The sequence below is a fragment of the Elgaria multicarinata genome, chromosome 6, assembly GCF_023053635.1.
Source record: "Elgaria multicarinata webbii isolate HBS135686 ecotype San Diego chromosome 6, rElgMul1.1.pri, whole genome shotgun sequence".
In the NCBI taxonomy this organism is placed as follows: domain Eukaryota; kingdom Metazoa; phylum Chordata; class Lepidosauria; order Squamata; family Anguidae; genus Elgaria; species Elgaria multicarinata.
Window position 1 is genome coordinate 42103703 of NC_086176.1, and position 101301 is coordinate 42205003.

At 41.5% G+C, this 101301-nt stretch overlaps 2 protein-coding genes across 3 annotated transcripts; one reads left to right on the top strand and one right to left on the bottom strand.

Moving 5' to 3' along the window:
- Positions 1-19207: 19207 nt before the first annotated feature.
- On the top strand, positions 19208-69965 carry BRD10 (bromodomain containing 10). 2 transcript variants are annotated; one of them, XM_063129273.1, is made up of 7 exons: positions 19208-19473; positions 52309-53708; positions 57972-58048; positions 59532-59621; positions 64634-64749; positions 64913-65091; positions 65941-69965. In XM_063129273.1, the coding sequence occupies exons 1-7, from the start codon at positions 19289-19291 to the stop codon at positions 69609-69611; spliced, it is 5718 nt and encodes a 1905-aa protein (XP_062985343.1). In that variant the 5' UTR covers positions 19208-19288; the 3' UTR covers positions 69612-69965. The 2 variants fall into 2 exon arrangements, with proteins under 2 accessions (XP_062985343.1, XP_062985344.1); XM_063129274.1 differs by lacking the exon at positions 19208-19473 and adding an exon at positions 48127-48209.
- A 6976-nt stretch (positions 69966-76941) lies between these two features.
- Positions 76942-84243, bottom strand: MLANA (melan-A). The gene is made up of 5 exons (XM_063128548.1): positions 84205-84243; positions 81381-81475; positions 78674-78770; positions 77764-77868; positions 76942-77221 (listed from the first exon to the last, which is right to left on the bottom strand). The coding sequence occupies exons 2-5, from the start codon at positions 81452-81454 to the stop codon at positions 77153-77155; spliced, it is 345 nt and encodes a 114-aa protein (XP_062984618.1). The 5' UTR covers positions 81455-81475; positions 84205-84243; the 3' UTR covers positions 76942-77152.
- Between the last annotated feature and the right edge of the window lie 17058 nt (positions 84244-101301).

The window sequence follows — 101301 nt, forward strand, 5'->3', positions numbered from 1 at the left end:
AACAGTTAAAGCTGCAGGAGCCCTGCCCTCTTTTAAATCTGGTCACTCTAGTATAGTTCCTGCACTTTAACTGTTGTGATGAAAACGGAATTTCACCAGGTTCTCCATATATACAAATGACACCTGCTGAAATTCCCTTTTCTATGCAACTGTTAAAGATACAGGAACCTTGTCCTCCTTTTCATATGGTCACCCTACCCACCATGCCTATTGGCACAAGAGCTAATAGTTAAATAAATAAATAAAAAATCAGTGAATTTGTTGGAAAACTTTAGGAAAATTTAAAGCAGTTCTGTGATTTGTATCACTGCTTCAGTGTGCTGAACTATCCTTGTCATTTTATGAAAGGGGTATGAATTTATTTATTTATTTATAGTTTCTTCTATTTTATTTCTATGGGGAAAATAAATGTAATGACGCCCAGAACTCAGATGAATGGAAGGGGGGAAAATCAAGTCAGGGATTTGGATTTTTAAATTGTTGAGGGGGGAATTTACAGACTTTTTGGCACCAGGGACAGGTTTCGTGGAAGACAATTTTTCCACGGATGGGGGGTGGGGTGTTGAGGGGATGGTTTTGGGATGATTCATGCACATTACATTTATTGTGCACTTTATTTCTATTATTATTACATTGTAATATATAATGAAATAATTATACAACTCACCATAATGCAGAATCAGTGGGAGCCCTGAGCTTGTTTTCCTGCAACTAGGTGGGTTAGGCTGAGAGACTGTGACTGGCCCAAAGTCACCCAGTGGGTTTCAATGGCCAACTGGGGACTAGAACCTGGATCTGGCAAGTCCCAGTCTAACACTCAAACCACTATGCCACACTGGATCAGACAATGGCAGGGCCTGTCCCCATAGAAAATGAATGGAGAACCTCCAGCCCACAGGCTGGATGCAGCCCCTGGGGGTTTCCATCCCTGTGCAAGCAAGCTTCTTTTGCTGTTAACTCTGATCACTGACTGGGGATAAGAGGATATTTAAAAGCATTTAACCTTTAAATATCCTGCAAAGAATGGGATAGTTGCAAAGATTTTGAGCAGTGCCTTTTGCAGGCAAGAGAGCTGCTGCACAGAATTAAGATGTGCATTTTACAGACCAGAGACCTGCTTACTTGTGAGTAGACATGCAGAGACTTTGAATTTGGGATGCTCTTAATAAGTGTTGTGGAGTAATTTATTCAGAATTCTTGTCATGCTTACTTCTGAGTAGGGCTAGACACACAGAGAGACGCGTGGGCAGGCAGCGCTGCTTGCACCTGCCTGGCGGCCAGGTAGAGCGTGCTCGCCCAGAGCCCCCTTCCTCCTCCCTCAGCAGCAGGAAAGGAAGCGCCGCCCCCTACACTTGCACACACGAGGAGGAGCGAGCAGGAGGAGGAGCAGGAGAAAGAAGGCAGGGGCAGCCACAGCTCAGTTTCCCCGCAGTCGAGCTCTGTGCAGCCACCTTTGGCCTGCATTTTACACACATACACACACACTGCAATGGGAAGTTTCCCTGGGCTTGAGATTCAGAGGTTACCTCGTTCCTCCTCAGTTGATGGCCCTGGAAGAGAGGCTTGCCTAAACTCATTTGAAGAGTGGGTGGGGCTTAGCAGCAGATTAGGGGGTTCAGTTGAACCTGTTGACCCTGTTGTCTGCACGCCAATGGGACTCAGATGATGCCAACCATGTCCTGCTGTGATTGCGGTTGTTCCCTCCTTCTCTTAGCGATGTTTTTTGGCATGCAGAAAGTCTGGTTCTTCCGGTAATGTGAAAGCACAATGCTCAAACTTCAATGTGTATTTTCATCCATCGTTTTCAATACGATGTTCTGTGGGCATGTTTTCAAGGGGCGGTATTGCTGACAAAAGTGTGTTCAAGGGGTGGTATTGATGATGAAAGAGACCATGTTTAAATCATTATTTACTGGTGTTTGTTTTGTTAAAAAAAATTGTGAACCACCCAGAGAGCTTCGGCTACTGGGTGGTATAAAAATGTAATAAATAAATAAACCTCCTGTGGCAGCTGATAGGAGTTTTAGTTGATTAATCAATTAATGTATGGATTAAATTTGCATGTGGATTATAAGCAGTCCCTCTGGAGCAAGAAGAGGGCCCATTGAACTCTATGTTCTTACTCCTGAGTAGGCATTTTCACAAAAGAAATGTGGAAAATGCACCCTCCTTGCCAGCAGCGCCCTCATTTTTAAAGTTAAAGAGATCCAAATTGGCACAGTGATAGCTCTTAAGGAGGGCTTTCAGCATGCTCAATTTGAATCAGATTGGATCATCCCTTGATTTTAAGGGATTTTAAAGATCCCCCCTCAAATTCTTTTCCTCGTAGTCCACCAGTGCGAAGGATCGTAGGATTGATCTTCCATTACTTTGATCATGCGAAGTTGTGCATCTTCAAGTTCATAAACTACAGATCTGCTGGTTCCCTTACTCAAAAGTAAATCCCATTGATTTCAACTGCTAAAATCACATGCAGGCTTACCTTTGAGTAAACCCCATTGACCAGAGAGTCTTACTTCTGAGTAAGTACATATTCCAGTTCTAGAGAGCCACAGAGGGCTTGTGTGTGTGTGTGCATTTGACAGATGGAGCGTGTATGAGAGGTGCACCGTGCGAGGCAGGGAGAGGAAGGGGGCAGCATCGCTGTGAGAGCCACAAGTCTCTCTCATAGGTCATGGGAGATCTCGGTTCCTCTTCCCTCCCCATCCAAAGGAAACTCCCTGGAGAGCTGGTCAGAGGGGCAAAGGCCATAGCTTTCTACACACAATTCCGTCAAAATGTACAGCACCCATCCACAAATAAATGCACGAGCAGTCTTTTTGGGGTTTGGAAGTGCATAGCAAGGGGATCCCTGCAACACCTCCTCAGTTCATGCTCCAAAGCATCAAAGGCAGGGGTGAGAGGAACCGGGTTTGCCTGGTGCCCTTTCCATAAGGCTTGGACACCAGCTGTCTCCACAGTTGGCTGTGGATACCAATCCTGGGAGGGCTGCAGCAGCAGCTTCTTTTCTTATTCGGTGCCCCCCCTCTGTTTTGCATCAAGGGGAGGCCTTGAGTTGAGTCAAGCAGCGGGGAAGTAAGAGCCTCATGTCTCTTTCCATTCAGGTGGGCACTAAGTGGGATTCTCTCTCTCCAAACCCCCTTTCCTTTCTTTCTTTCTTCCTACCAGCCCAATCCCAGTGCTCCTAATTCTGCCTGGGATCAGTGCTCTTTCTCTTTCGCCTAAGATCTGGCCCTGATCCTATTAGGGACAGTTTCATGTATTACTTTGGGGGGGCAAGCTTAGGCAAGTCTACTCAGAAGTAAGCCTTGTTAAATTCAGCAGGGCTTACTCTCAGGTAAGTGGGTTATTTATTTATTTATTTAAAGGGCAGAATGGAACAAACCGGGACTTACTTCTGAGTAAAGATGCATAGGAGGGTGCTTAATAACTTACAGGGGATATCCACGAAACTACTTAGGGGAGAGAAGTCCTTGTTTTTCCCAAATCTGTTCAACAACAAGAGAAGCTACTGCTGAGGAAAAAGCAGAGCAACAGCTAGTAGTGCCCCATGTCCATCACAGTCAGTGCAGGGGGGCGGGGAGTTGTCCAACCACCAACAACCAATAAAGTGTAGGGGAAGGTACGAAGGAGATCCGTGGGTGGATGCAATAGCGATTCACGTGTGTTGGGGGGAGGAGAGGTGTAAAGCTGCATGAACCCTAATAGTGCACAGGTGTAAGTGATCAGGGTTTCACACACTATGGAAACGAAGGGGGATAATATGAGGGCAAACCAAGGCAAAAGTGTAGGTGTGATGGAGCCCTGGGTGGCAAGCATCTGGGTTGCCTTCAGTCTCTCTCTGCCTTATGCCAGCCAGCCAACATCTCCAGCCTCAAACAATCCCCCACCCCTCTCTCTGCCAAAGTCTCCTAGCAGTCCAGCCAGGCTGTGCACTTGAACCCTGTGGCAGGGGGTAGGGTGACAGCTTATAGCTTGGTTGCATCCAGTGACTCTTGTTTTTGTTTTTTGTTTTAAAAAAACTCCACTGCCAGCTGCCTCTGCCTGCACCAACACTGGACTCTGAAACACTCTTTAAAAGGCTCTGTGTGGCACACCAGCCTCTCAGGGCTCAGCTACAGCCATCCCTGAGCTGTGTCTTCAGTCTAACTCTGTCTCTAAGAGATATGCCACCCAGCCAAAGCTGCAAATCTATCTATTTTTCTCTGACACACACTTCAAATGTTCGGCATTGCATGCTAGCAGTGCAGACAGAGCCTAGCTCACAAGTGAACAAAGTGAAGTGGAAGGGAAGGGGTAGCAAAGCAAAGCAATGACATGCCAGGTTCCAACATCCACAGCAACAGGGCATCTGCAAAGATGAGACCCTCTCTCTTGACTGGCACCTTACTATTGGTTGTGAGAGTTTTTCTTTAAGGATGACCCTTCATCACCCATGATGTGGAACTTTGATAAAAAGACCTCTGGCCCGTTCTGTTTTGCCCTGTGGGCTGCTTTGACTGACCTCTCCTTTCCCACATTTTGATTTGTGGACGCCTTGCCTTTGCTGAGCTCCAGGTACCCAACTGCCCACCAAATCTGCAACAGGAAAGGTGCCCTGTTCACCCAGCACTTCTTAGCTAAAAATTGGAGATCCCCTTGATGCCAAGGGCCAAAACTGCTCAAGGTGCAAGACTCCAAAGAGGAGGTTTGACAACCTGAGTTTGAAGGATATGGCTCCAGCGGTTTTTTAAAACAATAATTTTAAAACCTTGAACTTAAAAAAAATATCCTAAAACTCAATGGATGAATAGATCTACTTCAAACTTGGCATGGCTAAAACCCTCCTTAAGAGCTATCATGGTGCCAACTTTCAGTTCTTTACCTTTAAAAACGACAGAGATATCACCATTTTCATTAATTTCCATTAAAGTAGAGCTGCCCTTCGGCTAGGAAGGATTGGAAAAATCCAGATTTTTCTTCAAATTTCATAATTCCCCCCCTTCTCGGATTTGTTACCAAAAATCCTGACAAATCCAAGTTTTTCCTCTCATATGGTCCCCCTAAGGAATAGGAAGGAATGCTTTCAGTTTGGCCTGCCTAGTTTCCTCAGAAACCAGGCCAATCCTGAGATTATATGACTGTACCAGTTACTAAGGTTAATTGTTCAGTTAAGTTGTTTACGCTGCTCTTACAAGTCAAAGAAGGTTGCTCTGTATCTCTGTAAGTCATAATAAATCAATTTGAAGACATCCAGGGTGTGTTGCTGTTTCCCATATTCAAATGAAGTGGTAGTGACAGAGCCCTGGCAGTCATGAAGCATAGCAGCGTCAAACTGGCTGATATGCCATAGAAGTATGCACATTTTAAAAAGATCATGAAGTGCTCCATGCCACAGAGTGTATTTTTTAAAAAATAAATAAATAAATGTCTGTTACCACTGGAGCAACTCTAGGAAAACTAGTTTGGGGAAAGCAAAGACCAATATTAGAAGAACAAGGGTTTTTCAATATATATGAAATACAAATATACTGTGACTGAAACCTGAGTGTGTGTGTGATTCAGATAGTGGGAAAACATTTGGTAGGAGCACCCACTGCTGCTTGCTACCCCTGCGGAAGGGTGCTTCCAGTCATCCAAAGGACTGTGGGAAATGTAAATAGGGAATGGATGAAAAGGAAAGGATGGAAACCATTCCACTGTAGAATAAGGCAGAGCGTATTCTGTTAAACAATTCAATGGAGGAGAAATGTGGAAGTTCAGTAGGTGGAGAGGAGAGTAGGGCCCCCACTACAGAGTGCTAGCCCCAGGGCCCATCATGGCCACAATCTGACCTTGATGCTTGGGTCACATCTGAGTTCCATATCTGACCTGGGTAAACTTTCTGTTTCTTTAAATCAGACTTGACACAGATGCATCAGTCTAATCAAGTCTGGTTTATTTATACAACGTTTCCCGATTTTTTTTTACTTAGTTTATAAACAAGAACGTCATTCAAGTTCACTACAGAAATGATTAATCAAAACTATCAGAGCAAACTGTTTCAGTTACTGGTACAGTGACACAGTTTTAAGAATTCATTATAGTAGAACAATTATTTTATGCAGATTAGTAGAAGTCACCAATTACAACTCAGTAACAATGACAACAACAACAAAAAGAATACAAATAAAATGCTTGCTGAAAACTTCAGAACTACTAGATTGAGCCAGTGTGGTATAGTGGGAGTGGGGAGATCTGGGTTGTAGTCTCCACTCTACCATGGAAACTCGCTCGGTGACTTTGAGCAAGTTACAGACTCCATTTCCATTTCATTTCTTTATTGTTTGTAGCCAATGGCCATCACAACATCATAAAACATTACAACATTAATCTGATTAAAACCATTGAAACGGTAGAACAAGTTAACACATTAAGCAAAATAGAGCAGCAATAAAACACATTATCTTGAATCAATGCCATACTCTTTGTGTTATTGTCTACTTTACCCAAGGTCAGAATCCAGACCTGCCACAAAAGCTCTCCTTAACTTTAATGCTGCTAGGGCAAATAGGGCCACCCTGTAGCTTACAAAGTTGTCTGTGTCTGCCAGGAACCACCTGATTTTGAACTCTTCCGTGTGGCCTTCAAGGAAGTTTAGAAAGGGGAGGATGAATTTGGTCCGTGGTGATTTATAAAAGTGGCAGTGAAGAACATAATGAGCCAAGTCCTCAACTTGGCCTGCTCCACATATGCATAAATGCTCACTTACGGGACAGTTCCCATATCTCCCCTTCAGGAGTTCCGTAGGCATCTGTTGAAATCTTAATTGCGTAAACGCTCGCCTGACAGGGAAAAAGGTTAATTCCTTGAGATATGAAGCCATTTTGTGGTCCTGCTTGAACTTAGGATACCAGATGGCCAACTTACATTTCCTAACCTGTTCAAGGTCGATCCCAATATCATTACTGAATATTATATCACGGATTTGGTGAACAGGTAGGTCGTGAAAGGTTGTGACTGAGAGAGGTGAATAGGATGACATCAGACTTCTACCAGTACGCACCCATCCCTCCCTATCCTGTAGGTCCAAAAAGCACATTTTTGCCAGGTGTTGCTCAGGCATCAGGCAGAGCTTTTTCATATAAAGAATGACAGATTTATGCACACGAGCTCTCAGGGAGGGGATGCCTATTTCTGTTCTTAATAGTGCTCCAGGCATATTATGTGCCACTGCCAAGAGAGTGCAAAAGCAAGGAAAACCCCGTGGGGAGTAAAAAAAGCCAAAGGCAAGGGTAGAACCAAGCAATCTTCAAAAACAAATATTTGCAAAAGTTTATTTACAGTGCCAAGGTGCCTACGCGTAGGAGCATAGAGTTTTTGAGTTATATCATTAATATAAAGATTAAATAATAGCGGGGCCAGAATGCAGCCTTGCTTGACTCCTTTTGATGTCAAGATGGGATCAGAGAGGGAGCCTGCTATACCATACCGGATTTTAATGTCTGTATTGGAGTATAGGCGCTGTATAAGGGAGAGGAGGCGCTTCTCGATTGATAAAGCCTGCAGCTTATTCCACAGCCTCTGTCGGTCTATGGAATCAAAAGCAGAGGAGAGGTCTACAAAAGCAACATACAACTTCCTTGGCGGATTATTTGCATACTTTTGTATTAGGTAATTCAGAACAAAGCACTGGTCGATTGTACTATGACCCTTACGGAAGCCAGCCTGTAATGGGGAGAGGATATGAAACTCCTCAACCCATTGTTCTAATTTCTCCAATAGGTGCCTCGCGTACAATTTGGCGGGAACATCGAGCAAACTTATCGGGCGGTAATTGTTAGGGTCCTGAGCATTACCTTTCTTATGTATTGGGACCACCATACTAGATGTCCAACCTCTTGGGAGAGCACCTGTTAAGTCGATTGATGTGAAAAGTGCTGCCAAAATTGGGCACCACCAGGATGGATTTAGGCGGAAAATTTCGGGTGGCAACATGTCCCCTCCCGGGGCCCTTCCGCTAGTTAGTTGGCCGATGAGACTCATAATTTCCCTTTCTGTAACTGTGGGCCAGGTATTCTGTGCATCTAAGGGCAGACCATCCTCCAGTTCGCTTTGAGCCGACTGGGTTGTATCTGAGGATGAGAACAGATTGCCAAAGTGTTCCACCCACCTTTCCATTGGGATTTGTCCTGCTACCGCAGGTTTAAATTTTTTTAGACCCCTGGCCACCATGTGCCAGAATCATTTTCCATTGTGTTCTGTAGCAGCTTGTCCTAAAACCTTCCAGAAGGTGGTTGCAAAGCTCACTTTTTTCCGCCTCAATAACGTCTTATATTCACCCCTCTGCATCAAATGCCTTCTGGTGTTATCCTCTGATTTGTCTCTCCTCAAGGACCTAGCCGATTTTACCAGAGCTTGTTTGGCTTTCCTGGCTTCTGCATCAAACCATGAATATACATGTTGGTTCGTTCTTAAATGTCCGGACCTTACCAAGAAGGGCCGCATATTATTCACTAGGGACTGGTATAGGCCCAGGGAGTTATCAGGATTATTAATTATCAAGTCCCTAGCCTCCATCATATTTGTGCTGTCTAATAATTGCTTTATTTCTTCTATCAGCATTGGGGTCCATCTGAGACATCTCTCACCTATACATGTAGCCTGTAGGGGATGTTGAGCAGTAGGCTGTTTCTCACCCCCTGGGCATTCCACCCGCTGACATAAAAATATAATCCACCACACTGCCCCCCCTCCCAGTTAATTAAGTAAAATGCCCCCGTCTTATCTAGAGGCCCTCCGTTCAAACAGTATAAATGGTGCTTGTATATAAGGGAGAACAAGATTTTCCCAGCTTTATTAACGACTTTGTCAGAGGAAGTTCTAGCTGGCATAGCATCAGTATCTTCGTCTAACAGCAGATCCCTGCATATCTGTTCATTGCTGCTTCCTAGTCGTGCATTAAAATCTCCACATAACAATATCTCCACATTAGGTAAAATTTCTTCAACCAAATGAAGTACTCGATCCAATTCATGCCAAAGTCGGTTATCATTATGCCTAGTAGAGTTAGGGGGAACATAAACATTCAAACAAACCACTGAGTTATGCATAAAGGATTTAACTAGGGCTGACTGGATATAACCACTATCCGACAGTTTCAGATCTGTTATATCCATCCGGGTATCTGTTGAGAGTAAAATTGCAATGCCGCCACTTCCGTGACCGTGCCTGCCCATCTTAATAGCAGGCAGGGCAAGGAGTTTAAAACCTTGTAGATGCATATCTTTGGGGTCCCTGAGCCAGGTTTCCTGGAGACATAAGAAATCAAATGTTTGTAGATAGGGGATGAAATCAGAATCTACAAACTTGTTTCCCCAACCTGCCATATTCCATGACAGAATGCGTAAGCATTGTTCCGTTTGTCTAAGTGTTACCCTAAGGGGACTAGGGGGCTTAATGGCCCTAAAAAAACACACAACTATTGCCTGGTGGTGCAGAAGTTCTCAGCCCACGCTCCTTGCACTCGGGCAATTGTCGATTATTTTTAGGTGGGCTACCCAACTCGTGGTTCTCCAGAAATCTGCTGGCTAGCCATTCCTCCTTCATTGCCAGCGGGTTGATGTTTTTAATAATTTGAGAAGGATAATCATCCGCTGAGTTGGTGCTTTCAGACAGTTCCTCCACATCTAGCATTGGCACTTTTCTTTCAGGCCCACAGAACAGTGATGTTGGCAATAGGTTTATTTCCATTGGCACTTGCAGGTAATGTTCACTTGAGGTCCCTTCCAGAGCTGCCTGATCATCAGATGCCTCTTGGGCGCTGCTGCTTAGCTGGTTCATGCTCAAACTTCCAGCAAGGTCCTGGATCGCATGGAGGCCATAAATTGGATTATCCAGGGTGATCAGATCCTTGTTGCAGTGTGGGACATCAGTACCAGATTTTTGTAGCCAGCTTTTGAAATTGGGGAGTAATGGCTGAGGTTGGGCCAGATTTTCAAATAGCCTAGTAACTTCCACTCCTCTCTACAAAAAAAATAGTCTCTCTGCAGTCATAAACTCGTCTGGCGAGAGTCCAGTTGGAAAAGGTGACAATTGCTCGAGCTCGTGGCCCATTATAGTAAAGATATTCTATGCTATTCACATTAGGAGTTGTAAGAGTCCCCCAGGAAGCAGCTTCTAAGAACATTGAAAAATCTAATTTCCGTGCATTTTGAGTTAAATTTCCCTTTGGTTTGGGATAATTTACAAAAGCTAATTTATATTGATTCAGCACCAAGTTCCAAGGGGGGGGGGGGTCGGCCTTACAGTTCTTGGAGCTAGCTTCTGCGATAGCTTCGTTTTGTGTAGGGCATCTATCCAAGGGTCTTGTCCCTCTAGGTCCCGGGCCAATGGAGGTGTCAAACTTATAATTTCTTCTCCTGTAGTAGGATGAGGTGTTTGGACTGCGTCATTGGACAGAAGAGGGTTTCCCCCGTTAAAAATAGACTTAGATGTAGAGTTATTTCGACTAGATTTAGAATTAGTTATGGTCATATTCCCTAACAGGTTATATAGTTTCTTATAATCCATTTTCTTATATTTGACTGTCTTTGCTCTTTTTATGTTTTTACTTTTCTTTGCAGTGTTAACATTGTTCCTCTTATTTTTACTACTTCGCTTCTTACTTAGATCATTTCGCCCCTTCTCAGGCTCAGTTATGAGTGGAAGATTGTTTATGATATCATGTCCTTCTTTATTTCCAAGATTGTCAGTGTTGGTTCGAGAAGGATTATGAGTATCTGCCAACATTCTTAAAAGCTTGTTGCTTTCCACCAGAGAGTGCTTAATGTGTCCAATATCTTTAGACATGGCAACAAGCCATCCTTCCAGGAATACACCTTCACAGGCAGATGGCAATGTTAGACGAGATGAATCTGCCTGATTTGCTTTTCCGTTGCTCTTTGCCAGCTCTGTTAGTTGTCTTCAGTTACAGACTCTCAGCCCAACCTACCTCACAGGGTTGTTGTAGTGAGGATAAAATGGAGAGGAGGAGAATTATGTATACTGCCTTGGGCTCCTTGGAGGAAAAAATGCAGGATAAAATAAATAAATAAATAAAGTATATTTCAGAAAACATCCCCGTATATTCACTCAACACATGAGCTGGTCGTGGGACTATGCCTACTAGTCATACCCCTGACATCCACACTCCCTCTGGACATGCCTCTGATGTCCACATGAAGGAGGCCTTATGTACAAATAGCTGTACACTCATAGAGTCTTCCACACAACCAAGTTCGGCGTTGGGCACTGTTGGGCTTCGCAATTGCATGGAAGCCCCTACCCACATACACCTGTACACATACAGGGCGCCCTTCCACATGTTCAATTGAACTTGTAAACATCTGAGGTGCACAGCTAGAGGAGCATGCTGATGTCACCAACATGCCTTTTTAGCTAAAGCAACTCCCATGCACTTGCTCTGCAATGTGCCCGTTCCTCTGCATTAAATACTGGGCATGCCTGCGACCTGGCTGTGACGTGGTCAAGTTGTGGAGCTGCCCCTTCCCTCCCAATCCCTCCTTTTCCTAGCCTGTTGCATTAAGATCCGTAATTAGGTGCTTCCTTATTTCTCTTCCTTCGCTTCTCTGATGCTGCATTACTTCACTTCTCTGATGGTGTGTTATTTAGCTTCTCTAATGGCGTGTTAATTTGCTTGGAGTAAATAAGGGAGGGAAGCTATAACTCAGTGACAGTTTGCTGGAATGGGTAAAATTGGGGTGGTGGGATGCTCTCATTCCTTTTCCTAGCCCATTATTTAGTTTCTCTGATGTTGCTTTACTTTGCTGCTCTGATGCTGCATTAGTTCATCCTAATCCATACCCAAAACTGCACATTTCTAAAGAGAGCATTTATTCTTTACTTTGCTGTTGCACAGCTGCACATCTCCGGTTTTTAAAAATAGAGATCTTCCCATTCGTAGCAGGGGGAGCCTGGAGAGGGCCAGGTAACAAGCCCTTCTCAATGATAACGTTGGTCCTAACTCCCCGCCCCTGCCCCCCCTGCCCCCCCCCCCGGAAGTACGGTTTTCCCAGCACTGAAAAAACCGGCTTTTAGGAACAGCTCACAGCACCATGTAAAATCAATGGAGCAGAACTGATTTCAACATACTGTGAAGAATAAGAGGAATGCACTTCCTTCCCATGCTTGTCAAGATGAGGCCTTGGACTCTGAATTTATTGCCAGCTTGATCCAGGGCTGCTTGCAGTTTTCTTTTGGTGCTCCTGAACTGAACCTGGTCTAAGTTGTATGTTATGACCACTTACCTGTAGTTCTTGATTGGGACTGCAAAGGAAATAAACCTATTAGTAGAATTACAGCAATAAAAGGTTGTACTGTGAATTGGAATGTGTCTCTGGGAAGTTGGGTCCTGCTACAAGCGTCAATTGATTCTAATCAGTCATGAATTCTGTTTGTGCTGTTATTTTGCTTTTAGGATAACAGGAAAATTCTTTTCCTCTGACTTTACATAGCCTTTGAAGCAATTCAATCATTTTGTCCCCAAGTTCTCAGATAGCACCTAATGGTAAAAAATAAATTTAATAATAGTTGCTTCAGGTTTTTGTGAAAAGTTATTTATTGCCTTCCCAATAAAAAGGGGGTCAATAACTTCCTGGAGAAGACTATCAATGGCTACTAGTCATGATCCATTTCGGTGTGGCTTCAGACCTGGTTATGGGACAGAGACAGCTTTGGTCGCCTGGTTGGATGACCTACACCGGGAACTGAACAGGGGGAATGTGTCCCTGTTGGTTCTGCTGGACCTCTCAATGGAGTTCGATACTATCGACCATGGTATCCTTCTTGGTCGCCTTGCTGGGATGGGACTTGGAGGCACTGTTTTACAGTGGCTCCATTCCTTCCTGGATGGGCAGATGGGTGGTGCTGGGGGACTCCTGTTCGACCCTTTGGCTGTTGTCCCTCAGGGTTCAGTTTTGTCCCCCATGCTATTTAACATACATGAAACCATTGGGAGAGGTTATCCGGAGTTTTGGGATGTGGTGCGAACTCTACTACTCCTCTCCACCCAATTCCAAGGAAACTGTTTCAGTGCTAAACTGGTTTCTGTTGACAGTAATGGACAGGATGAGGGTGAACAAAGTGAAACTTAATCCAGACAAGACAGAGGTGCTCCTGGTCAGTTGAAAAGCAGATCAGGGAATAGGGAATCAGCATGTGCTGGATGGGGTTACACTCCCCCTGAAGACATAAGTTCGCAGCTTGGGTGTAATTCTGGATTCAGCTCTGAGCCTGGATGCCCAGGTTTCAGCAGTGGCCAGGAGTGCATTTGCAGTTAAAGCTAGTGCACCAGCTGTGCCCATTCCTAGAGATGTCGGACCTGGCCACAGTGACACATGCCTTAGTTACATCCCAATTGGATTACTGTAACGCACTCTACATGGGGCTGCCTTTAAAGAGTGTTTGGAAACTACAGCTGGTTCAAAGAGCTGCAGCCAGATTGCTGACCGGGGCTGGTAACAGGGAGCATACAACTTCCCTGTTAAAACAGCTCCACTGGCTTCCAGTTTGTTTCCAGGCACAATTCAAAGTGCTGGTTATGACCTATAAAGCCCTACACGGTTTGGGTCCGGGTTATCTGAAAGATCGTATGAACTTGTACAAGCCTGCCCATGTTTTAAGATCTTCAAGCGAAGCCCTTCTCTCAGTCCCATCAACATCACAGGCACACCTGGTAGGAACACAGGAGAGGGCCTTCTCAGTGGCTGCTCCAGTACTCTGGAACTCTCTTCCCAGGGAAGCTAGACTGGCTCTCTTCCTGATGTGCTTTAGGAGACAGGCAAAGACTTTTCTGTTCCGGCAGGCTTTGGTGAATGAACTGGACCTCCATCTGTGTCAAGGACTTTTTAAAATAGACATTTTAAAAGTGTAAATGTTTTAATATTGGAATATGTTTAATATACTTTTAACTTTTGTGAACATGGGTGGATAGGTACTGTTGCACTGTGTCCTGATTGTGGGTACATGGTTGACAGCTGGTTGGTGACTGTGAACAGAGTGCTGGACTAGATGGACTCTTGATCTGATCAAGCATAGCTCTTATGTTTCCATCTTGTTTCTATAGAGTGTGTTAACTGAGATGAACACAGTTTGGCTGCATAGCAAAGCAGATACAGAAAAATAAACAATATTTTTATCTTCCTGAAGTACATAAATAATACCATATTCCAGAGTTGTCGTTAAATTTGGCAGCAAACCTATTTTTTCACCACCCCTGCTTTAGGGACAATCAAATGAAGTACAGAAATACCATAATCTGGTAAAAATCCATGGGGAGACAAGATCTACTAGCCAGAAAATATAAAGTTTGCATTTCAATTTATATAGTTTTTTGCTCACAGCTTAAATGCTTATTGTTACCTCAGCATTAAAAGGGATTCCACTCATTAGATTGCTTTTATGTATCAGACCATTTACTGGAATATGAGTTTGTTAACATAAGGTGTAGAAATATAGATGTTGTTGTTGAAGAAAAGTGAAGATGTAGCCAAAATGTTAAGCTTTTGCCTCAAGGTCGAGTTTCTACAAAAGCTACACTAGTTTCTAAACACATGGCCACTTATCCTACATAATTAGGTACCCCCAAACTTCAGTGTTAGAGAAATCTGGAGTGCTTTAGAACAGTAAGTCCATATGGGAATACTATGTAGTGATTGAGACAATGGCTTAGTTTTAAATACTATAGTATTTGGAAGAATGCTACAACCACTTTGGGTATTATAAGAGTACTCAACTGCTGACATGCTGGAATTTACAGATTCAAGTGCATATTTCCTTTGTAAGCTGCATTTAGAATTATAAAGAAAATGGAACCCCTTGCAGTGTAACAAAACACCTGTAAACCTTTGTGCAACTCCAAATGCACTTTTTCTTTAAAAGTACCATTATAGGGGTATATGTGTGCTGAGCTTTAATATGTGCTATACTCCTGTAATGAATTTTAAATTTTCAGGCATCCCCATTAATCAGCTTGCTAAAATGGTGGTGATTGGAAAAGGGATTCATCACCTACCTGGCATCATTTTAAAAATCTATAGATTGCACTATAGGAGTCTACTGCCATAATACTCTTTCATTTACATAATTGGCATTGCTCATCTTTTAATTTTTAAAAATAAAGTCTGGAAAGTGGTTCAGTACAACTTAAACAATCCATTAAAACACACAGCAAAACAATAGGTGATAAAAAATGGCAGCCACCACAAAATGTATACTGAATGTGTGCTGAGCTTTAATATGTAATGACCCATTTGATAGATCACTGCCCATATCAAAACCACATCTCTTTAAAAGTATGGATAAGTTGTGCAAAGAAAATCTACCCCTGTGGAGAAAGTGTTACTCTTCTGTGCTTATCAGAAAAGAAAGTGGACTTTGTCTGGTAAGAAACAAGATGGAAAATACAAATAGAAGACCACATTGTTTGGAGTACTTGTAGAATGTGAGCTATCACAATTCCACAATAAATCCTTGTCTGGAAGCAGCCATACCATCAGCTATAGTACAACAGTCTAGAAAAAACTCATATACAGTACTCTTTGATAGAGTACTCTTTGGTAGTTTCCTTTCTTTGCCAAAGAAAGGAAAAACACACCTATGTTGGTAAAAATAATAATGGACGAAAAAAAATCTGAAAAGAACAGGGCTGAAACCTTATGGCTGCATTTTATTAAATGAAGTACTCACTGAAGCAGTCCAGAAAAAAATGTTGCACTGTCTTGGATAGCCAAGGGCTCATGGTATTTTGCTGTCTGAGATAAAGCAGCAAATCTCCCCCACTCCCCAATAACAGAAACTGTATACTACCCAAGGCCAACAGTCATCTGAGGCAGAACATCTCACAATCCCCTCTTTCACTACCTGGCAGTGCAAATACAATTCATACCATTAAATACACCACAGAGCATATTTTTGTGTCATTTCCAATTTGTTTACCTAAAGGAAGTTTTGTTAATGCAGATCTGTGGAACTCAACTCTTGTTTAAATGCAACACTGCTCTCATGTGGCAAGACATAGCTACATCCAATAGGCATTATATTTGCTTTGTTCCCCGTCCCCCCAAAAAGAAAGAGGTTGTTGATAGGATAACAAGCATAGGCTTTTAAAATAAAGGAAAGACTCTGAACATATTTAAATTAGGACATTACTGTACAGCTCCAATTCTAACTTCTCCAATCATTTCAAAAATTCATATCTGCTTTCAGCATGTAATCCGATCACCATATTATCTGTGCTTGCAGTAGAGATTCCCTCACCCCACAATTAAAGCTGGAGCATACTTCACATTGGGAAGGACGAGCTAGAAAAACCAACTGAAAATTAACTGTTTGATATGGTTTTGTTAGTAAAATTTTGGGAAATATTTAACTTCATGTATGCAATTATTTTTCCTTTTCAGAGGGACTATCTCACTCTTAACCCATGAATTTAGTAAGCTACTTTGTCTTTACCAACCAGCAGACAATTGAAAGAATTCAGTCACTAAGGAAAGTAAAACTACTTCTTAACATTATCAGTCTCTGTAAACTGTTATTACAATATGTTATGTCTACAGAAGTACTTGAGGAAGACTTTCATACTCAAAACAGAATCACACTAGGGGTCAATAGACTGCCAGATCTGAACTTTTCTGTAAAACGGACTACCAGATACAACTTATATTGTTGTGCTTGAGAATCTGACTGACTGGTTATGATTGATATGTCTGTTTTGAAAAACTATTTAGCACAATTGTACAAGCAAATATTATAATCCTTGCAAAAAATTTTTTAAAATGATTCAGTGTGTTGTCAGATTTGCCACATATATGCTGACAGAGAAATCAACACGGCATGGTACATGACCATTGCAAGACCATTTTTCACAGCACACTTGAACACCTCTTACAATACATTCATGTGATCTGACCAATCTTCAGGGAATCACTGGACTATATATATATATTTACTGATGTCAAATGAGTTTGGCAGACTGGGATTAATTATATTAATTGTACTGAATTATTGTATTATTATTATTGATTGCAAACTCATTTGCTAGTTTGCCAGTGATAAAAGCACACCTCTGTCTTGCAATTGAAAGTGTCCCTCTGCCTTGCAGAGGGGGGTTGCTCTTTTGGAGAAGGAAAGGAACTGCATGAGATCTTTTCACTGCTTACCCTTCTTCAACACCTCCACAGATATTGGGGAAAAGGTAGAAGCTGCAAAAGGCATTTATGTTGGTCTCTTTTCTTATCTAATACTGGTTGAAAAGGTAAAGATCCTGCCCCTGCCTTTATTACACTATCCTTAATAATATTTATCCCAGAGCAGTTTCCAATATAAATTAAAATAAAACATACAATAAAACAATTAAAATCAAGTATCCTGCATGTGTAGGAGGACATTGTGCAGGGAATTTTCAAGAGGAAGATGAAACAACTCTTTCGCCTCTGAATTTATTCAACTAAACACTAAATAGCAACTGCAATGTTTGGCCTCAATAACTCTTCCATTGACATTGTAATCCCACTCAAATCTTAAATTCCATTGATTTTAATGGGGCTTATTCCCAGGGAAACAGACATAGGATTCCATCCATTGAATAATTTGCTGTTGCTACTATAATCTTGTGGCAGCAGCCCTAACCACCATCTAGCGGACAAACCGGTATTTATACTTCTAGTCAAAAATCCCACAAGCATAATGTACCTCTGCTTCACTTTTCCCTATCCCACAAGAAAAATTCAAGGAAAAACTTAAAACTATCAAGCTAACGGAGTTTTATATTACAAAGATTCCCCTTCCTTGCTATATTTAAAGCCAATCCCGCAATACGCTGTGTGAAGAATCATGACTTCCAAACTTGCAGGTGGGCAAGTCGGTCCACAAGAAATAGAACCCCAAAGTAATTCCTTTAGAAAGACCTTTACGGCGTTTAAATTGAGCATAGCGCTGTTATTTTTAATCATGCCCCCGCCGCTCTACTATGCACCTCCTCTAGGGCAACACAGCGGCTGCCCATATCCGACATGCGCGATGGTGTTCTACCACAGCTTCTTTCCCCTCCCCCGTCGCTTTTTGATGACGAACTCTCCAGCTGGTGTCCAAAACAAAATGCGCAGCCAACGCAACTGGCCTAGGCCGCCAGAACTACGCATGCGCAATTAGCGGAGAAGACGCTCTTTCCTTCCCCCCACCCCTTCTCCCTGTCTCTTGTCTGGGGGGGAGGGGACAGCTAAGGTCTCGCAGAGGCAGCCCCCCCCCCCCCGCTCCCTTTAACTGACAGCGCGACCGGCTTCGACCGCGTCCCTCAGCAAATATAGCGGGCTAATCTAGAGAAGCTTCGCCGGGCCCCGGCGCTGTGAGGCGAGGCAGGAGCGCAGGCCTCGGTGCCGGCCGGCCACTTCAGGTCGAAGTGGTGAGGGAGAAAAGGAGACAGGGACCCGGTACAGGCAAACCCCTCAGGCAGGTGGGCAGAGGGGGCGGCGTCGGTCGTGCCTCAGCTTCTCCCCACAGCGTAAAGACCGAGAGACGCCGGGCAGCCCTTTCTGAGGCGCCCCTTCTCCCCTTGATCTGGCTGCCGGGGACTGAAAGCCGCTTCCCCCGGCTAGTTAAAGGCGCTCCCACCTGCCGCCACAGGTTACAGCCCTTCCCCGCGACGGGAGGCCGCATCCCAGGTGCAAAGCAGGCAACGAAGAGGCGGCGGCGGCGGCGGCAGCAGCATCAGCTGTGGCTATTTTGGCTGCAGCCGGCCTAGCGAGAAGGGGCAGGCAGCGCGCTGTAGGCCGGCTGAAGGGAGCGTAGGTTCAAGTTCTTGGATGCCTCTCGCACGCTCCGTCCCCTATAGCCGCAGCGGGGCATGAACTTGGCGCAGCCGGAAGGGGAGGAAGAGGAGGACGACGGTGGCGAAGAAGACGAGATGGAGCTGCCGCCGCCGGAGGAGGAGGCAGCCGCCACTTCGACGACCGTGGCTGGGGAGCGCGGAGTGGAGGCTCCAGCGGACCCCGCGCTCGTTGGGAGCCTCTTGAAAGAAGAGGACGGCGATGCAGCGAGCAGCGGTGGACGCCACACTTGGGAGCAAAACCTGAGCACGGAACTGCAACAGGGTTATCGGATCCTAAAGGAGTTTCTGTTGGAAAAGCACCGGCCCCTGACTGTGCCTTTTCTAAGACCCTTAGGAGGACAAAAAACTGAGGATGGGCAAAGTGGCGCAGCAGCAGCCACCGCCGCCTCATCACAGGAAAGTAGCGGGCATCAGCCTTCCCAAGAACCTCAGCAGCCGTCTGGGATGTGGCTACTGAAAATGGAAGATAAATTTACTACCGGGCAGTATAGGGGAATCGCGGATTTTGTGGCCGATTTCCGGTTGATGCTAGAGACTTGCTATCGGCTGCACGGTGTGGATCACTGGTTGTCCAAGCAAGCTCAGAAGCTGGAGATGATGCTCGAGCAAAAGCTGGCGCTTCTCTCTCGGTAGGTGTAATGAAAGGTGTAATGCAGCAGTATTCTGCTGTGTTGAAACACCAAAGAGGAAAGTTTACATGAAGTGTAGCTGATTGTAATTTTTGTCAAATGATATATGGTGTGAGCCTTGTAGTGACCCATGCTTATAGACACGTGTTTCTAACATTATAATCCTAAGAATGCTTACTAGGGAGTAAGCCCTATTGATCTAAGTGGGACTTATTTCTGAGGAATCATGTTTAAGATTGTGCTGCAAATCTGATGATCAGAGGTGTTGTCTCACTTATAGTGCAATCTTGTGTATATATACTCAAAAGTCAATCTTACTAACTGTAGTAGGACTTCCATCCCAGGGTACAGTTCTATGCATACATACGTGGGCGTAAGGCCCATAGAATTTATTTCTGAATAAATGTGCATATGGTTGCGATATTAATGGAATTGGAAACATTCATTCCAATTCCTAGCTGAATGTTAAGGGTTTTTTCTATCACACTTTTCATGGTGATAGAAAACAGCCATATTTCTCAAGAGACAACCATTGCTTACCTTCTAAAAAAGAGAGGTGCTGAGGTGTTTTTCTATTCTGAAAGCCCCATTCTGTAATTCCTGATGTGGGGAAGCTGGTTGTCCTTATGGTCCCCATGATCAGAAAGTGATTAACAAGTCATGCAGGTTAACCACTCGGTGCATGCTGGGTAATTTGCATAATTACCCACACTGGTTGTGGCTTCTTGTGTTGTCTGAACTTGGTGAAGGTGGCTTGTTGAGGTGATTAACAAACTACTCTGAAACCTTGGCCTGTTGTAGGTTTCTCAGGTGGTTTGTTAACCACCCCAGCAAGCCACCATTGCTGGGCTAAGTCATATGAAGCTGTGGCGGCAGGGGCTTGGATTGGCAACCCAGGCTCCACAGGTGCTGCAACCTAATATGGCTTTTAAGCCATGATGGGCTATGGCGATTGTGTGATCCAGGTTGAAAACTGGGTTTGGGAGGGGCTCATCTGTTGCTCAAATTAAGCCCTGTAGTTTCTTGAGGTAGTGATACCTTGTGGTATTTGAAATACTGAATAATTGTAATTTTAAATAATTATCTCTGTAAAAAAAGAAGAAGGTTGAAGTGTAAAACCATATCAAACTTGAAATTAGGGCTGTAGACCTAGGCACAACATGCTTTGGATTTCACTTTAAAGGGAATTTGCTTGTATTGGATTTTTTAAAAATAACATAATATAGAAGGGTTAGGAACTCTAATCTGCATTAGAAAGTAATGCTATGGTCCCTAGATGGAGTTGGGGAGGGCATAGAATACTTCTCATTTCTGGATCCAAGATCGGAGACTCGCTCTGACCTCAGATCCAGCGACCTGAGCTTCCCTTGCAGCCGGAGTGGGGAGAACCACGCTGGCTTCCTTTCCAAGGTTGCAAAGGCAACCTCAGAGAGGACAGAAAGGGGGCATTCTTGTGGATGGGGAGGGGCCTGGGGAAGCAGGGATATGAAATATCTCCAGCTTCATTCCCTCCCTGTCCCTGATGCCTCAGCTAGATAGGCGAAAATGACCATCTAGCTAAAATGCAGAGCTTGGGGAGTGCAGAGGTGAAGATTGCCTCCAGTGCTTCTCCTGTTCTGCATTGGATGGCCATAAGCCTCCTGGTTCAGAGGTTTATGGCTATCCTCATAAGATTGCGCCCTTAATTGTGAATATAAGACAATGGTGTGATTATATGTTATTGTCAATAGGATACCATAAAACAGTTTTGAAGTTCATTACAATACTGAACCATACAATTTGATTTACCACCTCCTGTTCTGATGTTAAGAAAGCAAGTGTTCAAAAAATAATAAATATTTCCTTAATTAGCCCTCCCTTTTGTAATTAGGTTTTTGCTGAAGGTAGGGGACAAGTACCATCTCTTACTTACAATGGAATCACCCAGCAATGGTAATAACTAAAAAACTATGTAGGAGCAGAAGTAACTACAGTTGAAGAATTGGGCTTGTTTAGATGCTAATAAATGGGTTATGTCAGTTTATAATCTTAGACAACGGGTTTATGTAAGAGAATCCATTGTATGATCTTCCTTAGAACATACAGATGTATAGTGTGGTCTCTGGTATAGATAAAATGGAGAGGAGGCGGACCATGCAAGCCACCTTGGGTTCCTTGCAAGAGAAAAAAAATGGGATATAAATATAATAAAATGGTGAAGTAAGGGATACTGGTAGTCAAACTAATAATATATATTTAAGATACTTAGTGCTGGTCCACTTGTGCCATATGGAATTTTGATGGCTGCAAACTGCCTTGTTGGATGCAGATACAATACACAAGATCAGTCTACTAGCATGCTGCCACTAACCCATATTTAGAATAGATTGCAGTTGTGTGTGAAATTGGTCCTCTACATCAGGTATGGGGAACATGTGGCCCTCTAGATGTTGTTGGACTGCAACTCCCATCATCCCTTTCCATTGGGTATGTTGGCTACTGCTGATGGAAGTTCCAGTCCAAAAACATTGGTGGGGGCGCTGCATGTTTCCCACCTCTACGCTACATGATTGGAATTGTATGTTACCAGCTCAGTGCTGATAAATAGCCAATACATGCAGCACTTTCCAACAGATAACATGCAGCCATATGGTGGTCCTGCCCTTAGAATTAAATATCACATGCTTTCTCTGTTACTAGAATCTTTATGATGCAGCATGAGAAGAAATGTCTGTATTCTACATTTGGGAGTGGCCGATATGTCTGACAGTAAAATTGTCCTTGTCAAAAAGCAGCTTTTGGGAAGGCTAAAAGATCACAGTTCTGGTGGCTGCAGGTGGATTAAAGTCTATGAGCTCCATCACACCACTGTTTTAACACACTCGACATGCCTGGTGTCTGGTTTTGCAGCATGGCACTCACGTGACTGTTGGGAGAAACAAGTATTGTTGTACAAATTCCTCCGCAGCTCGCAAATAAACGCAAGTGAGTTTTGAATCTTCAACGCAGTTTATTTAGAGAAGTTCTTCAAAAACAAAACAACCAGGCTTGTAGCAGCAAATTATAACAAAGCAATTGTCTCACCATAAATCAAAGTAAGCATAACAGCTTTACGGTTCTCCTTGACAAAAGTTGGCTTTGCATCAAAACAGCATACTCCTTTCTCTGGCAGCGGCAGCAGCTTACGCCATACCCTCAAACTTCCACTGGCTGACTGCATATTGCTGTGAAAAAGCAAGCCTTTTACTCCCTTCACTCAAACACCAACAGGTGTGCTGAGCTTGCAAGTCTTTGCCAATAATCTGCCTTAATTACTGTTAAGGTTAACACGAAAACCTGACAGTGACATCATACCCATCTTGCTGTGATTGTGCCATTTCCCCCTCCTCTTCCCGTATTTTTGTATGGGGAAAGTCTGGTTCCTTTCATCATGTGGGATAACATCGCTGTTCCATTCCTGTGTAATGTCCTTTTTGATGCTATTTTGGTTCGTCCTGATTTTTCTGCTGGGTTTGTGTCTGTGGAAGGGCATGTGTGTAGGGCGGTGTTGCTGACGAAAGCAGAGGAAGGAGTGGTTCTCCTCCAGCACCCCATTTCAATTTCCTTTCCTCATCTTTCTCCTTGGGAACACCTGCTGGATCATTAATATGGAGTTTGCTGAGTTGGTCCATCGTACTTTCGGTCCTCCAGTTTGGTTTATAAGGTTCCTAGGGAAAGCATTGTGTATTCTTTTTCTCCACTCCCCCTTTCTCCTAAGTTTTATAGTGCAGCAATACTTTGTAGAAACAAGAATAGGTAGACCATTCCATGGACATGCAAGGGGTTGACTCTCCCTAATCCCTTAAGTACACCATTGCAGCCTACCTGAATTGAATTCAATCACATTTGCACAGAAATAAAAAAATAAAACATGGGAAAATAAGAATTAGGGTGGGGGAAGGAACTCACGTCCAATGTCCATCTTAAATGCCCTCCCAGCCATAACAACCAATGAACTGCAAAGGGAAGGAAAAGGTATGTTAGCGATGTGAGCCCACACAGGTGAAAGGATGCACGCACTGAAATAGTGCTGAAATTGCACAACAACATACTCACGTGAAAGTGATCAGCACCTGATGTGCTGTTGAAACAGAGGTGAATAGTGCGGTGACAACCCCGGGGGATGGGACCGTGGTGTGATGGAGCTCTTTGAGTTTCCCATACCTTCATCCTGTTGTATTAAGTATCTAAGCTTTGATATTTTAATTTGCCATGGGAAGTATATAGTTGTCCTCTGGTGAGTGTGACAAGTGTCGCTCCCAACTTCGCAGCTGCAGAGGTGGGTGGAGATTATCCCCAAGGGTATATGCTCTCCTTCCTTTCCTGCTCCAGCAGGGGCATCTTTGGTCACTGCTGAATAACACTCTAATTGTTGCCATCCAGCATCAGCCAAGCTGGCCTTTCCTGCAGAAGTTGACAGTGGTTCTGTCATGCTACCACTTAGCAGAGGTGTTCCAGTCCCAGGGCTGTGGAGTCGAAGTCGTGGAGTCGGAAGCAATTCTTGAGTCACTGGAGTCGGAGTCAGTAAAAATTTCCCGACTCCTAATAAATTTAAATTGTATATAGAGTTGCGATATGTCCCTGAAAACGAAGATTGTCCTGAATTCCAGCCAATTCCAAAATATTCTGGCTGGTTGGACAAAAATCCCGGATTCGCAGTCCAGCTGGCCAGAGAAATTCAGACCCCGTCAGGGCTTCTTTAATAAATAAAATAAAAAATCAGAATGTCTTAGCTATAGCCTTTAGACCCGAGCTTTAACAGGTTAGGGTTCTAAAAAGTTGCATGCTTGCAGTCGATGTAGGAAATATATAGGAAATTTATTTCCTGTATCGATATATAATTAAAGGAGTCGGAGTTGGAGGTGCCATGAATAAAGGAGTCGGAATTGACTCCACAGCCCTGCCCTCCACTGAACATTGACCAAAGCCAGTATACTCCTTTCCTGCAGGGCATCCGGACATTGTAGACTCCAGATGACAACTTAATTGGTGCTAAGATCAAAGTTCCCTGTATAAAGTGTTGCATTGCAATTTCAGTAGAAATGCCCATTATTAGCAGTAATTATACTGATTTCTGAAATGGGAGTAACTATAATATATATAGTTGTAAAGGTTTTATGAATTAAGTTGATAAGGCACATAGTACATTAAGAGGTTTCAGTTTGCTTAATACTGTAGAAAAGGAACAGAAGATGATAAAGTTAAGCCTTGTCTCTTTGATTCAGGCCAGTTTATTTTGTTTTCAAAGTCTGTTCATACAGAAAACTGGAATTGAAAGTTTGGCAACTAATTTTTGAGGGTTTCATCTATAAATATTTGCATGGCTCCAGACTCTGCCTTCTGGAAATTGACATTTCCATTGGCGGAATGGAGGAGGCAGTAATTTACTTCCCTTCTTGCTTCGTATGCCCTGCAGAAATTTCCACAGAGGGTTGAGGAACCCTCTGGAACAGCAAGGTGCTGGGGGTTTCAGGAGGAGGGAGTGAGAGAAAATAGCCTCCCTTCTCCCCTTTCTGCCTGAGTGCTTTTCTGCTCAGGAAGTGGTCCTGCTGGTGGGAGTAAACGCTGGATCCCACCCAATAACTATAACATTACTTAGTGATCATGTGTCTGTGTTAGTTGTTTTTACTTGTTCACTGATAACTATTCTGGAGACAGTCTATCTGACAGAAGTATAAATGTGGACCTTGCAAGGTTAGTGTTGGATCACATAATTTTAATTTGCATTATTGAATATGCTAGTATTGTGTGGGTGGTAAATGCTCCTCCCCTTCTATCTCTTTGTTCAGCATTGGAGGCTGCATGTGTTGTGAACCTTGCTGGATTTGGTTTATTTGTTCACCAGTACTAACCACAGAGATTCTTACGTTGTAGTCTGTTTGGAATTATATATTTTTACTTGGTTGTTCTATGCAGATTATTAAATTTTCCTAAATTATGGCTGTTCCATGGAAGGATTTTTGTAGGGCTTCTGAATTAAATCTGAAATCCTTCTATAGTCTAATCCAGCAATAATAATAATAATAATAATAATAATAATAATAATAATAATAATAATTTTATAGTATATTGCGTATGCCAAGCAAAAAATGAACAGGGTGACAGGAAAGGGAATATTATTAGGCTTGCATATGGAAGCAACCACATGGAAAGCAGCTTGAAAGTCTTCCTCATGGTGGCTCTAATGTGGGAGTTGCTAACCATGTGGATTGCCAATACCCCTTGGCATCGACACCCAAAAACCCCCTCAAATTTATCAGCATTTTAATTTATTTTGTATTTTTGTTGTGATCTTTCAGACCACTTTTAACACACTGCAGACATTGGTGATCCCTAACCTTTATTGTAAGAATCATTTCTGTAACACACGGTTGATGTGGTCAGAACTGATGACCATCGATGATGGGTGGAAAACTTTACATGACTAGATTTTTTTTTGGAATTCTTCCACTTTTAGAAATGCATTGTTTAATTAAAAAAAAAATAGAAACCTACAGTGTAAGCATATACATGCCTACTCAGAAGTAAGTCTCATTGAGTTTTATGAAGCTTACTCTCAGGCAAGTGTCCACAGGATTATAGACCTAATTAATGAACATATTGCAAAGCAAATTGAGCAACTATGTCTTCATTTCCCCCCTTAAAATCTAAATATCCTAAAGGAAATATATGCTGTCATGTCCTAAAATACCTACAATATTCCAATAAAAATAATTCTCAAAGGTTTGGATTTGTTTGAATATAATATTTAAACTACACTGTGCAATTTTTTGATCTCTCCCAAGTTTTAATAACACCTTTATGAACAAACTAAGTTATACATAAAATAACTTTAGGAACAGAAACCCCAATCTGGTCCCCTCCAGATTTTTTGGACTACAATTGTCCGGCATTCCTGACCACTGGCCATGGTATCTGAAGCTGATGGGAGCTGAAGTCCAAAAATATCTGGAGAGTACCAGGTTGGGGAAGGCTGTTTTAAAGCAACAAAGTAAAAAGTGTTTTAAAAAAGTATTGCTTTATTTTCCCAAAATTTCTGTCCACCCCTCACAAACAACCTCAGGAAAAAACGAATCCCCCCACACCAATAGCCTCAAAATTTCTAAAAAATGTACATCTTTAGTAAACTCAGTTGGTAAATGTGTAATTATTGTCTGAACTACATTAAATGACTGATAAGAGTATCAGCAACACATGACTCCATAGAGCAAAACCAAAACTGTCTAAAACCGAAACTGTCAAGAATGCACATCTACTATCAAGAATGCACAGTGGTGACTCTACTCACATGTTGGAAAGCTGAGCATAAATGTCTATCAGTAAAATATACTTTAGCTCAATAATTTTAATAAGGAATGAAAGAAATAATTATGCTGGAAGTCTTACAGAGAGGATTAAAAAACATTCCCCCCCCATGGCTTCATTATTTTCAGACATTTTACATCTGTGCCATTTCTGTAGAAATGTTCTTATTTCATAGTTCTTTGAATTTATTTTGCGGGGAGTAAATGCTTGGTAACAATATATAAATACTTTGTCTTAAATTTTAAAAGAACAATTCATAATCCAAAGCTGTTCAAAGGCCTTCACATCTCTAAGGTCACTTAGTTTTGGCTGTTGGAAAAGCTGTTCAGAAATTTATGCAGCATTTAATATTAACATGCATTTTCAATGCAATCTTACGTGTCTGCTCATAAGTATATCTCATTGAGTTCAATGGGATTTACTCACAGGTATATGTGTATAGGATTGCAGCCTTAATAAACAAAACCAAAAAATGAAGTCAAATGCTTAACCAGGTCTTCATTGATTTAGGGCAGCAGATTTTTTCCCCCTAGAAAATGTTGCTTTTAATTTTTTCCAGAAAATCTACATGACAGCTGATGACTTCTTTGGGGAATCTGGAAGACTGAATCCATGCCCTGAACCCAATTGATAATTTGTATTATTAAAGCTGGTGGCAGAAATCATCCATTTACATATAAACTTAGTTCTCACATAACAACTATCCATGTGGTTTAAACCATGGATAGTGGGGACCCCTCACTCCTCCTCAGTCCTGACTACGTGTGTTTTAAACAACCATAAATAGTTGTTACATGTAAATTCCTGTTACATGTAAACACCTACAACTCCCAGCATGTATACAACTCCAAGCACCTGAAGGCATGCTGGGAGGTATAGGTGTAACAAAGATCTTGTAGGGTTGTGCACAGCCACATGGGCCATCTCTCCAGATCTCTGTAATGGCTACACAGCCCAGCATGCCTTCACCAGAGCTGCCCACATCAACGAGAGCAGGGAAGCACCTCTCAGAGTATGCGGGCAGCGGCCCTCCAAAGGCATGGTAGCTGATGGTTGCCTGGCTGTGACTGCTGCCCACTGCTGCCTCAGGAGCCAGGCCAAGGAGAGAAAATGGACCTTAGGAAGCAGGCACCGCCCACCAGTGCCCAATCTCAATCCAGCAAATATGGACAGTAGAGCGGTCGGGCAAGCCACTGTGGGGAGCAGCGCCCCTTGTCCCCTGCAGAGACCTACCCACTTGGCATTGAGCGTAGAGATGGTGAGCGTAGAGATGGACAGATGAGGGAGAAGGACATGAGGCCTGAGGGGACCGGGGCACCCTTCTGGGACCTGGGCAACACTGGGCATATCAGCTAGTAACAAATGAAAATCAGCTGATGATGCTTTCATCATAACAGTTGTTTACATGTTCAGATACCTCTCGTATAACAAAGAAACATTAGCGAAAGAAGCAACTTTTCCTTCTCCATTTTTTCTATTAGTAAAAAGTCAGTATTTTTTTAAGATTAGCAGTGGTATGGTCCTTACTATAATTGGTCCAGGTATTTTGACCTTAAGACTTTTTCTATAGAACATAGCAACAAATAATACTATGATTCTTTTAATGAGCCTTTCTCATATATACAGTGTGCCATTTTTCTTTACTATCCTCTTCAAGAGAGCTGTAGTCATTTACTGAAAATAAAATAATTTTAAAACTCACCTGAAGGTTTCAAGAAAGTTCTGATAGATCCATAGAAAAATTTAAATAGACCTGACTACACATCAGAAAGCTCAGCTAAATCAAATTATACATAAACTTTACTTGAGCTGTACTCCGTTGCACACTTTCATAGAAGTCAATCCGATTGAATACAATAGACTAAACACGCAGAATTGACCTGCTGATGTAGTTTTAAAATGGGCTTTAAACATTTCAGTAACAAACCAATGGGGGAAAAAAACATAGGATTGAATTAAACGTCCTTTTAAAAAATATATGCTATGTACCTGTAGTGATGAGCCTAAGTCAACTGTTTCTGCAATCACAATTTAGGCAGTCTATTTTCCATGCACAGAAATCTAATCTAATAGTTGAAAATATATATGATATATAAACAGATGTGATACACATTTCAGACTCTAAAGAACAATACGGTACAACTAGACTTGGAAGGCAAAAGGAAGAGGGGCCGACCAAGGGCAAGATGGATGGATGATATTCTGGAGGTGACAGACTTGACCTTGGGGGAGCTAGGGGTGGCAACGGCCGACAGAAAGCTCTGGCGTGGGCTGGTCCATGAAGTCACGAAGAGTCGGAAGCGACTGAACGAATAAACAACAACAAAAAGACTTGGAAAATAACGAAGTTCTATCTAAATATTTTGTTCTAAGATTTTCAGATTCTACAGAGTTGCAATGTCCCCAAATTTCAACACCAAACCAAATGTTGAGGAAATACCTCAAATGCTGAGAAAATAACTCTCCCCCTCCCTCCAGGAATAATTCCAGAATATATGATTCCATTTGCTGCTTGCTCTGCTTTCAGTCTAATAGATTGCAAACAATTTCTCTACCCACCAGTTACAGAAAATATAATTCCCTGATAAGGTAAGTTTTAAAAAAAGATTCCAGTCAGCTATTTTTAAATATGATTTTTATCTACCCTGCTTAATTTTACTTTGTGCTACTAGTGGCCAGGCTCCAAAAATTCTCACTACTATCTTGACTAGCAATTATACTAATTAAATCCTTAAAGACTAGGAAAAATATTATTTTACCAAATGCAGTTTTGTAACGTTACGCATTAAACAAGTGCTTATTATGGCATAGACTTCTGTTAATTGGTTTTCAGAAAAGCACGCTGCCCTTAATTCATGTGGTTGAATCAAATTCTGTCCGGCAAAGTTTCTCAAACACATACTACTTAAGCTATTATTATTTATATAGTGCCTTCATGGGCACTATATAAATAATATGATAAAAGTTTACAGAGTAATAGAGGACAGGTCCCTTCCTCAAGGAGCTTAGAACATAAAACTATGACACTGGTGATAGCCAGAACAGAGCCATATTTGCTTTATTGTAAACAGCAAAGGAAGGAGAGGGGAAGAAAGGCAGGAGTAAATAGCAAAAAATGTGCTCTTCTTTTAGTTGCATGTATTTGGTTACAGGCTTAACATGGACTAATATCTTGTATTATCTCTTCCTTTCTATGGGTGTCTGTATAGACTTGTTTGAAGTGGTGTATTTAATGTTAAGTATATGAAAGAAATACTTGCTTAGTCATTAAAATTGTGTGTGTATGGCTATCTCAGGGTTAAACAGAGAAAGTCTATCTGTGGGCAATTACCTTGAGATAGAGGCTGTTCTGGGAACCTTGCCAAGATTCTAAGTTAGCCTCATCACAGCTGTATGTAATGTAGATAAGAATTGTGTAGATCTGTATATAGTTTCTCACTTGTGTAAAATGGAACTGATCACTGCTTACTGATCACTGCTCTATGATCACTGCTCTCTGTGTATGCCTCAGTGTGCTGATCTGAACTGATCTGAATTGAACTGCACAGAAGCCTGAAGGAAATAAACCAGCTCTGCTGTGTAAGACCTGCGTGATGTGTGTTTGTTTCTGAGCACAAACAGAGTTCCAGAGAGAGAAAAGTTCTGGCACAATAACCCAACAAAGGTTATGGGCCCAGTCCAGTCCAGGAAGCCTACGCCAGCCTAACCCAGGCAGAAGAACCAGAACTTGGTGGGAACGGTGCAGTATCAGAACCAGAACCAGGAGTCTGCTAAAACAGAAAACTGTTGATGAAGGAAGACATCAAGCTAAAGCCAGTGCTGCAAAGTGAGGAAAAATCTCAGTCGGCTGACTCTGAGGAGGACTCTGAGCAGGAGGACGGTGAGATACCAATTCCTAAAGCAGAGGGAATGGCAGGAGCTAATATGTCTGGTTTGCATCAATTGTTAGAAAAGCTGAATGACTCTAACTATGCATTATGGTCTTACAAAATGCAAATGTATCTGATTCAGGCTGAACTGTGGTATGTAGTCACAGAGGATCCACCAGATAGAGCAGATCCACAGAATGCTAAATGGTTTAAGGACGATGCAAAAGCAATGGCAGTTATTGCATTAGCTGTGGAAGACTCTCAAATTTCCTTCATTCAGTTTTTGAATACATCAAAAGAGTGCTGGAATGCGCTACAAGCTGTATATCAAAGAGAAACAGCGGGCAGTAAAATAATTCTAACCCGGAAGCTGTATGGAATGAAGCTGAAACCAGGGGAGTCTATGTCAAACCATTTGAAAAGCATGAGAGAAATCTTCAATCAACTCAGGGCACGAGGGATGGAGTTTACAACTATACACCAAGTCTATGTGATTTTGTCAAGTCTTGATTCATCGTACGACGCGGTTGTCACCATGATGGAAAGTCAAGAGGAGAAAAATTTAACCCTCGAGTATGTAGCTGGAAAACTACTGGAAACCTATGAAAGAAGACAAGCTTCAAAACAACAGAGCCTTAAACATCCTGTGGCTGAATTTCAACAAAGCCATAAATCTTCTGATGTGGTGGCTGCATTAAAGGCAAGGAAATGCTTTAACTGTGGTTCCACAGGACACTTAAGGCGGGATTGCAACAACAAGAAGAAAAAGCAGTCAACAGCAAAGTGGAGAGAAGAAAACAACATGAATGAAGCTGAATCAAAAAAGAAGTGTCTTCTAGCAAGAGTCAAAGAGACAATGAATCCTTGGTTTTTGGACTCTGGGGCTTCAATAAGTATGGCAAAAGACAAACTTTCATTTATAACCTTGGAAACTTCTACTTCAGAGCAAAAGTGTGTTACCCTTGCAAATGGAACAAAAATCCAGATTTGTGGTGTGGGTAATGTATATTTTGATTGTCTGGGAGTTGAACTACAAAGTGTTTTATATGTACCAGAATTAGAAACAAACCTTCTAAGTGTGTTTCAGTTAACAGAAATGGGGTATGAGGTTTGTTTTACTGAAGAAAATTGTACTATAAAACAGGGAAACAAGGTGTGTGTGCAGGGAATAATGAAAGAATCTTTGTATGTGATTAATACTTGTACAGAAAATGAAGTTGTAGCCAGCAAAGTCACAACAAAAACAATAGCCAATTGCAAACTACACCAAGAGTGTATCCATTTAACTCATAAAAGGTTTGGTCACGCTAACTATAAAACAATTTCTAAGATTCCAGAATTGTGTGAAGGGGTGAAAATCAAACCATGTTCTAACTATGTAGAATGTAATGTATGCAGTGAAACCAAGTGTCATAAGTCAAACATTCCAAAACATAGTGAGAGAACAACAAAAAGAATTTTTGAATTAATTCATGCAGATCTTGCAGGTCCTTTTGAGACAAGTCAAGGAGGAAACAGATTTTTCTTGTCTATTGTTGATGATTACAGTAGATTTGGATTTGTGTATGTGTTAAAACAGAAGAGTGAAACTTTTGGAAAGTTTAAAGCCTTTGTTAAGTGGAGTAAAAATAGATTTAAAGAACCTATAGCTAATCTAAGAACGGACCGGGGAGGTGAATTTCTTAGCAACCAATTTAAAAAATTCCTCAGTGATGAGGGTATACAACATGACCTTACTGCTCCATATTCACCATTTCAAAATGGAGTTGCAGAAAGGAAAAACAGAACCTTGCAGAACATGTTAAGAGCTCTATTGAAAGAGTCAGGATTGTCTAATCTGTTCTGGGCAGAAGCTTTGTCCACCTCAAATTATTTGTTAAACAGGCTTTACCACTCTGTACATGAAAAAACCCCATATGAAATGTTTTACAAAAGAAAACCTAGAGTGTCACATATAAGGGTTTTTGGAAGTAAATGTTTTGCTCATATTCAGAAAGAAAACAGACCAGGAAAGCTAGCTCAAAGAGGTTTGGAATGTAAACTGTTGGGATATGATACACAAACAAAAGGCTATCGTTTGTGGTCTCCATATCACAAAAGTGTAATTGTGAGCAGAGATGTAGTTTTTCATGAACAAATGCAGGAAACAAAACAGTATGTAAGTTTGCCTGTAGAACAGAAAGCTGTAGAAACAGAAGAAATTCCTGAACAATCTCAGCAAGAGAGGGAGGGGGAAGAAACTGTAAAGGAGGAAACTATGCCTGTAACTATGCCAAAGCGACCAGAAAGGGAACGCAAAGCTCCAATTCGTTATTCAGATGAATACCAAAGCAAACAGGTTTCTCATAGAGCTTTACTGATAGCCTATGAACCTACTTCATTTGAGGAAATTCAGGAAATGGAACCTACAGAAGCTCAGGGCTGGCATGAAGCAATGTCAGAGGAAATCAGAGCAATGGAAAAAAATGAAACGTGGGAGCTAGTACCTTTACCTGAAGGTTGTAAAGCCATTACCTGTAAATGGGTATTCAAAATAAAACAAAATGAGAAAGGACAGGTGGAACGTTCAATGGTAAAACACAAAGAGATGCTTTTAAAGCTGGGTCTCAGATTGTAACACAATTTAAACAACATGCGCAAGAGGAGGACTGTTAAGTATATGAAAGAAATACTTGCTTAGTCATTAAAATTGTGTGTGTATGGCTATCTCAGGGTTAAACAGAGAAAGTCTATCTGTGGGCAATTACCTTGAGATAGAGGCTGTTCTGGGAACCTTGCCAAGATTCTAAGTTAGCCTCATCACAGCTGTATGTAATGTAGATAAGAATTGTGTAGATCTGTATATAGTTTCTCACTTGTGTAAAATGGAACTGATCACTGCTTACTGATCACTGCTCTATGATCACTGCTCTCTGTGTATGCCTCAGTGTGCTGATCTGAACTGATCTGAATTGAACTGCACAGAAGCCTGAAGGAAATAAACCAGCTCTGCTGTGTAAGACCTGCGTGATGTGTGTTTGTTTCTGAGCACAAACAGAGTTCCAGAGAGAGAAAAGTTCTGGCACAATAACCCAACATTTAAGCCTGTTGGCTGCCTGTTTCACAGCTTTTCTTGGTTCTTTGCAATCTAAATCAGTCCAGTTTGGACCTTTGACCATAGTTTTAATACAGGGTTGGGCAGCCTGTGAGTTACAGATGACACCCACTGCCACTGAAATTAAAATGCTTTTACAAAATAATGGCATTTTTAGTGGCTACTGAGCACCAAAAGGGTTGACTTAAGCTTGGAAACAAGCCAGTTTTAACCCTTGTAGTGCTTTGTAGCACTATGGGACTTGGTTGCAAAATTTTGATGGTAAATCAGCAGTTTTCTCTCATATTAAATCCTGGGGGGTGGGGTGTCCCACAGACTCCATGGTGCTCCATGGAATGTGGCTCATGCATGGAGTGGTTGGGGATATAGGTTTTACCAAAGTATCTGCTGAATAATTCCAAATTAGCTAAAGTTGCCAAACCTATGGATTGTAAATAAATGGAAGACAACTTATCCTGAATATTGGACTCTAACTTATCATATATTTTAGTGTTTTTCTGGAACATATATGTTTAGTTGCCCTCTAAATATGAAAAGGCTCTTCTACTTCTGAAACAGTACAAAGACTTCAAAAAATATTATTAGTTCAATTTGTTTAGAATTGTCTGGGCAGTATCCTATGTTGTCCACGTGCTAGCAGGAATTCTCTTAAGCAAAGGAAAATGAATTGAAATGCTTGTTTCATAATGGGGCAGATCAGCAAAGTTCACACAATGGAGCAGTGATGTGGATTTTCTGGGGGGAAATCCAATACAGCTTAGGTTAAATTGTATAGCGGTCGTTTGCATAGGAACATTTCCCCTTTTTATTGGAAAATGTTCTAATACTCTAGTGCAGGAATGGGCAACTTGTAGGCCAAAGTATCTGGAAGGCCATGACTCTCACCCCTCACCACTGGCTATGTTGGCTAGAACTGTTGGGAGCTGTAGACCAAAACATCTGGAGGGCCACAGGTTGCCCACCCCTGCCTCAGAGACATTAATTTAGCATCTTTTATTTGTATTTAGTAAACAACAAAGCTAAAAAAAGTACTCCATGTTATTATTATTTTTGTCTTAATACACTTAATGTGATTTAAATGTTATAACCTACACTCAAGGGTTGAATATGGGTTGTCATTGAAACATAGTTTGTTAGTGTGGCTGGGTCCAGACAATATGATAACCCAGAGTTCAAGGTCAACCCACACTCAAGCATTGGGTGTGGGTTATCGTGTTGTCTGAATCCAGCCACTATGTGGTATTTTTAATTGGAATATTGTAAAAATGTAAAGACAATGGCATGTATTTCCCTTGCATTGTTTAAATTTCCGGGAGGCGGGGGGAAGCAAAGGTATTGAAAACTGTTAACACAGTAATTAATTTTACTAACCCAAAGAAATGTGCCTGAGATGCTGACAGACTTGCATCAGTTTCAACAGAGTTCGTCTCTCTTTCACTAGGATTGTTGGGGGACCTTCAATTTTGCTGGCACTTTTTATTACTTCCATTTAACTCTTAGACATGTAAGTATTTCAGTGACATATGTATGTTAGGGATAATAACCTGAAAGACATTAATCACAACTTTGAAATTGCCAAGCTTGCCTAATATTGTATTTGGAATTGACATACACTCATTTTAACTAATGAACTTACGAAACAGAAAAATAAAGCCCTGGAAAAACTTCCAACCCACATCACTGGAAGGGATGTGCTGGGTTAAAGGCTGAGAGACTACAATGCTTGAGACAGCTGCCTTTGCCCAAGCGGCTTCTGGATCATGGGAGCTATAGGCCCAAACAAGTTCTCCACTCCTACCCTACCTCACAATTGTTGCTGTCATTTTCACCTGTTGCTGCTGCATCAGGCAGGATCCTTCATTGAGAGGTGAGTGGAAGAGAGCTCTCCACTCTCTCACACAAAGGGGATATCTATGGAGCCTCGGAAATGTAGCAAAATGGGCCGGTCCATCTTGGGGTCAAAGGCCTATTGCCACATGTTTGGGTGTTTGTGCAGTAGTCAACAGAATAGTTCAAGCTGTTAGTGATAGGTTTCCCCCCCCCCCCCTTCCAGGGTAATCCAGCAGTTGTGCCAAGCCATGCATTTTCTGACAGCATGTGAATTGTCAGAAACTGGATCCTTGTCTAAATGTTATCTATCCCATTCCTCACAAGTTACGTCTTCTCCCAAGAAATGTGTCCTATGTGGTCCCTTCATCCCAAACCAGCTCCACTCTCACCTCCAGGTATTATGCAAAATGAAGTGGAAGTACATTCAGAAACTGATCATTTTCTAAAATAAGAGCCACTTCAGTGTTAAGACTTGCATATAGGAAAGTATGACTATCAAATAAATTCATTTGTGATTATACATGGTATGGAGAACCATAAGAGGAGTTCTGTTTATGTATTCAACTAAATAAATCCGTATTGGGGTTTATTATCCTTCCTTAATAGTATTATCAGTACCATTAGCTTGTTATCTAATGTGCAGATGGACCTCCTGAAAATAGGCTAGGGTTTTAAAGATACCGCTCCTTGATTGGTGCGATCTGTTCCTGTAGGTGAAGATTGGGGTGCTTTAAAACACCCGAGTCAAGGGAAAAACATGTCCATTAATAAAGGGGCTTTTGTAGACCTTCACCTTTAGTGAGGTGAGTATCTAAATGGCCAAGCTAGGTTTAGTCTGGGAAAAATAAGTAGCAGTGAAAGAAGGACAGAACCATATTGTCCAGTACCTTTTAGGCCATTCTCTCCAGGTTTGTCCAGGGGTAACAGGATTCTGGGGATTCTCTCTCTCTCTCTCTCTCTCTCTCTCTCTCTCTTTCTTTCTCTCTCTCTCCAGATTGGCTGGAGCTCTTGACAAAAATGTGGGTGGGCCAAGAATCCAAAGCATCTAGTAGCAAGGACCCATATGTTACAAGTCTGTTAGCTATAGTTGGCATCGATCATAAGACAGCACAATTGGTGTACAAAATATAGTTTTTAAAACACATTTTTACACACAAAAATATTGTGATGCTAAAGAATTCAAAAGCTGCTGGAAGAATCTCATTTATGGGGAATGACAGTTCCTGGCTGAACATAATTACCTTATTACCAGAGTCACCAATAAATCAAGTGGGTGATTCTTGGAAATGGGCCTTTCAGCCCTTTACTGTTGTGTCCCAACAATCCAGAATTATGAAACCTTTGTAAACTATAAAAAATTATCTTTCTTAGACCTGGAAGATATTTTCTTTAATCAGGAGGGGAAAATTCTCTGCACCTTGGATTAATTTTACTTTTTGCCTTCCTTGAGCCTTTTTGTATGTATGTAGCTTCGATTGATTTGGCAATGCCAAATCATATGCAACCTAAAGCTGCTGAGTGATCTCCTTTGTTAAGGCCAAAGTTTCCTGCCTTGGCTCCAGCCAAACTTTCTTAAAGGCACCATGCTTTTAGCACTGCCAGTATCATGGAGAGTGCACAGCCTGCCCTATTGCCTGCTAACTGTATATGGGCAGTGCCAAATGACTGTGTCTTTTCTCAAATCATGGCTACAGCCCCCACCCCCACAAAAGATATAGTTATATCATGGTTTGGAACTGAAATTGTTTCAGGCAGGTATGTCAATGAGTTGTGCTGCAAAGGCCCCTGGGATCCATGCTGGGAGCAAGTGTGGGGACGAAGGGGGAACAAATCATGGCAAGTTTGTGAGTGCTTGATCGTCTGTCAGCAGAAACTTGGCTTAGTGAACAATTAACCAACCACCATGGCTTGTTTTCAGCGTGGCTTATCATGACATGCGAACTGGGCCTCTCTTATGTAAATATGCATAGGATTAGTTAGTAAGCTGCTCCCGTTTCCCCCTCCTTCTCAAGCAAGACATGTGCACACTTGAAGGGCTGCTGCTTTTCTGATCAGATCAAAAGAAGGGGATGGCTCAGTGGATCTCTTTTTATTTGTATTTAGAGTCTCCAGCAGGAGAGAAAAGAGAGAGAACATTGCAGTAAGCTTGAAATGGAAGAAGAAAGGATTCTCTTTGTCCCTTGAAATCTTGCTGCAGCAGCTATAGGCTACAGTAATCTAGTATCTTCAAAAGAGAGTTCAAACAGCCTAGCTTATGATTACGCAGAAATACTATCAAATGTCTGAAAAGGTTTAGGCATAAAAATAATTATCACAGACTTATTTCAGGATAGTTAGGTACTTATTCTGAACTGCTTTATGTTTTATAAATAAAAAGATAAGTTGTATGTTTTATATATCCAGCAGTGGAGTTTGTTCTGAAGTCACTAGTGTGCATAAGACAGTAAATGTGATTTAATCTTATATAGCGCTGTGTTAAGAAAGGCTTGTGAATATGGGCTACAGAGTAAATCTTGATCAGAAAAGTTGCAACCATGATGGAAGTTACTAAACAAGAAGATATAAAGATAATGGCTGTGTTCAGACAACACAATAGTCAATGGTGGGTTAATAGTCAACACCACAGTTGATTATTGGGGGGTTACTCCCCATAAGAGATGATTATAATCAACCGTAGTGTGGATTAAGGCCAGCGTTGAGTTGACTATTAGCCAATAGTGTGTTTGATTTGACACATCCCCGCCCTCTCTCCCCCCTTCAGTCCTCCCACGGATATCCCATCAGCCATTGCAAGTTCTGCTGGATGGAGTAGAGTGGCAGCTCCCGCCTTGGTCACTCTTACCGAGAGAATCTGAAGTCACTGAAAATAACCAAACGTGTGCAATGAAATAGTCAGTGGTGCCCAACGCACAACACAATAACCAACGGTTGTTCGTATAATCAACTTTGCACAGCATTAGTTATTTGCATTGGTTATTTTGGCCGAATAACCAGTCGTGGTGTGAAAATGTCCAGGCTGATAACACAATAACCAACCATTTATATAACCCACTGTTGACTGTTTAACATACCGTTGGTGATCATGTCGTCTGAACTCAGTGAATGTGTTCTGCATTTGATGCAGAATGGAAATTGCTGGCAGAACAGATTCCCCCTCTCTAGTGCACCTCCAAATCTGCTCTGAATGGCTGGGGGACCCTCTGAAGCAGGTCTGAAGAGTTGAAGGGGAGAAGGGAGGAAGGCGGAAATCCTTGTGTATAAGCAGATGTTGCCTAATGTGTGGTAAACTGTACGGAAAATGTGAAAATCGGACTTGGGGGGCGGGGGGAATCCTACACTTGATAGACCTACCAGTGAAGAAAATGACTCAAATAAAAATGCTGTGAGGAGACTTTCCTTAGCTCACTACACTGATCTTCAAGCTGTTTACAAAACTCAGGGAAACTTTGAGTCTAGTCTATGATCAGTATAGTGCAAGGAACTCTGTCTGTAAAAAGAACACTGGGAATTCTTATTCCAAAAGATCATGGTTCTAGATTACCCCTTTCCAGACTGATAGAACATGTAGAAGCCCGATCATTCTCTATCTAAAAATTTTCAATTTTTAGAGATAATTCAATTGTTTGCAAGGAGGAAGTAGATTGTATTAATAGGCATCACATTAGAGTTCTTCCTCAATGCTTGTTACTAAGAAAACAATGGTTTTACAAGAAGATTAAATGAATTTTTCAAAAAGATTAACTGAATTATAAATTTTCTTGCCATTCTCTGTTAAGCACAGTTAAAGTTTCATGATAAATAAAAACATGTGTTTAAACCAGAAGACAAATTTCTTCACACTTAAGTATACCATAGTGATTCCTAGTCCAACAAACTAGATATTATGCAATTCCTTGCCAATAGTCTTTCTCACCGACACCATAATGAATTGCATAATGAATTGGTACCGAGGAATGTAGTGACATAAAAATACTAATAATAATATAGTGTAATCCCAAGCATGTTTACTTAAGTGTTTTATCTTAATGGGTCTTACACCCTACTAAGTATATCTCTCTCCTTAATTTGTATCCAAAAACTTTTATATTTTCATTCTAGCTTTATATAAATAAGTGGGGATTAAAAATAAATGTGTACAGTAACTGATTATTTGTCTTGCACATGCTATGGAAAATATTGTAATGGGTATAAACATGAAGTTATCAGAAATATCCTCAGTATGTATATCCTCTTTTATCAAAATATTGTTATGTTCTGTAACGGTATTTTGATTTCAATGTTATATCTAAATACTTGGTAATTTCAGTTAATATCCAGTTAATATTCAGACATTAATAATATGCCTACTTGGAATATGAATACGATAATAACTGTACAAAAAAGGTGGTCAGTGGGCATAACAACTTAAAGCCAAATATTGTGGGCATGCAAAAAGGAGGTCATTAATTTATAAATAAAAGTTTCCTGAAACTGTTGGCTTTTGCATGACAGGACTATATGGGAATGATGGTAGAAAGAGATTGTTCTTACTTGAGATTCTTATTCAATATTTTGTTTTGGTAGAAAAGGAAGTGTGCAGTTGGTACTAAAGCCATATAAGAATGATGATGTAGTTAATGTCAGACTTCAAAGTGGGGAAAACTGGATCTGTATAACAAGTTTTTTAATAGTTCAAATATAATTACACATATTAAAGAAATATAGATCTACATAAAAACAGTTGATTAAGAATCAGGTATGATGTGACTAATTTCTTGATATTTCTTGTAATCCCAAGGGTGGAGGGCGCAGTAGGATAATTTCTTACTATTGAAAAATAAAATCTAGAAGGAAGGTTTAAAACTACAGACAGATCAAAGTGCTATAGTCTTTCATAAATTGCAGATAAGAATGAAGTGACTGGGCTCCAGTGTCATGCTCACACAATGAGCATGACACAATGAGCATACACTATATTATTATTAGTATTAGTCCCTTTCCCTCTTCCCTCTGCAACACCCTGCTTCCTCCCTGTTCTGGTCTGAAATGCTATGGGACCCACTGTTCTCAGATAAAATAAATTTACATCTGCAGCTTTTCAAAAGGATCGTCTTGTAAAGAGGGTAATAACACAAATGAAACTCTTGTCCACATGGTTAACTGAGAGCATCATCAGATGAGTGTTTTATAGCACACTCATTACTGGCCACTCAAGGATGTTCCTAGGTCCTTTTGACAATGACGTCCACCTCTCGTGCATCTCCCAGTCCTTCTGCTCATTTTTCTGTCACAAAAAAGACCCGGAAAATCTGATTTGGCTATAACAAAACTTGCTGCCATTTCCTGCTGTGTCCTGGAGAAGTGGCATGATAAAAATGCCCACAGGATTGGTCTTGTGGTTGTTGCTTGCTTCCTCTTTCTTCCCTGTGTGAAGAAAGAGGAAGCTGATAATCCCTATTCTGGGACAGAAGCAGGAGGCAAAGTGATGGTATGAAACGCGATTCCCCCCCACCCCCCATCTGATGATCCTCTGAATGGCAGTAAGAATAAATTTGCAAATTAAACTATGAATTCTAAAAGAATTTAAGCACTACTATAAAAAGTTATGTTCACAGTACTGTGTTCACATCAAATACAGGAACAGAAAAAAAAATCCATCTTCATCCTCCTAATGCATGGGTTCTCAACAAGGGGGGAATTTTAGGGTTCCAGGGGGGGAATTGGGACCACAATTCAGCAAAGTATGGTGTCCTGTAGATTATGTCTTCCTACACATGTTATTAAAAACGTTCCAGAAAAGTCATGTTGTCTGCAAAAGCCAGGCCTATGCTCTCTTTTCCCTCCCTCCCTCGCAATCCTAGAAGTTTCAAGCTTCCCATTTAAAGGGGCAACACAAAGCATGGGAGCTGAGAATGTAAAAGGGGCCATGCTTTGCGTTGCCCCTTTAAGTGGGACTATTATAGAAAAAAATAAAAGATTTTCAATATATGCATATTATTTGGAATGCACCTTTTGAGTTAGACTATCTTGGGAAGGGGGGAATTATATTCTGAACAATGATGAAAGGGGGAATGGAGCAATAAAGGTTGAGAACCACTGTATAGGAGAAACACCTCTCTCAAATCCCACTATTTCTTATTGAGATGACAAAAAGTGTAAATAGCTTATGTGTAAAGAAGAACTAAGGCCCTGATAGTTTGCTTGGTCTTAACAGGAAATATAAAAGAATAGCAGACTGCCTAATATTGTACAACATGCAACCATTAGGCTAATCCACAAGACAGGGACCATGTTCATCTATGGATAATTGGGATTCATGTAGGGCAGTATCCAAATTCTACTTCAATGAAAAAAAAATCAATGCAAAAATTTTGGCAGCAGCAATAGGAATGGGTTATGGTGGATTACTAATTAAAATTAACACACCATGATCAGAAAGGCTTTAATCAGGGAAAGCATTTTGTAGATGAAGTCCTTGTTTAGTTGACATGACCAGTCCATAATTTGGCCATCATGAATGAGCTTTGAACTTGTGCGCTTCCTTCTCTCTTCAGACACTCCTATTCCCTACCTTGCTTTCAGGCTTGCATAACTACCCTATTTCTTCGATTCTAAGACACACTTTTTTTCCCATATAAACATCTCTAAAAATGGGGTGCGTCTTAGAATTGCGGGTGTGTCTTAGGGGTTTTTTTTCTGTTGGTGGTACTGAAATTAGTGTGCGTCTTACAATCGAAGAAATACGGTATCATTTACCATGATATACAAATTGGGCAAATCCTCAGAGCTTCCAAACCAGAATTGGAAACCACAGTTTGAAGTGGCAGCATGGGGGTGGATGAATGAATGATCTTGGATTTGATTTAAGGAAGTTCCTTATAACCCAACAAGTTTGTTTCTTCACTAAAATCATTCAGACCAAAAATACAAATACAAATGTTTGCTGTTAATATTAGCGTTGCAAAAGCCAGTGTACCACAAAGCAGGCAGTTGTTTTAAGTACCTTCTTATTGTTCTTATTTAATCTTTTAATTTAGCATCTTCAATGTACTGAGTAATATAAAGATTGATCTCTGTCCTTTGTAAATTAGGCTACAATCCTATGCACATTTAGACAGTAAAAAATCTAACAAATCTGAGCATCCCCAGCTAGCATGGAGTATGGCTCGCTAGGGCATGCTGGGAGTTGTAGGACTTCTTTTTCCTGTCTAAACATGAATAAGATTGCCTCCGTACAATCTAAATTTCAGGAGGGGAAATACTGGGCAGGAAATAATAATGGAGAGGCACAGTAGTAATGGATAAATATGAATGAGTGCAATTATATTTATTTACAGGCACATGTTCATTTGGAAGTAAGTCCCATTGAATTCAGGGGGGGTTTACTCCCAAATGAACCTGCATAGGATTGTAATTGTTGGCTTTGTTTCAGTTGGGCACTTGGTAATTAAAATTAAAACATGAGAAATGTGATCAAGTGGTTTTGCATTGAGTTTGCAACAATTCTTATGTTTCAGAGTATTTTGTTATTTTTTTTCTTGAAGCGTATACTTACTATATAGATGTTCAGAAGGCACAAATGGAAATCTGCTTTATAAAACTAAATTGCCTATTCAGAAGAAAACTATTCTATTGTAAATAAAGAATTATTTTCACATATCAAATGATGGCATAAACCCCAGATTTTTTTTTTAAAAAAGTGAAGATCCTGTTCTGCTATGAAGAATACCTGCAGCAGTACTGCTTGAAAAGTAGCCTTATTTATTTTACTTAGCACTTTTGATAAATTTTGGTAAGTGCAGCTACTGGATTACTGCTGTTGAGGAAAAATATTCTTGTGCATTGATTTGATTTTTCTTTCAAGGCATTTGAGAGAGAAGACAGCAATAGCAGTAACATCTAAAGGGTTCTATGGGCTGGAAGATGAGAAGGGAACAGCTTGTACTTCAACAAGGCGTCGTTCTACACCACGCAGTTTAGCAGGCTTGACCACAGGCGTGTTTGAATCCGTAATGGTTCAGGTTCTGAGACAGGAAGAGCAACTGAGAGCAAAAGAAGAAAAGAGGTAAAAGGCAAACATGGATTGTTTTTAGCTATTTCCTCCCCCACCCACCCCCAAAATTTGCTCCTCTGGAATGTCAGTTGCCCATCATTTCTGACTCAAAATGGACTTCCCAACCTAGGATTTCTACATAGTTAAACAACAGTTTTAGGTGGTCTGGTATACATGCAATGGAATCGTCTGTTGACAAATTTATTTTTCATTCGAAAACGTATTTTTAAAGCAGTGAAACATTTGAAACATGTTTTAACAGTAATACCTTGGGAATTAGCATTGATAATCTAGAATAAAAAGGGTCTAGTGGTTGGTTCTGTTTTCTGTTCTCTGACTGCTCATTCATGTTTTACTTTACATTTCGTTATAAAGTTTCTGTAGACCTTTGTAATATATTTCTTTTTGTATCGGTTGAAATTACACTTTTATAGCAACGCTTTATATGGCTGGGAGAGTGTTTTAATTCCTCAGTTTCATTTTATGTCTGCATACAATCATCACTCTTTCTTTTGTATATAGTGAACGTATATCCACTTATCTTTAAGATATCATTGATGTATGGGAGATATTGCATCAGTTGGGGAAAATGGGGAAGGAAAGAAGAAACCTGAAGCACTGGGCCAGCTACTGATTGGGTGGACTGGAGTGCTTTGGAAAGCTTCCACCATTAAACAAAATTAACCTTAATGAAGAGTTTTGCTCCAGTTGAGAGATGTTTTTGGCATTTAGTGTCATCTTCTGACTTGGTTGACATGCAACAATTCCCATTTGATAACTGTTTTGATCTGATGACCTAATGAGAAATTAGTAAATACATTATTTTGTCAGAAATTGATATTTTCTAGCTGTTTTTAAAGAAGTTGAATATACTTTAAAATATGTATTTCTGCTGAAAATATTGTTTTTTCTTTCCTTTTTGGAGGACATTTTAATTTGTGTTTGCATTTAATAATACTCCTGAAAAATCCTGGTATTCATGATTAGCATGTGTATTTAGTAAAATTCCAGTGCTCAACAGATGCTGCCCCTGCAACAATATTGAAGTGGAAACTGTATCTCATGTTTTACTGTTTTGTAGATTTTATCTAGGGGCTAGAAATGATCTTCTGTTCCCTATCTTACAATCTTTTCCTGGTCACCCAACTGAATTTTTAATGTCTCTTTTACTTTGTAGTACAGACAAATCAATCACAGAGCAAGTGGCCAAGTTTTTGAACCTGGCCATTTCTATTAGATCTTCTATGATCGCCTGTCTTTTTAATAGCTAATGGTATGTTCAGTTTGCTTGTATGTAATAATATGTATGTAAATGGTCTATTGACTGCAACAAACTGTTTGTTTGTTTGATTAGCATGTGTGGAAGGGGAAGCTAGATAATTTTTTTCTAGCATTTTTTCTAGCAGGGGTCTGACTGTAACAGAAGTTTCCTATTGTCACTCACTGATTCATGCATCTTGAGTGCAATTTGACAGAATGACAAAAATATACCTTAGACCCACACATGAATAAAAAAGCTGCCACCCCACACATTTTCCTCCCATCTCTCAAAGTCTGTGTACAGACATTAGTTGAAAATTAAGTATTGTTGGAATTTGAAAGGGTGGCAGAAATCCAACTGGTCAAATACTGAGTGTGAATACCCCCTTCTATATTGGTGCCTAATTTGTTTAAGTAAAGCAGGGGCTGGGCAACTGTGGGAGGTCTGGGAACCATTTTATCCCCCTGGACACCCCCTCCCCATGGGCAGCACTCACAAAAACAAATTTAAAAAACAAAACAAAAAACTTGGCAATCATGTGGGCTGATCTAGACATTGGTGTCTAGATGATAACTTGGGGTTATGTATCATTTGTGCACTTAGGTGGTGTGCAAATAATTATTTCTTGGGTGGACTTGTCTGTGCTTTAGTTTGTTTCAGAATCATAAATATGATGATGGCCAGACTGTACGTACACTGAACCAGGTGGATGTCTATTGCATCTTTGAGGCAGGTCATTCTTTACTCTGCTTGGCTGGAATTGCAGCTGTTTAGGGAGAATTCAGTTTGTACAAGGACAGGACATTTCATAAAGCACAAAGGTTTTCAAACATACATTTTAAAATGTATCTTAACATCCTAGCATTGATTATTTTACAGTGAAACCAAGTACAGTATGCTGAAAAGAGTGGCGGGGGAAGGCTCTGTGCACCCAGTGTGTTCCTGTCTTTAGTGATAAGTTGAAGAGCAGCAAAGAATCTCTATGTTTGCATTCACATGTAACACAATGACCCTGTATAGATACAGTGATTAAGCATTTTGAGCTAAACATTATGGCTTAGTGTGTCATCTGAAGCATTTGTAACTATGGTGGCTACGTAATCATAGTTTAAACACAATTTCTAACCATTTTCTGCAAAAGGGTTAGTGGCCCAACCACAGCTTTGCATGTTGTCTGAACATGCAAAGGCCATTATTCCGTTCTTATTCTCCTTGATCTAACTGCAGCCTTTGACACGGTTGATCATGATCTTCTCTTAGATTCCCTTCATGACCTTGGATTTTGTGGCTCTGTCTATAACTGGTTTGCCTCCTATCTAGCGGGTCGCTCTTTCAGCGTGTTGACTAATGGCAGCTCGTCTTCCTCCTTTCCCCTTTCAGTAGCGGTTCCGCAAGGCTCGGTGCTTGGCCGTTGTTGTTTTCCTTATACATGTTGCCCTTGGGCAAGCTTATTCAATCTCATGGTCTCCAATATCATCTGTACGCCGATGATACACAACTATATCTGTCATCTCCGGAACTTTCTCCTGATGCTCACGATCGTATCTCGGCATGTCTTTCAGATATCTCAGCTTGGCTGCTTCATCGTCGCTTGAAGCTTAACATGGCAAAGACTGAATTGCTTGTTTTTCCTCCTAAACCTTCTCCTCATCTCTCATTCTCTCTTACTGTCAATGATGTTACGCTTACTCCGGTCAAGGAAGCTCGTAGCCTTGGCTTTATCTTCGACTCCTCGCTCTCCTTTATTCCTCATATTGAGGCAGTAGCTAAATCTTGTCGATTTTTCCTGTATAATATTGCCAGGATTCGATCATTTTTGTCTGTCTCTTCTGCCAAGACGCTTGTTCATGCACTGGTTATTTCACGGTTGGACTACTGCAACCTTCTTCTCTCTGGCCTTCCTTCTTCTCACATCAGTCCGTTGGTTTCTGTTCACCACTCTGCCGCAAAGATCATCTTCTTAGCTCGCCGCTCCGACCATGTTACTCCGCTTCTGAAATCTCTTCATTGGCTTCCAATTCACTTCAGAATCCAATATAAACTTCTCCTGTTAACCTTCAAAGCTTTTCACGGTCTAGCTCCTTCCTATCTCTCCTCTCTCATCTCACACTATTGCCCCGCTCGTGCTCTTCGCTCCTCTGATGCCATGTTTCTCGCCTGCCCAAGGGCCTCTACTTCCCTTGCTCGGCTTCGTCCATTTTCGTCTGCTGCCCCTTACGCCTGGAACGCTCTTCCAGAACATTTGAGAACTACAAGTTCAACCACAGCTTTTAAAGCTCAACTAAAAACTTTTCTTTTTCCTAAAGCTTTTAAAACTTGATGTTGTGCAGACTTCTACTGTTACTTTCTACTGTTAGTTTTTCCCTACCCTGTGCCTGCTTACCCTTCCCTGTACCTGTTTGCATTCTCTTCCCCTCCTTATTGTTTTACTATGATTTTATTAGATTGTAAGCCTATGCGGCAGGGTCTTGCTATTTACTGTTTTACTCTGTACAGCACCATGTACATTGATGGTGCTATATAAATAATAATAATAATAATAATTAATAATAACAGGTCCCATGAGTCTTGTGAAACTGAATGAAACATTAGACACATACACTCCCCCTCACTCCTCCATCTCCCACATGGCCTGGAAGACTTAACCAAGATTCAGTTACCACGGTTTGTGGCTTGTCATTACATATGAACAAGACACAATGATTTAAAACAAACTAGCCCATTACTAAACAAGCTAGCTTTAAACCTGTGTTGTTTAATTGGCTTATTTACAATCTAGAGATTGTTTTAAATCACAGTTCCTGGTTCATACATAATAACAAGTCAGGAATAATATAAATTGAATCTTAACTAGGTGTTTTCCTCAACCACAAAGGAGTTGGAGAGGAGGTGGGGGAGGACTTGAGTCCAAGGTTTTGCTTGGGCTTGCAGTCTTGTCCACATAGTTCTATATCATGGTTTAGTGTTATGTGTTAACTGGGCCTCCATGATGAGTTGGAAGATTTTCATTTGATTGTATATTTTCCAATATTTAGTGTATTGCTGAGGGCCACTAAAGTAAGTCAGTTAACCTTGTGAAGTACTAAAATGTTTAATATAGATCTAAAAATTTAAAATATAACTCAAATCAGTATCTGAAATTAAAATAAAAATTTAAGGAAATGCTAAAGCCATTTTAATGTTAGATATGTATCAGCTTTATTGCATCTTGCCTTTTCATTTTTGTATTATTAATAGGTCACCTTTATCTATATTATATGGGAAAGAATTCAGAAGTATCAGTCCTATGTCATGAGGCCTAAACTTTTCCTCCTTGATGATTGATGGGTATGTGTTTGTCAATGATGTAATATCTTAGAGAGGGTTGCAGTTGGCTTGAATGTTTGCTATGAAGGACATCTTTGAGGTGTGTGTGTTTGGCTTTCAATGTCAGTCATTTCCTATCTTGGAAATGTTGTTTTAGTGACTAATAGCCTCTCATACCTTGGTGCCATCCAAATGTATTGGTCTACTACAAACATGATCATACTGGCTGGGGATGGTGGAAGTTGTAGTCCAACACATCTGGAGAGCACCAGGATGTGGAACTCTGGACTAACCTATGCAAGTATTGTCACTGCATATAGTTTGAAGAATTGTCAATTTAGTTCCATATTTGGTGTCCAAAATACTTTAGGATTATTGTTTTTGTTCCTCACTTATATGTACAACCAAGGGTCAGTCCACATGATTATCCTGTGTTTGCAGGCAAAGAAGGTTGTACCCACAACAGTGGAACACCAGCTTTCAGAAGATACTAGGAACTTAGTCTTTAGATGTGGTCACGCAGACTACTGTATGGCAATGCTCATGTGAATAGAAGTTTAAGATGAAAAGTAGGCTGGGATCCAGAGGACTGTCCACGGAGCTTCTGCAGTTCTCTTTCCCCACATCCCAACTTTCTGACTTCAGGCGTACATGTCCCTGACTCACAAAACTTTGGGGAGCAGCCTTCGACAGCGCAAAGAGCTGCAGACAGGAACAGATGGCAATCTTGACAAGTATATGAAAATGCTCATCCATGCTTATGGAGCCAGATGGATTCTGGTCTTTATGATGCCATTTTTATACTTTAAGGGTGCAATCGTATGTATGGTTAGACAGAAAAAAGTCCTACAATTCCCACATGCTGGTAGTTATAGGACTTTTTTCTGAATATGATTGTGCCCTAAGGAACTTAATTATGTCACCCTTGCAAATATGTCCACAAATGTTACTAGACTAGATTTTTTTTACTTGTATGCCTGCAAACATATTACTCATATGTGATATGACAGTTGTCTGAAAGAGAGACAATTCTATTCTGTGCTTCTTTGCCTAGTAGCCTAGAGGCAATTCTTACTGTACATAGCTAATCTGTTCTAAGTGAATTTGTTTAGTAACATTGTGTCAATCTTCTAAAGAAATGTTTTAAAGCATTTCAGAATGGCTTTATGTTTAAACTGGAATCTTGCAGGAATAAACTCATCTTACTTTAGGAGAAGTTTATATCGACTGGAGAAGGAATATGTCTTCCTGAAACAGAGATTCTCTCAGGGTTTTATAATTGATTATAGTTTGGTCACCTAGTTGGAAATCTCATTATAGTTTGTTAAAGAAATCTGAAAAGTTGGATGAAAAGATTCTGCTGTGGGATGTATCATGTGAGCTAAGAAACTATGGGGTGCAGCCAGTGTTCCTTTACTTGATCCTATGTGGCAGCATAATTTTAGATATTCCACAATTGTGCATAGGATTCAGTTTTATTTCTGAATTTACTCAGGAATGCTACAATCTAGAAGGCATGTGCAGATGATTATGCCCTCCTTCTATCATATAGCCTTTCAACCATATGATTGACTGGGACATGAAATAGAATTTCTGGAAGAAATTCTAATATGGAAATGTTTTTTATGTTCTAAATCCATTGGGGTAAAATTTAGGGTGCCTGACATATTTAGCAAACAAAACTAAATATGAACTCTATGTTAATTATATGTCATATGTAAATGATTTGTTTTAACCATAATTTAGAGTCATGGGAATGAATCTGCTCAGGTATTAAGCTTGAGCATACTGCTTCTTAGGGATATGAAGGCTTAGGGGAAAACCAGATTTTTTTTAAAAAAAAGTGTCCCCAAATTTTCTAAAAATTCCTGGAAACAAATGGAAAAATGTTTAGGTAAAGGCTTCCATTTCACCACAACCACCGATTTTTCTGTTCCCCCCCTCCCCCAAGCCTTCACATTTCTATCCCCTCTTCTCTCTTCCTCTAGCACACAACAGAGGAGATTATAAGCATTCACTTAAACATAGCCCGTTTTTTCATTGTCTCTGAATCAGGCACTGCAGTTAGTTTAATATGTGATTGTTGAAACAGTTCAGGATCAGATCCCATAGATTGATCTTGGCTTCTCTCAGTAAGCTTTAGCTTAGTCACCGACATGGTTCACATGATCAAAACAGCCCACTGTGGGTTGTTTAAGCTATAGTGGGCTGACAAGCCCAGCTGCAACTGATACACCAAGCGAATCCAAAGATTACGTGTTATGCCAGGGTTAAACAGTCATGCAAACCAGCCCACTGTATGACTTAATGGCAAAAGACAGTTAGTTTAAAAGCTTCCAATCTCCTCCGCATATGCATTCCAGATAAGGAGGGAGGCAGAAGAGTCTCATTTCAATAAGGCTAAACAATGGTTTAGCATTAAATATGAAATGGGCCATTAATACAGGGGTGGGGAGAAAGTAGATCTCTAGATGTTTTGGACTTCAGTGCCCAGCATTCCTGATCATTGGCTATGCTGACAGGGACTTCTTCAGGTGGTTTGGACTTCAACTCTCAGATCTATCTTCTGCCTAAAAATATAAGTGGTACTTATTGTAATAGAACCACATAGTTCTGGAATGAATTTGAGTGGAAGACAGGAGAGAATTCCCAGACTTAAATCTACAATTTCTTATTTCCCCCTCTCCCATGCAACTCTCTCAACCACTGGAAAACCTGCTTGGGAAGGTTTCACAGCCATCCAGAGCAGATTTTGAGGGTGCATAAGGGGCTACATGGGAGAGAAGGAATCTCCCCCCTCCTGGTTATGCTGACAGAATCAACGGAATGCCACTATTGGATCATCACCCACTTATTAAGCCATTATTGGCATTTAGGTAGAAGTACATGTATGTATACCAGACTTTACGATGCCTGATTTCACAACCAGAATAGCTTCAGCTTGTTGAGTAAATTTAGAAGCTGATTGGTATTAGACTGGGGAAAAGATCTTGAAGAGTTTTAGTGTATATTTGCTTTCAACATGTTTTATGACTGTGAAAACAGCTTGATTCTTTCTGTGACATGCTTAAATGGTTCTTATTTTTTTTGCGAAATAAGTTAAGGTCTGTCAAATTTTATTTATTTAGATATGGACATGATGGACAAAACATTTATCATTTTCTATTTCAGTGGTGTGTGTGTGGGGGGGTGAGAAATACAGATGAATTAGAGGTGTGAGCAGAATATAATTAAAATAAATCTAGAATTGAATAACTGGAGAAGATTAATAAGATTTAATATCCAGTAATTTTAAATGGAACAAAGTTTTGATGTGATGTTGGGAATTTGAGTTATGACCAAGTTAGAGTTAAGCTTTTTAAATTTCCATTAATTTCAGTGGGAGAGATTTTTACATGTGGTTTGACTAGCTCATTGATCTGGAGATTTTTCAAAATGGATAAAGTCTTCAGTTATACTGATATTTACAGTGTAACACTAAATAGCTTGGATCCAAAGAAAAATAAGTGGAACTCTGCTTGTCAGCAGAACTTTCCTACCCTTTTCCCCGTTGCAGCAGCCCCTTCTTCCTTCTGAAAAGTTACTCCTGAGTTGGGCGGGGGGGGGGGGGTGTCATCTGAAATGACATAGATTTACATGGTGCCCAGAGGAGTTTATGGGAAATGAAGATGGTGCATGCTGTAGGCTCTCATTTTGCTTAAAGCAATCTCAACCATTGTGGAAAATTGTGTGATTTTTCTGTTTTTTTCAAAATAGGGTAGAGTGCCTCAGTGAGTACCAAGGATATGTCATGGGTACAGTGGCATTTGTGGACACAGTGTTGCTGTCCCCCATTCTAGGTGACAGATAGCTGCAGTGTGGCAACAAGTTAACAGAAATGCCATTGTCCACCATTTTGGTATTATATGTTAGATTTCTATATTTCAGTATTGCTGTGTTATCCAATACTCCGTTAAAACAACAACTTTATTTCTACAAGTATGCATTCTCTTTCTTTTAGATACAAATTTTAGTTGAGCTTTGATTAATGGGCAGTGTAGAAATATAATAAATAAATAAATCCATTTCTTCTTGCTGCTTTTAAGATTAAGGTTGGTTGTTTTTGTTTTTACTTTATTAGGCTTCGAGAACAAGAAAGAAAAGAGGCAGAAGAAGCTAGTCAAAAAGACATAGAAGAATGGGAGAAGTCCCTTCTGTCTCAAGCAGCTCCTACTCAGATGGAAAACATGTGGGAAATTCCAGCTATTGGCCATTTTCTTTGTTTAGCACAACATATTTTGAACTTGCCTGAAATAGTTTTTTATGAGTTAGAACGCTGCCTTTTGATGCCTCAGTGTAGTGCTTTTTTATCTAAAATAATGACTTCTTTGTTAAGTCCTCCTCATCGAAGATCTACCTTGCATCGAAGGCCAACTCTTCCTTATAGGACTTGGGAAGCAGCACTTAAACAAAAAGTACAGCAGTGGTACACAGCTGTGGGACAAACTGACAATCCTGACAGTTGTGCAGAAAAGCTTGGTCTTTGTCCTCAGTTTTTTAAAGTCCTTGGAGAAGTTAATCCTTTGGAGGAAAAACCATTTCACGAACTCCCATTTTGTCAAAAAGCATGGCTGCTAAAAGGCCTCTGTGACTTTGTATATGAGACCCAAAAGGATGTACAAGATGCTGTACTTGGTCAGCCTATCCATGAATGCAGAGAGGTAATTCTAGGTTATGATTACTTAGAACATGCCTATGTTCACTTCCCACAGTTCTGTGGCGCAGATGTACGGATTTACAAACAGAAGCCTTTTCATGCCCCTGAGTTTCCAGTTCCTTCCATTAAGGTAAAAAGAGTACCACGGATTAAACTGGAGAAAGTAAAATGTGAATATATCACCAAAAGCAATGGTGAAGTTAGACTTAGTGCTAAAGAAGAGCTTTTGCATCACACAGAGGCAGAACCAGGAAAAAACCTTTGCTCAACAAAAATCCACTTGGACCTCTTGAATGTCATGCCAGAAAAAGAAATTAAATCCAACTATGAAGAGAGAATTCATAAGGACTGCGACTTTACAACAGACTGCTGCAAAGAAAACAGGGATGAGGCAATTGTTCCAGGAGAGATTGTTAGTTATGGGGTACCTCTAAGCCCAGGAGAAATCCGGATTGTGGAAAATGGAGAAAAATGTGGTGAATCTTCAGTTGTGAAAACAGAGACCACGCCATTAAAGGAGAACACCCTTAAAACCTGCCAGATGCATGTGAATGGGAATCATAGTGACAATCCAGATAGTAATTGCCACAAAATTGCTAAAGAAATTACTTCAGAGAATTCTGTAGAAAACAAAACACTAAAGTTTAGTAAAGTACGAGCAAAAAAGAAGAAAAAGAAAAAAAAGAAACTGAAAGATATTTTGAATGAAAACCTTCAGCGGAAACGTGAGCTTCACCTCCACTCATTCAAATCTTATAAACCTGAAATTCAGAATAAGTTGCTCATGATGAAAAAGAAAGCCAAACACAAGAAGCACAAATCTGGTAAGATTATTTAACGGGAAGGTGATTTGCACAATGCATGTTTCTTTCCACCGCTGGAAAAATCGCCAAAATTAGTTGCCCTTCTACTAAAAATAATAATAACGATGCTTAGGAATTCAAATTGTTTTTCCAGGTCTGATATGTTTTCAGTGGCAGTAGCCACTGAAAAAGTGAATAAAAAACTAGTAATCTGCAAAAGAGTATTACAACTTCTTCAGCTAGAAGTCATTGGGAAGTTCTTTAGCTGGAGGTTGCATATTGTTACTCATAAGTATCTGTATGATTTTCTCCACAGGGCAAATAGCAACTTTGAGGGGAAGGAGAAATTTAGTTTGGGAACCTGGTAGAAATAGTTATCCCAGTGCCATTCCTTGAAACAGTTTACAATCCCCTGCAACTGTTTTGAATTTTTTTAACAGGATTTTTTTTATGGGTGAAGGTCTTTAATCTTCTATGGCCCTTAAACCATTTACAGTGTGGTTTAACATACATTTCAATGATTTGTTAACAATATAGAAAGGGAAATTGGGATGGTTTCTGTCAAATATTAAAATAGTGGTGATGATTAAATCCTTCATAACTTCAAAACTATATCCTTTTAGTGTGCTCTGTGTGTATTCAGCCCTTGAATGTTGTTCAGAAGGTACAGGAGATAGAGAAGACTTCCCAAACCTGGTGCCCTCTAGATATTCTGGACTGCGACTCACATCAGCCCCAACCAGCATGGCCAATGGTCAGAAATGTTGAGAGTTGTAATCCAAAGCATCCAGAGGGCACCAGACTGAGGAAGGCTGGGGTAGAGAATGCAGTAGTTTCTTACTGAGAAGAATGCGTTGCAGGAGTCAGAAGTGCCCAATCAGTAAAATGCACAAAGGCAGGATAAATTATAATTTACTCCTTGCAGGTGGCATTGGTTTTAATCACTAGTTATTAAGCAATAATAGATTACTCACAATATCTCTATCCACAGAATCCATTGTGGATTTTCATATCACTAGCTGTACCTGGCATAACATACGTCATTGTAGCATATCTTAAAGTTTATTAATTAAATATCATGGGGGCGCGGGCTGCTTGGAGGCCTCCGATACAGCGCCGTCTGGCAGACCTGGGGGGCAGGGAGGTCGGGGGAGCAGGTGTCCCCCTCTCCCCGGGGTTCCTGTCAGCCTTGGGGCACTCGCCCAGCTCGCATGAGATTAGGCTGGGGCCTGGGCTCGCAGCAGGTGAGTGGCCTCCCACCCGGCCACCAAGGGCCCCGGCCGTGCCTCGCTCATGATCCAGACCCTCTCCCCGGGGTTCCTGTCAGCCTTGGGCCGCCTGCCCAGCTCACATGAGATTAGTCCAGGCCTCGGCTCGCAGCAGGTGAGCGGCCTCCCACTCGGCCACCAAGGGCCCTGGCCATGCCTCGCTCATGCTCCAGACTGCGGCGCTGCCCCCTTTGTGGGGGTGGGGAGCGAAGAGGCAGAAAGGGGGGTAGGATTACCTTGGAAAGCCCGGAGGAGTTGGGCGAGGGGCTTAGCAACCTGTATCAGCTGATGTTACACGTTACTGTTGCTTAGCAACCTGTATCAGCTGAAGCCTTTACGGAAACATACCTAAGCGTATATAGAGATAGAAGCTCCTTATTCTGATGACTCTAAATACCAATTGCTGAGGAACTACTGAAGGAGAGGCTAATTGCTTGTATGTCTTACTTGTGGGCTTCCCAAACACAGTGGTGTTTGGATGGCCACTGTGGGAAACTGGAAGTTGGACTAGATAGGTCTTTGGTCTAATCCCACAGGGTTCTTCTTATAATCATGGTAAAACAGTAACACAGGAATGTTTGTAGTTATCTTTTCCATGTGGAGGTGGAGAGGCAGAGCAGCAGCATTAAAAAAAAAAAAGACGCAAAACATCAGCCTTTCCTCTGATACAGCATGTTAATACATCAAGGCAGAGGCAGATGCTTTGGATATTTGAAGCTGGCAGATTTCAACAGGAACAATGGATGAGTTTCTCAACTGGCAAATGATCTTTACAAATGCTCACAAATCATTGTAACAGCACTCCAAATCAGCAGCAGCAGAAAAATGTGGTGATTCCTTACACTTATCCCTGTTAGTTTGTATGACAGACTGGGGACCAGCAGAATCGATGCAGGTAGCATAGTTCAAAATCTCAATAGTTTCATGAAATCACTGAATCAATTAGTACTTTAATACATCTTAATATTACCATGTTAAACTAGAGCTGGTGAAACATCTGTTTGAATAAGCTCTTAAATTCCCCTAGGGCTTAGGGTCTTACCTGGTTTCCTGTATGTAGCTCACTGGGTGTTTAACATAGATGTTAAGACTCCCCTTTTTTGCTTCCAACCCTTGTGGCCCTACAAGTTGTCCGCTTCATCTCTATTATCTATCATTCCCCACCTAATGTGCACTTTCTGCAGACACATCTTTAGTATCTGCCTCATGTCTTGGACTATCTGGCCCTTTGGAGCCTCCTTTTCCAATTCTGCCTAAAAGAATGATGGTTTCTCCTTCAATATTGATAAAACTTTCTATTCCATGTAGCAAATTAAAGCAAGAGTGAAATACAAATAGTGTGCTAGACATTATACATGATGTTGCTTCTTCTGCTGTAGATTTTACTTTGTCTCAGAGAATTTGGTGTGTTAAGTAAACTCAGCCAGAAGATTTGTATAAAATTTTATCTTCCCCTCTTTTGCATTTCTGTTGGCATATAAGGCCAGTACAAGGTATCTTAATCTACACAGTCTCAGAGTTTAATTAATTGTTGCCTTGTTTAATTTGTTTATGTAATCCATTTATGTAGAAGGTTAATTTTAAGGTAGTATAACACGACAGAGAATCTTGTAAACATTCTCCTTAAATGCAGCTTCAGAGACTTCTGTATGTTCTATTTTTCATGTCCATTGTGGACAATTCATTCTTATACCTACAGTATTTTGTCACAATTTAACATTTTTCACACAAATTGATAATAGGCCTAACAACTAAATCACTGCAGAATAAAGTGATGGGGATGACTTCATTTTCTTTGTACTTAAAATAACATGAAGTGATATGTTTCCTCATAATATTAATTGCATTGATTACCTAGATTTGCTTAGAACTCCAATTCACTTTCTAAGGTGTTGTTCCTTAAAAATTTACAAATCTCTGAAATTTTCAGTGTTCCCATGGTTTTTTTCCTGAAATTTGCCTGAATCTTATAGAACATTTTTGTTTTTTGGGAGGACTGGTTTGCATAACTTGTAGAGAAATTATTTTTTAGGCAGTAGGAGAGATAATATTCGCCTAACCTGAAAAGGCTAGTTGGGAGAAATCTCAAAATTTTGTGTTAATTTTTGGTAATAAGGACATGGTGCACCTCAGCAGCTGCACATCTCAGGAATTTGTTTTGAGTGCCAGAACTAAGCTGAGTTCATAGTCCTTCCATTAAAAAGGTAATTCCTGGTTACCCCAAGTTTTCTTCATTTCAGCTCTAATTTGAAGAGAGGAACCCCCTGTTGTATTAACATTCAGGATGGATACCTTTCTGAATATAATGTGCTTGGCAGGTATTGACGGGCGGGGGAGTTGGTGGTGTCTGCTACCTCTGTATGTCTATATCGCGGATAGTTTTTGTTGAATATTTTTACTTGCTGTTTTTGATGACTCAAAGTAAGTGAGTCATCGAAAGGGTTAATAAGGATTTTCTGCTACTATCAATTGTGCAATTCAGAGGGCTTGGGGATGTTTGCCTTCTGTAAAACTGTTAAGTGTTGACTTCTGAGAAGTAAGCTGTCCAGTTTGATGCAAGTAGACCAGATAGAAAATGTGAAGTGCAACTCTGTGTGTGTGGGAGGGGGGATTTTTAGTAAAAAAAATTGTTTTTAAAAGCATTTTCAGAGTTGATAGAACCAACAGTCTGGCCTGTGTGGCCTCTTGGAAATATTAAAAATACAGAGAGCTTTTATGAAAAACAATTTTCATTAGTTTTTTGGTTCACAACCTGGAATTTGAATGAAAGGATATAGAAAAACATTACAATCACTTATATGTCTAAGTGTTTGTTTGTTTTTTTAAAAGCAAATACTACTATCATAGCCCCACATAGCTGCCTTGAAAGATACTGTTTATTATAGCTTTGAAACATTGATTGGTGCTTGCTATAAACTATTTGTTGTAGTTTAATTTTGAATCTATATATGATTTGATTTGATTACTGCATGAATCTTTATATTTACATGTATACAACTCTTTTTTTTCCTTCTAGGAAAGAAATCCATATCTAAAAAAACAATTACAAAGAAAAGGAAATCTGTTACAAAGCCTCCTGTCCCAGAATTCCAGGTAACCTTTTTGGTTTTAATTAGTTTAACACTTAAATTATTTAGCAGTTTTTACTTCATGCAGTGGTAGGCTGCAAAGAAAGTAAGAAAGAAAGATAAATGGAACAAATGAGTAGATTTATGTTGATACCAATAGTAAAACATAATGGGGATTTGTCCTAGAATACACATCTGCTGAATTATGTTACTTAGGGTTGACTGCCAGTAGAACAGAAACCATTAGAAGAACAGTTTTTTCCTCCCTCTGTAGCCATCTCATTCACTCCCAAAATCTGCTCTGGAGAGTTGGGGCCCCTCTGGATCAGATTTGGAAGGTATGCGGGGGACTTCGCTGTGGAAGAGAGGAAGAGATTGCATATTGTATCATCACTTGTAAGGGAAAAGAGGACTAAAGCATATCATCCAGACATATATTTGTGGCCATTTTAATGACTTCTTTGCTAAATCTCAGACGTAGGAATGTAAATTATTTCTTCACAATTATTAGAAATACTGATATTTTAAAAATTGTTGTGGCATTAAAGATTATGGTTTTTGTATGCGAAAAGATTTTTTTCTTAGCAAATTGTTTTTAAGGTTAGTCAGTCAATATTGGCAGATCTGGAAAAGAATTATTAATATTTTCATATATGAATTTTGTTTGTCTAAATGCAACTATGAGTAGTAGATGCAGCTGAGAATCAGTGTTTGTGAAACCACATAACATATTATAAATCACATAAACATATTGCTAATTATATAACTCATGTGCTAAAATTACAGGGGGGAAATTAAGGAGTTTCCTTTCACCAGTTTGGGGGGGAAATCATTCAGATGAATCATACACATAAAGTACCATCCACCTACTTTTGAAGTTAGAATTATTTGTATAAATCTTAGTTACGTAAACTGTTGTGTCTTATATCTTAATTCAACAGAATGTAAATGGCACTGTTCATATTTCATGCAGCATTCTGCATAAAACCAGAATGATGCATAAAATCAGCAGCATTCTGGAAGGTTAATACTGCAACCCTAAAATTATTTTGCTAGAAGTAAATCAGTTGGACTTTTGCATAAAATGGTTTAAGATTTGGCTATAAAAGAGATTCATATCCTTTGATCAGCTCAACTGACTTAATTGGAACTTATGAGGAATTTAAAGATAAGACCTTAAGAATTGAAAAATGATGAGATATGCAAAAAGCATTAGATTTTGATGATCTTTTATTTATTTGCTTTTCAAATGATAAATTATTAGTTTGTAGTCAACATTTTCTCTGCAACAATTAGAAATCGTTTAAGTGTAATTAAGTGCAATTCTAAATTCCAACTGGGGCTGAAATTTCAAGTGAAGAAAATTCCAGAAATAACATTTTCAAGTTCACCACTTAAGAATTCTTTCTCTGTCATTTTAATGACAAATTGACTTGTAAGTATTGGGTTTAGAATGCCTGGAGATACGCTGGAATTTTAAATGTGATCTTTTTTTCTTTTTATTTCAGCTTATTTGCACTAATCTTGATGAACTCAGGGAATTAATTAGAAAAATTGAGACTGAACTCAAAGATGTGGAGAATATTAAAAAGAAATCGGTATGGTTTTTGTTTTGTTTTTTGCTCTTGTTTAGTGTAAAATCTGATAGCTGTTTTGTAAGGGTTATCTTTTATAAGTATTTTTATCCTGTGCCTTCTTAGTAGTTAGATGAATTATGGAAAACATTGAAAAATGTCCATGGTATTCTTTTATTTTCTTTTAGTTATTACTTTCTAGGAAGGAGAACAATTGCGTATTAGTGTTTGGGCATTATTTCTAGGGCTTTTTTTAGTTAAATAAAACTTGGGACCAACACCATAGATAAATATAGCTTGTTTCCTCCCCTGCCATTCTCTCTGCTGATTTGTCACATGCTGCCTTTTTCTCCTTGTTTTAGCCAGTCCATGGAATTTAGATTGTAAGCTGCTGGACAGGGACCGTATAACTTTTGTAGAGTTCCCAGCACACTGTTGGTTACTCTACATGTGTTACAGTTTTGTTTCTCACTCTGAACCTAAGGGAAAACTTTGTGTGATCCACGATATTATTTAATATTGTAGTAGAGTGAGAGATAACTTCATCATACACCATGGATCTGCTGATGTCTTAGGACAGGGGTGGAGAACTTGTGGCCTTCCAGATGTTGTTGGACTGCAACTCCCATCAGTCCTAGCCGGCAGAGCCAATAGTGAGGTTTGATAGAAGTTGCAGTCCAACAACATCTGGAGGGCCAGAGGTTCGTCATCTCTGTCTTAGTGAATTTAAGCTAGTAAGTAGGAGACGGGTTCTTATGCAACAAATGTTATGATAACTAATTAGGATAGCGTCCAATTGAATTGGATGAATTTGGAAATATTGTTAGAGTGATTAGAGGAAAAAAGGTTGATTTATAGGTAAGTAACTACTCACAGATATAAATACCTTTTCGAATTGCCAGTCATGTTATTAGTCATATTTGATGCAGGGACTTATATAGATACTCTAGTCTAGCCCAAGGGTGGGCAGAAAGTAGATTTCCAGATATTTTGGACTTCAGCTCCCAGCCTTCCTGACCATTGGCCATACTAGTAGGAGCTTCTGGAAGTTGAAGTCCAAAACATTTGGGAATTTACATTCTGCTTGCTCCAGCTGAGGCCTCCTGCAACTCTCTTTTAATAGTTACAGCTTCAGATCAAGAGACTCCTGCTGCTACTTCACTGTTTAAGCTGAAGAGATTTGTTGAAAGGGGAAAAGGTATATATTTGTATTGGAGCTGCTGCGCAAATTAGCTTGTTAAATATTTTTCTTCTGTGTTGTATATAAATATATTAAAAATGTGTCATGCACTTCTTGGAATAGAAATGGAATAGTAAATAATTGAAATGAACAGTCAAACTTATTCCATTCAAGAACTAGCAGTTGTAATAAGATATGAAATAAGACGGCAAATCAAAGTACGTATTTCTAGATTTTGCCATGTTTTTTATTCTGTTGGGATGTAGGTTAATAGACTAATTCTATGTTGAACTAAGCCCCACTGAGTTCAGTGTAGGTGTTCATAGTATTTCAGTCCACATTTATGGTAAACTTCTTTTCTAAGCACTTTGGAATCTATACATACTGTGTCTGCCTATTTTCTGTTTGCTAGATGATATAAACTTCAAGGAAGCTCACTCTAGTTAAATATTCACCTACAGTAGCTATATTGTTGTTTTCCTTTCCAAACCTTTTACCTAAGCTTCAGTCCATGTTTTTCTTCCTTGCATTTCTGTGGATTTGGCATCTCTCTTCACATTAAGTTTTCTCAAAACACTATTTTAAACAACCAATTCTGCTAAGTCTCCAGGAGTTCTCATTTGGTTTTTAATAGATGTTCAGAACTTTAAAAAAGCCAGATTCATTTATACAGCAATCCTATACCCACTTACTTAATGGGACTTATGTATTAAAATTTATTAAATGCCTCATAAAATAAATTTATCTAGGCATTTTACAATTTACAACAACAATAATATTGCAATAAATCAACAGTATAAAACTAGTAAGTGTGCTAACATAGCATAAAATATAATGGGCCTGTTCAGGCTATACTTAAGGCTCTGTAGTTAGCAAAAATGTGGTTCTTTGGGATTAGCACTAGGGGTGTGCACGGACCCCCCGCTCCGCTTCTCTTCCAGATCCGCGATTTGCGGATCGGCCTGCTCCGCCCCGCCCCCGCTCCGCCTATGTCCGCTCCGCTCCTCTCGGAGCTCCGGATCCGGATCGGAGCTCCGTTTCCCCCCCCCCCCATAGGCTTGCATTAAGCTAAAAAAGTATACAACTTTTTTTCTGTGAAAGTTAGAAACCTCAAGTTTGGCACCATGACACCTCATGGGGGTATACACACGCACGCCAAGACTCAAGGCAATCCCATCATCCCCTGATTTTGGGGGAATTTATGAAAACCGGGCACCCCATTCACACCCCTTTCCATAGCTCCGTCAATTTGCACGTTAAAAATCTCAAACTCACCACCATGGAAGCTTATCCAGGGATACATACGCACACCAAGACTCAAGGCAGTCCCATCATCCCCTGATTTTTGGGGAATTTATGAAAATCGGGCACCCCATTCACACCCCTTTCCATAGCTCCGTCAATTTGCACGTTAAAAATCTCAAACTCGCCACCATGATAGCTTGTCCAGGGATACATACGCACACCCAGACTCAAGGCAGTCCCATCATCCCCTGATTTTTGGGGAATTTATGAAAATCCAACACCCCATTCACACCCCTTTCCATAGCTCCATCAATTTGCACGTTAAAAATCTCAAACTTGCCACCATGAAAGCTTATCCAGGGATACATAAGCACGCCAAGACTCAAGGCAGTCCCATCATCCCCTGATTTTTGGGGAATTTATGAAAATCAGGCACCCCATTCACACCCCTTTCCATAGCTCCGTCAATTTGCACGTTAAAAATCTCAAACTCACCACCATGAAAGCTTATCCAGGGATACACGCACGCCAAGACTCAAGGCAGTCCCATCATCCCCTGATTTTTGGTGGGGCTTAAACCTGCAGACATCTCAATGGGGCCATTTCAAAGGAAATCCCAACATGCCATGAATTGGGGGAGTACAGATAAACCTATGAAATCTTCCACACTTGAAAAATGGATTTGGAACTTCCAAAAGTCTAACTTGAGCGCAGGAAGGACTTCTCCCCTGAGTCAAAGCCAGGCACACACAACATCCCTGCGAGGCGGGCAGGGGAGAAGGGAGGGAAGGCAGGCAGGCAGCAGACATTTCTGGGGGCATAAGGAAGTGAGCCAAGGATAAGCCAGTAATGCATATAAAATGGAATGAATAAATAAATAAATAAACAAAGGGGGGTGGAATTAAAAGCAGCAGTGTTGCTGAATAAACAACAAGAAGAACTTTTTTAAAAAGGCTATATCTGTCTTTTACCAGTAATAGGGGGACGTGCCCGGGGGAGGGGGAAGCAGCTGCCAATTTGACTGGTCCTAGTGGCCAGTCTTTTAAGAAGCAACGCTGTCAGTTCAACTCATGAAAGACATTGCTCCACCACTAAGAAGTAAACGCTCACTTCAACTCATGATAGGCATTCCTCCACTGGGTTACTCTCTTTGGAGGGCTGTGATAGCCCCCCAAGTACAGGAGAGAGTGGGGGCACATCCACATGGCTTGCCCTAGGGGAGCTCATCCCCTTGCACCACATCTTTTCAGTTGTTCCCCAAAGTTAGGGTGGGTAGCAGTGCTCTCTTATTATTGGCTTAGTATATGATTTCAGGTTGTGTTTGTGCATTTGGTGGGGCTACTGTGTTAAAAAACACTGGGAAAAGTCCGTTCAGATTAAGAAAGAGAAGTTTCCCAGAATCCCAAGTTACCCGTTTTGCCTATCCCCTCCTCCAACTTTGGGATCATGACCGGGAGTTGACTCTGCCCCTCAGCCCTTCGAAAAAGGTATTTCCCTCCGGTTTTTTAAAAAATTCTAGCGCGCTACCTGCACCACGCAGAGAGCTGAGAGTAGTCTCAAAATGACCCCCATCCACGACTCTCTGAGCACAAGAATTTTCAGAACGATAGCTTCAAAAACAACACAGTTATCCCCCTTTCTTTTCCGCAGTGCAATCCTATGGGCGAAATGTTTCAAGATGGCGATCGGAGCGGTCTGCCTGAAAGAGGAGCTCCGAAAAATGGGCGCTTCTCTTCGCCTTGCTTCTAGGGGTCCGCGGTCCGCTTCTACTCTGCCTCTGGGCAAGGCGGAGCAGGCCAATTCGCTCCTGCTTCTGCGCTTCTAATCGGAGCGGAGCACATGCCTAATTAGCACTACCCAGAAGCTGTGCTGTCGCACATAACACTTTAAGCCATGGTTAGAGCCACTAACCCTGCTGCAGATGGTCCGGCTGTGGTTAGTGAGCGAGCTGGTTTAGCAAAACGCATCGCACAAGATAAAGACCATTTGGCAGGTTTACTAACTGTTATAACCTCTTCTGAAGAGTGGATAAGCCCATTCTGGGCAATAATAGCCAATAGTATTTCTAGAAAATGATACTCCTTTCAAGTCATAGTGGCAGCAGGCTCCAAATCCTCCAGAAAACAGTTTTTTTAGAAGTGGATTTGATTGAGTGAGGAGTATGGAGGAAGGGAAAGGAAATGTATGTTAGTTTGTGAATGGAGGTAACTAAATCTCGGATGGTTTTGACACCCTGGTTTTTTTCATCATCATCTTCATATCTTAATATAATTTAATAATTTTGTCCTACATTTTGGTAGCTGCAAATTGATAAACCCATTCAGTAATTATTGTTTCTATGGTTAATGATATTCTCAGGATGTTACATGGTACAGGATATTTTCAGAAGTAGCAAACATTACACATCTCAGCCCGCATATGTCACAGCAGCATAGATTCTATTAACAATAGTCTGTAACCTGAGACGAGGCATTATTGATTAATGTGAAAATAAATTAGAGAAAAGTCTATAGATATACGGTGCAATCCTTTTTAGTGTACATATGAGTGCAAGAGTGTACCTTTATTTGACAGATGTACTATAATAAATACAGTATTTTCATATTTACAGGGAAGATGGTATCACCGAAAGCAAGCTGTAAAGGAATTACACTGTACTCTGATACGTCTGCTAAATGAATTGTTACCATGGGAACCAAAACTAATGAAGGCTTTTCAAAGAAACAGGTAATTAGTTGAATCCTTTTGATAAAAAGCTTGACTTTTCACAGTACCTCCAAGCTTTAGACAAGAAAGACTATAGCTAAATGTATAGGCTGATCTCTATTTTCCTAATAAGAATTATTCAAAATTACTTATATTAATGCTTACCTCTGATGTTCTTTTGAAGGTCTCGATTAAAAAAGGACTATGATGACTTCAAAAGGCAACCAGATCATGATAAATTTACTAGAGAACAGTGGACTAATGAGGATAGTGAAGTGAATGCTGGTAAAGAAGGTTTGAATGCATTAACCAGTGAGTCTCCAGAGCATACTGAGTTTCTGAAAAGGGATTATGCAGATGCAGGTAAGTGCTTTTGCTAGTTATTATGAGTGCTTAGTCACGGTGCAGTTCTTGTGTGAGAAACTTTAGCCTTGTTACCAACATCAAACTTGCATGGTAATTACCTTTTTTGTAACAAAACAACACGCACGCACACACACTTGCACCCTCTGCAATTTCTCTGGTTTGGGGATGTTGTGAAGATTTGAACAGGATTTTAAGACGAGCACAGCCTGCTCCATCCTGTGAGGAGCTGCTACTGCTTCCCCTTGCCCCAAACCCAAGAACTTACCTTTGGGGCAGGGGGAGGTGGAAGAGAGAGTCCCAGGCTCATTGGGAAAAGATGCTTAGCCAGGGCCCTGGTATCACCTGCTTTCTTCCCCTTCTCCTTCCCCAAAATTGAGCTCTTGGTTTTGGGGGCAAGGGACGGCAGTTGCAGTGGCAGTTGAGGGCATGTGGTTTCTAGTCTTTTTTTCAAGCATTTGACAGGAAAACTTGCAAAGGCTTTACCTTCTTCCAAGATAAACAGTGGGATGTTTGAACATCCCTGTTCTAGCTGAGCAAAAGACTTTACATCTAAAGTAGTGTTACCTTGTACTACAGAAACTTTATCAGATAAAATGCATGTGTAAACTTTACACCTTGACAAACCCTCACAATTTTGATTGTTTATGAATTCTTAATGAGGTCAAATTAATTTGGATGTAGATTAAGTTACTGTTTTCAGAACCTATGTAATTAGCATGTTCTTATATGAAATCTTCTTGTTTATCAGTTAGAATAGCAATGTAAGTATCTTCAGATTTTAAAGCAGTAGCAAAGTGATTAAAAGTTTAATCTTTGCTTTTTAAAACACTTGCCTTTTCTTTCCAGAGGACATGAAACTGTCAGAAATGGATCTTGCTGCAGGAAAATCCAGACCACTAAGAAAGGACCTGACTTCTAGAGAAATACAAAAGGCAGTGCCTAAATATATTAAACGCCAGTTCAAGCAAAACAGTTACCTAGATGATAGCACAAACGAGTTTTCACCAAGGAAAAAGCTCAAATTAAGCACAAGTGATACCATAGTCCATGGTATAGAAAACGACCTGTCAATTGATGGTTGCTTGAGTAAGCAAACAGAATCTTCGTCTTCAGAATCGTTGGATATGGCAGACTCTCCAGCATCAATGTCTAACTTAATAAAAGGGACCAAGCCCATCCAGGCCTTGCTTGCTAAGAATATTGGGAACAAAGTGACCTTAACTAGTCAGCTGCCACCCACTGCAGGTAGAAGCATTTCTACTTCTGAGAAGCTGATTATGTCAACTATGGGTTCTTCTCCAGTTAAACCAGTGCTGCCCTGCCAGACCAGTTCAAAAAACCCTTTACAAGTATTGTACAAAATGCCAGGTGGACACTGTGTGCCAATAGACCTGCATAACAATTCAGTGAAGATTCAGATGCAGCCTGTGGTCGACTGTAAATCAGGAGAGAAAGCCACAGGAGAGAAAATAATGCAGCAAGTCCTTATTTTGCCTAAAAATTTTCTTATCCATCACAGAGAAACTAAAAGTGGGACAAAAGAAGTCCAGTCATTGCAGCAAAAGACTACTGAGCAGCACTGTATCTCTCTTCCACAGCCAACAGCTATCAACACTACGTTAGCACCTGCCCTTCCAGCATCATCAATAAATGCTGCTACTGCACTTCTGCCCAGTACAAACTTTAAAAAGAATACTACACATTTGCCACAAGGGGCTAATTCAGCGAATAGATTTTCAATATTGCCCTCTATAATCCCCACAGGTAATGTATTAACATCAGTGGTGAAAATGAGCCAAAGTGAGACTACTAAAACTAAGACTGTAGTTTCGGCTGCCTCATCCCCGGTTGCTTCACCCACTATTTCATCAGCAGTTCAGACACTGACAACAACACTACCACAAAGTGTTTCTGCTTGCACCAGCAGTTCCTCCCCAAGACTAGCATCCCCCCCAGAAAGTACTGACACTGGTGAAACTAAACAAGAACTGAAAACAATCTGTATCAGAGATTCACAATCTATCCTTGTTAGAACGCGAGGTGGTAACACCGGCATTGTTAAGGTGCAGACAAATTCAGACCAGATTTCTCCTAGTAACTTATCTCCAAGTTCTGTTTTCACATATGCACCTCAGCTTCAGGCATTTTTAGTGCCAAAATCTACACAGTTGTCAACCTCTACTTTTTCAGCTGCAACAACAGCTATACCTAGTTTCCCAGCGCCTATCCAATCCTCTCCAACAATGTCTGCTTCCATTCCAACTGTGCCTGCTTGTATAAATCAGGTAATGGGGAAAAACATGACACTTGCATTTGGGCAGCCTCATAACAGTTGTACTGTGGATCATGGAATGCAAAAGAATGTACATGCGTCCTCTCCTACCTTTCTGTGTCCCATAACATCTAATGTTGTCATGCCAGCACCACCAAACAGCTCAGTTAATGCAATTAGCATTTCTGCAGGAAACCTTGGGCAGAGTACCACATGCACTACCCAGGCTCCCTTTATTAATCAAGGCAATGTAAATAGTACAAAATATCCTATTACGCAGCCTGAGGCCACATCCGTAACCAGTGGAAATGTGATGAGTGGTGCTCAAATTCAAAAACTTATGTTGGTCACAAATCCTCCTCTTCTTCCTGCCTGTGGAACTACAGGAGTCAACCTAATCCCTGCGCCAACATCCACTGGCATTGCGGCACAGAAACTAGTTTTCATTAATAGTCCACTTGCCAATATTCAGTCAAACACCACTTTAACTGCAGAATCCTTTAAACAGACTTTCCCTTCTTCCATGGGCAAAACATATGTTAAAGGCACAGAGCAACCTCAGTTAGTCCTAATTCCATCTACTGTGGGAGCATCGATTAAAGTAAATACATCACCAACCGTTTCTCAAATAAAAGATGTGAAAATAGGACTTAACATTGGTCAGGCCATTGTAAATAGCACCGGTAATGCTCAGAGTGTTCCACCAATTAACATTATGCAGTCTACAGCTCCAAAGGATGCAGAAGAAAAAAATAGCCAGGGTGTAATTTTGCCATTGTTAACAAGCAGTGGTTTGGTTCCTGTGTGTTCAAGTTTGCCGTGTCAAAGCATTGCATCTGTCAAAGAGTCTCTGAATGATGCAATAAGAGCAGTAAACACACCTACATTAACAACAAATGCATTTTTAGATCCTGTTCCTATGGCATTGAGTGGAACTACTACTGGAACACGGCCTACTATTTTGGCTGGTGGAATAGATACTTTAACAAAAGTTACACCAGTTTTAACTCCTCGAATGCGTACCTCTAATGTTGGAAGTACTATGGCTATATCAACTGTGAAAACGGGGCACCTTGCTTCTTCTGTACTGATTTCAACTACTCAACCAACAGTTTCTCATCCAAGTTTATCATCTACTTTTCAGTTGCCAGTTACAGTTGCCTTGCCTGGACCTGTGAATGGCGCCCCTAAAATGATACACACAGTCCCTCAGTTACCAGCAGTTTCACCTGCTGCACAATGTATGCCCCTTTCAAAAGGTCAGCAGTCCACATTGGTCCAATTTCAACCTCCAGGAATTTCATCTACAGTGCCAACCAATTGTAATGCTCAAAGACCACAAACTGTATTGCCTTCTAATGCACCAAATACAGGTAAAGTAATTGGTTTTTCTAATTTAGTCCCCCTGCCTTCCCAGCCACTGCCTCCTAATTTTGTAAAGCCAATTCCTGCTTTCAGTTGTGCTCCTAGTGCCTCTACCACTCAGACTGTTCCAGCTTCACCATCTGTAGCTAGTAATGTAGGAGGACAGTTGAATGAGTCGTGTATTCAACAGAAAATAATTATTAACACTTGTACCCCTTTGGCACCTGGAACTCAAATAATGATCAGTGGTACTCGGTTCATTGTTCCACCTCAGGGCCTTGGAGCTGGCAGTCATGTTCTTCTCATCTCTACAAATCCAAAACTTGGGCCTCTTTTAACTGTTAGCAATGGCCATGGGTTCCAAGGTGTATCTCATGCTGCTCCCCTTACCCAGAAGATTACACAAGTGTCAAGTAATACATCAAGTTGGCAGCCATCAAAACAACCTTTGAAAAGCTCTACCAAAATTGTAAACTCTCTTGGGACTGCAAACCCTCTACCTATTGTACATGCAACACCACAGGTAGTAAACAATGCTACAAAATCAAGTACTCCATCTTTTGCAACCACACTGTCTCCATCTTTGGTAGCAGTCACCCCATCTACCACTCTCGCTAAAACTTTGGCTTGTGCAACTCAGACTGGTAACTCATCGCTACAAACCAGTCCTTCTGTATTGCATCTAGATACATCTATCAAAAAACTGATGGTCAGCCCAGAAGGAGCCATTTTGAATGCTATAAAGACTCCAACATCTAAAACTTCCTCTCTGCCTTCATCCTTCTCTCCTGACATAATTTCCACAACCAGGAATCCTGCTGTTGTCTTCCCTAGTTTTCTGAAGTCCAGCATAGGTGTACCTGATACAGCTGCATCTTGAATTTAAAGTAAATGAGCCGTTAAAATGTTGGGGCATTCTTTTGATTATGAAGTTAATTTATAATTGTTAAAAAATTCTTATGCTGTTTTGAAATATATCAGACATGTGGCTGAGGTAGATTGAACCCAAGGCATGTAATGTCTACTTTTGAGCATGTGGAAACTGCCGGGTAGAGAACTGGACTGTTTTGCATGCCACTGGAAACTCAAGGGTTGAATGGATTCAGCATTCTGCACATGTCATATGTATCACCTGCCCAATTTGCCATTAACTGGGAGCTGCTACATTCTCAAATTTTAAAATACCTACCATGTGCCCAAGTGTTTGTGTGCATAAGGTCATAGCAAGATTTTTTTTTAATTGCTTCATAGTAGCTGCTTTCAATTTTTCTTTTAAAATAGGGCGAAGAAACACTTCTTTAAATATGTTTCAGATCTGTGCTTTCAAAGGATTTTTTTTATTAAAGTGGTCAAAAATGGCCATCTATTAAGACATGTTGTAGAAAGCAATGTTTGACTCTTGGTTAGCACATTTACAGGGATATGTTCCCCACACACACACACAATTTCCTCATCTTGTTTATAAACAGTACAGTACACTTTTGGGGGGGGGGGCAAAAATTACTTTGTTTATGGTTTTTTTAAATAAAAGGCATATTTATGCATTTTTAAATGCAGTCTATGGTGTACAATTGTACATATACCTGATTCCCTAACAGTATGTACTAAACTATGTGTAAAAAGAACTACTCTGTCTTATTTATGTTTTGTTTACATAATGTATAGTTTTTTAAGTATTTTAGTAATTTTGGACAAGTTACTGTTTAGCAATAATGCAGAAGAATCTGCATGTAATAAACAAAGTTGCTGTATTTCTGCTTGATAATATTGTATCAATGTCATTGTGGAGAAGGGATACTTGGTAGCACAAGGTTATGTATGTATGTGCATTAAGAAATTAAAGATGTTGGGGTTTTCAAAAATGTTGTAGGTCTAAGCAGACTTACTTAGACACAAGTTCCATTCAAGTTAGTGGGATTTACTGCCAAGTAAATGTGCCTATTGTTATAATTTTCCAGGCTTTTTCCAGCTTTTCTCTGCATCATTTCTAACACCCTCCCCCAAATGTATAAAATTGTGGCTGTCAGAACTCGGTACACACTATACTCTTAGTTTCACCATTCCCATGGGATATGAAATAAAAAACACGTCCATTATCTGAAAGTGAGTTTACTCAATTTGAAGATCTGTTATTTATTTTTTAGGAAAAAATGGGTAGAGGTTATTAAAAGATTGTTAATATTTCATTTGTATGTCTTTGATAAGAAGGCAATACTCTGAGAAAGACCCTTGCTAGCAAAGATAACAAATATGATAAGGTAGACCACAATAGTTATGAGGTAAAAGAATTAGAGAGTTGTCCTATATGAGGAATTGCTGACATTCAAGTTACTATTTTGTAGTCACAGTTAGTTACAGTCTTCGAGAAGGGCAGCACTTGGTAGTCTAAGGGAATATAAGCAAAATAACTGTACTGTCTGATGGCCATTTAAAAATGAAGGAAATAATGTGCCTAAATTCAAGAATCTGAATGTGAGGAATTGAGTTAAGTAGCAAGCACAAGAACCTTTCTCTTCACAAAACACTTGATTTTGAAATGTGACTTTTTTTTTAGCTGTGAACCTGAGTCAATAAATACAACTCTTACATAATTTAGAAAAACTAGAAATGTGATTAATGCTTATTCATATTTCAAATAATTTTAAAGTTTGAACAGATTTTTAAAAATATTTGCATTGGTAGACTGCCTTTAGCAAAGTTTAACTGGGAATTTCAACAAGATTGTCCTAAACAGTTTTTATTTCTCTAGCAGTTTTTCTTTTTACCTCAGATGCCATACCAGGCAATGAGCAATAACCAGGATTTCCTTTTTGGTTAGTGATAAGAGCATTATGATTAGCACAGAGATTCATGTTGTGGTAGGTGACTGTCAATAAATGTTTTTTTGTTGTTGAATATTATTAAAGATGAAGAATTCTAGAGAATGTTTAGGTTATTATTATTTATATACCACCCCATAGTCGAAGCTGTCTGGTCAGTTTACAAAGATTATAGTGTTTTGTCCCCAGAACAGCTGCCATGAGCATCATTTTTTGTAAAAAGATTTGATATAAATTAAATCAATAAATAGCAATGTAATATAGACCCTTAAAAGTTTCCATTTTATAGGTAAAGGACTGATATTTAGAGTCCCCCTCAGAGGTGGACATGAACCCACATCTAGAATCACAGACTCGTTCTCAACTGTTCAATCATTGGATCATGGATTAGAAACTGAGAGGTGCCTCCTATTTTACTTTGAACTTTAGTGCATCCTCATTAGTGGAAAGTGGGGTAGACAGAATGACACTATAGCTGTACACTGATATCATAGATATCCCTGCCTTCCCAGAAATATGGAAGTCAGTACACTCCCACAAGTGCACTACAGTTAGCACAGAGGTGGATGTCCATAACTAAAGAAGTATTAACTAGTGTTGCACCAATTTGTCATGAGTTTCCTTTTTCGATATGAGAGTTGCTGGTTTTTTCACATGTATTTATAGCTGCTGCTTTGATGCTTTTACTTGTTCCCCCTTCCCTGCTCCCTAAATATCAGGACATTATAGTAAATATGATGACTTCATATTTCCTGTTGGATTTGGCTACACAATGATGATGATGTGGATTAGCAGAGCCCACCTATTATCCAATGCTGAATTGGAAGGAAGTTGCACAATTTCTGAGGAAATCAGACTGATACACATTCAAATTGGAGGTTGTTATTTGCAGGGGTCCAAATGTTTGCAAAATATATTGGGGCTGTTCGCATGACATGACATCCCATTGTGTGTTATTTAACCCCTGTGAAGTAGCAGGGGGTATGCGGCTGCCAAGCTGACTATGCATCCCCCACTTGGGGGTTGTGTCATGCGAACTGGAGAGCATGGATTATGCAAGGGTAAAACAACTCAAGCATAACCCATGGTCTGCTTTAGGATTATGTGAGGATTGTTTAACCCTTGCATAACCTACGCTTCCCAGATTAGCACAATACCACAACTCCCAAGTGGGCATTGCATATGGAATTTGGCACCCATGGGTGCTGCAACCTGTGGGTTAAATAATCCATGATAAGCCCTGCCATATTATCCAAAGTCATAATCTCTTGCACCACTTCAGCTCAGCATTACTTTTAGCTGCGTTATTTCTTCTCTGCTGATCTTTGTGATCAGGATGTTGTTGATTATTTGTTCAGTCGCTTCCAACTCTTTGTGACTTCATGGACCAGCCCACGCCAGAGCTTTCTGTCGGCTGTCGCCACCCCTAGCTCCCCCAAGGTCAAGTCCGTCACTTCCAGAATATCATCCATCCATCTTGCCCTTGGTTGGCCCCTCTTCCTTTTGCCTTCCACTTTCCCTAGCATCAGCCTCTTCTCCAGGGTATCCTGTCTTCTCATTATGTGGCCAAAGTACTTTAGTTTTCCTTTTAATATTCCCTCAAGTGAGCAGTCTGGCTTTTTTTTCCTGGAGTGTGGACTGGTTTGATCTTCTTGCAGTCCAAGGCACTCTCAGAATTTTCCTCCAACACCACAGTTCAAAAGCATCTATCTTCCTTCACTCGGCCTTCCTTATGGTCCAGATCTCACAGCCATAGGTTACTACAGGGAATACCATTGCTTTAACTATGCGGACCTTTGTTGTCAGTGTGATGTCTCTGCTCTTAACTATTTTATCAAGATTTGTCAAGAAGTAAACGTCTTCTGACTTCCTGGCTGCAGTCAGCATCTGCAGTAATCTTTGCGCCCAGAAATACAAAGTGTGCCACTGCCTCCACGTTTTCTCCCTGTATTTACCAGTTATCAATCAAGCTGGTTGCCATAGGCCGGATCTACACTACTGCTTTAAAGCACTTTATAACAGTTATAAAGCGCTTTAACTGCTTTAAAGCGCTATAAAACTGTTATAAAGCACTTTAAAGCAATAGTGTAGATCTGGCCATGATCTTGGCTTTTTTGAGGTTTAACTGCAACCCAGCTTTTGCACTTTCTTCTTTCACCTTTGTCATAAGGCTCCTCAGCTCCTCCTCGCATTCAGCTATCAAAGTGGTATCATCTGCATATCTGAGATTGTTAATGTTTCTTCCCGTGATTTTAACTCCAGCCTTGGATTTGTCAAGCCCAGCACGTCACATGATGTGTTCCGCATACAAGTTGAATAGGTAGGGTGAGAGTATACAACCCTGCCATACTCCTTTCCCAATCTTAAACCAGTCCGTTGTTCCGTGGTCTGTTCTTACCGTTGCTACCTGGTCGTTATACAGATTCCTAAGGAGGCAGACAAGATGACTTGGTACCCCCATACCACCAAGAACTTGCCACAATTTGTTATGATCCACACAGTCAAAGGCTTTAGAATAGTGAATAAAACACAACCAAACATAAGGCAGGAGTGGGCAACTTGTGATCCTCCAGGTGTTATGGTCTTCAACTCCCATCAGTCCTAGTCAGCATAGCCAATGGTGAGGCATGTTGGGAGTTGTAGGCCAAAACATCTGGAGGGCTACAAGTTCAGTTATACCAGCATTAATTTTATTATGTATATTACTTGATTGATTAATGTCTTCCACCCGATAACAAATGAGTATAATTTCTGATGGGCTAGACTTTGCTCCAGTCATTTTTTTTAAAAAAAAGATGAGGACTGTTCGAGGGCAGCCTGACATCTGTAGATTCATATCTGTAGATGCTGACAATATAGTGCACTCAAAAATGTAATTGGATCAACAATCATACTTACTCTTCAATTATAATCCAATTCAATTGGTCAAGTTTGCTTTGAACCCTCCTCTCTTTACTGATTCTTATCACAACTATTTTCAGTTGTAAAAATCAAATTAAGAAAAAGTATTCAGGATTAGAAAATTGGGTTCTTTCATGAACCAAATGAGTGTTTGTCGATTTTTGTTACAGGAATGTCCATCCCAGCAACAAGATTAGATTATGCCCAGTGCTTTTGTCAAACAGGCATGGTACTTAATGCAGATTCTGAAACAATGATATGGGATAAGGCGGTGCTCAACTGGATATTGCTGCATTACAAATGCTTAATTCAAACAAGACATGAAATAGGAGATTGGTAACTGGATCTTCTGCTGGGAGAGGGATGGTATAATCCTATCCCTCCCCACAACCGTTTCTGCTATTTAAGCTCCTCTCCCCACAAGCAGTTACTATTTGATGTGGAAGATGAGAAAGATTAGTATAACATGGGTTCAGCTCAAATTTCTCTCTCTGCAGGTAATAGCTTCAGGAGGGTGATTTAAATTAGGTAAATAGGAAGTGGCCCCAATCCAAAACCTCCATGCCAACTTTCGAATAAAAAGTTATCATGGATCTCCCATCTAGTTAGCCCCACCCCCAAGTCAAATGAACCAATGGAACAATTCTATACATGACTATTCAGAAGGAAGTCCATTGAGTGTGATGGACTTATTCCTACATAAGAGTGTATGGGATTGCAGCCTGAAATCCTGAGTTAGATTTGCCGCACATGCATGCTAGAATAATTTCTTTCTCCCTGGCAAAGTGCACTGTCAGGCCAATACTCATAAACCTATGGACAGGGCGGGTGCTTGGATTCAGGCTTCTCACCCTTCAAACTGATAACTGGCTGCTAGATGTTCCCAGCTTGCCCTCACCTGCCCCCTTGCATCTGACCCCATGGGGAACAGAATCATCTAGGTGATTGGAACCTAGCTACTACTAGGTCAGGGACAAACTGATTTTCCAGGATTTGATGATCATCAAATCCTGGAAAATCAGAATGCTCAGATTTTATTTCAAGTGCATTAGACACTGAATGGGTCCACACAACATGTAACCCACCCAGTGTAGTTTGTTGTTGAATGGTGGGTTATTGTGTAGTCTGAAAACAGTGCATTTTCTGCAAAGCGAGTCATCGTGATGTCTGAACTCAGCACTTTTTCTGCAGGGTAGGTTATCATGTCTGAACGCAATGCTTTTTCTGCAGGGTGGGTTATCGTGTTGTCTGAACGCAATGCATTTTCTGCAGGATTGCTCATTAACCATCCTATATCTAACACTTCTAGGTTGAAAGGGAGCTTATCCCCAGATCAGTAAAGCAAACTTGATAAAAACAAACTCTTCCTCTGTTAACTGCTCCGCAAAACCAGATTTGAATGTGTGTCAAGTCCTCAGACTCTAAACAAAAGCCAAACCATAACATAATTAGCCCAACAAACACAGAAGCCCATAAAAGAAAGGGGGAGAGAAAAAGGGTGGCCAGCTATAATCACCTAGAGGTAGTAATAAAGTAAAATACTAAAATAAACAGTCTACAGGGCTCATTTGGCAGTTTTCAGTTGGGACGTTTCCAGAACTCACACTGCATGATTAACAAGCAACCCTGAAGAAAACACTCTGCATTCAGAAAACACGATAACTCGTGATGGGTTGGGGGTGTTATGTGAACCCAGCCTCTCAATACATTTCCAGCTGAGTTGTGTTTGGCCCCTTCTCGAAGCTCTCTAACAAATATTGAAACCCTATTGTTTAACATCTGATTAATTTCTTACTACCTCAGGTTTTAGCTGCTTATTTATTGTACTTGAATTGTGTGATGTGATCAGTTGTTTTAATCATATTTTGTACAACCATGTTGTTTTGTTGTAAGCCACATTACAATTGCAGAAGAGCAGGATATTAATAAATTACTTAATCTCCCCCCACCCTGGCTTTTCTCCCTGCAACTACTTTCCCTCAGCTGTTCTTTCACTCAACAGAGCCCAGAGTAGGAGGGGGGAGCAATCAGGAAGTGATGGTTTGGGGTCAACACGCAAGAGGGAGGATGGTTGCAGGACCCCTCCCTGGCTCACCCCCAGTATGCTTGAAATAAATGTCCACACACTTCGTTCAGATTGAGCAAGATCTGATATGGCATTGGGCCATACTGCCTTCACATGATGTTTGGCTTGTGGAGACCAGGTTCTGGACTCAGCAGAGAAATGTGTGAGTGCTTGGATTGCCAACAGCCAGAGCTGAGAAACTGAAGCACAAGAGGCTAATGAGGCGCATTTCTATGTGCACTATCTGATGGGCATAGACAGATCTTGAACAAAGAGAAAATTACATTGTACTTTAGTAAAACGTCAAAAATTGTAATTTTTTTTTAAAAAAAATCTCATAGATTTCAAGAAGACTGATTGTTGCTCTTTAATGTTTATTATGCTTGATAGATCTGGAATATTCCCCCCACCCCCGGTTATATATCTTATACTGAATGACTCCAGACAACTGGAATGAAGCTGTGACATCAACATCTTCGACATCTTGTGCAATAGGGAACCATTGAATTTTCTTAAACAACAATGGCCTCTGGAACCATTCATAATAGCATGCATTTTTTCCTCAGGTACTGCTAGAAATTAAAGATACTACATGTAATTAAGCAAACACTCTATTTCATATATATATATTCTGCTTCATGGTGCGTAAGGTGGGGGCATTGGGCTAGTAGAGATTTTGTCGTAGGCTGGTGGAGCATCAGGTATCTGTGGTAACAGAAGTTAGGTAAGGAAAAAGTTAATCATGTGCACAGGGATTTTAAAAAGCATAATTTCCTATGCTAAAATGTAAAATGGTCATTAAAGGATAATTATCATAATCAATTCTTATGTTAAAAATAAGAAATAAATATTTTAAGTCCTTAAGTTTAAAAATTATGCTTTATGTTAGATGTGTTTGCTTAGTTAAGAATAAGCTGATCTCTAAGCATGTTTACTGACAAATAAGTTCTACAAATGTAATGGACTAATTGTTCGTGCTGCTACAACTTTAATTCAATTTGTCAGGGAGACAAATTTGCTCATGGAGACAAATTACAATATATGGAAACTGCTGGTGAAACAGATTCCCAGTCCCTCCTGTAGCTACCCATCTCCCCCCAAGTCCGCTCCAGAAGGGGGTGGGGTGGGGCTGGGGCTGCAAGGGAAAGTCCCATTGTGTGGGCCACTACACCACACTGGCTCTCCAAACTGTACTCTCTGGCTAATTGGAAAAGTTTACAAGATGTAAATTGAAGCAGTTGTCTTACCACAAGGTTACAGTTGCTGTTGTACTCCTGCATGGGCAGTTTGGAGTCCAGTAAGGCACTTTTGCCTTCGGAGGTCTGAATGGTGGCTACTCTGAAATGCTTACTCTGCAGGACAGTGAAAAAGGATAGAAGAATGTGAGGGAAAATGGGAACATGTGTTTAAAAAAATAGGAATGAGAGCTGAGACTCTGGGCATTGTACATGAGGTTTGCATCTGTGCTTACATCTGTTTACAATGCCAATATAAAAACTACACATGCTGGAATGTTCATTCTGTTGTTCTATTCAGTTTCTGTTCCTGCATTAATACCCATACATAGTCCCATAATGTGTTCTTTATGTCGTGTGTGAAAAGTGGGGTTCTCCTTACTCTGATGTGGTACTACAAGCCAACTCTTGAGGCTAAGCAGATTTGGGACTAGTGAGTGCCTGAATACATGGCATTTGGGAACCCCATATATATATATATATCACCTTGGGTTCCATAATCGAAGTGAGACAGATTATAAATAAGCCATTTTGATGACACTTATCCACTACATTCATGCAAAACATTTCTTGGTTGTTGTTGTTTTTTAGTATTGTGTATATTGTCTAACTTTGCTCAATCCAGGGCTTAATTTATGCCCGTGCTCAGTCCAAGCACTTGTTTCCTCTATCCAAGTTTAATCCTAGAACATCTGGAGTAAGCACGTACAAAAGTACATCTGAGTGTATTTGCCTCACCACAGATTAAATGAAGAGCGTCCTCGCCATCAGGATTTAAGGGGAAGGATTTCTGGAGCACAGAGGGTGGATTCCAGGCAGGCTGGAGCCTCAGTATCTTTTCCTAGAACTTAAGCACCATCCAAATCTTGTGGGTAATAGATGTTATCCCTAATAGTGCAGTAGGAAGTCAATTTATCCTTACCAGAAGGCTTGTATAACCACTGCGCCTTTTGTAATACCAACAGCCAATGATCAGTAAAGCTGCAAGAACCACAACAAGAATTCCAATACCTGCAGCCCTTTGAAAGAGAAAAAAATGAATCTGTTCATAAGATCATGGAACATATGAAAAGAAATGGCACCCTGACAACCCAGGGGGTGGGAGAAAGGATAAGGGTTTTAAACATCCACTTAGCTGTGAGAGCTCCCTTCATGCCAGGGTGGACCAGCACCTTAGTGGGGTCCCACACTGGGTCATCCACTCCCCCTCTCCTCCAATCCATTAAAAAAAATGGATTGTCCCCCAGTTTTGGGGAACAAGCCCTCATTCCACATATTTTTTCATTTCTTCATTCCAATCTTGCGCAAGAATGAAAATGATAAAATGTAAAATTGTAGTGCCACTGATTCTGCCTTGCTTTTGACAGTTGTCACTTTTATTTATTGCATTTATATACTGCCCCATAGCTGAAGCTCTCTGGGCAGTTCGTGCAGCAAAGCAAATGCAGCGGTTGCAGGGCTGGATACTGGCTGCACTGCTGCATGTTTGGGCAACATGCAGAGATGCAAAGGGGGGCAAGCCAGTATCCCTCAGTTTTCCACTGCTGCCTCCATTTGCACACATTTCCTGGTTTCAGGGAAGTGTGGGAAATGTTTCTGGGTCCCGTTTTTCCATAAAAATGGGACTGGGAAAACAATAATTTTAAAAAGGGACTCAACCCTAGTAGCAATCAGAGCCTGGAAGAGGGACTCACTGTGGGTTGTTCACCCATCTGTGTGAGTTGCTTGCCTGATCGCAAAACACCCCATCCTGCATGGCTTGCCAACCATCATGGGTTAGCTTGATGTGCGAACCCGGTCACTGACTCAGTTCGCACAATCCCAGCAGCCACCTCTGACTTATTTAAGTCTCAGTGGTTTGTAGTGCATGCTGGTGTGCTGGCTGACTTTTGCATATTCAAACCCTGACCATGGCTTGTCATGTTGTGCAAACCTGGCAAAGATGGGTTGTTGGTATGGTTAACAAACCACCCACAACGCTAAAAAAGCTCATGAGCTGGGGTAATCCATCCTTCATTCTTGCAGATACCAGGGCAGTATAGAAGAGCATGACCAAAATTAGTCACACAAAATAGAAGACACCGTAAATCTATAAAACAATGGCATCGTAAAGTGATTCGGAGACATCAAAATATTAAGAGATTGAAACTAAAACATCATGGTAAATAAAAAGATTTTTACCTGACACCAAAAGGATTTCAGTGTCAGTACCAGTAATGTATTTATCCCATCTCTTCATCAGGATAAAATTACCCATGGGGTTGTGCTTATATTTGAAAGTGATGTCCACAATGCCATAATCTAGCCTTCCCCAACCTGGTGCCCCCCAAATGTTTTTGACTTCAACTCCTATCAGCCCCATCCAGCATGGCTGATGTTCAGGTATTCTGGGAGTTGTCATCCAAAACATTTGGCAAGAACCACATTAGGGTAGGCTGCTATATGCAATGCCTGTGAAAATAATACTATTTGTGTTTGTTTAATATCCCAAGTTTGATGGGATTTTGATGGACATAAAAGTAAAATTACATAAAACTGGCTCTCCCTATCTGCACCCCTGTATGTTTGGGCAACATCAGGAAACCAAAGGATACCAGCTTGCCCTCCTTGCCTTGTAAGCCTATGCGGCAGGGTCCTGCTATTTACTGTTTTACTCTGTACAGCACCATGTACACTGATGGTGCTATATAAATAAATAAATAATAATAATAATAATAATAATAATAATAATAATAATAATAATAATATTGCCCAAACATGCAGGGGTGCAGGTGGGAAGAGCCAGTTTTATGTAATTGTACGTCCAGTTGACCTCAGTGGCACCAAGGGAAGTTATAAATTAAAGTGAATTTGCAATATGTCCTCCCAACCAACTTACAGACTGGGTTTATACATAATGTTAACCCATGTTAAGCGTTGTTGAATTCTGGGTTGTTGTGTTCTTCAAATCCAGCCACACAAACAAACCCTTGATTGTTAACCACAAACAATCCAGAAAGAAAACCTATGGTTTGTTGTTAGGTTGTGAACTCTGGGTTGTTGTTATGTGTAAAACCAGAACTGTGGGTTGTTCATGGGTTGTTTTGGCGGGTTACAGAAGCAGTAGGCAAGAATGATAAAAAAGCAAAACAAAAACCAAAAAAACCCACAGCTGCTATACAGTACATGCCAGTCAACACCACAAAGGCATTTGGGATACAGGGAGGGAGTGGCTGAATGAAGAAGGAAACAACGCAAGGATTGAAAAAAAACACCCATGGGTTGTTTTATCTTTTGCCATACAAACCCTGGGTCAAGCAACAAATCATGGGTTAGTGTTATGTGAGAACTAGGTCATAGAGTTTCCTGAACTCTGAATAGGCAGTTTGAAAAATACCCAAAGGGGAGCATAGCATGCTGTCATTCTGGCAAGTGGTGTTTTGTATGTTTCTTCCACTCTACACCACCCCACTGAGAATGTGTCATTCACACACTGACCCTGCAATTCCCCAGGTCTCCTGCATAAGCTACTGAGGAGTTAGTGTGGACTAAGATGGATAAAATCACTATTGCTGTCTCTTCTGCAACTAAAAATGCACATTTGAAATTGAACTGGAATAGTTTGTCCTTAAATTTGATGCTCTGCTTACTGTTCTGCAGAAAGAGAGGCGTATCTCTTCCCTTGACCAAAGTCGCCATCTAGGTAATGCTGTCCCCTTGGCATCTTGATAGGTTCAGGTCACACCTGCAAGATGAACAAAGTGATGCCTGTTCTGTACAACACTTTCCCATAACATTCTTTATATACAAGGCAGAAACACAACCTCACTTTTCCACAGCAAAAACATTTGTTAATGAAGAGAACAACTCACTATCAAGGTCCCACAACTGCAGATGACAAGTGGGCTGAAGTCTTTGGTGGTGCAAACTGAGCAGACCAGTCATTGGTTTAATAGTATTGTTACATCACAACTGTAGGAACAGGGTTATTGTAGAGTTGAAAATATTACTTTCATTTTCTGGATTTTATTAAGGGCTTCAGTACGCCAGGCTTTTTATCCAGCAATTTACTGGGGTTTCTGCTTCCAGATTCTTTGGGGGATAGATCAGCTCCTTTACATGGGTGGGCATGTGCTTTGAATCAGACTTCCTCTCTTGGTAAATTCTATATGTTTCATTATACTGGCACTAGATGGCAGTGCTGATTAACATGCCTTGTCTCTGATCTTTTCGAAAGTGAGATAAAGGGGAAAGTGCAGAAGTCCTGGAAGTTGATAATGTCATGTAAATGACCCCAAACTTCCTTGAGTGGCCAATCGCAAGCATGCAATAAATCACTAGTGTAGAAATGGTCTATATTTCAAAGTTGTCTTTGTAAACTGTCTCAAATGATTTGAGGGATGAACTGAAAAGTTTATAATAAACAAAGCAAATAAATTTATTGTGAGGAATTGAAATAAAGACTAATCCTTCAAAATAACGATGGGGCAACTATTCAACATTAATCCCTTAAAGCTAAATGTTTGTATCAAACACTGAAGGGGAAATCACAGTGACAGAATGAGCCATTTGTTTATTATAATAGTTTTGCTTTTCAACCTCAGATATTTTAAAGTCCAGTGAGTGAAGTAGGTGACAGAAATTGGCTCATTTCCATATACATTATTACTTTGGCCCCTTATTTTCTGGCTTGAGAAGAAGAGCTATTAATATTTGAAATTCAGTATATTATTATTAATTATTATATGACACTATATCACATGCTTTGGATGCAGACAGTCACAGGTACAATCCCTGCTATTTCCAGTTTTGTGTTTGTTTTTAAAAAGACCAGGAGACCCGGGAGTTCTTTTGCCAGTGAGACCATTCAGGGCTAGTTCTGGCCAGAAAAATATTCCAATACAACTTCATATATCAAAGAGACAGCTAATGGCTTGCAGATCTGGCTAGGAAACTCTACTTTCAAGTTATCAGATTTGTTTTTAAAGGTGTGGCTAAAAAGAAAGAAAGCCCAGATTTTCATTCCTAAAGAAAAGGAAAAGTCATAAAAGGTAGAGAGATGCCAGATTTTAATAGTCCCTTCTCTCTCTGGGCTGTATAAATATGTAACGAATAAAATAAATAAATTTAGATTTTGTATTTAATGCCTTGGCTAATCCTGGGGGTGGGGAAGCAATACAGGCGCTCCAAGCCAGACAACTCTTAGCAATGAAAGGCATTGTGCAGTAATACCCTCTTTCTCTCCTTCACAGATTTTTTTGTGATAGAAAAAAAAGATGGGAGAAGTGGTAGAAAAACACAGGAGAGTTACAAATGGGAGATGGCAGCACCCCCTACAGTTCCATGTTTGAGCCGGGGCCATTGCACAATAAAGAGCCTCATTTGGAAGCACCCTCCATGACTATGGTGCTCTTACAGTGAGGCCTTAGCTAGATCTAAGGTTTATCCCGGGATCATCCCGGGGTCATCCCTGTTCATGTAAATGACACACAGGATATCCCGGGAGCAGGCAGGGACCACCCCGGGACAATCCAAGGATAAACCTTAGGTCTAGCTAAGGCCTGAGATGGCGCTATTTTTTTTAATGGAATCTGAACACTCGTATGTGGGGGAATCTGTTTATTCAGAAATCTAAAATACACATTTTAAAAAATCCAGGATCAGGATCACTGGCTGAAAATCAAGTGGTTCCAAAATTTTATTTATTTAATTTATTTATTTAACAATATTAACGAATTGATTATATTAAAGACATTTCTAAGCAATATACTGAGGACAAGATTATCCTCCTGGAAACGCCTGTTGGAAAAGGAATGTTTTTAGTAGCACCCAAAAACTCAGAACATGTAGACATTGTCCATCCCTAATGTAGAAAAAGGAAACAGTGGAACATGATGTGACCTTTTTCTTCTTCTTTCTGTTTAACAGATTTTGTTGAGATATGTAATGAATGTAGCTCTGCAAACTGGGTAAACCAACATCCGTTAAAAAATAAATGATCTGAGTTTCTGCTGCCCTGTAAATGTTAATGTTTTTCCTAACCTCATTGTTATTTGTATAAATACCCAAGGAAAATTAATTTTCCAGATCAAACAAGATGAATGGTTTAATCTAATTTATATGGGTTCACCCTCAGAAAACACACACAGATAAAACACTTTGGCTGCAATCTTACCACAGTTACGCATTTCAAATCCAATTAAATGCAATGGGATTTAAACAGCCTAACAGTGTGTAGGATTACAGCCTTTGCTTTCAGCTAAGCAGCTGAACAGTAAATTCTGCTGTGAACTAAAAGAACAGACCAACACTTCCCATTGAGGAAAAAAACCCCAAACCTCCTGTTTGAAAGGCAACACAATTTAAGAAATTGATTTCTTCATCAAATACATTTTTCAGAAATAAGAAAACTCTGGTAAAGCTGAAACTTAATACACTGTGGAAAATCGAGAGAAAGAAATATATGAGACATACCTTTGTACCGACCCAGGCTCTGGCTGAGTGCAAAAAGCATAATCATATTTTTCCCCAACTCTTTTTATTTTTTAAAAATTTCCTCCTTAGGACTAGCAAGCTCTCATGACGATCACGAGTTTGAGTTCTGGCGGTGCAACTTTTGATCACTCTAATTAGCGTGAAGAACTAAAACCAAAGAAATGGCTCTTTCTCTTTCTGATTCCACCCTTTCCATGCCTAACCTCTCCCCCAGTATCTTCAACAACTTAGTACTGAATTTCAAGGCCTGCATAGAAATTAAAACAATTTGGGGCCTCTCCAGTTTTATGCAAATAATACAGAGTACTAGATGCTGTTCAATTTTCTTGTGAAATGCAAACACCTTAAAAAAAAGCACTGCAGTGGTTATTCAGTTGTTCTGTGGAACAACCTTCTTGAATATTGCTATTGCTCAGAAAATGAACGTTCTCCTCCAAAACTAGAGTTTTCACTGGGTCCATGAGTTTGAAGCGGTTGTGTGCAATTGTCAGATTGAGGGAAGTCTTTCTTTTAAGTTTTCTTTTCCCCCCTGCCCCTCCCAGTCTGTGTATTCCCAATTTCCAGTAATTCAACTGTACATCTCCCCCATTTAAAACTGGGGGCTAAACTAGACGTGATGTTAAATGCATGACTGCATTTATTGCGTCTAGGGTTTTTTTTGTATTCGATAGCTGCAAGGGATAATCAGGAATGGGATCATAGCATGCCAGTGCCCCATCCTGATTAGCTGCACTGCTCCTACCTGTTGCTACCACCCTGTGCCCCCTCTCTACCTGTAGACTACCCATGTTTACCCAGTGGGGTGGTGGGGGTGGTGAAGGCTACTGACTAGATGAATCCCTGGTGTAATCCAGCATGATACTTTTTAAGTTCTTATGATTCATGTCCAGGTGTCCGGTGTGTGTGAATTACAGGGTGCTGCTGAGATGTGTGTCCCCCTCCTCTGTTAAGGCTTGGCTTGCCCATGGATATGAGAAAAGGTATCTATCAATCTATCCCTTACAAACACAGCAACAACACATGTGACGTGTAAATTGCATTTATTGAATAGTGACTAGGTGAATCCTGAAAAGCAAAGCCAGATGTCTTCAACTGCCAACCATTCAGTCCAGTGGGGGATTCTTTGCTCCTGGCAGTTTCATGACAGAGGAAAAGCAGCAGCAAGTGTGGTCTTCTTTTGGTGGTCAGATAGGATAGCCACTTATGGTTATTTATAAATGTAGAAATAATTATCAGCATTTAAATAGAAATATAGTACTTCTCACCTTAAGACTGTGGCAGACTGTAACCAGGACACCTCAGTCTGCTTTCCAGGTTGATGGGCAACTTCAAGGCCCAACTCTTCCTTCTGATGGGTCTTATCTTTAAATTAGACTTGGACTGGCCAGTCGTTCAAATAGAGGAACCACCAAAATAGAGGACAGTCCTCTGGCAGCCCTCCAAATAAAGAACAATCTCTGTAAAAGAGGACACATGGCCACCCTAAGTCAAGATAGCCAATGGTCAGAGCTTCTGGGAATTGTAGTCCAAAACATCTGGAGGGCAGTATGCACACTTATCTGGGAGTAACACTTATTGAACTCAACAGGTTTTACTTCTGACTGTATAATTGCAGTCAAGCTCATGTTAAGAGTTGCAAAGAATTGGCATAAAATTTCTAGTTAGCACATAGTTACATGTTATCGCATTTAAAAATTGAAAACAGCATGTAGATTGCGAAGCAAAGAAAGAGCAAACTGTAAAGAATTCCATGCACTGAACCAAAAAAAATAGCAAAGAGCCAAATTCTGTGGGAAGCTTTTTATGTATTCAGGAATATTTTCTTCACTCTCCAAAAAGAACGCAACATTGCTTGTAGAAAGGGAGTGCTACATAAAGGAGTCCTTTGTCAGTGTCAGCCGCTTGGCAGCCACAAATAGCCCATGTGATGATAACGCCAGTACATTTGTGTTTTGCCATGAGCTGATTTAACATTCAGATGACTTAAGATTCCAGATATCAAAGGTCTGCTCTTCTCATGAACACTGTCAGTATTAACAAAAGCCTTCAAAGCAGACTGTTGCAGAAAAGTATTAATTGAGCAGTTCATAAGTTGAAACATGGGCTTGATCCTGATCTTGGTTTTGATAGCATACAAAATTAAAGAGTTCCAAATGTACTGATGAACAAACCCATTTAAAACTCTTGGGCAACTCTTGACTGGTACACTATTTTTTTTTTAAAAAAAAATCAATTTTTGTTGTTGTTGACATCTGGTGCTTTTAGGGTGAGTCTATCAATTCCAGACTATTCCTAGATGCAGTGATGTGTGTACATGTGACCCAAAGAAATGACTGATGGACTAATAGCTCGTTTACTCAGAAATAAATTTATCTATCTCTATTGGTCTTACTTTCATGGAGAATAAAGGTTTCAAAGACACTGATCCTCAGTATCAGAGGCAGTATGCTTCTGGTTAGCATTTGCTGCAGAACACAAGTGGGAGGATGCTACTCCGTTCATATACTGCTTGTGGGGTTTTGTGGGGGGGAATCAGAATTCCATATTTCTCTTGCCTGGATTTTTCATTGCGGGGTCAAGAACTCTTAAGACAACAGGCACATCTACACGAAAGGTTCACCCCAGGGTTGCTTCGCAGTAGCGGCATGCCATCTACATGATACAGCCGCCATTGTGGAGCCATCCGGGGGCAAACCCTGGAAACTCTGCACCAAAAAAGTTGGGCACTTAACCCAACATTTTTGGCAGTGGAGCCCATGGCACCCACTAATTGGTTGCCCCACGCCTATGGAAAACTAAAACTAAAAATGGGTGGGGGAGGAACGGGCTGTTCCTCCCCCCTTTTTAATTTAATTATCTATATCTGTGGAAATTGCTGCTACATGCCACAACCTTCTGTCCACACCAGTAAGTGGAGATGTAGCCAAAGTTCTTCCTTCCCACAGCAGTTCCCTCCCAAATAATTATTTGTGCTGATATGTTTTTTGCTTTGTTTTGTTTAGAATTGCACAGTTCTGAAAATCAGAAGTTCACTGCTGCGCTTTTACTCCTGCATAATTGCACATTGCCATGATTAGGATCGGGACTATGTTGTTCCCCTCAGCAGAGGGTTAAACTTACACACACACACACACACACACACACACACACACACACACACACACACGTTTTTTCCATGACATTCCATCACTACTCCCCCAGGGATATGTGCATGTTATATTTTAGAAGTATTCTTTCTAATCATTTTCTTTTTTTAAAACCCTCGCAGCGGGGTGATGAGGGGAGAGGAACAGTAATACAATTTCCAGGGGGAAACTGGTGGTGGTGTGGGGGGGTAAGTTTTAACCTTCCCGTTCAGGAACACTATGGTTCCAAACCAGGGCCATGTGCACTTACACAGGAATAAAAGCATAGCAATGAACCTTCAAACATTTAGGAGTCTATAGTTCTGGCAAGGAAGAAACAAAAAGAACCCCACTCAGTACAAATATTACTAGTTTCCTTACATATACACCACCCTTTACTTTGTTGCTAAAGCCAGAGGCCGTTGTGTGTTGAGGGGTGGGCATCGGGGGGGGGGGGGGGAGAAGGGATGAAGGAAAGCGCAGCAGCAATGGCGAAATGTGTGATCCGCTTCTTGGGCGAGGGAGAAATGCAGGGAGAAATGCAGCTGTCTGGTTAGTTTGAAGCCATGAAAACAAGTCCCCAGCAATATCACCTTACACATCACACAGACTCCTCTCCCCAAAAAACACTGCAAGCTCTCAAAATCAGGAAGCCACACCACTGCTGCTTTTTGTGTGTGTGTGTGTGTGGATCTTGGTCCCCAAGAAAATAATTAATGGATTTTCTCCGGTGTGAGAAAATAAGGGAGGAGCAGGCGGAAAACACAGGATGATGCAGGGCGACTACAGGAGACTGGTGATGTTGTGTGGGCAGTTCAAAAACCCTTGCTAACAAGCAAGCTGAGAGCACCTTAAAAAACCCATTTGGAAGAACCCTTAATAGTTGTGCTGAAAAAGAGGAAATAACTTTGAGAGCTTTATCAATTTTAAATGTAGTTCACAAGTGTAGTATCTTACTGTAAGTTTTTATTATTTATTTATTTATTTATTTATTTATTACATTTCTATACCGCCCAATAGCCGGAGCTCTCTCTCACGGAGTTGACCTTCCCTGTTCAGTGGAAAACCATTCTATGGGAGAATTTTAATGTTAAACCATGGCTTGAGCATTACAAGCCTCGAACCCGCATGTTCCCCATCCTCTCACCTTTATTGGCATGTTTGGCAAGACATCGGAAGCTTCTGCTTCCAATTTAGGTTAACCACAGCTTCAGTGTGTTATCCGAATCCCCGAATGGTAGTTAATTGTAACTACGAGCTGTTCAAACAAGACAGCTTCATAACCCATGGTTTGAAGTTGCCTTGTCTCAGCATATCATATTAAGATTAACCAGAGTTAATTGGGTTTGAACAATATGAAAATTCGCAGATAATCAAAAACACAAGCGAAATCTTCCAGGTGCCTCCTCACAGCTATATTCGAGCAGAAAAGGGAGCGAGAAGATGCAAGGCTTTCTGTGGCTTTTTCTGGCTTTCTGTGGCTTTTTCTGGTTTTCTGTGGCTTGTGTAAGCCAGCTCTATGTGTTTGTTCACTTCCCTTTTGTTGAAAACTTCCCCTTCCTGTCTCTCCATATTTCATTGTGAGCCTATGGGCAGAGCTTTCCTCCTTTTAATTCTTGTAGCGTGCTTAGTTTTTAATTGATACAGAAATATTATTATTTTTAATACACTCTAGAGCAGCAGTTCTCAACCTGTGGGTCGGGACCCTTTTGGGGGTCGAATGACCCTTTCACAGGGGTCACCTAAGACCATTGGAAAACACATATTTCCGATGGTCTTAGGAAACTGTATTGACTGAACTATGTCATGTATCATCTTTTGTATTATTAAAGCTATTGTTATGTATTATTTTCATTAGCAAACCATCCCATGACAATGGATCGTGTAGAGAAGAACGAAAATAATTTTATGGTTGGGGGTCACCACAACATGAGGAACTGTATTAAAGGGTTGCGGCATTAGGAAGGTTGAGAACCACTGCTCTAGAGGGAGCTTCAATAACATGTCACTGTGCTGCACTTGCTTCTTTCCTTGAGAAATTCATATGGGAAACTAAGTAGCATGTTATTGTATCAGTTGCAAAACCTACGATGGTTTATGAGTTGCACATCTACATGAAGGGTTTGCCCCAGGGTTGCTTCCCAGTAGCGGCACGTCATCTACATGACGCAGCTGCCATTGCAAAGCCATCCAGGGGCAAACCCATGGGCAGCCCCACGCCTCTGGAGAAGTTTTAAAAAAAATAGGGGAGAGGAGAGGAATGGGCCATTCCTCCCCCGTTTTAATTTCATTATCTATATCTGCAGAGCTCCGCAGATACAAATAATAAAAATAAAAATAAATGGGGGTGGGTGGGGAGGAATGGGCAGCCAGAGGGAGGAGATGTGGTTTGCCCAGTCCCTCTTGCATCCTCCTCTGGCTGCCTCATTCCTTCATTTTTATTTTTATTATTTGTATCTGTGGAGTTCCGCAGATACAGATTATAAAATTTAAAATGGGGGGGAGGAACGGCCCCATTCATCTCCTCCCCCCCTTTTTAAAAAAACTTTTCCAGAGGTGCGGGGCTGGAAAATTCGCACTTGCCTTCCTTCCCGTGCAAAAGCTGGGAAGGAATGCAAGTGTGTGTGGAAGCACCACCGTAAAGACAGCGGCTTGGACAAAGGGGACCAGCAATTTCTTGCTTTCTGTGGCTTGTGCAAGCCGCCTCTATGTGTTTGTTCACTTCCCTTTTGTTTAAATCTTCCTCTTCCTTACTTTTTGTCCATATTTGATTGTGAGCCTATGTGTGGCAAAGGGCAGGAGCCCACTGGGATGCACACGTGGCTGTTGAACCAGCAGCCTGAGTGTTCAAATCTGTGAGGTATTATGCATGCTAAGTCAGAGGTGACTCCTCATTGCATGTTAAATATCTCTGGGGGTCTGCTTCTATAGCCTTCTCTGTACCTGAATATCAAGCTGCCTATGGTCCTGTAGCAATGAAGAGGTTATCAGCGTAAGTGCTGGCTAGCAGAGAGGAAGTTCAGATATAGAGAGAAAGCCAGTGGCCAGTGATAAAAGGGTTAACAGTTTGCCCCTGCCCCCATTGGGACACACCACCACTGCAGGGGTTAACAGCCGCTGTAGCCTGTACATCCTGTCCCTCTCCTTGTTTTCCCCAGCTCTCCCAATCTTGTGCCATCACCAGAAGCTGCTAGCAGCAAATAGTATCACAGGGCAGTACTCATTGTAGTAGCTTAGAGTCTTCACCAATCGGTTAATACACTGCAGTTGAAAATGCATCCCCAGCAAGACACTACAAATGTATCATCAGCCACCAAGAGTCTATTAACCTCAACAACGAGCGAATACCATTTGTAGCTAGTGACTGGAGCTACCTGAAATTAAGTCCTTCACTTCGATAGGCAAGTCCTGGGTTGTAAATTGAGACAGCATTTCTGTCTCTAGGGGGCACCACTGCCATTGAAGCAGAGACTGAAACTGATAGTGATAGCTGTAGCTCAGAAAATGAGTCTGATTAAATTTCATGCATATTTACTGAATCTTGGTCCCCCTTTTTCTCAGTTCTTTTTATGGGAATGGGTGCTTTATGTCTGTTTGACACTGTGGAGGACTAGTGGAGACATAAATAATTTTCTTTGTTACTAATGTTGATGGTTTCCTCTGTTGTTGTTTTTAATTATTTTTTGTCTGCTCCTCATAAACTGGCAAACCCAAAGAGGTTCTTAACAGCTTATAGCTCCATTTATTATAAAAAAGAGTAAATAATAATAATAAATTTATTCTTCCCCGCCTCTCCATTCTGATCGAGGTGAGGAACAACAGTAAATATAAATGCATAAACTGAATTAAAACATATTATACATTGTTAAAACATCCTAAAATCATTTTTTAAACATCCTAAAATTACACCGGATAGGCCTGCCAGAAGAGATCAGTCTTAATAGCTTACTTAAATGCTGATAGACTGGGAGCAGCAGAAGAGAAGGTCCTCTGGGTAACAGTTGTCAATCTAGCTTTTGCTGACTGAAGTAGATTCTTCCCAGAGGACCTGAGTGTGCGGGGCGGATTGTATGGGAGAAGGCAATCCCACAGATAGCCTGGACCCAAATCATGTAGAGCTTTAAAGGTGATAACCAACACTTTATACTTCGCCCAGAAATTAATTGGCAGCCAGTGAAGAGATTTAAAACTGGTGTAATGTGGTCACCTCTAGGTGTACCGGTGACCAGCCTGGCTGCCATATTTTGAACTAGTTGAAGTTTCCGGACTAGGCACAAAGGTAGCCCTATGTTGAGCGCATTGCAGAAGTCAAGCCTCAAAGTCACCAGTGCGTGCACTACTGTCTTTAGGTCTTCTAACTGTAGGAAGGAGCACAGCTGGCATATCAGCTGAAGCTGATAGTAGGCACTCCTGGCCGTAGCATCTATCTGAGCTGTCATTTGGAGCAATGGATCCAGAAGCACCTCCAAGCTGAAAACACAGTCTTTCAAGTGGAGTGTAACCCCATCCAGAACCAGTTGACACTCCTCCAAACCCAAGTTGTAGCCTTTAACAGCAAGCATGATTACAAATTCACTTTGTAATAATTGTTCACATACACTGTACTTTTAATATACCAAATGTAATAATTTTATGTCAAACCAACTTGGATTTAATTACATTTTATGTTCCTAAAGTAACAAAGTGACTTCAATCTATAAAAAGTGCTAATATTGCATTATTTCAATTTTTCTGAAAATTTCAATTTTGGGGAGGGGGGAGTTTTCCCCCCATGGCTTCAAAATTTCCAGAAATTTTACATCTCTAATATTACTGGAGCAATGAGTTTCATTTCTTTCCTTTAAATACAATCAATAAAACCTTCTGTAAAAGTTTTTTTAGTCAAGCCTCTGCCATAAATAATTGCTGGGAGGAAATGGATACAAATAAAATCAATAGGTGTTACAAGGTAGCTTCTGTGAGCAGTACTGACTCCATTTTGAAGCGACCCCAAACCCCACCTACAGACTGAGAGCATTCACAGAAGGCCTAGGTCAAGTAACCATTTCCTGATAGACTTCTTCAAATGCATCCCCCAGAGACAAAGGTAGGGGTAAAACGAAGCAGAATATGAATGCTGGATGGCAAGAGTTTTACCTGGTCATACACATGCTAATATAGCCCTGTTGCTGAACTCCAGGCTGCATCAAGTACAGCCATCATCCCAAATCACCCTCTTTTGTTCCCATAGCAAGTAGATCTTTAGATAAAATCATACAAAAACCCTCAAGTTGGAGAGAAGAACAACAGGCTAGCTCTCTCTGTCTCTTGAACTAGAAACATAGGGCATACTACAGATGCCAGCTTGCGAGAGCAAGCCGCAACGAGTGAGTGCTTTGCCTGGCTGTATTCTTTTCCTCTTCACCTAAGACCAAGAGTTGCAACTCTCCCCAGTTCTGGTCTACAGGAAAGGGCTGCAGCCCAAGGAAAAGTTTATTGCCTTTAAAGATTCCCTCTACTCTTTCCCCTGCTGTCTCTGTGTGTATGCTCTTAAGTCTCAAAAAGTCTATTTTTCAGTCTTGAAACTGCTTCTAAGCCTCTACTTGCTCAGCTAATTTCCCCAAAACTAGCTTGTGCCTTTGTATTTGTTTCAACCTCAATAAATGTGCCATTGTGGCATTATCCCCTTCAGTGCTGTAAGTTTCTTGAGTAAGAATCGCCTTACTTAGCCACAGACGCTCTATTGCCAATGTCAAAAGATTCCTTATAAGCGGGTGTAAGTCTCATTAGAATGTGTGCAAGTTTGTACATGAGTCTAATGAGAGCACATCACGTAACAGATCACAATGGCTATATCCAACTAAAAGCATAAACACCTGGAGTAGGGAAAATCCCAGGTACATCAAAAAGACGGGTTGTACTATTATAGTGCCTTGCATATGTATTTACCTGCCTCTCTTTGACATGTCCACATTTTGTTGTGATGCAACCTGCAATTAAAATGGAGTTAGTTGGCATTTTTATCACTTGATTTACACAACATTCTTAACATATTGAAATATTTTTATTGTTGCACAAAAGTTAAGTATTCATCCCACCCCCAAGTTTATTTATTTATTTATTGCATTTTTATACCGCCCAATAGCCAAAGCTCTCTGGGTGGTTCACAAAAATAATAATACTTGGTATAAACACCTTTGGTAGCAATTACAGCTGTAATCTTTTGGGGCTAAGTCTTTACTAGCTTTGTGCATCTGGATCTTGCAATATTTGCCCATTCTTCTTTGTAAAATTGCTCAAGCTCTGTCAGGTTGGATGGGGACTGTTGGTGAACAGCATTTTTCAAGTTTTGCCACAGATTCTCAATCAGATTGCGGTCTAGGCTTTGACTGGACCATTCTAAGACATCCAGGTTTTTGTTTTTAAACCACTCTGGTGTAACTTTGGCTGTGTGTTTAGGCTCATTGTCCTGCTGGAAGGTGAATCTCCACTACAGTCCTAGGTCTCTTGCAGACTGAAATAGGTTTTCCTCTAGAATTGCCCTGTATTTGGCTCCATCCACTTTGCATTCAATCTTGATCAATTTCCCAGTCCCTGCTGATGAAAAGCATCCCCACAACATTATTTATTTATTTATTTATTTGTTACACACCTCTCCCTCCGGATCAAGGCAGGGTACGACACAAATGCAAACACCATAAAATAAATATAATTGATTAAAACATTTAAAAGGAATACATTATTAAAAGCAGCACAGCTGTCATCACCCTGCTTCACCATGGGGATGGTGTTCTCAGGGTGATTAGCACTGTTGGCTTTGCGCCATACATAGTGTTCTGCGCTAAGGCCAAAAAACTCAATTTTGGTCTCATCAGATCAAGAGAACCCATTTGCACATGTTTGTTGTGTCTCCCACATGCCTTTTGGCAAAATCCAAACGTGATTTGGTTATTTCAGCAATGGCTTTCTTCTCGCTATTCTTCCATAAAGTCCAGTTTTGTGGAGTATCAGGGCGATAGTTGTCTCATGGATCGTTTCTCCCATCAAAGCTGTGGATCTTTCCAGCTCCTTCAGAGTTACCACTGACTTCTTGGTTGCTTCTCTGACCTTTGGTAGAAGCTCTTCTCTAGGCAGAGTTGCGGTTGTGCTGTATGCTTTCCATTTTGTAATAATTGATTTAATGGTGCTCTGGGGATGTTCATAGATTGGGATATTTTTTTTATAACCCAACCCTGACAGGTGCTTCTCCAGAACTTTATCCTGGAATTGTTTTGATAGCTCCTTGGTCTTCATGATGCTGTTTGTTTGGAGATGCACTCTGATAAACTCTGCGACCTTCCAGAAACAGATGTATTTTATCTTAGATAATGTGACAGTTGAATTGCACACAGGTAGACTCCATTCAACTAATTACATGACTTCTGAAGGCAGCTGGCTTCACCACAGCTTATTTAGGGGTGTCGCAGCATAGGGGGTGAATATTTATGCAATCAAGACCTCACAGTTTTGGATTTGTAAACCATTTTGTAAAAACATGTAGATTTTTCCCCCACTTCGACATTATGGGCTATTTTGTGTAGATCCATGAGAAGAAATCCTAATTAGCTCCATTTTAATTCCAGGACAACAAAATGTGAACAAGTCAAAGGGGTCCTGCTGGTCCTGAGCAAAGTCCACGACTCTCTGTGCACAAGAATTTTCAGAACGATAGCTTAAAAATCAACCCAGTTATCCCTGATTCTTTCCCGCAATGCAATCCTATGGGCGAAAAGCCGAAAACCGCCGTTTGAGCCACGCTGTCCCTGTTTGTTGACCTGATTTTTAAAAAAATATAGCACGCGACCCGCACAACTCAGAGAGGTGAGAGTAGTCTCAAAATGACCCCCATCCACGACTCTCTGTGCACAAGAATTTCCAGAACGATAGCTTCAAAAACAACCTAGTTATCCGCGATTATTTCCCGTAATGCAATCCTATGGCGAAATGTTTTCAAGATGGCGACCGGAGCGCTCCGCCTGAACTAGGAGCTCCGAAAAATGGTCGCTTCTCTTCGCCTTGCTTCTAGGGGTCCGTGGCCAGCTTCTACTCCACCTCTGGGTAAGGCGGAGCAGGCCAATCCGCTACTGCTTCTCCGCTCCTAATCGGAGCGGAGCACATGCCTACTTTTAACCTGTTGATTGCCTTGCTATGATTTTAATTTTTGTGAACCGCCCAGAGAGCTTCGGCTATTGGGCGGTATAGAAATGTAATAAATAAATAAATAAATTACACAGGTACTATTTTTTGCAAAAGCTGAATGAGAGAATGAAAAGACTTCATAGCTTGCTGGTAAACATAAGAAGATTATTAATTATTGTTTATTGTTTTGAAATGTTTTATCTTATGTGAACTATCCAGAGAACTTCGGCTGTGGGGCGGTATATAAATGCAATAAATAAATAAATAAATAAGACACACTCCTTGTATATAGGACTACACCGTCCCCAATCACAGAGTCTCACTTGATGCAAACCCAAGATAATATTAATTACCCTTCTAGGACAACTCCCTTAAATCTCTTCAAAATTCATGGAAGTTATGCAAAACCACAATAACAGAAGCTCAGCCAAAATGTAGCAACATATCCAAGAGGTCACCAGCATGGTTAACTAGCATTGTCAAGGAAGATATTATAGAAAAGAGGGTTTCCTTCAGAAAATGGAAGTCTTGCCTAAACGAGGAAAATAAAAGGGAACACAAGCTTACACAAAGGCAATGCAAGCAGACAATATGAGATATAAAAAGTATTTTGAAGAGCATATTGCTAACAATATCAAGGCCAACAATAGAGAATACTTTATACATATTAAAAGCAGGAAACCAGCTAGGGAAGCAGTTGGACCGCCAGATGACAATGTAGTTAAGGGAGTACTAAAGGAGAACAGGGAGACTGCAGAGAAAATGAATGCATTCTTCCCATCTTTGTTCACTGCAGAAGATACAGGACAGATACCTGTGCCTCAACTGATGTTTTCAGGAAGGGAGTCTGAGGCACATAGTGGTGGCAAAAGATGAAGTTCTCAGCCTTACTACCAAATTAAAAGCAAATAAATCATCGGTAACCATCCTAGGGCCTTGCTAGACCTACTGGGTGTTCCGTGATTGAGGAGGGGTGAAACCGGATTTTCCCGTTCAGGTGTGACGCCTGATGGAACATACCTTGTGTGGATTATCCCGGTATTGGAGAGGGCTGGTTGAGGGAGTTTGCTCCGGTTGTGCTGCTGGCAGCTTGAGCACGGGTTGCGCAGCCACACCGGGCTGATTTCCGTGTTTTTTTTCTGCCCGCCGCACGATTTGCACAAGTGCGAAAGAGCGCAATCCACGTAGATCGCCATCGCCACCGCCGCCGCCGGCTGAAGTGGTGCTGCTGCTGCTCCTGCTGCATGCCGCCCCCCCTCAGGCTGGGCACAGGGGAGCCAGTTGGCATTGGGGGATGACGCACAGGGGGCGCGGCCAGCGGTGCCGTGACGATGGGTAACGAGTGGCATTGTTGAGCGGCAACATTGATGCTGTCACTTCCTGATGGGGGTCATGGCAGGTGTACTGTGACCCGAGGACAGTCGTCTGCATGGGCACTCTGCGCCTACATATCCCATCACGCCTCTGAGTGTCGCTGGCGATGACCGGCTCTGTGCCCTCCCCCCCATCCCACGGAGCCAATCCACATCTGGGCATAGGCATGGCAGCAGCCCAGAAACAGCTGCGCCAGCGGAAGCGCATTGTCTGCAAGCAGCATATGAGGGAAGGAGAGGTGCCTGTGTGTGCACGTGTCTGTGCGGGAAGCGATAGCCAAGGGAGGGGAGCTATGGAGATTCGCCCTGAGGTAGCCATTGGCGCCCTTCTCATGGGCATAGCCATGGTCAACGGGGCTGTGGCGGAGTATCAGCGGTTCCGTGCGGCGGCGGCTGCCAGACGGTGGCAGTGGGAGGAAGAAATAGAGAGGTGGGTACGCCGCTGTGCCGAGCTATGGGCCGCCCTCTGCCGAACGAGGCTAGCCAAGGTGGCCGCGTATAGAGATTACGTGCGCCGCACAAGTCACCGCCACCGCTTCTGGGTCCGGCCGACGAGCAAGGACTGGTGGGAGAACTTTGTTCTGAAGGAGTGAGATGATGAGCAATGGCTGAGCCACTTCCGCATGAGCAGGGGCACATTTTTTGAAATCATAGAGGAGTTGCAGCCGCATCTGGAGAGGAGCCTCACTGTCATGCGTAGACCTATCCCAGTGGAGAAACGGCTAGCCATCACCATATGGAGGCTGGCTACCCCCTGCATCTACAGGACCACAGCAGAGTAGTTTGGGGTAGGGTGCTCTATGGCGGTACAAATAGTCCTGGAGGTGTGCTTTGCCATGGAGATGAGCCTACTAGCACATACAGTCAAGATTGGGAATGTGGCAGAGGTGAGTGGGGGGTGGGGGTGGGAATGCGCTTGGAACAGGCGCTAACTTTTGCGGACGTCCACAAATCCGGAAACAATGCATGTGTCAGTAATATGCCCTCTGTGTTTTCTGTCCCGCAGATCATGAATGGTTTTGGGGCGCTGGGGTTCCCTCATTGTGTGGGGGCGGTAGATGGAACCCACATTTCTATCCAATGCCCGATAAGGCAAGCCTCAGAATACATAAACAGGAAGGACGAATACTCCATGATTCTGCAGGGGACCTGCGACCACAGGGGCCGGTTCATCAATGCAGAAATAGGATGGAGCGACAAAAACCGCCGCTGATGGCCTGTCTCCTCAAACTGGACTGTGCTTGTTCCCCTGTGCAGTCCTTCCAGTCCTTTACCGCAGTGTAACGTCCTCCGCACCACATGTATTCAATAAAAACCATTCAAACCGCACCACGTCTAATCTTCCTGAGTCTACCCCGAAGGGCAAACCCTGCTCATTGGCATCAGCCGCTTATTTGCACATGTACAGACGTGTACAATTCTGAAAAATGTCAACAGGGGGCATGAACGTGAGGCCTACCCCGGTCAAGATGGAGCCTCGGAGGGTCGCCTGCTGGCAGGAGCCCGAGATTGAGATGCTCCTTGAGCTCCTCCTGCAGTCTGGGAGGGCGGAGTGCCTCATGAGGAGCTCCAGCCTCCAGACTATAGACATCTTCAGGAGGGCTGCAAGGAGCCTCTCGATCGCGGGCTACTCCCGCACTGCTGAGCAGTGCCGGAGTAAGTTCAAGGGGCTAAAGGTGGCCTTCTTTGAGGCTCTCAAGTGCTACCGGGGTAGCCCTCCCAGGAAAGCCCAGCCCCCCTTTTACCTCCAGCTCCATGAGTTGTGGGATTGGGCTGGGCGACCCTCGTGGCAGGAGCGGGGCCCAACAAGTAAGTGCACTTTGTTTCACTCTGCCCCATCCCCCAGCAGTCTAGCCATGCTGAAGCTGCCCTGAACCACCTCGTATAAGCATTGCCTCTCTGTGTGCTGGTACCACTCAGGCTCGGCCCAGTGCCTTTTGCACCTTGCCATTTCACCATCCCAGCCCATGTATTATGCATGTTGGCAGCCAGGTGGGAAGGCAACCCCCCATCCTGGTTCCATATAGGCACTGGTCCCTAGAGCTGCTCACCACGCCCATCCAATGTGGCTCTCAATGTGGCATCACATTGCACAATGGATGTTCTGCTCAGTGTTGCCCACTAACTGATGCATTCCTGCCTATTGCCTTCACAGGGCCTCAGCGTCCGCACCTCCATGCAGTGGTGGAGGAGGAGCCTGCGGAGGAGCACCCAGCACAGGAGGGCAGTGGTGAGGGAGCCCCCCCTCCTGAGGTGGCCACCCCCGAGCAACCTGCCCGCAGCCCACCCACCGCACCAACTGGTAAGTCCACACCCCTTCCACAAGCAGGGGTTGGTGCAGGTGCCAGGCACCTTCTGGTTGGGGGGTGGGGGTAGAGGCCACATGCATTGGAGAGGGAGTGGTGGCCATCAGTATGGTGGCATCCAAATGAGCAGGTATGTGGCCTGCTGCCCACCAGGTTGTGCACCATTCCACCTGCCCATCCAGTCCCACACTACCATTCTGCTTGTGCGCTCCCCACTCACATTCCTCCCCTCCTCAACACCCCTTCTTTTCTGTGACAAGTGATGGAGCTGCTGTGCCCCTCCCCCCCAGTGGTCACTCCAGACTTTGTGCGGGCCATCAACTGCATGGAGGGGACCCTGCGGAGAATGAGTAAGTACTGATGCCAGTGTTTGATGTACTCATGGGGTGGTGCTGCAGCACACATGACTAATACCGTCTTTACTTTTGCAGTGCGTTCCTTGGAACGGAGGGTGACCCGCCTGGAGCGGGATGTCCGGGAGCTTAAACGCACCTGCAGGCAGGATGCTCAGGACCAGCAGGACCCGTGACTGCGGCAGTTTGTTTTTGTTTAAAAATGTGTTAAAAATCATGTTTCTAAATAAAAATTAAAGGTATTCTATATTGTTTAAAGTTGTGTGTGTGCTTCTCTGCAGTGCTTGCCCAGGGGCCCTGGCAGGAGTAGTAGGAATGGTGAGCCACCCCACCCCACCCCATCCCCACACTCAATACTACCATTCCCCCCTTCATGGGGAGTAGGGCTGCCAGTCCTTGGGGTTACGCTTCGGCAACTCCCTGCGCTGCTGTTTGGCAGGGGGGCTGCGTGGTTCCCCAGGCACTGCAGGGGGAGCTGCTGGAGGCTCCAGGCACCTGCCCCTGGTCTTTCCCTTCCCCACCACAGCTGCTGTGGCTGCCTTGCCCCTGCCCTGTGCCCCCACAGCCAGTGTGGCTGCCTTGCCCCTGCCCTGTGCCCCCACAGCCGCTGTGGCTGCCTTGCCCCTGCCCGGAGCCCCCACAGCCAGTGTGGCTGCCTTGCCCTTTGCCCTGCCTTCCCCCCCCCGGGGTGGGGCACAGAGAGGTTGCTCCTGGGGTGGTGTGTCCTCCCTCTGGGGTGGGGGTGGGGAGTCCTCCCTCTGGGGTGGGTGTTGGGGAGCCTGCTCCCAGAGTGGCCCAGGGAGTGGCTCCTCCACTGGGTGGCTGCCTCCCACTCCGCCAGCTTCTGGCCCGGTAAGAGGCAGTGCTCTCACAGAAACATCCCTATGCATAGGCGGGCCAGCCCTCAGACCTGTGAACACTGGGAGGATGGCAGTGACCAGCCCGAGAGAGGTGGCTAGCCTATCCATGGAGTGCACCATTGCTGCCCCCTGCTCAGCATCTACTTTGGCTTGCTGCTTTGCGCTGGCCACATGTTCGCTGAAGGTCTCAGAGTCACGCTCGAGGACTTGGAGGATGCGGGAGTTGTCTTCTGCTGCCTGGCGCATAATTTCCAGTGCAGCATCTCCTCCTCTCTTCTGTGAGCGGCGGTTGTGAATCTCTGCCAGGCGAGATGCAGGTGACAGTGTGGCCTTGGGGTTTGCCACCACTGGATCTGTGTGGAGAAGTTGGGGAATTCAGCCACATGCTGCAGCAGTGAACAGGGGAGGTGAGGAGCAGGTGGAGTGTCCAGTGCTGTCCAGAGGCACCACCACTTTGGGCCAGCACAGTGCTGCACATCCAGCCGTCCGCTTGCAGAATAGGGCACAGCAACTGAAGTGCCACTTCCTGCCTGGCAGTGAAAGGGTGGGGTTGTGGGGCTACAACTGCCTTTAGCAACTGAACAGCTGGCAGTGTGGCTAGTGGGTGCCTAACTCTCAACATTGCAATCCACTGCCAGACACTTCAGTCCTGTTGTCTGTGAGAGCCGTTCCCATGGTCGAGGAATGCTGACTCCCACAGCATCGACCTTGGTGCGTCTACCTCCCTGGGAAATGCAGACTCCTTCCCAACCAGTTCCACCCCCACCCCCCTCCTGTTGGTGTGATTGAGTGAAGGTAGAGTTCAATCACACCCACCACCCACACTAACTGCACCTTTCCCAATTCAGGGCATCCAGCACAGGGCACCTGCCAGGGTGCAGTGTAGATGCTTGCCTATCTAC

Excerpts from the sequence above, each read along its gene's own strand:
- MLANA (XM_063128548.1), bottom strand. The coding sequence starts at position 81,454 with ATGCCAAGGGGACAGCATTACCTAGATGGCGACTTTGGTCAAGGGAAG. Across the intron at positions 78,771-81,380 it reads GCCTCTCTTTCTGCAGAACA|GGCTGCAGGTATTGGAATTC; the intron begins GTAAGCAGAGCA and ends TCTCTTTCAAAG. Across the intron at positions 77,222-77,763 it reads ACAGCAACTGTAACCTTGTG|ATACCTGATGCTCCACCAGC; the intron begins GTAAGACAACTG and ends CTGTTACCACAG.
- BRD10 (XM_063129273.1), top strand. The coding sequence starts at position 19,289 with ATGTGGCTACTGAAAATGGAAGATAAATTTACTACCGGGCAGTATAGG. Across the intron at positions 19,474-52,308 it reads AAGCTGGCGCTTCTCTCTCG|GCTTCGAGAACAAGAAAGAA; the intron begins GTAGGTGTAATG and ends TTACTTTATTAG. Across the intron at positions 53,709-57,971 it reads ACACAAGAAGCACAAATCTG|GAAAGAAATCCATATCTAAA; the intron begins GTAAGATTATTT and ends TTTTCCTTCTAG.